Source organism: Meriones unguiculatus, chromosome 20 (genome assembly GCF_030254825.1).
Source record: "Meriones unguiculatus strain TT.TT164.6M chromosome 20, Bangor_MerUng_6.1, whole genome shotgun sequence".
NCBI classification, from domain to species: Eukaryota; Metazoa; Chordata; class Mammalia; order Rodentia; family Muridae; genus Meriones; species Meriones unguiculatus.
In genome coordinates this window covers 26,252,948-26,397,126 of record NC_083367.1, presented here as the reverse complement: position 1 = coordinate 26,397,126, position 144,179 = coordinate 26,252,948, and the positions used below count along the sequence as shown (strand labels likewise).

General features: G+C 41.9%; 1 protein-coding gene, 1 long non-coding RNA gene and 1 other non-coding gene across 8 annotated transcripts; 1 reads left to right on the top strand and 2 right to left on the bottom strand.

The window, feature by feature from the left end:
• Positions 1-28,189: 28,189 nt before the first annotated feature.
• On the bottom strand, positions 28,190-28,353 carry LOC132649639 (U1 spliceosomal RNA). Its single transcript, XR_009588121.1, has one exon. It is a non-coding gene; the product is annotated as a U1 spliceosomal RNA (small nuclear RNA).
• Positions 28,354-35,990: 7,637 nt separating this feature from the next.
• Positions 35,991-46,343, bottom strand: LOC132649432 (uncharacterized). 2 transcript variants are annotated; one of them, XR_009587864.1, is made up of 7 exons: positions 45,795-46,343; positions 43,748-43,855; positions 43,559-43,637; positions 41,540-42,015; positions 41,343-41,409; positions 36,353-36,502; positions 35,991-36,199 (listed from the first exon to the last, which is right to left on the bottom strand). It is a non-coding gene; the product is annotated as an uncharacterized LOC132649432 (long non-coding RNA). The 2 variants fall into 2 exon arrangements; XR_009587863.1 differs by lacking the exon at positions 43,559-43,637 and having other exon boundaries at positions 45,795-46,334.
• On the top strand, positions 44,583-124,494 carry Tmem200a (transmembrane protein 200A). 5 transcript variants are annotated; one of them, XM_060373149.1, is made up of 3 exons: positions 44,583-45,160; positions 115,797-116,570; positions 120,798-124,494. In XM_060373149.1, the coding sequence occupies exon 3, from the start codon at positions 120,814-120,816 to the stop codon at positions 122,287-122,289; it is 1,476 nt and encodes a 491-aa protein (XP_060229132.1). In that variant the 5' UTR covers positions 44,583-45,160; positions 115,797-116,570; positions 120,798-120,813; the 3' UTR covers positions 122,290-124,494. The 5 variants fall into 5 exon arrangements, with proteins under 5 accessions (XP_060229132.1, XP_060229131.1, XP_021512460.1 ...); XM_060373148.1 differs by having other exon boundaries at positions 115,797-116,556; positions 120,798-124,493; XM_021656785.2 differs by lacking the exon at positions 115,797-116,570 and having other exon boundaries at positions 120,798-124,491.
• The last annotated feature ends 19,685 nt before the right edge of the window (positions 124,495-144,179 follow it).

Sequence of the window (144,179 nt, the reverse complement as noted above, 5' to 3'; positions counted from 1 at the left end):
CTGGTTCCCTTCACGTGTGCCTTTTAAGTAAGTGCTGGATATGCAGCTTATGCCCAATAAATATTTAAATCAATGCATGAATAAATGAAGGACTAAAATATGAGGGCACGCATGAGATGCACACCAAGTGAGTTAATAAATATGCTCTGGCGTTTAATGTCCCGGAACGTTTTTATGAACATATTAATTTTGCATGACTGAAAATAGAAATATTATAATAGTAATAAATAAATAAATCATCATAAATAAATAAAACCTCAAAATTGCCAGAATGTGGATACAGCAAATGTTGTTAAACATTAGGATAATTGCTTAGAATGATTAGTTGAATCCTTAAATAGAGATTTAGGTGAGTAGGCACAGTCAGCTACAAGTACCTTTAAGACGATTAAGTAACCCTCTTATTTCCAGACCAGAAAGCCAGACCTTTAAATTCAGCGCTCCCCACTCCCTAAACAGAATGCCATCTCAATTTAGAAAAAAAAATCTATTAACATGAAGATTATGTTAATTCTGGCTGGTATTCCTGTTAAGAAATGTCTGCGGAAACTGAGCCTGGTTGACTCTGCAGAAGCGGAGTAAAGGATGCTGTGCAAGCAAGGCCGGGAAGCAAAGGCATCAGCGTGAAGAAAAGGAGGCAGGTAATCAGTGCAAAAACACAGCCGGAAGTCAGGGCCAGTGTTCTGTGGCTTCCTGGGATGCACACGGCTAGCAACAGTTTGTTTTATATTTTACGAACAACTGGAAGAAAGAAGCTTGGAGATGTTTTCAACGAAGAAATGCTAGATGTTTAAAAAGATTTAAAAAAAACAAACCTCTAAGTGGCACATGCCTGTAATCCCAACCCTCAGCGGGGCAGAGACAGGTGGATCCCTGTGACTTCGAGGCCAGCTTGGTCTTCAAAGTGAGTCCAGGACAGCCAAGGCTACATAAGAAAACCCTGGCTTGGGAAAAAAAAAAAAAAAAGCCAACTGCTTTGATTTAGTTATAGCACATCATATGCCTGTATCAAATTATCACCGTGAGCCCCAAAAATTTGCACAATAAAAAATAACTAAAGCTTTATTTAGTTAGTTAGTTATTGTGTGTGTGTGTGTGTGTGTGTGTGTGTGTGCCTGAGTGCATGTATGTGTACATCTGGATGCAGGTGCCTGAGCAGGCCAGCAGAGGGTGTCAGAACCTGGACCTAGTGTTGCAGGTGGTTATTAGCCATCTAAAGTGGTGCTTGGAACCAAAGTCCAGTTCTTTGCAAGAGCAGCAAGTGCCCTTAACCACTGGGCTATCTCTCCAGCTCCTAAAGGATAATTAAACATACACTTATTTAAATATTTTACTTTTGAGAATCATGAACATGAAATACCACATTTACCAAATTTCTCCTTCTCTGTACAGCTCCTCCTGTGTCTTCCCCCTCAAGTTCATGACCTCTTTTTCTATGAATATTATTATTGTTGCATGCACACACATAACTATATACAACCTACCGAATCCATCAGGCGCTGCTCATATGGGCCTGTGCTTAAAGATTGACCACTGGGGTTTGTGAAGCCTATCGGGAAATAGAAGGGCATTTGTGCCTGATACCTACCTCACTGCCTATGGCTGGAGAGGTCGTAGGTCTTGGGGGAGAACCTACTATCACAATAAATGAAGTTCTTGCCCCTCAACAGAAGCTTCTTTTTTTCAACAGATAGAAACTATTACAGATGTCCACAACCAGTCAAAATGCAGAGAAAAAGTGACTGTGTGGTGTCCAGTTTCCTACCACACAAGCCAGACACTTAAGTCTCAGGGAACACCCTGAAGAAGGAGTGGAGATTGTAAGAATCCAGACCCCCAGGACATCTGCTGCAGCACAGTGTCTTCTAGACATGACAGGAAGCTGCACCCAGGAAACAGCTACTTGATTTCCTAAACAAGACCCGCATAATGTCGTCAACAGTCATGCCAGTGTAGATGGGAGTAATTTCACAATGTGCCACCACTAGATAAAGAGCTCCAGGCTACGATGTCCACTGAGAGAGAGAATGTTTGCCCTACAGTGGGGACCTCTAAAAATAACTTTAAATTTAAAAATGTATGTGAGGAAAAACTCTCAGAACTCTACATTGTTGTACAGCTGTATCAGTTTCTACAAAGTATAATTATTTTTGAACAATCTTCTTTATTGTTAAGATTGTATTCTTATACTTATTCTTACATTTATTCCAAATTGTGAAGCATTTGCCAGACCATTAATACCAATTTGTTGTGTGTTTTCTTCTGTTTTTGATTCTGCTTCTCCTTCCTTGAGGAAAGTTGGTTAAAAGTCTGGTTGCCAAGAAAATCAGGCCCAGAGAAAACTACACAATCTATTACATTTCTCAAATAAATTCTTGAGTTCAAGAGGTCCAAACATCATTCTTAAAGGAGCTGGAGCTGAAGCTAGGAAGATGGCTCCGTGGTAAAAGTGCAAAACTGCTCTTACAGACATCCAGGTTCAATTCCCAGCAGCTTACAACTGCCTTTAACTCCAGTTCTTGGGGACCAAACGACCTCTTCTGGCCTACACGGGTACTGCACTTATGTTCACATACACATCCACACATATAGAAACATTTTAAATCAATAGGAATAAATCTTAAAAGCAAAAAAGCTGAAACTAAAACAAAACAAAACAACAACAAAAAGATTCTGAAAAAAAAATTCACAGTAGTAAAATGTTTATACATGCACAAAACTTGCCCAGGTGAGGTCTAGGACAAACCCACACACATAGAACGTGGGTGTCCCAGCTTCCGGGGAAGGAGGAGGAAGGCTTCTACTCCTTCTCCCTTTTGCGGTATTAAGCCTCAGCTGATTGGACAGTGCCCACCCACACTGATGAGGCAATCTTTGCTCGGTCCACTGATTCAAATGTTGGTTTCTCTGGAAACACCTTCAGAGACACAGCCAAAAGAAAAAAAAAAAAAGTAATGTGTAACCAGCTTTCTCACAGAGAACCAAATGAACCATCAGATGCATGGATCAGATGCATGGTTTGTGCATTGCTTCCCTGCCCCTCTCCCCCCATTCAATACATTGTTGAAATTCTCAAGAGGTGTCTTTTAGGTGCTCCAAGCCCCAATTTGCCCATAATTGAAGTTGTCACCACTCCCTTCTTTTTCTATAGTGCAAATGTCGGAGGCCGGTAGATGTTTACCCAGCAGCACATGCAAAACTTTTGGCCCTTGCCTTTGCCCCCGTGTGTTCTGCCTACTTGATTGTAAGTGCCACGCAGGAAGATGACTCCTCTACAAACTCAGAGGCTAGTTCTGCCCCTAGGACACCGTAGCCATCCGAGGAATGGATACCTCGTGCATCTTCTTTCCACTTTTGTCATCACAATAGTAACTTGAACATTTACTATCTCTCACTGCATTGCCTCCTAAATTGGATTTTTCTAACCCTATTCATTGTCGCGTTCAACAGCTTTATATCTGGTCTCATTCTTCTTTACTCCTTCCTTCTATATTACGCTCAAATAGTGCTGAGCTTTTTCTATCTCTAAACATCAGAGAACATTCACTGTGATGTTTCTTGCCTTTATGGCTTTACCTATATTTTCTTTTCTAGAGCAGCCTGCTCGCTTTTGTTATTGGAGGGTTTCTGCTCTTCCTTACTCCTTGGCACATGTGACTCAGTTTCCAGTAATCCTTTTTTGAAGTCCCAGGTTGTAGTCAATGGCTCTTTTATTTTTGGTACCTTTGTTCCTTATATATTCCTCTAACTACATTCACTGTGGTTTATTCTATTCTGCTGTTTATCTATCTGCCTTTCTTGCCACGCTCCTGAGAAGGAACTATTTTTCAAACACCATAGCAATTCCAATGGGCACAGTAAGTCCATCAATATTTGTGCTTTCTTCTTTTTAGTTTGGATAATACAGAGACCTAACATTTCTCCTGTTAGAGGTGTGGTTTCTGTATCTAGTGGCACTGGCTATAAATTTTGTGTATCCTGTTCTAAGAGTGGTTACAAATGAGTCCCATAGATGATCACAGGAATGTACACTCATCCCATGAGTCAGCTGACCATAGGTGCCGCGCTGATAAATCTAGAAGAAATACCGCAACGACTGCAGTAGTTAGCTGTAAGATCTACATTTAGAAACTGTGATCCACCTTGATTTTAAAAGCTCATGTCCATTGCTAAACAGACATTTCTGTTTTAATTCATCACCTATCTCCTCTTTACAAAGAAAACCATTTGACTTAATACAGAGTGCTTCTCCCCTGTCTGGCTTCAGAAACTGGGAGATGAATTCCTGTCCATTCCTTCAGAGGGATCTGTAATGCCTACAACGTGAATCTTATTTGGATAAACAAATATAAGTCAAGGGATTTTACTGAGAAAAATAAATACAGGTTTTAAATACCATTATTCCCGTCATTTACCTGTCAACACAAAAAAGTCATTAAAATCAGAGAATAAAATCGATTTTAAAGAAAACCACTAATAAACAGGTAGCACCACTCTCCAATTCCAGACCCATATTAATTATAATTTATCATTAAATATCAGATTCATAGCCCTTAAAAGACATTTATTTCCCCCAGGAAGTCAGAAAGCTGAACTCAGGGAACTCTGGATTGAAAGAGAAAATTTTCTACATTTAGGAACTAGAATGTTATAAATTAATGGACAATAAACTAGAGGAATCTTTAAATAAGACGAAACTAGTGAAAATGGCATGAAAAGGAATGCAAAATCAGCTAAATGACCACCAATCTGGTGTATGGCCTAGGTCAGACTTCACATTATAGGTGATGAGTATAATCCACGTGGAACTGATTTAATAATAACCAGCAGCCTGGACACTACATGGAGGATGTGATTGATATGTGCATATCAAACCCCTTGAGGATTCTTTCTTGATTCACCCAGAATTTCAATGGAAGATATGATTGCCATGCTCATGTTATGGCAGACAATACGCACACGTGGAAGGGCAGAAGAAATTTAGTAATGCGAGAAGGGAAAGTAGTTCAACGATAGACAATGCTCCAGCCAAAATGGAAAAAAAAAATGAGAGCACTGTGGATCACCTGGAAATGAGATTAAACAGGAACCATCCCAGAAAGCCCTGCTCCTCCAATGTGCTTTGTCTTGCCCTTGTCCTGTCTCTTATTTTTATACTCACTTTCTGAGTTTTCTGTGGAAATACAGGCTTAGAATACAACTGTTGATCCGTGCTGCAGATCTGGCGCTCATCCTTGAACCTCTGCAGCAGCTGACTAGTCTTTAATGCATCTAACTCCTTTGTAGGGGACTCATGCCCTAATTTCACTTCTATCACAGTACTTGCAGGACCTGGGCTGAGTTCCCTGGCGTCAGACCGATTTTAGACATATGACGGCAGGGGCCATGCCAATACTTGCTTCCTAGTAAGCTAAACTCTTTCTCCAACCTAAAGTCCCTGGCCTGGGTCTCAATTCTGTCTCAAACTGCCTTTACCTCTCTCTTAGGATTAGGATGTTGTGATTTAGGATTAAGATGACCGTACTGCTGCTGGCAGGAAACCATGACCCCAGGGCCTTGACTTTCTAGATACTCACATTAGCCTTGGATGAAGCTGACATTCGCAAATCACCTCGCACAGCTATTCTTGGCATCAACCTGAAATCAGGTGCTCTCCTCTCAGCTTCTGACCCTGGCAGCCCACCACAATGAAGCAGCTTCATAGATGTTGCAGGACCAGGCTTGCTTCAGTCATTGCCATACCTGAACTAAGGGAATAGCTTTCATTTGTTTCAGTCGTCCGAATGTAGACCTTGTTTGCTAGGATTCTATTCAAAGCATTGGCCTGATTTGTCAACTTTAAGGATCTGAAGTGGGAAGATTAGGAGACATCCAGGCAAAACCAGAAATAAACAGTGAAGTCAAGAGTATGAAAAAAGTGTGGTGGGCTTATGAGACAGAGCTGAGCCTGTCAGATGGTGTTATGGTTAGTCTTGTTAACTGCAGAAGACTTTGAATCACTGTGGAAACGCACCTCTGGGCATACATTCAACTGGGCCGAGAAGACCCACCCTGAATATGGTCATGATGAATATAGGATGTTCATAAACTGAGTTCACCGGGGTAAGGCAAGCTGAGCACCAGCATCCATAGTGCTATGCCTCCTGCTTTTTAGATGTGATATGGCCTTCTCCATCCCTCTCCTGCTGCTATGCCTTCTCCACCACGAGCGACTGTTTCCTAAAACTGTGAGCCAAGATAAGCCCTTTCTTCCTTAAGTTGCACTGGTCAAATATTTTGTCACAGGAATGCAAAAAGCAACTAATAGAGAAGACTTGGATCTCTAGTGGGTACAGGGGAGGAAGAGGCCTAGACTTCAATTGTCATTCATCTATGCGTCTATTTAAGGATGGATGAGTGATCTCATTACTTTGATTACTGTTAATTCATTTCTGCCTTCTGTTTGAGTCTCCCAGGCCATGATTTCCTAATTATCTTCTGAGATGGTGGCTGCCTTCATCATCACGGCTTTGTTTCCAGTGGCTAAATATAGATATTATAGCATTACAAAGGGCTGGTAGGATTTTCTGTTGCTGCTTAGATATGCTTCTTTTATGAAACCACTTTATGTAGGGGTGTGGTGACCTCAACCTGGCATCTTTGCTATGTACTTTCAAGTAAAGAATGCGTCAGGAGGTCCTGAAAGGTAGTAGGAGGAGGTTTTAAAAACAAACTGAAGGGAGAATGCTCCCGTGACTGTAATGAGGGCAGAAAAGCTGAATCATTGCAGGGTAGCTACCTGCCAGTTAGCTTCTCCCAGAAGAAAACACAACGCTATCCAGATTGAGGTACATTCCAGAGAGAGGTTATAAGTGAAAGACGATATTGGGGCTATAGAGATGGCTTGGCGGTTAACCATATGTATGTGCTGCTCTTCCAAAGGACCTGAGTTCAATTCCCAGCACTAGGGTCAGTTGGCACCCAGCTGTCTGTAATCCCAGTTCCTGGGTCTCCAATGCTTCTCCACAGACACCTTCACTCATGTATATACTCTCATGTGCATGGGCACATGTACACATACACACACACACACACACAGTTGAAATAATGAAAATATATCTGAAAATGCACAACTGAGACATTTTTAAAAAAGATACAAAGGCACATTGGGGTGGTGGGAAGAGAGTTTACCAACATCTATTATTTGTGGAGTCCATGTACCACTGCTCACCAAAATCATTCCTCTAGGAGTAGGGAGATGGATCAATGGGCGAACACTTGCTGTGAAGGACCTAAGTTGGCATACCTGAACCCACATAAAGGCACACGCAGCACAGAGCATACAAGAAATGGACAAGCAGAGACAGGTGAAGCCCTGGTAGCTCCTGGGTTTTGTGAGGTCCCTGGGTATAAAGCTTAGGAAGTAAGTACAAAGAAGTGGACACCAAAGAGATCTGGCTTCAGACAAGATGGATGACAAGAGCCTGCATCCAAAGTTGTCTTCTGGTTCCTGCATGTGTGTCATGACATGCTCATCTTCCTCTCTGCACAAACACACACAGATGCATAGCATGCACCCACTCAGATGTCCTCTGTATTTTCTGCTTGAGGAACCTGAAAGCAGGGTCCTTTTCTGGCACTGATACTAAAAACATTAATATGACATAGATGAGCTCAGCAATTTGCAGACATCAGTTTAATGAATAGGTTATTCCTTAGAATGCAAACCAGAGTCATAGGGAAATACAAAATAACCCACGCCACAGCTACATATGAAAGGGGTGCGGATCCAAATCCAGAATAGTAACAAGTTAAGTTTATACAAGCGGGAAAAGTAAGGTGTGGATGGAGCCCCAAGTGAAGACATCTCCGTAACTGACGCCATGCTAAAGCTGTTTCCGTTAAAATCAAGAGAAGGTGCTTTGCTGACATCACTCACTGTCAACATGGCTGAACATTTTCTGCCCAAAATAATGATATCAGAGAAGACAATATTAGTTTATAAACAGAAAATAAGATTTCTTAAATAAGAAATTCAAGAAAAACTTTAAAAAAAAATCCTAGGATAAAATAAGCATAGAACATGTATGCACCAAAATAGTTTACTACTAGCTTTAAACATTGTGAAAAAAAAATGCATGTGTATTTGGTTTGTGTGTATATGTATTTACATATTCTGGTGAGGTATTTACTCTCTTAGGTGGGATTAGATACAATATCTAGACATCAAGGTGGAATAACCCAATAATAATTAGGTGTTAATTATTGTAGGCAAGAAAACAGTAAGAGCAAAGCCGAAGAAAATGCTAGTGTATTTTTAAAAAAATGTTCATTTAATTATCTTACAACCTGATCCTACCCTCCTCCCAGCTCTCCTCCCAGTCCCCCTCATGTGCCCTCTCTTTTCAGAGAAGGTAAGTCTTCTAAGGGGTACCAACCCAATCTGGTCCCTCAAGTTGTATCAGGAATAAGAGTGTTCTCTTCCACTAAGGCCAGACAAGGCATCCCAGCCAGGGAGAAGGGATCCAGAGTCAGGCAACACAGTCAGAGACAACCCCTACTCCCACTGTTAGAGGACCCACATGATTACCATGCTGCATACCTGCTACATATGTGTAGAGGGTACAGGTCCATCCGAGGCATACTCTTTGGTTGGTATTTCAGTGCTAGTGTATTTTCATGAACAAGAAAACAAGCAGCAGACTGAGTTGGGGCAGGAACTGTCAAGGACTGAGTTGGTGACATGGAGTAAATTAGAAGTACTCCATGGTGACTGATGTGACTTCATTCAACTTCTACTTAACAGTTCTCTGACTGTCATTTGGGGTTGTCTATGAGGACACAGAACAGCTGGTCTCAACCTATGGATTTCGACCTCTGTTGGAGTGGAATGCCTTTTCACAGGTGTGTCATATCAGATATCCTGCATGTCCGATATTCATATTATGATTCAGATGAGTGGCAAATTTACAGTTATGAAGTGGCAATGAAACAATTTTATGATTGGGAGGGTCATCACAACCTGAAGAACTGGATTAAAGGGTTGCAGTATTAGGAAGGTTGAGAACCGCTGATATGGAAGTATAAAGTTTCAGGACAGCCAGGGCTACACAGGGAAACCCTGCCTCAAAACACTAAAACAAACAAACAAACAAACAACCCACAATCTAGCACTCTCATGCTGAAGATGGGTAGAGATGGCCACAGGCTTGGCCATCTTTTAAATTTCAGTGGAGTTGGCAGAAATTTGATACAGAAGGGAAGGTACCCCATGGTTTTCTTCTGGGTGGCTGCATTTGTAGAAGGGGTGCTACTTACTGAGGAGGGAAAGACAGGGTAAGATTACGGGAGGGGATGGAAGCTCCAATTTAGAAATGTTAGATTTCCTCACTTAGGTGGTATTAGATACAATATCTAGACATCAAGGTGGGATAACCCAAGAATAATTAGGTGCTAATTATCATAGGCAAGAAAACAGTAAGAGCAAATCTGAAGAAAATGCTAGTGTATTTTAAAAATTTAGTTTATTTAATTATCTTACAATCTGATCCCACCCTCCTCCCAGCTCTCCTCCCAGTCTCCCTCATGTCCCCTCTCCTCTTTCTCCAGCTTCTTCTCAGAGAAGGTGAATCTCCTAAGGGGTACCAATCCAACCTGTTACCTCAAGTCATATCAGAACTAAGAGCATCCTCCTCCTCATCCTCTATGTGAGGTGTATTGTGTATATAGACAGAAGTGTAGGGAAAAACAGACACCAGGAACAAAATGGTGACGTCAGAAGTAAAGTCAGAGGAAGTGTCCTGGGCTGCACAATGCCCATGATTAGCCAGAAAGGTACTGAAAAGGGACCAACAGCTGCTGGGGAGACTGGAGACACGTGCAAGTTGAGCGTGGCAGAAGGAATGTGTTGAGCAATGAGACAGTGGTGAACACAGCCGTTCAGTTGGAGAGCACGGAGAACATTGGTAAGTGACTCAGTGGCTTGGGTGGCAGTCAGGTTGACGAAGGAGAAAGTGAAGAATGAGGAAGGCAGGATGTGAGGATAGACAGATTTGTAGAACAAAGTTTTTGTTTGTTTGTTTGTTTGTTTGTTTGTTTGTTTGTTTCTGTAAAGGGGAAAAGAGAGGCACCAAGATAGGCCCAGGAAGACTGATAGACTCCCAAGACAATATTGACTATTGCCATGGCTCTTGAGTGTCTCTTGGGACTTGAAGGTAAGACCCTATTGACACAGGACTTGGAGAAATCAGATTGGAGCTGACATGGACACCTCTTCACTGAGGACTAGATTTTGTAGTCTCCAAATGCTGAAGTGTGATCTGACAAGGGAGAAGAACTTACAAGCCATAGCAATGACCAGCATGGTGAGACAGGGTGCAATAATGGCTTTCATGTCTTGGGAGTAAGCAACAGCCACTAATGAGACTTAGAAGCTGTTCGTTTGGAGGGAGTCCATGCCTGGTAATCATAATCCGAGGCAAACAGGTAGCCATTTAGACCACAGAACTGAGTGAGAACCTGCTACCAGTGCTTTCCTCCACAGGAACAATTCCTAACTGCATTTAAAATGTTTATCCTTAGAGCCACAGAACAGTAGCTCTCAGTTACCATCAAAGAAGCCTCTCTTACTCTCGCTCTCTCTCTTTTACAGCAAATAGAGACCATTGCAGAAAAAAAAAAGAAAAAACCCACAACTTGTCAAAATGCTGAAGATAAACAACCATAGGGTTTTCAGAACCATTTGGTCCACCTACAACACAACCCTACAACCTGGGCTCATGGAGCACCATGAAAGAAGGAGCACACAGATCATAAGAGCCAGAGGACCAGGACACCTGCTACTAGTCAGCGTCTTCTCTATGTGACAGAGAGGCTCCATTCAGAGATTCAGCAATACAGCCAGCTGAACAAATTAGCACAGAGACAGCACCAGTTAACACTCCAGCACACATGGAAGACATAGCACAAGACCTCCCACCCAGCTGATCATATAATCAATGGCTGCCAACAGAAGATCTCTCATCTCCAAAGAGAACCCCCAGTAGGTTACCCAGGCCCAAGTCATCAGATATAAACACACGTGCATACAAGCATCACTAAATGGACTCAGCAGGTTGTATTTGTGTATATGCAAATGTGTGTGTTATGTGTGTGTGCATGTGTGTATGTGAAAGATTTAGAGTCCTGGTATAAAAATTAGCATTCTCTTAGAGCAAGAGAGCAAATCTTCTGCAGTTTGTATTGATATGTATTACAACTGTGACCTAAATCTCTCCAGAAGTTTTATCATCAAAGTATTTTATTGTAACATTTAATACCAAAAGTAGACCTTTATGAACATGTAAGTTAGTGTACATACTATATACAATAAAAATAGATTCACGTTTTTCTTATTTAAGTCAAGATCTAGACCTTAGTACTATATCAAAAGTGTAGCCTCCCCGAAAGATTGTGAAATGTGTCTTGTAAACTCCGTATGAATTAATGACACTGTACATTGTAATCTTTCTCTCTATGCTTGCCTTACGCGTGACTACTAGCAATTAGATTGTTACAAAGACTTGGTACAACTATCAGTTCTGCTGGAAACTAAGTCTAATTTCACACAGAATTTTGAGCAGTTCATTTTTAAGCCCCTTAAGATTGCACCTAGAAGTGGGGGCGGGCTGTGAGAGATTATGAGCTGAGGAAAGATAGGTTTCAATAAAGTGCCATATGTACCACACACAGGCTTGAGTCACAGCCAGCCTCGTACAGCAGGTGTGACTCAGTCTGCAAATGGGTGGCAGGAAATACGACACTTATAATTTTAAATCAATACCAGGCCTCATCTGAGATCCTGCTCCCTGAGCCAGGTGAGAGTAGGCTTAGTCACGAAGGGTACAGAGCATCTCGGAAGTGTCTGTGGTGCTGACGCACGGAGGGGAGGGCACTTTGTCTCCAGGTCACTATACTGTTCTCCACAGGGCTCCCTGAGTCCTGTCCACTGGCCTCCCCTTTTCACCAGAGAAACCTTTAGGTCACCTTAGGTACATAGGTAGATAATAAGGTATATAAGTTATTTGCTAATAATAAATGATGAGACATCTATTTTATAATGTCTTTGACCTACCATAGAACTTTACCATTTATTAAAGACAGGAGTATATGTATACATCAGTGGGATGGATTCACTCCTTTATTTGTGTGTAAAGAATGAAATCCTGACTGAGTATTGGATACTGCAGGACACAGAGCATCTTCTATGCAGTCCAGGGTTGACTGATACTTGCATTTAGTGACTTAATCCTGAGATTCGGTACAGAAAAGTGGAAGTATATTTAGGTCTATTTCTTCCCTAATACCAAGCCAAATTTTACTGAACACTAAGAAATGAAATCTACATCAGTAACCCAGCGAGTAACTTAAATTTTGAGACAGAGGGTTTCTCTGATTATCCCTTGCTGATGAGCAACTTTTATAATCTAACATTTTAGTGCAATACAACTTAGAGACACACTAACTTGGTGTGTGCCGAGGAATGACTGTCTTTGCTTTCTATAATTACACCATTTTTTTTTCTTTAGGGGCAGAAAACTTTGTATGCTCTGTAAGAACAGTATGGTCCATCCCATCCAACTTCAAGTCCATCACAGTTTCAAGTGTGAGCCGAAGGGTTTTGGGCAACATTTTTGGTGTTCTGTGTCATAAGCACATGTGTGGTGCAAAAGGTGGTGCAATCTCATATATTCTGAACAAAAACCGTGGTGAATTCACCCCTTGCCACATGGGTGAGAGCTGCCAGAAACATCTCAGATTCACTACGCTTAATTTTTAAAATTTAAATTCTTTTGAGGATTTCATATTTGAGTATTTTAATTGCATCATTCCCTTTCCTCCTTTTCTCACCTCTTCCTAGTCCCAGGTCCACATACTCTTTTCCCAAGTTCAAGCCCTTGTCTTTTTTAGTTATTATTCTCTCTGTCTCTCTCTCTCGCTCTCACACACACAGCTTACTGTGTCCATGTAGTGTTGCTTTTATGAACACATTATCTAGGGTTGACCATTTAGGATTAGACCACCTACCAGGAAGTTCATCCATAGAGAAACTGATTCTCCATTTCTTTTTTAAAATTTATTTTTATGTTTTTATTTATTCACTTTACATCACAATCATAGCCCCCTCCCTTCTCTCCTACCAGCCCCACCATCCTTCTCTCTTCTCCCTCCCCCTCCCAATTCTCCATTTCTTAGCAGCCATTAACTATCTATAGCTCTTTGTCTTTAGGGTAGCAGGGAGGAGCCTTGTGAAATTTCTGCTCTCCATGTTGGAGTGTCAATGGTGTTTGGGGCAGCATTTTTGGTGTTTTATGTCATAAGCACATGTATATATTATATTGGTCTTGTTCAGGCAACCTTAATTGCTGAGATTTCATGTGTGGAGCATCCTTATCATGCCTAGAAGGTACAGCAGGTGTCTGGGGCCTCTGACCCTCACAACTTCCAGCTTTCTCTTCCCCAACACTTCTTGGACCTTGGAGAGTGAACCACATTATAGACATACCAACCGGGCATGAACGCCTCCTATCACCTTGCATCTGTATTCAGACCAGCTGTGGTTCTCTACTGCAGCCTTTGTCTGCTGCAACAAGAAGTCTTTTTGATGGGGTGTGAGAGGTAGCCTTCCCTGTGGGCATGGGAATAAGTATTTAGAATGCAGTTAGAAATTATACGGGCTTAGGAAAAATGGCAACAGGAGGTCCTCCTGGAGGGTCCATGGCCTTGCTAGTCACAGGTAAGTGACAAGGTTTATAGTATCAGGCATAAATTCTCTCCCAGTGAGTGGGCCTTATGTCCATTAAATGGCTGCTGGTTACCCTCAGGGTGAAAGTGGCACTTTTGAGGCACTAGGACCATCTTGTGGGGCCAGTCACTTTCATGGTTCATGGGATTTACAACTGAGTAGGACTACTGATTGACGGACATGATCATTGGAATCTCTGACTTTTAACTAAGATTTGGTTGTTTTGTGTTCATAAACCTTACGCTGGTACCAAAAGAAAGGGAGGGATGAAAGAAGGAAGCAAGATGGGGAGCGAAGAAGGAAGAGAGGAAGAAAGGGAGAAAGGTTTGGAATCTATAGAACCTTGGATTTTGATCCTCTTTTGTCACTTCCCTATCGACAAAATTTGATAACTCATTTAGTTCATCTACTTTGCTTCACAGACCAAGTTCCAGAAACAGTACAGGAAGGTGGGAAGAGCAAAGGCTTTGGAATCGGCAGAACTAAGTTAGTTTTTTGAGTCCTCTGCACACTAGCTCTGCAGTCGTGGGCAACCGAGCTTCCTACGAAGCACTCAGAGTCATTGGGGAGGTTTATCCTTGTCACACATGCGTGGACTCTCACTCAGAGCTGGGTGCACAGAAGACATGCATCTATGTAGTTTCTTCCTCTGGACAGAATGACCAGGCTCTGCTCCCACTGCAGCCCTTTGCATATTAGTTATGAGTGCATACTGGTCCTCTGACAAAGGCAATGACACACGAGCAGGCAGGGCATATTTGCAGTAGACACATTTCCTACCACAGGACAGGAAGCGCATGTGTCTTAGGCTAAAATGATCACATGCCATCTATCAATCACTCTTCTCATTTAAAGCATTTAGTATCAAAGGCCATTGTGTCTGAGCGGCAGGGGATGGGCTGAGGACAACACAGGGAGGGACTCTCAGCTTCCAATTTTCTCAAGTTGGCTTTTCATTCCTAAAGATGAGCCAAGTGGTCAGCAGGCAGTCAATTAGTGGATTTGTCACGCTGCAGGGAGAGCGGAAAGGATGCCAAGGTAGTGGGTTCCCTTCCCTTATGCACAGATAACATCTACAACACAGGAAACTCTGTGAAGAAAGCCAGGGCTGCTCTCATGCCAACCAATCAACCAACCAACCAACCAACCAACCAACCAACTCTCCATTGTGTATAAACTGCCACAAGGATAAATCCGTTAAGAAATGTGATGGGGAAAACCCAACCCAGCTGTTACCGATGACATAGTTACATCTGGAATCTTCGGGAGAGAGGTTGCCTCTGTCCTGGAGTAGTGTACTCAATCTGTCAGAGGCTCTGGCAGATGGGACACAGATTTATTCATTCATTTACCCACCGGGGCAGCACTAGCAGGCCTACATTTTACATATACAAACATTATCAAGCATGTATTCCGTGTCAGCGTATTGTTGTGCTTTGACTATTAAAATAAAAGATAACATTTATTAATTCAGTGTACTGAGTACTTTACATGGATTATGTCTTTAATTATCAAAAAAACACTTTAGAGATTTTTCTTTAATATCCCCGCTTTCAGATGATGAAAACAATAATCTAATTTCTAGGCTAACACAGTGGCAGAGCAGGGATTTGGATTTTTTTAATATATCTATCTATCTGTTTGTTTGTGTGTGTCTAAGAGGGTAAGGGGTATTGCACATGCCACCGTGCACAAGTGGAGGTTGGAAGACAGCTTGTGGGAGTAGATTCTCTCCCTCCACCATCTGGGTCTTCGTAATTGAACCCAGGCCACAAGTCTTACAGCAGGTACTATGGCCATTGGACCATCTCAACAGACCACAGACTTTAATCCATCTTTAAGCTCCAGAGACATACAAACATTGTTCCTATGTGCAGCCAAGACCTTAGAATAATACCTACGAAAACTTCCTATCTGGAAACGTGGTCCTCAGTCTTGTTGCAGTTGGTGGTATCCGGCACGTGTTCTACAGAGCAGAAGTACTGACTGCTGAGTCAGCAATGCCATGGTCAAAATGCTGGTCATTGTGAAGCAAGAGCCGGACCTGAAGAGTTCCCTTTTGATGATGGGGTCAGCGGGACACAAGGTTGTCATTGTTCTTCACATCTCCCTAGCAGACAGAAAGCCACTTTCAGATGTTTCTGGGACAGAGGGGAAAGATAACCACTGCACATCATGCACTTCTAGGGGTGACAGGGGCACTTCTGTGCACAGATGTAGGGCTATGGGTGTTGAAGAACTCCTTTTCAAATCTCAGCCCCTCGGAGTGAGATGTGAGCTTTGTGAGGATTGCTCACTGGTTTCTAGCCACCTCACATGTGTGATGGAACCCGTATTCATTACATTCCGCTTGTATTACAATGACTCAGTTGTAAACTCTCAGTATGGCTGGTACTTATTCTCAGCAGCAAAGACAGCAAGACCAGCCTGAGACATTAGTCAGGAGATACTGATGTCCAGTATCGGAAGTATTCACGGTTTGCCCAGAGCATCAACATCCATGAGTACAGTTTCTTCCCTTTTTGTTCTGTTCTCTAGCTCTCCTTTACAATTCCTTAATTTAGAAACTAGTATTTGTAAGAATTAACTCTCCAGCAGGTGGCTGGCTATAGAGGAAATAATCCACTAGCCTGGATTACCCCAGTAGCTGCCATGATGTGTTGTGTGAAGTAAAACTTCTTCTCAACCCACACACTTGGCATACAGTTCTGAATGCAGCTCTCTTGGTTTGTATGCCCAAGTAGATGCTTCTAACACAGGACCTCACAACTCAGAAGAATCAATATGGGAAAGATTCTCACACGATTCACTCGATAACATGCTGAGGGGAAAAGTCCGTCTTCCATTGAACCTACGGAAGGCAGGGACCATGGCTTATACTTTATCTACAACGTAGAGATGGCTAGAAATATGTGTTTAAAAGAAAGTGACTTCAAGTCCGGCTCCTGCTGGAGGCTCTGGGAGATAATTTGTTTCCTTGGTTTTTGGCTTAGAAGCCAGAAGCAGAGTATCTCTCCGTTTCTGACTGACTCTCCTGTTTTCTTATTTTGCCTCTACATACTGGTGAGCCCACTGGGATACTCTAAAATAATTGTCTCATCTCAGAATGAGACAATTAGCAAACTTAGCTTCATCTAAAACATTAATTCTTCGTTGCCATAGAACAATATATTATATTCAGTTCCTGAGAGCTTGGGTGGTATAGACATCTCTGGGGAGGCATTATTCTGATTATCATAAATACTAATTGATTAATCAAAAAAGCATGGACAGGCTAAAATCAGCATATCTCATATTTTCATATGCACCCCTACAAAAAATTCTTAGAGACTCTGAAAGGAGGCAAACTAGATCTTATCTAATTGGATGTTCTAATTATAGTTTTGCATGTGTCATTTTAAATCTTTTTTTCTGTCCACAAACACCTTAGTGTGAGGTTTCCTGCTGTTGGGAGCAGGCAGAGATAAGGTGGTGATAACTGATGGTGGTCCCGAGTGCTTCAGTCTCTAGGATGTCTTTTGAGCTTGTTGTTCCAAGGACAACTAGTTTTGCCCCAGCTGTCAGAGGACGCCATCTTGTGAAATCCACCTGGGGGCAAAAAGTGAGGCTAGAGAGAATAAATGGCTGCCAGTATTGCTGGGGCACATAAAGCTTTACCTTGAAATGATAGAGCTTTTTCACATCCCAATGTGAGAAGCATTGTCTAAATGCTTTCATCGCCTAAAGCATTCACTGTTAATGTTGGTATAGTGTTGGACATTTTGTTGTCAAGAAAGAAGAAACAGGGACTAAGGAAGAAAGGAATGGATGGACAGAGGACTTTTATATTTTAATGATTATAATGAGTAATATCCATTACTATTTTGTTTTAACACAGAACACCACATACATTGAATTTTTTATGCTAGTTGACAGTTACCAGGTTCACAATGCAAAATGGTCATCACTTTGGTGATTCAGAATAAAGAAGCCTAGGAATACCTAGTTATCATTGTTTAGTTTGTCTTGCAATTTCTCTCATGAGAACATACAGAACCGGGTTATTGAACAAAAAAATGAAATAAAATTAAGGTTTACTTGCCTCAAAAATAAAGTCTGTTCTAGTTTGGTGAAGTCTACCGTCCTTGACACACCTATAAATTTTAAGTCATATAAAAGTGAGCGGCTCGTACTGGAGTTGGACAGCCATGGAATGAACAGTAGGGATGTGTTCATAGTGAGGCGTCTCTTAGAGGGACACAGCCCCGTCTGTTGGAGTATGAGAAGCGCATGGTATCCTGAGTGGAAGTTTGCTGCTGTAGCAAGTCGCTGAGCACACAGTGGTACTACCGCCTCTGGGAGTCTTTCTAGCAATGATTGTCTGAAAGACACTTTCACATTATGTCTTCTCTGTTTACTTTGACCAGCTTCCTCAAGTTTTAAAATATGGAATCATATGCTTTTCATATCCAAACAACTTTGTAGATTTAGTTCCATAAACTTCAGATATTTATAAAATATTCTTATAATTCCATCGATGAGCCAACCTCGGTAGGAAAATACTGAATTCCTGCACAGCAAAGACATTCGCACGTCTTGTGACCTTAGCACCATCCCCCCAGTCTTTAGGTAATGTGACTATAAGCATGTAGGTTAATGAGTAGCCCAAAGGCAGGCATCAGGTCATCATTAAATCACCCATAAATGTGGGAAAACACTGTGAAAATGGCTGCACCTGTTTTGTTAAGATAAGGTGGATTCTCAAAGGACCTTGTGTCTAATAAACAGAATATTTCAGGCTGAGAAAATTAGAACTTTTTCCTTTCTTTTTAACAAGACATTGTTTACAATCTTCAGGAACAATTTTTTTTTTTTTTTAGGAATCATAATGAGCTGTTTTTTTCATGCATAAACTGAGAAGCAGCTTTTTAGAAAATTAATATAAAATCATAAAATATAATTGCTAAGCAACCTGTGTATGAGGCATCATTTTCTAAATTTGTTTTGGTGAATTTAGCTATTATAATTAAAATTAATCTTTTAACCCTCATTTCTGAAGCTATGTAAATTGGGATTTTTTTTCCAAGAAATTTTCTGTTTCTAATAATCTAAAACACTGTATCATCTAGACAGGCTTTTATAATATTAAAAATAACTACCTGAACTCTGGTGAAAAAGTAAGAGTCTATTATCAAAAGAAAAATAATTCTCAAACTCAATATTAGTTACCTAGTATACTTCAAATGTAACTCAACATTTTAATCAACGTTTTATGTTCTTGACATACAAATAGCCTTCTTGAATTGCAACAATAAAAATATTCAGGTCTTATGAAATTGTAAGGTACTTTATAAAGTGTGAAAGGAAGGGAAATTGGATGGTTTACATGAGAATGGCTCCCACAGGTTCATAGATCTGAATGCTTGGTCCCCAGTTGGTGGAACTGTTTGGGAAGGATGAGGTTGCATGGCCTTGTTAGGAGAGGTGTGTCACTGGCGGCAGGCTCTGAGGTTTCAAAAGTCCATTGCCGTTCTGAATTAGTTTTCTCTTTGTCTCATACTTGTGGGTCAGACCTAAGCTCTCAGCAATTGCTCCAGTGCCATGTCTGTCTGCCTGCTGCTACACTCCTTGCCATGTTTGTCAAGGACTCTAACCCTCTACAACTAAAGGCCTCCAAATTAAATTGCCTTGAATGAGGTGTTTTGTCATGGCAATAGAAAAGTAAGACAAAAATTGTTAACCATGGTTTAGTAGGCAATGCAGATCTCAAACCTTGAAAATCTAGACCGTGTTAGGACTATGGGAGTTGGGGGCTTGATTAATTCCTATTAGAGGAAAAACTTTTCTAAAATGAGTGCAAGGAAAATTCTGTAAGAAGATAGCATCTTAGAAATGAAAATGGAACTCAGTCACTTCTAGAATTAATGTAATTGATTTTTATGTACTTGGAGGGGATTATGTAATTTTATATTAAGTCTGTAATAAAGACAATTTCAAAGATGTATTCTTAGTCTTTATCAAAAATATAAAGCTTGTAGTTTAAAAGGCTCATTCTCTGGAAGCTCCTAAGTCAGCTCCAAACTACACACTCAGAATTTTCAATGAGCCACTGACAACCCAAGTCAGCACCAATGCAAGGAGAAGAAGGTTCTTTGTTTGCCCAAGATGGGGTCAGCTTGGTCTCAAGGTCACAAGGCGTACACCACAGTCTGAACAACAGGAGAGGGCCTGGGAACACTGAGGGGAAGTGACAGCAGAAGAAATGCACCTGACCTAGGGGACAAGAAGGGTTTACTCCAAAGCTAACCTGAAAGTGGGCTTATTGGAGCCCCCAAGCCAAGACACCAAGGAGAGATATAAAAGCTATTTCATTTTTTTCTTGTCTTAGTAACACTTTATTTTTCTTAGCATAGGGGAAAAGATATTAACTATAGGAAATCTGGTGACACATAAAGAAAATTCTCCTATAACTACCTTGGTTTTGTATACTTCTGTTGCCACAACAAAATACTTAAGTGTGATCACTTTATAAAGAATGTTTTTTTGTCTTTTTTTTCCCCATAGTCCCAGAGGCTGGGAAGCCTAATATCAAGGTGGTGGAAGGTTAGGAAAGAATCTAATAAGGAAGCATTCTACTTTCCAAATGACACCTTTTTGATGATATTAAACCAGATGGAAAGGGACTATGTGTTCTTACCTCGCAGAAGAGTTAAATGTCAAAAACAAAACAGCCAGTTCCCCCAGACCTACAAGACACAAATCATGTGCATGCATCTTGTCCATCTTCTATCATGGGCTAAACATCTCTCAGTGTTATCACACTCCATGAGAATTTTGGAGTGGGCACAAATGTACCAACCATAGAATGCTCCAACCAGTAAGAAGAAATGCCGGAATGTGATGTTCTTTCCCTGTGTGTCTTACAGAAACAGAACTGAGAAGATAGCACCTGTATGAAAGGTAAGGTGAAGGACATGAGCCTCCTCTCAAGAGAGGGAGGAGAAGAGACAGAGGAAGAGAGAGATGGAGCAGGGAGAGAGAGAATAGATAAAAGAAGCTGAAGGCAGAAAAGACAAATTTAAATGTCTCGGAAGCTGTGGCTTCAATGAAGCAGAAGTAAGGAGATGCCATCCACAGAAAGATTTCCTTCCAGCTTGTCCCCAGCGTGTTTGCTGGTGAGTGTGCCCCTCAGCCAAGAGCAGGGGAGGAGGAGAGCTGTTGCAGAATGTGTAGAACTGTGTCTGTGGTGGGGGTAATCCCCCAGCCTAAGACAGCACTTAGAAAAATTATGAATATGACTGACTTGGAGGAGATAGAGACACAGAGAATGAGCACCCCAGTGAGAGAGAGAGAGAGAGAGAGAGAGAGAGAGAGAGAGAGAGAGAGAGAGCAAGATTTGGAATGCCTTGATATCCTTTGGTAACTGTCACCTGGCACCAGGCAGGCCCTTGGCACCTGTTAACTGAATGAGTAAATGAACAGCTTAAAATCCTCTTCCCTCAGTCTGGGTGTGTGTGTGAGAGAGAGAGAAATTGTCAGAGTTCCCCAAATTATGTCAAATAGATTAGGTTTGCTGAATTTCCATATGAACAGAAGGAGCTCAAGAGGAAAATATACAAATGTCAAAATAAAGACTAAACAAATGTCAAATAAGGCCTTGGAAACTCTTACTCTCTCCCCCCAAGTGACCCATCAGAACACTCTGGAAAGGATGTCCTGTTAGGAGGACAGGAGGGCTTATATAAGGCTAGAGAAGTAAAGGTACAGTAGGTCTTTGTATAAAGCTGAGGTTGTGTGTGTGTGTGTGTGTTTACCCTTTATTACAATAGTCAGCCATAGAAATTTCCTAGGAAGAAATTGATTTGATTAAAAAAAAAACAAGGTAGATGATTTATGTAGGAAAGGGAAATCAGCTCGAGTCAAAGAACTGCATTAATGAGAAAGAATATTAAGGCTTTATGAGTAAAGGCCCATTAAAATTATTTCAACAGTTTCCTTTTTTTTTTTTAAATTAAAACCCAAGTGTGAGTCACGCATTGTCTGGAAGTTTTTATCTCCTCCCAAAGTCATGTTGAAACTTAATCTTCCATGCCTTGTCCTTGGGAGGTTGAGCCTGGTGCATGTGTTTGGATCAACAGGGTCTGTTCTCAGGAATAGATTAATGCTATCATAAAGGGTTTGGTGGAGCTCAGTTTTCTCCCCACTTCTCTTCACATACAGATGCGGTAGGATGTCCTTTGCCAGGAGCTGGTGCCCTGATCTCAAACTTTACAGCCTCCATAATTGTGAATAAATTTCTGCTCATTAAAAAAAAGAAAAAAGAGTTACTTGGTTTCTTTATGTGAATCATGCCCAGGTTTGGACCATGATAAGGAAACTGCTGGTATCATTTGAATGATATCAGCTCGAGAAGCCTCAGCAGAACAAAATGGATGGAGATAACTTTTTTAAACTTTTGGGTTTTGAACCATTGCATCTTTTGAGGTTCTGTGCTATAAACAAAACCAGAACCCAGCCTTAGTGACCACCAATCCTCATATTCATGATTACACCTTTCGACCCACCAGAAGGACCCCAGAGACCCACTGGGGTGGTTTGTATGCTAAATGTCCGCTACAGGCATTTGTACACTTGGTCCCCAAGTCATAGTGCTGTTTGGAGAGGTTATGGGGAGGTGCAGCCTTGCCGGAAGTACGTCGCTAGAGGCTTTGAGCACTTAACGCCTCACCCTACTCCCGGTCCTATCTCTGCTCTTCGAAGGTAACATATTTTTGATTTTCTGAACTTTTATTTTCCTCCTGAGGTAGTAAACCTAGGGCATATACCTCAAACCCTTTTTAAAGTAAAAGTTCTCACAGGATTACCCAGGATGGCCTTCAGTTCACTCTACAGCCAATCAGGCCTTGGACTCAAAAATCTCCCTGTTTAGCTCCCCTGCTAGCTGAGATCATAGCTCGTAGACCACCAGGCACTGCTTACCAGTTTTGAGCTGTAACGTTGAAGGAAGTTGCCTTTTTAGCCACCATTACTAAGCGTTTTATGGTACAAAAGCAGCGAAGAGTGAGCGTGCTGGAGGGAACCATTTGTTCTCATTCACAGCCTTTCAGTTTTGATTGTGAGCCTAGCCTTTAATGGTGGCCCCATCTCTCCAGCCCCCCTTTACCTTGGAAACGCTCAGCTCACTGACAGCCAGAAAGACCAGAGGTGGTCTTCTCTATAGCCTCCTTTCCTTTCTGCTTCATCTTAACTGCCTGAGATGGAGGATCTAGGAGTAGAAAAGGAGGAAACAAAATGATAGGGGCCAGAGGAGTGCAGCTTTTGGAAACACTTAAAGTACTTACAGAACCACTGACAAGGCCCTACTTGGCTCTGGGTTTTATTCTCTGTCCGAGGAGATTGCCAACCCTTGAGAGGAACACCTAACATCTAACGTACATGACTTTGGTTGTTTCCTATTTCCACAGTTTTGAAATGGATTTCCAGAAATAAAATTCCAATTTCTAATCTTCATAATTACATAGAAAATAAAGGCTCAGCTCTCAGTGACCCTCCTTGGGCTCATTTGCCTTACCACACTGATGCTTCAGCTGAGGTTTCCTGTGCCGTTTTTAACTTAATTGCTTCTCTTTTGAAATAGACTTTTCAACGATTTCCTAGGCTCTCCTCAAACTCATGGACTCAAGCGATTCTGCTTAAGCTTCCGCCTCTTAGATCAGCTGGCATGACAGCCATGAACGAGTGCATCCAATCTTCTGCCCTTTCTTCAGTTGATAGTTTTCTCATCCCTTTATTGATGATAAACATTATATCTGCTGTCTTAAGTGCCTTTTAATTATTTATATGCCAGCTACCTCAAAAATGCCTGTTGGGAGAGAAAGGGATAAAAGCAAGAGTGGAAGGTAAAATCCAGAGAAGCGAGACTACTGGCCTAAAGCCCTACAATCATGGAGGCGTAAGGTCAACACATCCACTCCACAGGCTGTCATTTGTCTCTCAGACATCAGTTCTCTGGAGAAGTGAGGCACGACAGAGCTGCGATTTCCTAGGACTTGAACTGCTAAGAACTGGTTTACTCTCAAAGACTCTACCTCCTCAGCACTCATTGAGAGTCACATGACTTTCTGGGCACACTACCCTTCACTCCCCACGGTTCATTGGGCGGAGTTCCTGAAGGCTGTGTATTTGCCAAGCATGATGCAGCCTACACTAGCGACACCTGCTGCTAAGCAGAAGGGCACCCACAATTCATCCTGTTCACAGTTCTCTGTATTGTGGAGGTGTCTCCACAGCCCTGAAAAGGCATCCATTCTTCGCTAGTGGAGAGAGCTGTGGTTGCTCTGCATGGTGTTAGGAAATAACACATTTAAAAAAAAATGCTGAAGCCACCAGAGAGGGAGGGAAACCCTGCAGGTTTCCCAGGGATCCATCCAAGAAACCAGCACATGTGGCAGGCGCTGTATCAGAAGAGCAGTGTGAGCAAGGGGGACAAGAAAAGACGGGCAGGGTCAAAACAATGAATGAGAAGAAACAGAAGAATCTCACCCTGGTGACATTTACAGAAAGCTCTCAAATAAAGGCGTGGGACAACACGACACAGTGACCATCTGAAGAAAACTCAATGATTTATATCAATTACATCCCCGCTGCTCCTCCTCCATCCTGAAGCATTGTCTATCTGATTTCTTTTACATTGCTTTTCTCCCTTCCCCTCCTCTCCTCTCCTCTCCCCTCCTCTCCTCTCCCCTCCCCTCCCCTCTCCTCCCCTCCCCTCCCCTCCCCTCCCCTCCCCTCCCCTCTCCTCTCCTCTCCTCTCCTCTCCTCACAAACTCACAGATGCTCCTATTTTAACTTCCTCATTGTTTTCTCATTGTAATGGCAATGGATAGCAACACTCCAGCAGTTAGCCCTGCCCTGGATTCTTCCTTCTGTCTCACCTCTCACCAGGGGCCATCCCTCTCACCAGCTCAGCCAGCCTGGCCCTCTAGTTGATCTCAACCATGCCCAGGTCATCTCTGCAACAAGCTTCTTCCATGCTGTGGCATGCCAACACAGGTCCAACAGGTAAGGCCCGAAACCTCAGAAACTGTGAGTGAAAACATTCTTCCTTCTTGAGGCAGTTTGTTACCGCAACAAAAATTAACAATGCTCCCTATGAGAGCTGGTCGTGACAGGAATACAATGGTTTACTACAAGTCAAAAGTACAATGCAGGACAGCCTTCACAATTCTGAGAAAACCTGCTCCATCCATTTGCCAACCCTGAGCTCCTGCTGCAGATGTGCTGTATTTTGCTGCCTTATTCCACACACGGCCTAGTTTTTGTATTAGCTCCCACACCAAGGTCACTCATTGTCTAACTCATTACCCAGCTGTACTTTTCTTCACAGCGTTTATCATTTGCAGATGTTGAATCATATTCAGCCCTGATGTCGGCGCCATGAAAGGCAGAGGTGATTGTTCTGGAACCCAGCAGCAGAAACACATGAAATGTTGAATAGGAAAACAAAGAGCTAGTGCCATAAGGCTATTGTTTCTGATTTTCCTGCAGATGTGGCAGAGGCCTCGGTAACCTTCTTGGCTTTTTTATTTTATCCCTGAAGTGTAGACGTTATGTTCTTAATACTTGGCCCTTTTCTGGATCTACTAGTCCCCTCCCCCTTTTTTGTAAAGATGTTACAGCTATAGGAAAGAAATAAGAGAACAATCCAGAATTCACAGACTCATGATAACTAGTTCATATTTCATATGCTTTCAAACCCAAGTGATTTATTTTGGGGCTGCTTAGCTTTCTATCTTTCAATTAGACACTTAGGATCAAGTGTTCCAGTACTGTACAAAGTTGACTTTCCCTTCGTCAGTTTCCAACTGACAAAGTCATATGCTCTCGCAGGGCTGTTATTAGCTGTGGATAAACTAAAAGCATTCTCACACTCCACACTTGAGATTACAACAAAAACATATTCACATAACATTTAAAGAAACCAAAACTTTCACTATACTCACATGAGTTTTTTAAAAAATGTGATAAGCTTTGTCTTTAGTTAATAAAATCTTCCTTCAGTCATACGGTAAGATTCCTGATGCTGGAGTTTGTCTGACATCCATTTTTATCGTGCAGAAGTTCGTGGGAAAAAGTAATATTTCCCTCGAAATCATGTCTCCAAAGGCAACATGTGTTAACTTTACATTACCCTGACAACATACCTGAAATAACCCACCTGAGAAGATGTTTTTGTTTGTTTGTTGTTGTTTTTCTTTTGTTTGTTTGTTTTTTAATTCGATTTCAGAAGTTTCAGCTATGGTCCACTGGCCCCAGTGCTTTTAAATTATGTACATCATGGCAGGAATTCAGTGCAGAGAAGGTCTGTTCATCTCATGGTACCAGGAAATGAAAGAAAGAAACAGAAAAGTGCCAGCATCCCAATATCCCTTTCGCGGGAATATTCTCGAAGATTTAGCTTCTTTCCATGAACCTTGACCTGTAACTGTCTCATCAGGCCTTTAGCCCATAGCCTTTAGGACATACTTATTCAAACTGGAGTAGTATATTTTTGCATAAAATAGTATGGAGTATGATCAGAGAACTGTGTTCTTGTGATGTTCTGCGTTATGTATAATATACTAGATTCTAGGCAAGCTACAATACTAAATTACATGTAACATATAAAATATAATACTATATATTATATATAGTGTATCAATAGATAATGTCCTCTCCACATTAAAAAGGTAATTTTGAAATATTTATTTATTTATCTGTGTGTGAGTGTGTGTATCTGCACATTCATCCTCTCTTACCCATGAGTGTGTATGTATACATGTGTGTGCATATGCACATGGAGGCCAGAAGAGGGCGCTGGGTGTCTTTCTTTATAACTGCCTATTCTTTTGAGATGAGAACCCTTCTTGAACCTGAGGCTCATGTTTTTGTGTTCTGTTGGCTAGACTAAAATCCAGCGAAAGCCAATGATCCAGGAGCTGGGGTTATAGGCCTGTTCGGAATACCCAGTGTATTACGTGAGTGGTAAGTCTGATCTCTGGTCCTCATGATTGCACAGCAAGTGTTCTTAGCCATAAAACTGTTTCACCAGCTCCTAAATTGCTAACTCCAAATCCTTTACTGAGACGTGATTCCTCTTGTAAGACAAAGGCATGCTGATGTATGACTCGGTGTCTAAGTGAAAGAACATTGTTCACGAGTATGTATGTCTGGGGTGAAAGTACATGCCTCATTTTTTCCCTGCATGTTAGTTCTGTGTACTGTTTGAGAACTAGAGATTATCTTGTCAGTAGAGAGTGGAATGTTAATTTATTGGGTAATGAGGGTTAAATTTTCTACTTAATATTCATATCTTGTCCTTTTACATCTGTTCATTAAAAAATGTAGGACACTAATCAAATTTACTCTAGAAGAAAAATATTTTTCTCTTGCCACAGAGTCATGGTAATCTAAATACATAGCATTATTCCCAGCAGAATGCTGTTTTAAAAATTAAGCACCAATCACTTTGTCTTTCCGTATATCTTGACCTTAATTTTTCTTTCTCGTCACTGAAAGAAGGGAACACATTTCCTGGAGCCCTCCGAGCTCACCCAGGGAAGCAGGCAGGCTAGCTGCAGAACTCCACCTCCCCCTTCTTTCCTCCAAATTCAGCTCCAGAGTTTCACTCCCAGCTCTGAACAGGCTATCTGCTGTGGCCTCTCCTCACTGCTGTGCCATCCCCAGGGACTAAGCAGGTCCTGGTGGAACACCTTTGCTTCCTTCCTCTGTGGACCCCCTTAGCCCTTGTCCAGCCTACCTCCATTTCTAAGTATCAGTTTCCAAACATCTAGAAATATATTGTACCAAATTCCCACAGTGGCCACTCCTAGCAGAATCCCAGAAGAATTCCTTACCAGGCAACACTCAGCTACCACACCCTGCTAAAAACCAGAGAGAGCAATTGAAGCCAAGGAACAAAACACTCACCCAACAAAGAATCATCTCAAGCTCAGATGCCAAAAGGCATAAAACACAATCAATAACATCCACGGCATATGTCTCTACTAGAGCCCAGCAACCCTACCACAGTGGGCACAGAGAATCACTGAAACACAAGGCCTTATAAAGCCTTTATGAATATGATGGAGGTCTTTAAAAAGGAGGTTAATAAACTCCATAAGAAATCTATGTTAATACCAACAGTGGAAGAAAATGAATAAAACAATTCAAGACCTGAAACTGGAAATACAATCAATAAAGGAACCTTAGGGAATTCTGGAAATGAAAAATTTAGGAACCTGACCAGGACTCTTTTTTCTTCTTCTTTTCTTTCATCTTATTTTATTTTTTGGTTTTCAAGACAGGGTTTCTCCGTGTAGCCTTGGCTGTCCTGGACTCTCTTTGTAAATCAGGCTGGCCTTGAACGCACAGCGACCTGCCTGCCTCTGCCTTTCTGAATAGCCATACTAAGTGAGAGCGTGAACACAGTCCCCCACTACCACAAATTATGCTCTTGAGTTTCCCGAATTTGGGGAAACCGCAGGGGTCAGCACATCTAGAGTGTAATGAATAAGACTCGCCCTGGGAAAACCACCTTCGTGATTATGGTGTCTCACTTGCTAGGTAAATATCTTGAACAGGACTCTTAGAGGCAGAATATAAGAAGTGGAAGAGCAAATCTCAGGCACTGAAGACACTGTAGAAGAAACGGACAACTTTGTCAAAGTCAGTGTTAAATCTAAAATAACTCCTGGCATAAAACATTGAAGAAATCTGGGATATTATGAAAAGACCAAACCGAAGAATGTTAGAGGAAGAAGAAAAACAGGCCAAATGTCCAGAAAATATTGTCACAAAATTGTAGAAGAAAATTTCCCTAACCTTAAGAAAGATGTCTGTCAAGGTATAAGAAGTACAGAAAAATAAATAGCATGAACAAGAAAAGAAAAGTTCTCAGAACAGAATAATCAAAAGACTAAATGTACAGAACAAAGAAAGTTTATTAAATGCTGCGAGGGAAAAAGACCAAGTAATATATAAAGGTATACCTATTAGAATAACACCTGCCTTTTCAGGGGAGATTCTAAAAGCAAGAAGGGCCTAAACAGATGTTCTACAGACTCTAAGAGACTACTGATGTCAGACTTCTATACCCAGAAAGACTTTCAATCACAAAAGATGAAGAAAAATAAGATATTCCATAATAAACCCAAATTTTAGCAGTATCTATCTACAAACCCAGCCCTAAAGAAGGTCATAGAAGGAAAACACCAGTCTAATGAGGTTAACCACACCCAAAAAACACAAAGTATAAATAATCAGAGACCAACAAATCAAAAGAGGGAGAGTGCACACACACACACACACACACGCACACGCACACACACTCATGTGCACACACATGCATGTACACCCCACAACAATAAAGTAACAAAAGCCAATAAAAACTGTTCATTGGTATTCCTCAAGATCAACAGTCTCGATTTCCTAAAAGAAACACACAGACTAATAAGATAGATGTGAAAACAGGATCCACCCGTGCTGCTTCCAAGAAATACACCTGAACATCAAGTAGAAGCATCATCACGGCATAAAAAAATGAAAAAAGATATTCCAAACAAATGAACCTACAAGGCAAGCTGGTGTAGCTAGTTTACTATCTGACAAAAGAGACTTCAAACCAAAACTAACCAGAAGAGACAGGGAAGGGCATTATCAAAGGAAAAAATCCACCAGGAGAACATTGTAATTCTTAACATATATGCACCAAAACCAATAGCACACAATTTCGCGCAAAAAAAAAAAAAGAAAGAAAGAAAAAGAAAAAGAAATCCCACTACTACAGCTTAAATTAGATATTGACCCTCACACACTATGGTGAGAGATTTCAATACCTCAATCTCACCAATAAGCAGGTCATCCAGGCAAAAACTAAACAAAGAAATGCTGGAGCTAACTGGCATTGTAAACCAAACGGGCCTAACAGATATTAACAGAACATGACACCAAAACACAAAAGAATATACCTTCTTCTCAGCAAGTCATGAAACTTTCTCCAAAATTGAGCACACATGGTCAGACACAAAGGAAGTCTCAATAGATACACGGAAATTGAAATAAAACCCTACATCCTGTCTGACCACCACGGATTAGACCTAGATATTAATAACAGAAACAACAGACAAATTAAAAATGCATGGAAACGGAACAACTCATTTCTGAATGAAAACTGGGCCAATACAGAAATTAAGAAAGAAATTAAGAGATTCTTAGAGTAGAATTAAAACGAATACACGATATGTCCAAACTTACGGGACACAGTGAAGATGGTTCTAAGGGGCAAATTCAAAGCTCTAAGTACCTACATTAAAAACAAAACAAACAAGCAGACAAAAAACCTAGAGAGATCTCATATTAGTAACAACATATCTGGAAGATCTAGAACAACAACAACAAACAAACATGAGTCATAGACAAAAGGGGTAGACAGTGAGAAATAGTCACACGCAAGGCCGAAATCAATAAAATAGGAAAAGTAATACAAAGAATAAATGAAGCAAAAAGTTGCTTTCTTGAGAATATCAATAAGATTGACAAACCTTTACCAAATTAAATAAAAGTGGTAGAGAAAGATTTAAATCAACAAAGTTAGAGATGAAAAAGTTGACATAACAACAACCACAAGAATCCAGAGACTCATAAGACCATACTTTAAAAATTACTCCACCAAATTGGAAAAAATGGAAAGATATGGATAATTCTCTCAAGACATACCACTTAGCAAAGCGAAATCAAAATCAAGTAAGAAATTTAAACAAAACTCCAACCACAAGTGAAATAGAAACTGTAATTAAAAGTCTACTAACCAAAAAAAATGCCCAGGATCAGATGGTTTTAGCATGAATGCTATTGTACTTTCAAAGAAGAGTTAATGCCGATACTTCTCAAACTATTCCACAAAACAAAAACAGAAGGAACATTGATCAATTTTTTTTGTAAGTCCACAGTTACCTTGATACCCAAACCTCACAAAGACCCAACAGGAATTAGAGACCGATTTTCCATGTGAACATAGATGCAAAATTTTTCATAAAATACTGCAAGAACACATAAAAATGATCATTCACCATAATTAAGCAGGCCTCATCCCAGAGATGCAGAGATGGTTCAGTATACAAAAATTGATAAATACAAGCCATCATCTAAAAAGATCGAAAGACAAAACCACATAAAAGTCTTAATAGATGCAAAAAAAAAAAAAAAAAGAAAGTTTTTGAAAAAACCCTAACAGCCTTCATGATAAGTCCTGGAAAGAATAAGGATACAACAAACATATCTCAACATAACAAAGGCAGTTTACAGCAAGCCCACAGTCAACATCAACTTAAATGGACAGAAGCTAAAAGCAAGTCTTTCTTTCTTTCTTTCTTTCTTTCTTTCTTTCTTTCTTTCTTTCTTTCTTTCTTTTTTTTTTAGCAATAACACATCTAAGAGAGGACTAATGTCCAAAATACACAAAGAACTCAAAAAACTAGATATCAAAAAACAACTCTGTGCCCAGATTCTCTTTTCTGAGATTGACTGATACTCCAACCAAGGACCATTCATGGAGATAACCTAGAACCCTTGCACAGATGTAGCCCATGGCAGTTCAGTGTCCAACTGGGTTCCATAGTAATGGGAACAGGGACTGTCTCTGACATGAACTGATTGGCCTGTTTTTTGATCATCTCCCCCTGAGGGGGGAGCAGCCTTACCAGGCCATAGGGCAAGACAATGCAGCCAGTCCTGATGAAACCTGATAGACTAGGATCAGAAGGAAGTGGAGAAAGACCTCCCCTATCAGTGGATAGAGAAGCAGGAAAGAGGGTGGGCTTAGGAGAGGAGAAGGGAGGGAGCCTCAGGTGGGATACAAAGTGAATAAACTGTAATTAATAAAAATTAAAAAGAATTAATAAATACAACCCAATTTTTAAAATGGGGTTCAGATCTAAACAGAGAATTCTCAAAAGAGGAAACTCAAATGGCTGAAGTTTCTTAAACACTTCAAGAAATGTTCAACATTGCCATCAGTGAACTGCAAGTCAAAACTGCTTTGAGATTCCATCTTATACCTGTAAGAATGGCTAAGATCAATAACACAAGTGACAGCTCCGGCTGGCGAGGATGTGGACAAAGAGGAACACTCATCCATTGCTGGTGCGAGTGTAAACTTGTACAGCCACTGTGAACATCATTCTGGTGGTTCTCCAGGAAGGTAACAATCAATCTCTACCTCAAGATTCAGCTATATCACTCTTGTGCAAATACCCAAAGCCACTTCATCATGTCATAGAGACAGTTGCTCAACCTAGTCCATTGCTGCCTATTTCTTAATAGCCAGAAACTGGTAACAACCTGGGTGTCCCTCAGCTGATGAATAGATAAAGAAAACGAGGCATGTGTACAGAATGGAATATTACCTAGCCATTAAAAATGAAAAATTTGAGATTCACAGGTAAATGTATGGAACTAGGAAAAAAAAATATCCCGAGTGAGTAACCCAGACCCAGAAAGACAAATATGGAATGTATTCTCTTATATGTGGATATTAGCTGTTAAGTCAGTGATAATCCAGCTACAACCTGCAGAACCCCAGAGGTTAGGTATAGTGTAAGTGACAAGGGGGCAGAAGACAAAAAAAAAAATCTCCCTAGGAAATAGACTAGTTATGCACAGGTGGGGAAATTGAAACAGGAGAATCAAGTGAGGAGTGGGAGGGAGGGAAGAGGAGGGCAAAGGAGGTAATGGGGGAGAGACAGCTAAAATTAAGAGACATTTGAGGGGTAGTATTGAAATATAATACATGAGAAGCTTCCTAAACTACATGGATATATGAAGACAATCTAAACAAAGTTGCCAAATAATGGACGCAGAACCCCTATTGCTCATCTGTCACTTAATGAAGAGTCCAGTACTGGACGTTACATCTAATTGAGAAGTTGCCCAACAGTATCCCATGAGAACCCTCAGACAACCCAGGCCGCTGCTCTCCACAAACTTAGAGAAAGGTCCCACACCTGCACAACTCACCAAAAATTGAGAAGTCAAGCTGGTGCCTCTATGGAGACTTCATCCCCATTTCTATCATCTTTGATATAGGAAGGCACGCTGCATGCTACCAAAGAAGAAATGTAAATGTCAACCGAGCTATAAGCGCTATGATCTACAGTAGTGGTGTCCTGTCTGCTAGCGCAATGGTGGCACAAAGTTTGTGGTAACAACCAACTGATATCCAGTTTGACTTAAGGCTCACTCCACGAGATGGAACCCACACCTGCCACTGCTTGGGTGCCAAGATCCTGAGACTAGATAGCCTTATGGTAAAACAAAACACTACTGTTCCATTAAAAGATGTGGCAATAAAACCACTCCTAAAGACATCCTGCTATACTAATAGATACCGCCTTGTTCAGCCATCTTCAAAGAAGCTTCATCCTGCAGCAAATGAGAACAAATATTGGGACCCACAGCCAGGTGTTATGCAGAGAGTGAGAGACCTTGGAACTCTCAGCTCTAAATGAGATGTCTCCATCAAATCCCTCCTCTCAGGCTCAGGGAACCCTGTGGAAGAGGAGGCAAAAGAATGGAAGAGCTAGAGGGGACGGAGCACACCGCAAAATTAAGGTCCTCTAGATCAATAAGATCAATGCCCGCAGGAGCGTGCACAGACTGAGGCAGCATGTATTCCTATACATGGGTCCTTTCTGGATAGATTTTGCCTTCTATTTTATTTTCCTATAGGATTTATGCGTTTTCATAGATTTCAGTGTCTGTTTCTTGTGTCTTTTTTGAGACTCTTTCTCTTCTGTTTGTTTGTTTTGTCCTATTTCAATGTGTTACTTTTTAATTATATTATATTAGATCATATTTTATTATTATCCCCTAGAAGCCTGTTTGTTTTCTAATGAAAGACAGAAAGGGGGTGGAGGCAGATGGGAAGGGGAGGTGAGGAGAAACTGGGAGGAGTAGAGGAAGGGAACCCATAATTAGGGTATATTATGGGAGGAAAAAAATCTATTTTCAGTCAAAGGGATAAAAAAGAAAGAAGGAAACAATGAAACTGTCAGTTGATTAGCATTTTTTTTTCCAGAAAATTCTTTAAAACACTTTCACATGTTGAAATTAGAGAAATTTCAGGAAGGCTTCAATTCAGCCTACAGATCTCAGCAAGAATTCAGTTTCTTTTTTAGCTGATGAATCATAGGTGAAAGGTAGTTTTATAATTTGCACTTGTGTGTTCATGCCAGGCTTGTAATGTTCTGATGATTTAGAAGTTAAGCGTCTGGTCTTTGTTTCTTTTTGTGTTTGAGGCAGGGTCTCTCTCTGTAGGTCGCGCTGGTCTGGAACTCTCTATGAAGCTTGATGAACATGGTTAGATTGAGGTAAAGTTTTTGCTGCATCTAAAGCCAAGAATCATATGTGCTGAGCTCTACTTCTGTAAGCCAACTTCTCGTTTCTGTTAAAACACTCTTTTTGTTTTTACAGATACTTGTAAAGCAACCGTTCTAACCTTACCTGCTCTACTTCTGTGAGCATGTGCTCTACAGAAATTCTCCTTGCATGGCCTTCAGTTTCATAAGCTAAAATTCAAACCCACAAGATAGCAGAGAAGGTGAAAGGTATACCCTATGAGTGGTGTAAGAAACCACGGCTTGAGCACAGCTGCTCAGAGTGTTCATTTGGCTGGGTCCGTAGGTATAATGAACCCTCGTTCTCCAACTCTAAATTTCTCAAAGGCCTGATTCCTACAACAGTCTCAGACTGGCATTGAACGCATGGTAATCCTCCTTCTTCCACTACTCAAGTGCTGGGATGACAAGCTTGAGCTGCTATGTCTAGCGTGAAGATAAACGTCTAAACATATTATTTATCACCAAGACCCATCCCATTTGTTGCACTGTTGACAGGAGGAAAAATAGACTCACGCTGGCTGTTACATTTAAATGTTAATTATAAAAGCAATTGAATGCCAGTATAAAAAAACTGGTAAAAAAATATGTAAAATAAAAGTTAGGCCTAAGGCAATAACTCAGCAAAACGCTTTTATGCAAGCCTGAGAGGCTGATATTAAACCTCAGATTCCACATCAAAAAGTATGGGAGACACACCCCACACCAGGGAAGCAGATATCTGGGGACTCACTGGCCTGCCAGGGTAGCTCTAATGGATAGAACCAGGGATACAGGGACAGACACTGTCTCAAAACACAAGGTGGGTAACAACAAAAAAAGGGCCTGTGAAATTGTCCTCTGCCATCCACTGCACACATAGCCACACATACAACATACACAAACACATACACAGAAGAATCTCCTCACCCCCAATTTCATTTCCTGATCATAGCCTCTTTTGATAGCTCTGTATGTTTCTTGACACACCTTTTACACACACACACACACATGAAAAAAGATGGGGTCACACTGTACAACATGGTCTATAATCTTTTTTTCTCACTAAGTCTCCTTTGATACCTGCCCACTGGAAGTTTACTGTGGTATTTTTGTTAATAGAGTCAATACTGAAATCTGTTGTTTTTATATGTGCACATCCAAACCTTTTGCCTCTTAATGGATGAGCATTTATGAAAATACAAAATGAAACTTTGGGTGAAAATAGTCTAGTGAGCATGTTCCCTCTTTTGCTCCCTCTGTTACATTTTTCCTCTCCTCCCTTGTTCCCTCCCTCCATATATCCTTTCTTTCCTTCCTTCCTCTTTCTTTTTCAGTGCCTGATACCAAACCCAGGATCTTTATCCTGCTAAGCGGCTATATCCCGGCTCATTCTTCAGGTCTATTTAGCTGATGTGGAATGATTGAAAAGGCAATTCACTTCTCTGTTCATTGAACACCAGTGCTGGAAACTATACAGAAAAATACAGCCCTCTGCAAGGAGACAACTGTACCTGCAACAGCAGCCCCACAGAATTACAACAGAGCCGGAAATTCCTACCCGCCTAGTGATCCCCTAGATGAAGTACGAACAGGAGGGAGGGGACTGAAGACAAAGGCAAAGAGTCTGCCAAGAAAATGCACAGTGAATGGCCTAGCACAAGCTTGTACAGGAAGCAACAAGTTCTTTTTAAAAGTCTGATAATGTCTGGGCTGCCGTGTGGCTCAGAAGGTAAAAGTACCACACATACACACACACACACACACACACACACACACACACACAGGCATGCTAATAATAACAAATTAAAAGGAGTGACTGAACTCGACAATGGGAGAGCTTTATTAATGAAGGGGAAATACCTGCTCACAAGGCAATGTGAAACAGAGAAATGCAAACACACCACCGTGGACCCGTTTCTGCAAACAGTGATGCTTCTTCAAGGAGGGCCCCGGGCGGGTCCTGCAGAGGGATTCCAGGTGTGGATGCCAAGGCAGGTGAGAGCTCCATGTGTCTCTGTTCCTGAAGAACTTCCAGCGAGACAGGCTGTGGGGATGAAGACAGCAACAGGATCCTTTAGACACACGGAGGCCTTGGCAACGTGTGAGTGTTGGTTTTGGTCTTTAACCAAAAAGTTCAAAAATAAAACCTTTAGAAAAACAGCATGAATAAAGACTTAAGGAAGGCATTGTTGCGTACCTCCGCAAAGCACCTGCATTTCAAGCTGTTATAGAAGATCCCAAAAGTTGGAAATGTTAACGTTATGGAGAGAGAAGCTGCAGTAAGCCATCATTCATGTATCAGTAATGGAGGAGCTTCTGCTGTGAAAATCCACTCATGGTAAGTGCCCTAGGAAAAAAGAGCCACAGAAATACCTTCTTCACTGTACTTTTATTGTGCTTTCCCTATGCACAAGTTTTTACCGCTGTTTTGCAGTGGTCTAGAGTCCACAGCACAGTAGCATTTCTGTAGAGGCAGGTAGCCTAGGAAGAACAAGCAAGCCCAACTAGCGTAGGTGTGTGCTGTAAGTTACACCATCCAGGTTTATTTTTTAATTTAATTTTATTTTATTAATTACACTTTATTCACTTTGTATCCCCCCCATAAACCCCCTCTCCTCCCCTCCCAGTCCTGCCCTCCCTCCCCCTTCTTCAGCATGCCCCTCCCCAAGTCCACTGATAAGGGAGGTCCTCCTCTCCTTCCTTCTGATCTTAGTCTATCAGATCTCATCAGGAGTGGCTGCATTGTCATCTTCTGTGGCCTGGTAAGGCTGCTCCCCCCTCAGGGGGAGGTGATCAAAGAGCAGACCAATCAGACTTCCTGGTCCTGTGAATCCTACAATCTTTTTGTTCCAAGATGTTGCCCGAGCCTTAAGCGCAGGAGCTGTGTTGCAGATGTAACCAGTGAGGTCGGGATCCACACTCTCTGTTGGTCACTAAATTCTGACCTGCTGTGGTTTTCTGTGTTGCTTCTCATTTGCTGTGAAGAAAAGCTTCTTTGGTGAGGGGTGAGAGACACAATTATTTGTGGGTATAAGGATAAATTTTAGAATTCAGTTAGGAATTATGCTGCTTTAGTAAACAGGCTGTAGTATGTTTTCTTCTAAGATCCATGACCTCACTATCCTCAGATAGCTAGCTAGATTTCTAGGACCAAACAAGATTTCCCTCCTGTTGCGTGGGCCTTAAGGCCACTTAGAAAGCTGTTCATCACTGCCAAGATACGAGTACCACTAATGTTCTGTTAGGAATATCTTTTTATCCTGGTCTTTGTTTTAGCTCACTGAAACTGGACAGGACTACCGATTGCTTCCCTCATTTGGCAGTTTACACACTGCCTCCTGATACTGTGAAAGCTACGCCACGGGAAGTAGGCTTTCAGATTAATCCATATTACTAAGGTTAGGCTTTTTTAAAAGTTACAAAAAGTCTCATATATATAGTACAAAAACCTGAGAAAATTTTCTAAGGGCATCTTTAAGTAAATCATAGATAGTGATTAATTGAGCAATCATGTAGCCATTTGGTGGGTTTAAAAATACTGAATTGTCTAAACTCAGTATTTGTTTAGAGTAGCCTAGCATGGAAAAGTACATTTCCCTTAGTTTAAATGGCAACTTTTTGCTTTCCACTTTTCACTGTGAATCAGGAACATCCTCGTTATAACATTTACTCTCTCTTTCTCACCACACACACACACACACACACACACACACACACACAGACACACACACACTTTTTAATACAGTTAAAACATGACACTTTGTTCCTTCACTTCTCTTTCCTGAAGAGACTTTAAAAGGTGAGACCATACTTTCAGGCAAAAGACAGATGCCACCTGCTACTTTTAGTTATGACAGAAATAGAAGACATGACAATTACCCTCCCAATAGAAAATAATGGAAGGCTTGTAAAAGTCAATTGAATGTGATAGCAACACACACACACACACACACAACCAACAATGGAAAGGTACAAAGTTCTTCAAAGACAGTGACGATGCATCTGGGTGGTGGCTGGTGCTGAGACTTGGATAAATGAAGAGCATTAGGCTCAGGAACCTTCAGTTACAAGTGTTATACCATCAATTATGCATGTTTCATTTTAACATGAAGACGAGAATTGAAATACACTGCCTGTGAAGTTCCTGTATAGAAAGCATCATGATTTGCTTTAGTCTAGTGACATCATGCAGCGTTTGTTAAGAAAGAGTAAAAATAAATAAATAAATAAATAAATAAATAAATAAATAAAGATATTAACCGGAAACATGGGATTCTCTCACATCCTTCCTAGTTAGTGAATGCACGTTCGTCTGTATCATTCCTCTTCATTTCTGTCTCCAAACCCCTAACTCTAGTTATCATCTTTCTTTACAAAAATATCCTAACATGATTTTTTCCATCTGCTCCTGAGTTCCTCGCCCCTTCTATCCATCCTCTATGTTGCTATCAGACCTCCTGTGACAGTTCCCCAATTCCTTCAGGAAAAACCCACACTCCTCAACCCGGAAGGCAAGGCTCTGTATGATCAAGTCCCCGCTGCCTTTCCAGTCTCCTTCTTCAGTCACTTGTGGCTGGAGTTCTTGCTCTTCAGCCATTGCTGCCAGCCCTTTGAGCATGCCCCTCTGCTCTCTGCTCTGGAGCTGCACACACACACTTTCTTCTCTCTGAATGCAGTTTATCTGCCCACCTCCTGCTCCTCCTCCTATTTCAAAGTCAGTCTTGTGTCCTTACACCTTTGATATCTCATTTGACCTGTAATTTTTCAGTGTTAGCTTTATCTTTAGCCTGATACCTGAAGAGAAGTAAGTTAAGGGAGAGAGGGTTTATTTTAGATTATGGTTCAAGGGAGTGTGGCCATCATGTTGGCGAAGTCACAGTGACAGGAGAATGAGGCAGCTGGGTGCCTAAATTGTTACATTCATAGTCAGGAAGCAGAGAGATGGGAATGCTAGCGCTTAGCAAACCTTTTCCTTGTTCACCTTTTATTCAGTTTAGGTCACAAGCCCATGGAATGATGACCCCACACTCATCCCAAGTGTTTATATCCTCACTAATCCTCTCTATAAACTCCATTGCTCACATACCCAAAGACTTTCTTATTACTTTCTTATTCCAATCAGATAGGCAATGAAGAGTGACCACTGTTCCCTCAAAGAACCCAGTGACCCTTACCTTAATGTCAGCATTATGTGTAATTACTAAGTCATACTTCAAAACATAATGATTTGCTTATGGAAATGTCCAATTCATTATACCTCAACATATATGAGGAAAAATCCAAATATTTGATGTAAATACTCTTCAAATGAATGAATAATGTAAAGCCCAAACTCTGTGTTTTGCTACAAGGTGGTTTCCTTTAGAATGGTGATGCGGTTAGACTGGAGGGACACTTACACTTGTATACACCAATGTATATATGTATATATATATTACACTTATATACATTGGTATATATATATATATATATATATATATATATATTACTACCTGAGCCTTAAAGCAGTCCATATTTTGAGTGTCGAGTAAGCTTTGAACACTGAGTAAGAAGACTTGGGTCCTAGCCATGGCCTAGCATCTTTATGGGATGTTGAACAGGCAATTAGCTTCATTCATAAATTAATCATTGAGGGGACAAGGAAGACATTTCTTAGACCTTTTGCAAGTATTTTCCAGTAGCCTTAAAAAAAAAAAAACTGAATATAGTGCCCAGAATAAGATGTGGCCTACTCAAGTCCACATTAGCTCTAGTTCTCACACCAATATTTGTTTCCAGACCAGTGGCATAAGATGGCTACTGTAACAACGTGTTTAAAGTTTGTTTTTAAAGATAGGTGTGTCAATATTTCCTCATGTTCCCAAAAAATGTGTAAGAGGTTATTCCTAGAGATTCTTAGTGGTGTAATTTAATCTGTACTCTATTTTACCAACATTGTGGTCTAATTAAGATCTATAAATCAGCATAAATGATTGCTCATTTACAAAGTCAGCTGCACATGTATACCAGTTTCTGTCAGTTGCAGAATCAAGACAGCCAGATTTTAGAAGCATTTGGAAATTCAAACCACTAAGTCATCTTATTTTTATTTAATAAAACAGATTTAATGTAAATATCAGCTGAAAGAAAATTGGGTGGAGCTTAAATTTTGTTTGTATAAACTGATTGAAAGTGGCTCTATTTAACTGAGTAGAAACTGAAGAGTAAATGTTTTTTCACAGTAAGTTTTCACCTTGCCTATGTATATTTTTGTGAGCTTCTCCTGCCTTGATCCAGAAAGTGGTGCAAACACGTGACCAAGAAATTTGTTGAACATCTGGTACATGCAAGGCTAAGAAATCTAACACTGCTGTGAAATCTCAGAGCCAGGTTACAAAAACATGATAACTATTAGAACTTTATGGATGAGACCAAAAATATTCAGGATAGTCATTACAAGTTGAGATTTTAACCTAGTTCTTTGGATCAAGATGGATGCAAGATAAATGCTCTCAATAGAATACCACACAGCCACTACCAAATAGAATGCAGCTAAAAATGTCAGCATTTGGCTTGTACTTCCGGGAGGGACTGGAATGAAGGATGGCAAGCACATGTAAGCTGCAAGGCAAATGAACCTTGTCCTAATGCAGCACTTTCCAAATTCTGATGTGCAAGCCAAGTCAATAACTTTTGAGAATCACTGGCTTGCAACATTTGGTTCACCAGGGTTGTTCAACGCATCCTGAGGTCTCAGCTACTCTGTATCAAATGATGTCAAGGACAGAACACACTAAGCGACCAGGCACCAACCAATAAGACCTATTCAGGACCATGGACAGCAGAACCACGGCTCACCACTGCTGTGTGTCCACTATTTGAATCACTACCCTCTGTTTTCTGTGAACAGTCTACACAAAACACGTACTCAGGATGTATATGTGTGTGTGTATTTGTATATGTCCATGTGTGTGTTGTTGTTGCTGTTGCTGGCCATGTGGTGCTTTTCCAATCTGTCCAGAGGAAAGAGCTGAGTCTTAATAAAGGAAATGTGTCCCCTCAGCATTTTTGTGACTCTCCGACAAAAAGAGCCTGATCAGTTTATTATCTTGAACAGAAGTATTGCTGAACTTACAGAGTGTCTAACTGCAAGCATTGTGTTGACATCATAAAATATCTACCTGACAGGGAGTACCGCTCTTGCTTACCTGTTTGCTGAACACACCAGACACATCTGCTACTTCTGTTGCCAAATTCTCTGAACAGTGAGAGTCACTGAGACAGTGAAAAAAAAAAAAAAATGAGGAAGTACTGTTCAGAGCCAAGGGAAAATAGAGTGAATGCAATCTCTCAAGATATATATTCCACTATGTTTTTTTTCCCCTCCTGCATTTCCCATACTTACATCTTTATTTTAAGAATAAAATCAGAAAGGTCATTTTCTCAGTTGCCTTCATTTTTCTTTGCCCCCGCTTTGAAATGTAACCATGGCTGCCAGCGGTGTAGCTCAGGGGCATTTAGGTTATCAATCCATTTCACAGTTTGATCAAAGTAAATCAGTCAAAAAAGTCTAGCAAATAATTTCCTCTTCATTTGGTGCTTTCATTTTCGTGTTGGGGTTCTTCTTCTTAGGTCTAAGAACAGTATAGCCTGCATTGTGGCAAAGGGGTTTATTTCACTCTGTCTAGTAGTTTTTCTTATATACCTGAATCTACTTAAAAATGCCCATGTAGAGATGGAGAAACTGCTCAGTGGTGAAGGGTACTCGTTGCTTTTCTAGAGGATTCAATTTCAGTTTCTAGTACTCGTGTTGGGCATCTTTTGATGGTATGTAATTCCATCCCCTGCAACCTTGCCTCCTCTTCTGGCTTCCACGAACACCTGAACACAAATGGCATATACACATACAGGCTCACATATATAGACAAATCTTTTTTTAATCTTAAAATTGTAATGATCATGCTTTTTCATTCTAATTATGGTCTCCGAAATTCTAATGTATGAATCCCATAATTCATTGAAAATTCATTGCCAATCATCAGACTTATATATTTATAATGTACTGAATGAAAACGCTGACCTTCATAGTTAGAGAATTTTTCTCTCTCATTACTTCTTGATGTAGAGGAAAAGTTCTCTTTTCTTTTGTTACCATAGACTTAAACAGGGTTGGTGAGTGGCTGTGTGTGCAGTTGAATGTACTGCCTATATAACCAGTCAGAAGAATCTCATATATATTATTCTAACCTACCTCATAACGACATTAGGGTTTTTTTTTTCTACTTAAGGAACAAGAGAAATAATATTCAAAAGTCCTTCAGGCATTAGGTAGTTAATTTCAACTAGAGAGAGCAGCGCATTCTCTCTACTCTGTACCCATGTAATCTTTGAGGATGGGCTTGTTCTGATGGGAATGCACACACCTCAGGAGGACACACTCACGAAACAATTACGTGTGGAACAAGGCAGCTTTTACCCTGAGAAGCAGGGAAGAGTGGATTCCCATCCATTATATCAAAGTGGGTATGAAGCCGCTAAGTCCGAAATCCATTACTGACACGGTATGCTCACCGGACTCTTTTCAGACGGAAAATATTGGCCATTAGCAGAGATTAAATAATTTACCCGAGCTTACTAAGTGCTGGAGAGGAACTGATGACTATCTTCTTGAGGGCTGCTTAGACTACAGAACTGCAAATAATCCTCAATTTGCAGGGTAATTTACTACAAGATTTGTCTAATAGTAATTATTTTCAAAATGCAATTTTAAAAATGTTGATGATCTCACCCAGTCCCTCCTATTCTTCCTCCTCCTTCCGCTGAGTAATTGGAATATAAGTTCAGATCGGTAATCATGAAAAAATTAACTTTGACCTTCTCCCATGACCTTTTGTCATCATTCTGATAGCCATTGGATGCCTCTAACGTCTGGCTTGCCACTTTAAATGTCTCACTGTACGTTTTGATAGTCTATCACATTAAATGTGCTCCCTGGATGGTAGGAATCTGTCATTCCTAGGACATCAGGAAGGCTCACTGGAAAGTCTCTACTCTTGGGAGCTTTGAAGAGAAGGAAGATTTGGGGCACTCTTTTTCCAAGGGCCAGAAGCTTAGTGGGCCCACACTCTTGATAGGGTTCCTTGACAAATGTATTAGAAAACCTAAGAGAACTGAGCAAATGGCTTTGGGCCAAGATTACTAGATGAAGGTGGGAGAAAAAGAAAACCACAGATGGTTTACAAAATGGTGACTCATTTTCTCCAACCTCCGTCCCATCTCCTTTAATTTTTTTTAAAGCATTTTGGTCGTGAGATTTTACAAAAAGTATTTAGATTCCAGATTGAAGCAAGAAGTTTTTTTTTTTTCCTCCATCATTGCCCATTTTTAGTCTCTCCTCATTGCCATAGGGTGTCACCTTAATTACCTGTCTGGCTCCCGGGAGTTGCATCACATTCATTTCTCTTTGAGTCTAGACATTTTAGGGAGGGGATATGGAATCCTCTCTGAGAAAAAAAAAAGATCAGAAACTGGCACAATGAAACAGACACATACCACAGCGGCATATTTGCCCTATGTCTGTGAATTTAAAAAAAAAAAAACCCAAGGAACTCACGGGATTACCATACTGTAGTCCTGCTAGGGTTGGTGCGCTCTGCATGCTCCAACGCAGTAACTGGAACACGAAAGTTTATTTACTGACTTGATCTTCAGCTTTGGTCTCCTGCAAGATTGCGGGTTAATTATTATTTTACTCTACGGAGAGGGTATGGTTCTCACTCACTGATAATTTTGGGGTGACCTGAAGCCTTTATTGGATCTGATAACTGGGGTTGAATCTCGGACCCATCTTTCGAAGTATTAGGGTACAATTCGACCCCGTCTCTCAAAAACCTCATGCCCAGACCCCTCCCCAGCCAGTCCGCTCCGCCTGAGCTAACTTCCCAAGGATGCTAAAGCGGCTTGATTCCTTGGGGGCTCAGGGCGTGCAGTATCCCTCCCTTCGGGGGTTCAGGTCTGCTTTCTGTCAGCACAGCACCCCTGCAGCCGCCAGGGGGAACCCGACCTGGCCAGGCTGCATCTGATAAGGAAGCAACCGAGGGGCGTGGAGCCGAGGATCATTTGGCTCCGGCTTCCAGACAACACGGAGTCGGTCGGGGACCCCCCAGTTCTTACTGGGACAGAAGGGACGGGGAACCTCCCGCTCTGGAACCCGGGTCCGGCGGCCGTGGTGATAGGCGAGTGGGTGTGTCCGCTCTCGCCCGCTGGCCTTCAGCCGAAGCAGAGCGCCTCGAAGCGGTACTTTTTGTTCCCGAAATGGGTTTTGTGTGCGCGCCATCCCGGCGCTAGAAGTATAACTTTGCAGCCAGGGCGTGGGGCAGCTGGGCTGGGGTCCGGGAGGGGAGGTAGGGACGGACGGCTGCTGCTGGCAGCTCTAGGCACAGCCGGGGGGCAGGGCCGGCAGAGTTCCCACGGGTCGTGGGCGGCGGTGTGATTGGCACCGTCTGGGTCCCCGGCTGGCGGCGACGCTCCGGGAAGCCCGTCCCCGCCCTCGCCCCCATCCTCCTCCTGGCGGCTCCGGGGACTAGAATCCGTCAGGAACCAAGCCCCAAACTTTCCCTCGCCTCCCCACCCCCCACGTTCTTTTTGTCCTTCTTGGCAGTGGCGGAGACGCCTTAGCTGCGATCCCCTTGTCCCGGCCTCGCTCCCGGTGTCCCACCCGTAACCCAGACGGGCAGGGGTGCTGGCACTCCTCGCGTCCGATGCCCCCCACAGGCGCGAGTCAGGGCGCCCGCACCCGGGCCTGACTCATCCTCCCCCGGTGACCGCGCCGCGTCCTCGGCCGGAGCCGCGCGGGGATGGGGAGTGAGACCACGGCTGCCCGAGACTGCCCACGCTCCGCCTGACGCCCCCGACCCCGCCGCCTCCCCGGCTGCTCCCAGGAGGCGCACTCCTGCCGCGACAGCTACGGGAGCGGGGAGCCCCGGAGAGAGGCCGCCGGAAGCCCGAGAGCCCGCGCTCAGGACAGGTGAGGGGACCCCCCGGGGCTCCGCGCGACGTGGGTGGGCGAACCCCGCCTCGGCTTCCTCGGCCCCCTCCCCTCCCCTCCGCTGCAGCCTGCAGAGTTCGGGGGAAACACTGACTCCCAAAGTTTGGGGACTGAACCAAGCCCGCCATCCGTGGCAGACTTCTTGGTCCCCGGAGCACGGGAGAGGTGGTGGCGGGCAGCCGGCGAGCAGCTAGCCGGCTTCTGCGAGCGCCTGGCTCTTTGAGCTACACCCTCCTTTGTCTAGGTTCCCGAGTCAGCATTCTTTGTGAGGAAGTCTGTGGTGTTCCTCTAGGTAGAGCGAAGTGTGGGCAGGGGCTGCTACCACGCTCTTTCAGTGTGGTCTTACCTACAGAAACAAAAAGGAGAGGAGAGACAGTTCCCCTTAGGGGTGTGTGTGTGTGTGTGTGTGTGTGTGTGTGTGTGTGTGTGTGTGTGTGTGTGAAGCAACTCATTGTTCACTGCTAGGCATCGGTAATGTCAGGGGAAGAGGCAGACACGTAGGTATAATCAAGTAACTGTGCTCGTTAGTGTGACATGCGGATATAATTGATGGGGGGCCAGTCTCTGTACAATTTAGTCTGGTGTTTCCCAAAACTAAATATCCCTGGCTTACCTCGTCTTTCCTTCTGAGGACCTTCAATGCTTGACAGCAGAAACCATTTCAGGAACCGGTGAATGTAATTTGTATCGAACTACTTCCTTTTTTGCGGTCAAACCAAGTTTCTTGGTATTTTATGCGGAGACGTTAGCAGAGGGTGCGAAGGCTGTTTCCTTTAACTGTGTGCCATTCGCTGCGTGAGGAACACATAGAAGATGACCTTTTGTTTCTTACTTGACTGTTGGCATTAGGACATCTTTACCGTTTTGCTGGAAAGTGGGCTGCGCCTTGAAACTTTTTCAGGCTCTCTTTATTTCCACGCTGCCGTTTCCCCACACCGAGGCTTCTGCTGGTGGTTTTCTGCCATTCAAACAACTCAAGCGAGGAACTCGCATTCTTCTAAAAGGAAAAAGAAAAACAAACAAAAAAACCCAGTGCTTCCATTAAGTGGAAACCGTCCCTCAATACTTTGGCAATTTAATGTTGCAGTTTGGATTTTTTAAAATGTATACTGCGGTGTTAATGACTTTTCTCTAACATTTCTACTGGATACCTCACAATTATGAGATCCTTTGTAACAAGGGCTATAATTATCTTTGTATCTAGGCTGGGAAAGCCTTCGGTAAGGAGAGAGTTGCTGCGTAGGAAGGCTCTGTGTTAGTTCCAGGGCCTTCGCACAGAGTGACTTAACCTGTTGCTGTGGCCTAGGTAGAGAAAGTATCCAAACGACACTCGGTATCAGAAACAGCCAGAAGCTCGCGATGGTGAGGGGGGCTCCCTGTCCTTGTCTTTTTTTTTTTTTTTTTTTTTTTTTTTTTTAAGGTAGTGGGATGGTTAGAGATGCTTTTGAATATGCCGAGAGTCGGATTGCTACATTTAGACTTTCCTGGTTTGCGGATTTTGATAATGGCTCATTGGATATAGAAAGACAACTTCTGACGTGCAGGAGTAATCTGAACTGATTGGCTAAACTCATTCCCACTAGGACTCAATAAAAATGAAAAGAAATTTATATGTTGCCTGTGGAAATAAGAACAAGCAAATGTCACCTTTCACGTTTCTTAAGAAAATGGGATTTAAAAAAAATGTATTCATGGGAAGCTAAAAGTTCTTACATTGTTTATCAAACAGAATGTAGAATTTAAAGGATGAGGCAGTTTAAAAATAAATTCCTCACAGTGTTTCTCTCCCTAAACAGGAGACAGCACAGGCAGTAGTAATCAAGGAAAGTATATTTGGAAATAGAATTTGTGTAAGGGGCAGAAAAACAAATCTGAGAAGAGATGAGTTCCTTTTGTCATCCAGGAATACGGGGCTTACGGTTTTATCATGTGTCTCTGCTTGACCCCAGACTGAAGGTGGGCTCTGCCTGCCAGTGTCTGATACATGCCCAGATTCTCAGAACGGGGATGAGCACTGGCTGAGATGTCCTGCAGCAGCAGGCACCCCACAGGAGCTAAGCTGGTGAGGACTCTGGGAAATGTAGACCAGACTGTGAAGCCTGTGGAGTGTCTATGGACCCCAGGAGACTGGTGCAGACTCATGGGCAGTGACAGCAGATCCCAACTGGCATTTGCTTAGGAAGTTGTCGCCCTGACTTAGACACGGATTATGTAGCCTTGGATAAGTTGTTCAGTCTTTCTGGTCCTCCTGATGTCCTCAGCTGCAGCATGACTTTGGGCTGGAGAACTTTGTGGCTACGTGACATGTTCTGGTAAAATCAAGCAGAAGGAAAAATCTGAATGTGGGGTATGTGTATGGCTTGTAAGTGTTTGGGCTGGGGGAGGCAGGGTGTAAGATGGCTGGATGTGGGGAGAGGACAATAGCTGACAGCTGGAAATGAAAGCAATCTAGCCTGGGGCATGAGGTCCATCTTGGTGATCCCAGCTGACAGTAAAATCAAATAACAAATACCAGCTTTCACTCAGTGCTTGATGGTTTTCCATGGGTTTTCACAAATAATAACAATTGATTTTCCTAACAACCTCCAGAGGTAATTAGAGCAGAAAGGTGATAAAGGCCAGCCTGATGCCACAAAACCAGTGAACAGAGTGTACTCTGTTGCCTTTTTGCAGCAATGGAGACAGAGAACAGGCTAAGTATGCCTTGGAAACCTTGAGTAAAGAGGATCAAGAGATAGAGGTGAGCCTGATGTTTGATTTTAGAGGAGGGTTGCATTTTTTAGTGAAAACTGTATATATTCTAGGAGACAAAAGTGTATGATTATGAGGTTGAGAACCTCTGATATGTCCTGGATTCTGACCATTGACTTGAGTCTGATTGCTCCTGTTTCATGCTTCCTCCCTAACTTAACCCTACCCCAACCACCCCACTCCCTTTCCTGAGTGGGATTTTACCGATCGCTGAGTCCTGGACATGACTATTCTAAGAATTCTGTGCTCCCTGGGAAAAAAATGAAATGTCTAAAAACTATTTAAAGGGGAGAATCTTTGGACCAAGGCACTGTTGGTGAAATATGTAAGGCAGTCAGAGGAGAAATTACAAAGAAAAAGGAGTGTAGCAGAGTAGGAAGATGGAGAACTGGAGATTTCTTCCTGCAAAACCATGGCTACTCCTGTTCTGAACATCATGTGCCCAGAGGAAGGTCTAGTCACTCTGCCATTACGTCCCTTGGTGTTTTTGTTAGCTGGTCAAGGATTCGTTAGATTATATGCACATGTAAGTAGATCCAGCAACAACACATTTGCTGTCTGATAAAAATGGTAGTTCTAAAGGCAGATCTTGCTTCAATTGCTGGTGGAACCAGAGATGCACACGGCTTTGGATTCTTTCCCTCCTCATTTCTCAGTTAGGTTTCTCTCTGGATTAGACTTATCCTGAGCTCTTTGTATGTGAAGGGAGCAATCGCTGTTAATAGGTCCAAACCTATACTTGAGCTGGGATCCATAAGAAAGAGCGTCCAGGTCTCATCTATACTTCTTCTGCAGGGTTCTGAGGTGCTGGGCTTCAGTGGCCAAAGCATCAGTGCCCTGTGTATGGTAGAGTGTTCTGTGGTAGCACAGATAGGATAGGTATAGATAGGATCTATACCCAGCTCTTTCTGAGCATGTTTTTCTGGGTGAAAACAATGCACTTGTTACTATGTATAATTGCTTTCACCTACACAGAGATATGTACTTTGCCCTTAGGCAAGTCTGGTGCCCAAAGCCATGCAAATTCTACAAGGCAGAACTTTCAACTAAGGGGAAGCCCAGCAGTGAAATAATGCTCTCCTGTCTCGACTTTATTGAGAGGAATGTGATTTCCAGAGTAGCACATCGTTTATCTGTATATTTGAAGCCATGCACTTTAACAAGTATCTGCAGGTCTTCTTTGCAACACATGGATTTCATTTTCAGAAATCCATCTGGAGGTCCTGAGGTTTGAAGAGACTTTCCTGTGGGAATCACAGAGCCAGTGACACTTGAGAAGTGAAGTGGTGAGCTCAGAACCACTGTTTTCACCGCACTCTGATGTTTGCTGGAAACGGGCAGGGACAAGCAGTAGACGCAGGTTCTGCGTTAGAACCTTGAGGGGAGCAGAGCTGCAGAAGTCCGAGTTTGTGTGTCAGGATGAAGGCAGGCCTGTATTCCAAGACATGTGTGTGGGATTTAATGAATCTGAAAGGATCAGACAAGGGAGGCAGGTGGTGTAGGGTGAGGGAGAGGCCAACTCCAACCGGTTTGCTTAAAAATAAGGCTTGGGGTCATCGGGCATCCTCGGGGCATGTGTAAAAAAGTATGGGTGAATGTGCATGTGTTTGTGTGTGTGTGTGCATGCATGTACACCTGTATACGTGTGCAAAGGATGGGAGACCAGAGGTGGACATTGGGTTTCCTCCTCAGTTACTTCTCCACCTTCATATTTTAGACAGTGTCCCTCACTGAATCTGGACTTTACCAATTGCCTAGACTTGCTGTCTGGGTCTCTGCTACCACTCCTGACCCCAGTGCAAGAGTTCCAGGTCCATGCTGTTACACCAAGCTTTTTATAGGGTGTACCAGAGATACAGATTCCAGTCCTTATAAATGCCCAGCAAGAATTGTACTATAGTGTCATCTCCCTAACCCCTAAACTGACTTGGTTTTGGCAAACTACTGATATGACAGGTCCCATGGGCACACTTTAAGTCACTATATTATTTAAGGTTCTCAAGAGACTTCCAAAGTGAGAAAACCAAAACTTGGGAGAGATAAATAACCAAGTTAAAAGTGTGTGTGTGTGTGTGTGTGTGTGTATGTATGTGAACACTAAATGCCAAAGCCTGGATTCCAACTCTCAGCCCAGTCACCATGGCCTGTGCTGTAAGCAATGTGCAATATTATTTCAGTAGACTTTCTAATATTCTGTCCAAGTGCTGGGCACCAGTGTCATTCAGAGGACACAGGGCAGGGGTTATTCATGCGGCACCACCAAGAATGCATTCTCACAGATGCATCCGACAAGGTACCAAGGTGAGGCTCCAGCAAAGCGTTGACATGCATACATTCTTGGTATGGGACTTGGCATAACAGCAAGAGCCACGGATGTGGGCAGGACCGGAAAGATGAACAGGTGGGCAGATCAATAGAACAGCTACAGTTTGATGGTTGATCTGAAAACAGGAACTTGACCATATGGCTCTACTTTAACCATCTTCCTGGGGTAAATCAATAGACTATGGAACGGACATCTCCTCAGAGGGAGAAGGGATTCTATTAGTAGCCAGGCACTGTGTTCAAAGAGGAGCTAGTATTTGCAGTGCATTTGCCATGCACCTTAGATATATATGATCTCATGCCATCCTCACTACAGTCCTGGAGAAATGAGAAGAATATATGTTCCTCCCCTTTGAGCCAAGGGATGAAGCTCAGAGAGGTTAATAGTATTTCTCTGAACTCCTGGAGCCAAACAAGAATATCAAGGAGCTGGCACAGAATCCTAAATTTGTCAGAATCTGGACTTCATCCTGGGTTTTCAGGGAGTCACCCTGGTGCTAGCAGGGCGAGGTCAACTTCAAGTGTGAGTGAGAAGTGGTGAATGCTGAAAGCATCTAGTCATGAACGAAGACTGTTGAGCTGATTCTTAAGACTCGTGAGTATGAGATCAGAGCAGGCCGTGTAAGGAGTCATCCAGCAGGACTGTGCTCAACTTTGTCAAAGTGCAATTATGCAGTAGGACCCTTCCTTCTGGTATGAAGTTGCTGTCACCGCGCAGAGTGAATACACTAGCAAGTCAGATGCTTGAAAGGTTAATTTCAGTCACTGCTTTCAGTTACAGACAAGAAACCTGTGCCAATGGCCATGGCCTGAAGCTACCTTCACACATACAGATGTCTTGCTCAGAAAGATGAAAAGTAAGGAATAAGATTGAGACACAGAACTCCACCAAAGACATGCTGACTGTAATAGCATAATTTTAAAGTCCTGCTTGAAAGACTGTACTATGAAATATGAATGACATAATGTCATTATGCAACAAATGCAAAAGGAAGTTTGTATTGGTTTAGAGATGTGGCTAGATGTATGCACAGTTCTGTGTGTGTGTGTAAGAAGAATAATGAGATATATAAAAATAAACTTATTTGTGAGAATCTCATCAGAAAGTAAGGCTGAAGGAATTTTTCAGAGTAACGGAGAGCACAGAGCCAGCTAGTGTTATGAAATACAGCAGAGCATAAGGGCCATGATGATGAAAGGGAATAGGACACCCGAAAGGCAGGTCCTCCTCCAGAGGTTTTCAGAAGGAGGGAGGTGGTGTCGCACTGTGCATGAACAGAGAAGGAAAAGAGGGCATTCCATGCCCCCCAGCCGGAAATCACCAGGAACTTTCCCGGGGTTTAACAATTATTTATTGTTCATCAAAAGGATGGAGAATGCACACAGGGGAACGGAGGTGTCTCAGTATGAAAGAGTTGGGCATTATGGATACACTTTTGGCTGGTGTTCAGTGATTGGGAATGGCCTTGCAGTATGGTGATCCTGTGACTCTGTATCGTCATGAAGCTTGTCTAGAAGGAGACAGGCTAGGGAAGGGAAGACTGGAGTTGAGAGAGAAGCAGTGGTTTGGGCTTGGGGATGCAGCTCAGTCTGTGAAGTGTGATTCACAAGCATGGCGACCTTAGTTTGTATCCCTGACATTTGTGTGAAAAGGCAGGCCTGACTGATGGTTCCTGCAATCTCAGCACAGGGACAGAAGGATCCCCAAGGCTTTCTGTGCCCAGCCAGTGGGACCAAATTGATAAGCTTTAAGTTCAGTGAGAGACCCTACTTCAAAAGATAAAGAACAAGGCAGTTGAGGACAGGTGGCACTTGCCAACAATCTCTGGCCTAATCACAGACACAGATTCTCTCTGTGTGTCTGTCTGTCTGTCTGTCTGTCTCTCTTTGTCTTTCTCTCCCCCCTCACTCTTTCACACACACACACACACACACAAAGTAACGGTCATCAAATGAAGCCAGATTCAGGGGATATTTTGTCACTATTTGGGTCAGACAATGTTGATGTTTTTCTCTTTTAGATTAAGCGTTCCTTGAGGAAAGAGATTGAGTCTCATAACATAGTAAGAGAACCACATTTAAATAGATGACTACAACACATTCATAAGGTTTCACTATTCTCTCTCACTGCAAAGCTGTGAAAGAGAATAGTGAAACCTTATGAATCAAAACAATACAAGATTGATTGATTGATTGATTGATTGACTGATTGATTAATTCCAGAGGTGCTGAGAAGAAGCAATTTCCCTTTTCTTTTCTTTTTCTTTTTCTTTCTTTCTTTTTTTTTTAATCAGCGTCTTTAGGCTGAGATGTGGTGTGAATCGAAAAGTCCTCAGTATTCTATCTAGGCAGATATGAGTGTCAGAGAAACACATTTTGCCTTTCTTGGTAATGGGAGTCATATGGGCCCAGAGAACATATGTATGTGCACACATTTGTAACACAACGATTACTCAGTACTTCTGAGGAATTATCTTTGTTTCTAATTGCAAAGCAAAGCACACTCTCAATTAAAACTTTGGAAAACACACTGAGAATTAAAAATCCTGGGAGAAATCTTACTTATAATCTTATGACCCAAAGGCAGCCATAACATTTGGTATTTTCTTCTCCTCACTTTTAATGAGCTTCTTTTTCCATACTTAATATTATAACCTGATCTGCTTGCTTAACCTTATGTGTTAAATACATTCCAAAATTTGGGCAACTTTAATAATGTCTGTGTAATATTGGGTTACATGGGTATGTCATGGTTTGTTAATCATATGCTTACGCTTGGACCTTAAGGCTGTTTCCAAACATTTGGTATTATAAATAGTGCTTTGATGAAAACTTTGTTCAAACAGGAGAACTTTTTTATCTTTTTGAGACAGGGTCTAAACTATGTAGCACTAGCTGGCATACAACTCACTAAGTAGAGAAGATATCCACCTGCCTCTGCCCCCAAGTTCTGGGATTGAAGGCATGTGTCATCAGACCTGGCCATTTCTTTAGTTTTTAGTTTTAAAGAAGTGTTATACACTAATTTGCATTTCATTAGATACAGTGTGTGTGTGTGTGTGCGCGCGCGTGTGTGCCTGTGTGGATCTGTACATGCAAGTGCAAGCCTATGAAGGACATGGTACAATGTCAGAGCCAGTTCTCTCTTGCCACCTTAGGATAGTCAGGGGTCAAGCTTGGCCCTCAGGTTTAAGTACTTTCACTCACTTAGCCACCTTGTTGGCACACAGACGAACGTTCACACACATACACACACACACATACACACACACACATTAATAAATCTTTTAAAATATTTTACCAGATTATTTTTTAAGTAAAATGTGCGGAGTGGTAGTTCCAAAAAAGTTGTAAATTTGGAAGACTCTTTATATTTAATAGCTGATTATCATAAAATTTTATAATTGATGTAGCAGAGAAATGCTTTTCACCATGCCCACCTACATTGATTATTTTTGTTTGTGTTTTAACTATACACACACCCATAGATGGACAGATAGCTAGATGATAGATATATAGGTATATAGATGATAGATAGATAGATAGATAGATAGATAGATAGATAGATAGTATGTTTTCCCTGATTGTATATTTCTGCACCACATCTATGCAGTGCCTGAGGAGGATAGAAGAGGGCATGGGATCGGATCCCCTGGAACTGGAGTTACAGACAGTTGTGAGCCACCATGTGGGTGCTAGACACTGAGCCTGCATCCTCTGTAAGAGCAACAAGTGCTCATAACCACTGAGCCATTTCTTCAGCCCCTTGTTTATTGTTTTTAAACAACAACAAAATTCCTCTTGATTTAAAGGTGGCTGCCAGCTCATGCCGATTGCTGATTTCTTTCCTTTCTGGCCAAATAGTCTCTTCCAGCATATAGATTAACAAAATACTATGGTGAGATGCATATCCTAAGAATGTTACAGATGTTCCTGACCAAGAAGATAGGGACCCGTTATTGAGAGAAAACTAGGGGGAGAATGAATTTTTGAGGGTGAATAATGTCCCCTTCTTTGTGATATGGGGATAGCGTGTGAGAGCTGCTTCCAGGGCCTGCATCTGTAGACCTGGCGGTGTGTCCAGGGCCAGGGGCTGTCCCAACTGTGCGCTGTGATAAAATGACCAAAGGCAACTTAGAGGAGGAAGGGTTTATTTCAGCTCAAAGGCTACCGGGCATCACCGAGGGACATCAGGCTAGGAACACAGGCAGGAACCTGGAGTCAAACCTGCTTCCTAGTCCACACAGCATTACTTCTGACTAAGGACCGCACAGCCGAAATGTCACGGCAGAAACCGTTGTGGACGCTGCTTGCTAACTGGCTCACAGGCTTTCTTATTTAGCCCGGGACCGCCTACCTTGGAAATGGTGTTAACCACAGTGAGCTTGCTGTAATGGTGGTGGCCACCATGAGCTTGGCCCTTCAGCCTCAATTAATAGTCAAAATATCGCCACACAAACCAGTGTGATCTAGCTAATTCCTCAATCGAAAGCTCTCCTCTCAGACTGCTCCTGGCTGTGGCGAGTGGACACAGTTAGAGCTCAGCAGGAGATCTCACATTGTGCTCAGGACCACACAGTTTCTCAAAGCTGGGACGGAGAGTGGGCAGGCAGGCAGGCCTGTGTTCTTTATTCGTGACTGAGTGCATTGCAAATGACTGGGGCAAGGTTGTCCTCAGAAGCAGGGTGTGAAATCACACGAGATTTCCTCGAAGACTGTCTATTTCTACCTACTGACTTCCCCCAAGGAAAAGCAAATGATGAATCTGAGTTTTGAAGGTTCCGATTCTATACGTTTCCAAAGAAAAAACCAACTGTGGTATAGTATTGAATTTTCAGACACCGACTTTGGTCTTTATCATAAGGAAGGGTGATTTGCAATATACTTAAATCTCCATAGATATTTTTGTTGTCTTAAAACACTGCATGATATTATACACGGGAACTATTAAGCTTTCTGTACCCAACACTCAGAGGTAGGTTTTACGTGCCAAGTTCATCTTGTCAGCAGCTACCATGTCTCCATAAACTAATCTGCAACTGAAATAAATTTTACTTTGGTTTTCTTACAAAGGAAAATATTGTAACTGTTTACAGGTCTCAGTCAACTTTGCACAAAGTCATTTATGTTTATTTGAGAAATCATTATCTAAAGATAATTTGGTACTGTGCCCAGTTTTCTTGAATCTGGGTTCTAGGAATTGAGCTCAGACCCTTATCCTAAGACAGCAATTTCTTTACCAAAGTAATCCCTCTCCCAGCTTGAGAAATCTCCTTATACGTTGTTGATGTAGGAGGCGGTGTGAAAAAGCATGTCCTATATTTTTATTATTCTCTTAGTGATAAGCCGTAAAGGTTCTGATAGCATGCCTAAAATGGTCAATTTGAACTCAACAGGAAGTTCATTAATTAGTGAGTGAGTCAATAAATAGTTTATGCTCCAACTGCAGATGAGGAAGGGAGCAAAATAAAAGTGGCGACTGAACTTCTTTTTGACCTGAGAAATCAGTGATCATGAATGGGCGAAGTAATTTCAGGTAGTAAGAAAGTCTTAAAGGAAGGACCTGACTTCACAGAGTGGCGGTCATGGCAGACAGCTGGAGCCCCTGAGATGAGACCCATGAGGCAGTGAGGGGCTGGCCTCCTGCATCTGAGAAGGGAGGGGTACAGGTTTTATAGAAGAGCATTGGGAAGCCAGTATAAGCTTGCGCTTTGAGACTCGACGGTAGAACAATCAAGAACAGGAACCGATGGAAAGAATACAGCGTGGATAGCAGAATGGGAACAAAAGCAACATTCATTTAGGAAATTTTCTATAACTGTTAATTATGCTTAAGATGAGCCATGCACTGCTCACAGCTAGAGACATTATGTATGCAGTGTTCACCTTCCAAGTGAAGTAAAAACAGAATGTATTAATTAGCATAAGTAAATAGGTATGCATATTTAATATATACGTAAGTGAAGTTTCAGTAGAATGTACATAGTATTGAAGTCTATCGTAGAGCTTCTAATAATATGAAACATATTTTTAAACTTTGCCTGTATAATATCTGTTTATTATACCCATTTGATAAATGTTTCTTTTTATCATAAGAAGAAGTCATAGTGGAATATAAAATCACACTTAAGATACAGTATTTCAATTGTTTGAGAATTTAATATCCATTAAAATACTCTGAATTACATAACATAAAAGTTTATCAAAATGTTAAAAATTAAAATATTGAAAATAAAAACATAACACACAGATACAATCACCTTTCCAAATACCTTTATTTCTCTCTGTATGGGTATGAATCTTGGGAAATTCCATATTTATAAAGAGGGCTTAGGGTCTGAATGTACTGGATTATGTCCCAGTACTTGGGAGGCAGAGACAAGTGAATCTCTGGAAGTTCAAGGCCAGTCTGTTTACATAATGAGCTCCAGGACAGCCACGGATACATAGAGAAACCCTATCTCAAAAATCCAAAGACAAAAGTAAAACAAGGTTTTATTAGCATCAAGTGGCCCTGCCATATCTTATTTGACATGAGGAAACTATTTATCTTCTGAGTTTCCCAATCCTAGCATTGACCTTTATTCAAAATGTCTTCTCTAACACCTGCACAGCCAAATATAAAAAGACGACAAAGTATAATCAGTGTTGTTTGTTAATGAATATTTAGTTCACTGTCTTTCAGAAGATCTGTTTTTCAAGTATATTTATGTGGTTTATTGAGATAATGCTAAGTGTCTCCCACTGTGGTCGTGCTTGAAGATTAAGATATCATACCTACCTATACACGATTTATAGATGACTAGTGTCCTATGCTGTTTTAACAAATAAACACAAGGCAAGATCTGTTAAGAGAAAGAAAGAAAGAAAGAAAGAAAGAAAGAAAGAAAGAAAGAAAAAGAGAAAGAAAGAAAGAAAAAGAAAGAAGAAGAAAGAAAGAAATTTCTATCTCAAAGAAACTCAGGGTCTCAAGAGCCATCAGCTGAGACTTCATCTTCAGCAAGACTGAGATGGGAAACGAGATGCTACGTAGCACTCCTAGAGTCTAAGTTAAAAAAAAAAAAAAGGAGTGGTAAACAAACATGTGACTTAGCTCCCAGCTGCTGCAATTTGGAATTGAGTTACTTGATCTTAAATGGCATCTCACAAAAGACAGGTGAAAAGGGCTGTACATAACAACCATCTCCATGTACGGATGCCACCTGTGTCCAGATCCTCAGTTCTGCAAATATTACCCCTGGGATCCCCTGTTCTCCTGCCCCAGCTGCCAGAGGCTGGTCTGCTCATTTGATAGGAGAGCCAGCAGCTGGCATGCTTGACAGGCCAAGAGACTCATGCTACCCACAAGCCTGTGAGCCTAACCGCTACTTAGACTTCTTGCTGCAGGCTGTACCTTGGCTCCCTGTGTTGGGGGAGAGCAACGCATTAGCTCCTTGAAGTGCTCATGGGCTCCCCCTTATCCTGCTCTTTATATGCTCTTGTAAACTTGGAATCCAAGTTTTAACACTGCTTGGTTGTCCATTTCTATCAGAGGGCTATGCATTCATTCTTTTACTTGTTTATTCTGAGTGCTTACCATCTCTTCTAAGCGCTGGAAATGTAATGGGAAACAAAGTTCTCCATGACCCTTTTATTCTAGCTGGAAGGCACAGCACATATGTAATTTATTATGCTAATAGGAAGGGACAAAGCAGGGTCTAGGGACAGAAAATATTGTAATGGGGATAATGCGTGGGGAGGCCATCTAGAGGTCTGACGTGCAACAGAGACCTGAAAGAAGTGAGAAAGAAATTATTAGAATATACTGGAGAAGAATATTCCAGACCAGAGAGTTGGACAAAGGGTGCACTACACCAAGGATGCAGTGAGAGGGCAGTTGGCTTAAAAGTTGAAGTTCTTCAAGGCCAGTCCAACTGAACCATGTTGCCGAAGGGATCCCAGGCTTTCTCCTGAGGAGCAAAGCTGGAATGTTCAGTAGAACAGAAATTCCTCTGGTCTTCACCCTCATGGTCAGAGCTAGTCTTAGAAGGATGCAAGCAGTGAGAGGAAGCCAGTGCCTGTGGCTTTCTATCCTGCCAGACGGACCTGATCTCTAATGCAAGATTCTTAGACAAAATGTCAGTGAAAGATATACTGATAAAGGCCTCGAAGCAATAAACCCAGAGAAGCTGAATTGAAGACCTTTTCATTTGTTTGTGAGCACAGCTTTGCTGTAGGTTGTAAAGAGTGCCACTGACTGAGAACACAAGAGCTGTGCTGAGTGTAAAAACTAATGTCTGCAGTTGCCATTGCCTTTTCCAAAAGCTCTAACCCAAGTTAAGGGTAGAAGCATGCTGCCAGTCCAGGTCTTTCTCCTCACCAGGGTCCTTCAGTAAAGTGGGCGACAGGCATGACATAAGAAAGGAAACAACTGTGAGGACTGAAGTTAATGACCTTTCAGAGTTGAGAGACTTAAACCTTAGTGAATTCAGAGAAAAGCCACCTTAGATCAGTAGTCATCTGGCCAACAGAGGCCCATACAGAGATCCTGTGGTTCAGGCACGACTATGTGATGCTTGGTAAATCTGAGCAGAAGAGAGGGGTGTAAAGAAGACAAGGACACATCTGGAGTCATTTGAGGGCAGGGGTGGCATCTGATATTTGGTCCTAAGACAAACATAAGTGGGTTTTTTGTTGTTGTTGTTGTTTGTTTTAAAGAAATGACATTCATTGATATAAAGTGCATGTGATGTCTAATCTCGGTTGACAGCTTGACGGTATACCTTGCACACAAACCTCGAGGACTATCTGTGAGAGTTTCTGAGGTAGGGACTCACCCTAAATGTGGCAGCACCATTCTGTGAGCAGTGTTCCTGGACTTTATAAAGGGAGAAATGTATCTGTGCCCACATCACTAGGGCAAACTTTCCAGGGCTGCCCTCGCTAGCTCACCAACAGGCAGAGTCACTTCTCCTGCTCTCATCTTTGCCTCTAGGGCCACTTCTACTGTACTGCCCAAGTGAGGGGCAGGGCCTGCTCTCCTGAGTGCTGCAGCCAGCGATGGGTAGGGACAGCACTCCCACTGTCATGATCTCAGGGTCACCTCACCTGCCTGCCACAGATGAAGAGGGGTGAGGAGCGAGGCATCTCTCCCTCACCCATGCCACCCCACTGCAGATGGGGCACGGGGCCAGTTCTCCTGCACTCACTCCCTCAGAGCCGGCCCACCCGCACCCCCCCACCAGGGTCAGCTCTGCTGTGCTGTAGCTCAGCTCCTCCCAGGCCTAGATCCCAGGCTTTGAGTTGGCCCGCCTCTACCTGCCTCTGTCTCCCCAAGTGCTGGGATTAAAGGCATGCATCACCATGCCCAGCTAATAATTTTTTTTAAAGGAGAATCAATTGTTCTCTGCTTCCTGATTGCAAATGCAACATTAGCAGTGTCTTGATGATCCTGCTGCTATAGCTTCTCTGTTTTCATCCGCTGCCCTTAAACTGTGAGCTAAAGTTAACCTGGAACTTGCTTTAGTCAGGTCTGCCACAGAAATGAGACCAGTAATTAATACACACACTGGCAGTTTTGTGCTGAGGCAGCAGAGGGAATACCAGTGCAAGAGGAGACAGTAGCTCCTCACACTGGTAGTGGCACTGATACTCCACAGAAGTGGGTAGAAGGGATGGGCTTTGGAGGCAACAGCACAGTGGTCCAAGAGACTTCAGCGTCTTGGTACAATTAGATCGAAGGCGGTACATGCCAGAGATGAGGAAGATGGGATTTCTTAATTTGGTTCATGAGGTCATTTGGGGACACCACATTTAAGATGTCTATGAAGTAGCACTGATGAAAGAGGAGGTAAGTGTTTGGATAGATGACTCTGGAGCACAAAGGAGAAACTTCATCAGGAGGGTGTAGTTAGCAATAATGCCACAGAATAATATTAAGTCTGGGAGGATGTTTTGGAGCATATTTTAGGGTGGGTAGGTGGGAGAAAAGCTGGGTGCAACGTCATCATCAGAAAACACATGAGAACAGTAATAAATCTTTGTTTACACAGGAGCTTTTGTGGCAGCTGGGTCCCATTTTCTTCTCGAATTAAATCTACTATAAGGCATAGTATAGTCTTCAAGAGTCTGAATGAAATGTAAGTGGGAATTACTGACAGACCTTTTGGTTTTCATCCGTTTGTTAGTTTTGTTTTGTTTTTGTTATGACAGTGTTAGGATAGAAAAGGCACACAAGCCGTATCTTCACAATAAAATCACAGACTCGCACATCTGAAGGTCAGTTCCACACTCGCCGATTACTAATTCATGCCTACCCTCAACTCCACCACTTCTTTCCAGTGTAGTAGGACTATACCTTCTAAAGCATTCGAATATTTATTAGTAGCTCATGTATTGCTTTGGTAACACGTGTTTTTTTTTTAAACCAATAATATCTTAAGTGTCTCTGAGTAGAATATTGATTTTGTGGAACACTGTAAGTAGAGTATATGATTTCAAAGAGAAAGGCTTGTGTAGCTAGCAGAAAACTTACTATGAATGTAATTGAGCTCATTAAAATGGAAAAGGAGCCTGTTGTTGAAGCTTGGACTTAGCGTCTCCATTTGGGAGCTCTGCTTGGTCTGCTCTATGTGATGGTGGAAACATTGCATCCTTGTTCTCTCTCATCATCTACCTTCAGGAAGAGACACAGGAAAAAGCTGCCAGACATCCATAAAACTAACGTGCATAAATTGAAAATAAGACACGTGTGAGCACTGTCAATTAGAAGTGATTTACTACATTTATTTTCCATTTGCTCTAATAGTCTAATAGAGTCTTTTCAGTTTTTCAAAATTTTTTAGTAGTAAAACATTGAAATTCATAAATTACCCTAATTTATACAATGAAGTTATCAAAGCATTGAATAGGGCTTATTATGTTCCTAGCACTCTCTGAAGTTATGACTTAAAAGCATTGAGTGAGGCTGGGGAGATGGTTCAGTTGGTAAAGTCTGCTGTTGGAAGCATGATGACTGAGTTTGGATCCCCATAAGAGCTTGGCTATGTGTGTTTGCTACCTGGGCTCTGGCGTGGATCTCTGGAGCTTAATGGCCAGCTAGCCTAGCTGGTTCCATGAGCTCCAGGTTCTGTGAGAGACTTCCTCAAGAAGGTCAAAGCTATTGAGGAAGACACCCAATGTCAACCTGTGGCCTCCACACAAACTTTCATGCCTGAGTGCATACACACACACACACACACACACACACACACACACACACACACGAGGTGGGAATGGGGAGTAAAGGAGAGGAAAGGAGGAAGAGCGTATTAAAAGCTCTCTTGGATCTTGAGTCTGTGGAAGTTAACTGGTCTGGGTCTCCTATTGATCAATTAGTCTTCAATGGAACCATAATCTTTTTTTTTTTTTTCTAACTTGAATACTTGGAAGGGAAACTGATCAGTGGTTTCACCTGTCCTGGCACCGGTGTCCACCAGTTATAAAGGACCCACCTAAGAAAAGTGTGTCAAGCAGCAGTAGACACTGCATACTGCATTGGTAAGCTCTCTATCCATTGACCCCAACCTCTCCAAACTCTTGCTTTTCTCCCTTGATCTGTCCCTTTCTGTTAACCACCCCTGAAGATGAACCTTGAGGTAGGGAACAGAGCTCTTTTCCAGAAGAGAGAGCATTTGTGTGTCTGTGCAAGTTGATTTCCTCTTAGAAACATACCCATCACTAAAGTTAGATGTAGATACCCATCAGTCAGCCTTGGGCTCTTGTGCCAGAGGTGAGTAACTTCCTTCAAATACAGTGGTCCTGAGAGCTATCTTCTGTGGCAACATCTAGGGATAGTCCTTGAGTTGCCCTGTCCTATGCCAGGCAAGCTCAAGAACTTGATATTATACCTGGAACATAGAAGACAATTGCTCCCTGCCACCTCACATATAAAGCTGGTGGTAAAGGAGTTACCATTTTAAAGTTTGTAAGTATAAGGGCTTCTTTGAGGCTCATCACTGAGCTTCACTGTTATGTAACAGGATTTGAGGAATGCCCAGTTGCAGCTTAATGTGGAAAGGCTACTTATCCAGTTTTCCTGACTGTCTCTGAATGGGAATCCATCTCATATTTCCTTTCCCAGAATTCACCTGGCTGCTTCACTGAGGTGACACTCCTTCAAAAAACAGTCTACTCTTCACTTATCTAGTTACTTAGCTCTCAAGATCTCTGTTTGAAACGAGGGTTCATTGCAAGGGATGATCTAAAAATCACCAGGGATTTTTTCGGGCATAATTATTGAAGAGGCAAATGACTTCACCTCACTGAGCTCCTGTTTAGCTCATGGAGACCCCTTTGGTAGGACTGATGGAAAGGGGTTGTAAAAGGTCATGTAAACAAATGGTTACAGTGTGTATCTGGAAGTGGGTGGTTCCTTACTCCTGGCTCTAATTTAAGAATGATTTTCCTTTAATGACATCATTATCAGTATCACTAAGTAAAGGCCCACTTTCACTCTGCTAGCATTGAAAGGACTGATTGGTTTTTGGGACAAGTGGTGGTCCCCACCCCATAATTCTAGGAATTTCTCTCTCCATCTTCTCTGGGAGAGGGTAAGGTAGATGAATCTAGAAGTGGCTTTGGTACCATCATTAAGTCATACCATTATGACCAGGCTTTCCCACACTCTACCCTGTCCACCTAGTGACTAGATCAGGAGGCAAGTCACCAGAGGAATCGCTATGCTCCTCATTGTTGTGCGCATGGCTCCTTGTTGCCTCCAGGCATTTACCTCAGGGGTTACTGGACTGTTCAGATTAAATTTCATTAGCAGGGTTCATTAGGCATCTGCAGCTACAGAGAAGGTGGTGCCATTTCAAGGTGCAGGTCCTGCCAACCAACAACAGTAAGCAGTTCAGAGAAGAAAACTGACTAACGGTTGAGACATTTTCGTCTTTGTGATTTCTCAGAAGTCAGCAGCACCATCCCACCTGGAAGGGAATGGAGGTCTGTGAGACAGCAAGACCACCGATGCTGGCAAAGCGAGAGGAGAGCCGGCAACAGTGGGGGAGACAGCAACAGTGGTTAGCCCAGCTCCTTTCTGGCCTCACTGTGGGATTTTGAAGCGTTCTTGAACCCACCTTGGAAAAACTGCTGGTGGACACTGGGCTGCCTTGTTATAGCAGAGGGTCTGGCTCACTGAGCTCTGAGTCAGCTGTGGGCCCAGCCCCAGCTTCCTAAGTCCCTTTGAAAATTCCGCTCAGTAAACTATGCGCTGCCACAAACCTGCAGCTCCACGCTTCTTTTTCTTCTTCTTTTTTCTTCTTTTGTCTCCTTTCTCCTCTTCTTTTTTTTTCAGTTTTCTTCTACCTTTTAGGTTTGTGTGTGTGTGTCTGTGTGAATGAAATGGACATCAGGACATGGTGAGTACTGTCTGCGCTGCAAATACAGATTATTTTTTCTTTGTAAATTTTTGATAACTCTGAAAACTATTAAAAAGAAATCCATGAGAATAATTTACCCAAATAATATGAGAAAAAAAAGAAACTCTTAAGTACTTTCCCCTCACATTAATTGGCTTGAATCAGCTTATCCTTTGTGAATACTTTTCTTTTAGTAAATTATAAGCATTTGTCACATTAGAGAGATTTTTTCATTGTGGGAGTTTTTAAAGCATGCCTCTCTAAAGGCTGTGTAATATTCTCCCACCTGCTGTTTTAATTAATGAAAAGGAACATTAATTCTTGTAACAGCTAAAACCTTACATCATATTTTTTTTGATCCAGAAACAACGTGCTTGCTATATGCATTGGTAAATGTGTGTGTTCTCTCTAAAATCAAGAAAGCCTTTTAAGTGGGGATCAGATTACATTTCAGTGAGTTTGGCCACAGACATGAAACTATCCTGTAAATTTTTGATAGAATATTTTTCTTTCTTTCTTTTTTTTTTTTTGTCTTTTCAAAAGCTTAAAAGTGTTAGTTTCTTGTTTGTTGTTTTTTTTCTGATAGTACAGCTTGCATTTGGAGTGCTTTGTGTAAAACTGTTTTCTGAAAAGATTTTATCTCTACTACAAAATCTTGTCCACTTATAAAAACTCATGAAGACCATTCTCCTCCACATTGGAATGTCAGCTGCTGTCATTGTTCAGGCTTTGTTTAGGCAGCTGTATTGTTGCAATTTCATGGATGCAGCTTCCCTGTTCTCTACAGAAGACACAATCTCACACCGGGTCCTCTGGTTCTTAACAGTCTTACTGCCCCTCAATAGAGTTTATTCTGTTGAATTCTATAGAGTTTATTCATTTGAATTCTAAACAGTTTGTTGTTGGGAATTTATGAGACCCATTTCTTTTCTTTAAAAATTTATTTTACAAATTTGGTAAATGAAACAGATGCCTTATTTTATTTTATTTATTTTCTGTGCCATGTTGTTTTATGTGCATGTATGCCTGTGTGACAGTGCCAGGTCTCCTGGAACTGGAGTTACAGACAGTTGTGGGTTGGCTTTGTGAGTGCTGGGAATTGAACCTGGGTCCTCTAGAAGAGCAACTGGTGCTCTTAACCACTGAGCCATCTCTCCAGCCCCCAGATGCCTTATTTTAGCATTCAGAGTTCCTTGCAAGGAACACTCTTTTTTTATTTTTATTTTTTATTACAATTTAGTCACTTTGTATCCCGGGTGTAGCCCTCTTCCTCATCGCCTCCCAACCCCACTCTCCCTTCCTCTTCTCCTCCCATGCCCCTCCCCCAGTCCACTGATAGGGGAGGTCCTCCTCCCCTTCCATCTGACCCTAGCCTATGAGATCTCATCAGGACTGTCTGCATTGTCTTACTCTGTAGCCTGGTAAGACTGCCCCACCCACCCCCACCCCACCTTAGGTGGAGGTGATCAAAGGGCCAGTTACTAAGTTCCTGTCAGGGACAGCCCCTGTTCCCGTACTAGGGTACCCACTTGGAGACTGAGCTGCCATGGGCTACATCTGTGCAGGGGTTCTAGGTTATATCCATGAATGATCCTTGGTTGGAGTATCAGTCTCAGAAAAGACTCTTGTGCCCAGATTTTTTGGTTGTGTTGCTCTTATTGTGGAGCTCCTGTCCTCTCCAGGTCTTAATATGTCCCTCTTCTTTCATAAGATTTCCTGCACTCTGCCCAAAGTTTGGCTATGAATCAATCTGTCACTTTCTCAGAAAATTAGGAATAGTGTTACCTCAAGATCCAGTTATACCACTCTTAGGCATATATTCAAAATATGCTCGAGTATACAACAAGGACATTTGCTCAACCATGTTCATAGCAGTTTTATTTGTAATAGCCAGAATCTGGAAACAACCCAGGTGTCAGTTGAGGAATGGATACAGAAATTGTGGTACATTTACACAATGGAATACTACTCAGCAATTCAAAACAAGGAAATCATGAAATTTGCAGGCAAATGGTGGGAACTAGAAAAGATCATCCTGAGTGAGGTATCCCAGAAGCAGAAAGACACACATGGTATATACTCACTTATAAGTGGATATTAGACATTTAATGTAATATACTAAAATCTGTACACCTAAAGAAGCTAAGCCAAGAAGAAAGACCTAGGGTAAGGTGATCAATCCTCACACAGAAAGGCAAACGGGATGGACATCGGAAGAAGGAGAAAATAGGGAATAGGACAGGAGCCTAACACAAAGGGCCTCTACCCAGCAGGGTATCAAAGCAGATGCTGAGACTCATAGCCAAACTTTGGGCGAGGAACACTTTTAACGTGAAGTCATACCAGGGAGCCTGTACTAGAGAGTGGGCACTGTGAAGTCACCTTGGCAGGCTGCTGTGCCCAAAGGACTACTGACACGTTTGAGCCCTGTGCCTCCAGCTTTTCTCCACCTACAGCCAAAAGATAAGGCCCTGAAGGAAAAGCTCTTGTCTAAAGGAAAAAATAATTATCATAGTATATTCTGTTTGACATAAGAAGAAGTTTCTTACCTTGTAACCTGGAATCACTCATTGCATTTTCCCTTTTGCAAACCAGTTCTAAGAGTATTGACTAACACATGGTACCGTGCAGTTTCTCACATAATTATAAGCAAACAAGAAAGATTTTCAGGTGAGTTTTTTGGGGCCTATCTTTGGGCTTTGGGCTATGCTTTGAAATGCAAAGTAGGCAGTTGAGCTATTATCCCCTGTTGAGAAAGAAGGATCCCATTTTTCTGAAACCATGTTGCTATTCTAAAGACAATTATTTTCGCATTTATGAAGTCACGTTTAAACCTGAAGTGCCTAGAATTTTCTGTTCTTTATTTCTCCTGTGTCTTTGTATGCGTGTGTATCAAGTGAGAAGACAACTGATGTTTCTTTGGAGAGAGGAAAAAAAGGTTATCTGTGGTATTGAAAAAGATTTATGGACTTTGAATTTAGAGGGAGACACAGCCCTTTATGTGAAAGATAGATGATTGATAAGCCAGAATAGTACAGGGACTAGTGTCATTGCTGTCTTAGAGGGATGAGATGGGGCCACGATGAGGGCCGCCAAGCAACACCTGCATGCTTTAAGGTCCTCTCCGATAAAAGGGGTTGCTGTCTAGGTGACTAGGAACTGGACTAAAAGTGGCTGTGGTCCAGGCTGCAGCAGTCACAGTGAGAGATGATTGCCCTAAAGGTCTATACCTTTCATAGCTAATGGTAGAGGTGCTAAAGGCAACTATGTTATTGTCAGCCATAAAGACTGGCATGTGGGAATTAGGAGCTTTTCAGTTCAGAAGTAAACCTCAAGAAGTCTTCCAATCACTTCACCTTCCTTCTTTCTTTTTCCTTAGAAGAGCGGAAAATTGCCCCAGATCTTATCTTGTGCCTTCCAAATATCAATACCCACTGCAGATAAGAACCATAGACCTTTAACAATGATTATTTGTGTGTGCTCAAAGGTGTGTGTGGTATTAGCATTGTTATTTTTTTCATCCTAAACAAATAAAAAATTTTAAAAACCTAACAAAATTATATCAACAGATGTGAATTTGAGACCTTTTCGAGATTGCAAATTTTCTTTTATTACTGTATTTTTGTTTTGTTTTATCTTAATCTACTCAGAGGCAGTATTCCCTGTTCTTCATCAGTAGCTTCTGCAAGGCAGGCCCTTAGAAAGTCCCCAGCTCCATTCCTAGAGAACCTTGGTAACACTGGAGCATTTTGGTGGCAGTGGAATTCACGCACTCACCACCAAAGTCCTTCAGTGCTTCTGGAGAGAGGAGATAGAAGATAGTCCTTAACTCAGTTAACAGTTCTAAGGGAGCTGGCTTCTAAACTCTTACATTGTTTGATGGCGTGCCTTTCTTACACCAAGATGGTAGAGCAAGGCACCAAGATACTTCAGAGAAAGAATAACAAGTTACCTGTTTGTACCTGTCTGCCAGCCCTCCGTATTCGTAGGAAAAAAACATAAAAACATTACAGGCATTTACAAAAATTCACATAATTCTTTTGGAGCAGAACGGATGCTTCTGTTTGGATAGAGTTCCTAAAACCCATCGTCTGTCTTTTCAGTTTGATCTTTTGAGTTGGCCACACGGTCTCCCAAGCATTTGCAGATGTTAGGCGAGCCCACAGGGTTCCAGTCTGCAGAAGATTTCTAGGCCAGACGTGTGAGTGGTGCAGTTGCCATGCAGGTGTGTGTTGCCTGCAAGTCTGGTCAGTCGCAGACCTCTCTGGTAGCTGTCCGTGGGAACATTTAAGTCACAGCTCTCAAGCTAGAGAAGCTTAGAGCTCTGTCAGGTTCTGGAAGTGAGCGCTTCCCCTTGGGAAGGCTTTGGAATTCTGTTTGCCTTTGTGGGTATAGAAAAGAACACAAGAATGGAAGCACAGAAGCTTTAGGGAATTGAAAATTTGTAGGTAGGTAAACTTCTGATTCCTCTTCCTAGGTGAAAGTTTTCAGATCACATAGATGAGAGTTGAGTGGAGAGTGGTACTTACTACTTAAGAAAGAGGGAAATAGCATATTAGAATTTATTTCTTTTTGTTGATTTAGGTACTAGCGGAGATCCTTTTGGCCTAGTTCAATAATCTAAAAGACAAAAACCAAAAACAACCCTCCCCAAAAGAACAACAACACACCCCAAGTGAAACAGCTGAGAGTTAGACCATGTAATAGGTGTGGTACATGTTACAGAATATAAAAGGTGTGCTCTAGGCTTTTGTTTTAAATGTTTGTTCTGTAGCTAGTGGCACTATTCTGGAAGGCTGTAGAAGCAAGGAGGTGAAGCCTAGCTATCGGGTCACTTGGGGTTGCCTCCTTAAGAGTACCTGGTATTTCCTGTCTGGTTCTTCACTTCCTGGTTTGCCATAAAGTGGACAATTGTCTTCTGTCACATGCCTCTGATGACATCATAATGTCCTGTCCAAGTTGCTGGGGCCCAAGTGACAATGCTCTTGAATATGCTGAAACTGAGAGCCAAGAAGTACTCCTGCCCTAAGTTATTTTGTAATTTATTTTTATCACAGCAGTACAGTAATAACTTAGTACAATCAAGAAACTGAAAACTATGACAGGAACTAGTATTATTTCCAGAGAACAGAGGGCTTCTATTATTTGTATTTAAAATATAGGGCCCGAGATCTCCTTTCTTTCGTAAAAATCAATTGAAAAGTCAATATACTTTAGTTTCAAGTTCAGGGAATTAACTAAATATTAACATAAATATTTCTAAACTGAAAGGCCTGTAATCAGTTACATAGCATGATGTTATTGGGGTCTTAAAGACCACGAGGCATGACCTCAGGTTATGACAGTTCATTGCTTGTTCGTGTTCTTATTTCCATTGATGCAATGTGTGTATTACTGCTCATATGTATTTTCATTCATGTGTAGTATTTCATAAAGAATATTCACGTTTTTTCCTTTTCTGATGAAATTATTCTTTTGACAAGAAGTATAGTTTGATAATTATGCTTTCTTAATCTTATGACTAGAAATAATGACTATAAACTTTTACATTTATAATATGTATTTGTGAGGTTTTTTGTTTTTGTTTTAAATTGAACTGAATACATGTACTTATTATGAATTAGATTGGTGGCTGCTTTGTTTAGCCTTTGGCTCTCTGCCAAAGAAGGCTTTTCAGATTTTTTTTAATTTGTTTTATTTATTACAGTATATTCACTTTGTATCCTAGCTGTAGCCCCCTCCCAACTTCACCCTCCCTTCCTCCTCTCCTCCCATGCCCTTTCTCCAGTCCACTGATAGGGGAGGTACTCCTCCCCTTCCATCTGACCCTAGCCTATCAGGTCTCATCAAGACTGTCTGCATTGTCTTCCTCTGTAGCCTGGTAAGGCTGCACTCCAACCCCTTCAGAGGAAGGTGATCAAAGAGCCAGCCACTGAGTTCATATTAGAGAAGCCCCTGTTCCCCTTACTAGGGAACCCAGTTGGAGACTGAGCTGCCATGTTTACATCTGTGCAGAGGTTCTAGGTTAACTCTGTGAATGGTCCTTGGTTGGAGTATCAGACTGAGAAAAGACCCCTGGACCCAGACATTTTGGATTGTTGCACTCCAGTCCCCTCAAGGTCTTTCTGTCTCCTTCTTCTTTCATAAGATTCCCTGCACTCTGCCCAAAGTTTGGCTATGAGTCTCAGCCTCTGCTTTGATACCCTGCTGGGTTGAGTCTTTCAGAGGCTCCTGTCCTGTTCCCTGTTTTCTCCCTCTTCCGAAGTCCATCCCATTTGCCTTTTTGAAGAGGATTGAGCATCTTACTCAGGGTCTTCCTTCTTGCTTAGCTTCTTTAGGTGTACAGATTTTAGTATAATTATCCTATATTATATGTCTAATATCCACTTATAAGTGAGTACATACCATATGTGTCTTTCTGCTCAGGTTGATCTTTTCCAGTTCCCACCATTTGCCTGCGAATTTCATGATTTCCTTGTTTTAATTGCTGAGTAGTATTCCATTGTGTAAATGTACCACAATTTCTGTATCCATTCCTCAATTGAGGGACATTTGGGTTATTTCCAGCTTCTGGCTATTACAAATAAAGCTGCCATGAACATGGTTGAGCAAATGTCTTTGTTGTATACTCAAGCATATTTTAAAAATGTCTAAGAGTGGTAAAGCTGGACCTTGAGGTAACACTATTTGTAATTTTCTGAGAAAGTGCCAGATTGATTTCCAAAGTGGTTGTACAAGTTTATATTCCCACCAGCAATGGAAGAGGGTTCCCCTTTCTCCACATCCTCTCCCAGCATGTGTTGTCACTTGAGTTTTTAATTTTAGCCATTTTGAGGGGTGTAAGGTGAAATCTCAGGGTTGTGTTGACTTGCATCTTCCTGATAACTAAGGAAGTTGAACATTTCTTTAAGTGTTTTCTGTCATTTGATATTCCTCTACAGAGAATTCTATTTAGCTCTGTACCCCATATAAAATTGAATTACTTGATTTGTTGCTTTTTAACTTCCAGAATTTAATGTCCTACCCCCCAAAATGGCAAAGGGGGAAAAAAGATAAAACAGTTTATAATTTTGAGAAACTATTACTTTTAAATGTAGAAGTTCACTGGGTAGCTTTTAAAACACCAGCAGTTGAGTTTGAGATTCATTCAGTTCAAAACTTTCTCAGAGTTTTGAACATCTCTTGGAACTTCAGTTTTGTTGTTTTTTTTTTTGTTTTGTTTTGTTTTGTTTTCAGTAATTTAAAAATGCTGCATTAAAATTTCCAGGAAAGTTAAGAAAAGGGCTTCATTCAAGATTCCATGAGCTAATTTTGTGAAATGAATGTCCAGTGTTACATCAAGTCTGAGAATCTTTGCAGAGTTCGTTGTTAATATGCTTAAAAAGATGCTGGGGACTTGGGGTCACTCATTTCAAAAGCTGTTACTCTCATGCACGAGTTCATCCTCAGAGCCCATGATTTCATAAAGCCGGACTTTCTTCATGTGTGTAATCCCAGTGCTAGAAAGGCAGAACAGGCTTCCACAGAATCACTGGCCAGCTGGCCAGCAGCTGGAAAGTTATGTTACAGACCAACAAGAAACACTGCCTCAGAAATAAACAGATGATGGATAGGTAGATGATAAAAACATAGATACATTGAGATAGATAGATAGATAGATAGATAGATAGATAGATAGATAGATAGATAGATAGATAGATAGATAGATAGAATGTACCTGAGGAACGACACTCAAGATTATCTTGTGGCTTCCATAGGTATGAACAGACATGTGCCCACAAACACACACATTCCCAAATATATATTTAAGAAAACTGAGACATGTAAAACTGCTCTCTTGACATCCAAGAATTACTAATAGAAGCTCTTTTTTCTTACATGTTCATTGAGTACAATAATGGCTAGATGCAAGTCTCTGTTTCTGGGATATTCTGGTTAAGTAAGAATTACCATCAATGCTTTATCAGCCTTCTTAAAGGCCTAAAAAGAGAAATGGGCCCTCCTCCCTGAAACTGACTGCAATGGAAGCTTTCCTGGATTATAAACCTCTAAGGCCTGACAGGACTGGTAGGCATATGGTTTTGTTTATCTCTGTGGTTCAGATTTTAGAGATATCCAATCTCATCATCCCCTCCCAGCTGCTGAGTTTTAGCCAAGCCTTGTGCAAGTTCTAACTGCAGTTAACGGACAATTTAAATGTGTCACATTTGGTCAAACTGCCACTGCCTTTCCCTGTATCACGGTTGCGTGACATGCATTATGTAGGATGCTGTCATGCAAAGAGCAGATGTGTGAGAGTCACGTGGGTTCAGAGTCACTCTTTGTGGTCTGAACAACATGCCACTTCATCTCAAGGTGATATTTCTGAGCTTACAAAGCACAAGCCACATGGCATACTTTCTAGGAGTGCCTGACTCTAAATAATGAAGTAGGCTAAGAGGCTGGGAAAGCATTGCTGCTCTTGATATTCTTTAAGGGGCAAACCCCTGTCCTTTTCACAGAGATTTCTCTTCTATAGCAGAGAAGAGAGTGCATTGCGTATAGTGGTTTTATGTTTAATAAACACCGAGAATAAGGAATACTGCCCAGGAAGGAGCAGATGTCCACTAAAACCAGGTATCCACTCAGTAGCCTGGCAAATTGCTTCTTGTAGAGTCTGCTCCATTGTGGGCCTGCTCTGATCTCCCAAGGCAGCCTTGGCCTTTTGTTCCCTGCTGTGCTCTCTGTCAGTTTACCTTCATTAAGGGTGTTTGAGCCACTGCATTACTGTTAAGTTTGGTCCAAGTAAGGCCTCTGTGTCACGAGGTGCTTAGCTGTGCTTCTCAGCTTTTCCCTCTTACATACCAACAGAGCCCCACCTCCAATCCTATGCTTCTTCAGACTTAGCCTAGTGTCCTCTGGGATCAAAATCTCCCAGACGCTGCAGGCGGTCACTGCTTTGTGAGGGAAAACTGGATTTGCCTAGTTCCCTCCCTACCCGACTGCCAGCCTGCAGAGTAGCATTGGGTCTTTCTAGAGCTGCAGCTGCTGCTCCTGCATAGCAAGAGTGCAAAGGACATGGGAAGAAGCCACCAAACACAGAGGGCTATAACTATTGTCCCAGCATTGAGGAGACAGAGCCAGGAGGATTGTGGGTTCAAGGCCAGCCTGGGTTACATAGTGAGATTCTCAAGAATCTTGCACGCTGGGCTGTTTAAGCATGTTCCCTGCAAACTGAAGACCTGGGTTTGATACTCAGAACCCACATTTAAGGAAGGAAGAAGAAAGAACAGGCATGGTGGTGTGTACTTGTTACCACAGAGTCAATGACACAGAAACAGGCAGCTTCCTGGAGTTTCTGAGCCAGGCCACCCTGGCTTAGAAAGGAGCTCTATGCCAATGAGAGGCTTTCTCACAATAACAAGATCAGTAGTTCCTGAGGAGTAACTCCCAAAGTTGGCTTTTGGGCTCCATATGTGTCCACCCATGCTTGTGTAGTCACCTATGTAAAAATGCATGTAGGCACAGACATGTGTACGGAGATAGAGAAAGGTATGAACTACTTGAGAAAGTAATTGGTTATAGATGTCTTACCGGCCCGTTGTACGCATTCTTGTTTTATTCTGAATCATAAGCTCAGGGGTGCCTCCTGAAGCCATGAATGCCACATCTTCTTGGATCAGATCCTCTCTTCCCCCATGTCCCGTTATCACACAGAGCTATGCCCTGTGTCCTCCCAAAGTGGAAGGTGGTCTCCATCCAAATGCCGGAGACTTTAGTCTTCAAGGCTGACACTACTATCCTAGGGTACCTTTCACTCAGAGGCTGCAGCAGCCACCCAGAACCACAACCTCCTCTGATTGACATCTCCAGCTCGGATGCTCCTGTTACTTCCAGGGTGATGTTCCAGCCATTATGTTGGGTGATTCATAAGATCAGTGTACATAAATAAACTCACCTTTTTTTCATTTTTTTATGAATTAATTCAATTTACATGTTGGCCATAGGCCCCTTTCTTCTCTCCTCCCAGTCCCACCCTTCCTCCCTCTCTCATTCCCTTTCCCCTCACCACCTTCTTCAGGATTCTTTCTTCCTGAGATGGTGTAGGATTTTTAGGGTCAGGAGGTCTGTTTTGTTTTGTTTTGTTTTGTTTTGTTTTGTTGCCACTCATGATAACTCTGTGAGTCACCCATTCTCTTTGCTTCATTTTCCTCATCAGACAAATGGATACTCATCTTCCAGGGCTGTTGTGAAGATTAAATTGGGCAACACAAGTTACATACATGAGGTAAATTTATGTGACTCATTAAGAAAACAGTGTCCAGCCTGCATCATAAATGGTGGAAACATTATTATCTAAATATGTGCTTTAATTAGAAACCCGAGAGCCATTTTTAATTAATTTAATTAGATACCAAAGAGCCATTTTTTAAACCTTGTCCTCAATCTCCCCCACCCCTTTTTAAATAAAGAATCTCTAGAGTTTTAAGCATCCTATCTGCAACTTTAACACAAAGTGGTCAATCCTTATTCATCTCAGGCACCATGGCTTCATGTAGGCCACCGTTATTACAGTAGCCATTTAGCTTGACTTTTGTCTCTGTACCCATTCCACCTAACTTTTGTCTTGGCTAGCTAGAAGTATTCTTCAGTATCTCCTAACTGTTTCTAGCGAACCTGAATGCAGCCTTTCTTCCTCACTTGTATCTTGCTCACCTTTCGGTCTCACCATCGATAATATCCCAGCATGCCTTAGCAACACAAATCCCACCATGCCCGGTTCCCTCCTTTGTATCAGTCATTTCTTCTTACTCATTCTTCTCTCCTATATTGGCTCACATCTGCCCATGGTCTCCTCATCCTAGAAGCAACACCCACCCACCCCTCGCTGAGCTCATCATTCCTCTCACGATGCTGACACTTACTGCAAAGGTTATTTTCTAACACGCACCCTACACAACAAAACATCTCTTTTCACCATGCTTGCCTCACTAAGCTCTGTGTGTTTTTGACATCTCATTCAGTTCAGTTTCTACACTTGGTGTTCCATAACTAATCATAATTGAATAAAGCTTGGCCTCTATGAGACAGAATCAGGAGATACAACCCGATAAAAATGTAGGGACAAAAGAGCATTAGGATAAGTGGATGGATACAGAATTACGCATTGCAGTGACAATACAAGTCATTGTAGTGGGAAAAAAATTGGGGATCAGTAGATTCATAACTGGAATGTGGGGCCGGGATCCAGTGGGACCAGATATAGTAGGAAGGGAAGGGCAGTAGAGGTATCAGAGGAAGGAAAACCGAGGGGATTCGATATTAACTCATGCTGTTCTCTTTTATTGTCGCTCAGTATCATTTTTTAAAAGCTCTCTGAGAGAGAAACAAGCAAAGGGGAGAAAAATCAATCCCAGCAATGGAGCGCTATTTTTAGAGATGTGTACCTAGTGTCAGTGGAATTGAGATTAAATAAATTTTCGACAGTGAACGATGCCATGGTTTGTAGGTCAGAAACGACCAGGTAGGCACAGGAGCAGTATGCTGCGGGCAGGTGTTTTGTACCAGGCTTTGGGCCTCTGGGGCCAAGGCACCTGCATGTAAGGACCCAGGCATCATGTTGAGCAGATGGCACTGCCTCAGAAGCCCATGCTTTGTCATTCTCTATGTACACACGATGTTTAGACAGGGTTGCTGCTTACAACAATGGTCTCAAGAGTTCTTTTCTCAGGTGGGGTATCTTTCAGGCTTATCATGTAAAGCAGGGAAACAGTTTCAGGCTTTTTTTTTTTTTTAACTGTGAGGAGATGACTAAATTGTCTCTAGTAGAAACCCTAACTTTATTATTATTATTGTTATTACTACTACTACTATTATTATTATTATTATTCCTTAAAAGAGCTGCGTGGGTTTTGGTCCAGGGAACATGTTTCACTTTGTCCAAATGTGTGACTGTATTTTTAAAACTCATACTTGTTTTCCTGGGGATGTCTTTGGTTGGTAGAGCTCACCTAGCAGGCTTGGCTAACACGTATGAAGTCCAGTGCTCCATCTGCAGCACCACAAACCTGTCATCCCAGCACTCTGGAGGTGGACTTTGAAGGTCACCTTTGTCTTATATATCGAAGCCATTCTGGATTATTTGAGATCCTACTTCAAAAAATAAAATAGTAAGTGAAATCAAAGTAACACCTCCACGCACGATTTATCCATGAGATTCTCATCTGGCATCCTGAGTGGGGACTCTTCTCCCTGTCTTGATCTCACGGGCTACGGCTGCACATAGATCTTCGTTAGATTAGAATGACAGGTGCCTTTCAACTCCCAGTGTTTATTTATACACTGCCTTGCTATTGATGTGAAACAGCAGCCACGCAGAACCCTGTTTATAATTAGTGATTCAATTAACTGTTCTTGAATCTGTGTTCTCATAACCATCATTAGAGTGAGAAATGGATGTTTTTCTGTTTCTCAGAAGTCTATTAACAGCCTGAAAGGCTCAGATACCCCACACCCACCCCGGATCCTGGCCTTGACACTGAAAGCTGGAGATGGCTACAGGAACAGATACGCAAGAAGGAGCCTTGCTCAAGGACTGATAGGAGTCCGTGTTTCACAAGTGTCATGCTGAAATTCCCTCCCATGCTCAGAGAAGGGAATACTAACTTCTGCCAGCAGGATCCTGCCTACCGGGAACTGGAAGGCAGCCCTGAAAAGACTCAGCACATCAAGGATGAGGAAGCTTTCTCCTCTCCTCACTCCAGTTCTGCTCTGGCAGAGGCTTGGGTAATGGCAGGGGTGCCCGCCTCCACACAGGCTGCTCCAGGAGGTGGGGGGATTCCTCTAACTTCCAATTACCAGCTTCTTTCTATGTGGGAGGACATTTTTTGGCAAAGGATTCTCCTCTCCTCTCCATGCCTGGCTGACAGCACCCTTGCTAATTTACTTTTTTGGCATCCTATTTGCATTTGTTAAGATGTCAAAAGGTAAATGCAGAGCACTGAAGTGAAGACTGGCTTCCAGCTCCTGGGAGGCTCAAGATTTTGGATGCTTTCTTTCAGAAATAGAGGTTACTATCAGAGGTGAAGAGGGGATGGCAGCTGGGCTTTTTCTGCCTTCTCACAAAAGTCTCAAGGCCCTGTAGTGATTCATGGAATCTTAAAGTGGTATGAGGACAAATTTTCAGAGGTCATGTGATACATTTGTTTCCCAGCTGTGGGAATTGAGGAGAAATGGTTGAATGATTTTCCCAGAGCCACAGAGCTGGACAAAGCAGGCATCCATTCTCCCATGTAGCTTTCATTTATCTAAATACTTTGAAAGTAGTAGATACACACAGAGATACTCATACATACATACATGTATGTCTACACTATCTTCCTTTCTGCGTATAGGGTGCAGAAACTTGCCTTTCACGTACAAAAAAGAGATTCAGATAAGCAATTCAGAGCTGTGCTGGTTGGACTCATTCTGATGATTGCAGCTAGGTTGAGTTGCCCAGAAAAAGGGTCACTTGAGAAGCTTCCCCTTTCCCAAGTGGGTAGAATCCTTAGCTGAAATGTCAGCCAGCTAAAACATGTCAAAATCAATCTGTAATTTCTAAGGCTGTGGAAAGCAGTTCTAATCGCCTGCTGCCGTGGACAGTCTGTTCCATTATACAATCTGAAACATTAATAGCAGATTTGCGAAGGCAAACTCAGGAAGAAAGGCTCTCACTATGGTTTCTTCAGAGGGAATGATTATGCAAACAGTCAATTTGAGTGTAAGAGACACTAAAAATATTTCATGTTCTGCTCTAGAACCTTCAGTACTCAAGTAACTTTTTGAAAGTTCTTAAGCATGCTATTAGAAAGCAGTTTTTTAAAAATATAAATAAAATGTAAAAAAAAAAAAGCCAACAATGAAATTTTTACTGATAGCAATTACTTTTAGATTACCTTATCAGATTGGAGGAATGATGAGGATAGAATGGGCTCAGCCCAGCTCTGTCTTGATTGCAGTATGCACCCAGGAAAATAACGCAAGCAGGACGGAAGCCTGGTCAAATCAAAGGCAGACAGCACATTTAATGGCAGTTTGAAACACCGTGACAGTAGCATTTTTCTACTTTAAACAATCATGGCGTGATGGTGATTCAAAAGAGGACGCAGGTAGATACCCACCTTGTCAGGGAGAGGTGGATGGCTGAGGCTCCATATTCACATCTCCAGCTTTCTGTCTGAAAGTAAATATGAAAGTAATGAGAAAGAATATTTAGTGTTGAAATCATTTTAAAGAAAGATTAGCTGTGAATCTCTCTCTCTCCCCCTCTCTGCTTAAGACTATCTACTAAAACTTAAATGTTTTCCCTCAGACTCTTTATTTATTAAATTGGTACTTCCTACTTTTATGGATAATGAGCTAAGTTGTACCTTGCAGGGAGTTGAGTTTGAAATGTTGATAAGGTTTCAAGAGATAAGACAATTTCAAAGACTCCCTTTGTCACAGCTTATGTTTTTGTTTCCTGACATTTTACTAGAGCTTTAAAAATTTTATACTTATTTTGAATGCCAAATAGATTTGTGTAACAGGATTTCAAATGGATGACATAAAGAGGCAAGAAGAAAAAAAATAAATTTTGGGTTCTTATTTTTATGACAATAATACCTACCTTTTAAAAATTCATCCAACTAGTCTAGAGACATAGAAGTAAATGAAAGCCAACCGGTTACTTACAGTGAACACAGCCTTTTTTCTTTCAATTAATTATTTTGCCACCAGTGGGGATTGAACACAGGACCTCATGCATGCCTATTAAGTGTGTTGCCACTGACCTACATCTTCCAGTAGTAAGCATAGCATTCCTGATACTAAAAACACAAAACTAGACATATGAAGTCATGTATACACATTTATTTACACATTCAGGGTTATTATAGTCTAATGAAACATAATTCCTCATGTAACACTTAACAAAAATGGGATGGATATATGTTTTCCAGTCTACTAACATCTATGTTTAATAGTGGAAATTTTCAAATGTGCAAAAAGAAGCAGGTTTGGAAGCACTCAGACTTAATATTTTTCTATATAAAAACATTGTGTTTTTTAAATTTTTATTAATTATAGTTTATTCTCTTTGTATCACAGCTGTAGCTCCCTTTCTCTTCCCCTCCCAATCTCACCCTCCCTCCCTCTTATCCACCCATGTCCCTCCCCCAGTCCACTAATAGGGGAGGTTCTCTTCCTTTTTCTTCTGATCTTAGTCTATCAGGTCTTCCCCTGTGACCTGGTAAGGCTGCACCCCCCTGAGGGGGAGGTGATCAAAGAGCAGACCACTGAGTTCATGTCAGGAACAGTCCCTGTTCCTGTTACTAGGGAATCCTCTTGGACACTGAACTGCCATGGGCTACATCTGTGCAGAGGTTCTAGGTTATCTCCATGAATGGTCCTTGGTGGGAGTATCAGTCTCAGAAAAGACTCCTGGGCCCAGATTTTTTGGTTGTGTTGCTCTTATTGTGAAGCTCCTGTCCTCTCCAGGTCTTACTATGTCCCTCTTCTTTCATAAGATTCCCTGCATTCTGCCCAAAGTTTGGCTATAAGTCTCACCCTCTGCTTTGATACCCTGCTGGGTAGAGATTTCAGAGGCCCTCTGTGGTAGGCTCCTATACTGTTCCCTGTTTTCTCCCTCTTCTGATGTCCATCCTCTTTGCCTCTGAATGAGGATTGAGCATCTTACTCAGAGTCCTCCTTCTTGATTAGCTTTCTTAGGTGTACAGATTTTAGTATGTTTATGCTATATTATATATCTAATATCCACTTATGAGTTAGTATATACCAATATGTGTATCTTTCTGCTTCTGGGGTAGCTCACTCAGGATGATCTTTTCTAGGTTCCCACCATTTGCCTGCAAATTTCATGATTTCCTTGTTTTTAATTGCTGAGTAGTATTCCATTGTGGAAATGTACCACAATTTCTGTATCTATTCCTTAGTTGAGAGGCATCTGGGCTGTTTGTCTTAAGAAATAAAAGAAAACCGACCAGTACTGAAAATAATATTCTAGTTGCTTCTTGTCATCCCATGATTCACTACTTTCCCTCCTCAGACATAACCGGCATTTTTTACTTGGTATGTTGGCAGTTAGTGTTATTAAGAGAATTGTTCTGCGTAATTTAAAATGTACATGGATGTATTTCGATTCCATATGCTCCTGCCTGTTTTATCACAAAATGATATTTATTTTTGTAAATTAGGAAGGCAGATTCCTGTATCTCTGTGTGAATGCTGGGATGGTAGCAGGCAATTACATCACCCAAACTTGTTGTCCTAGTTGTTAAGTCTGAATGGGCCAGCAAGCAGTAACCCCTACAGTTTCTGCTTCAGCCCCTGCTCAAGTTCCCATCCCGACCTTCTTCAGCGATGGGCCGTGGCCGGGAAGGGTAAACCAAATAAACCCTTTTCTTCCTTATTTTGGTCTGGGTGTTTTATCACAGCAGAAAGGCAACTGATAATGACAATAATAATTCAGAATTAACTTTTTCAAATCTTCTGCATGGAATTGTAGTGCAGTGGACTTCATGTCTTTTTGCACACACACAGACATTTCCCTCTGCCAATCCACACCTCCAAGTAGAATTATGGTAATTATTTCACACTTTACTAATTATTGTGAATATGGAATTTATCTTCCCAGAAGAAGGGATCAAACTTTGTAATATAGTCCATTTTTGCTCTCCGTATTTTGAGCCTCACTTATTGGTTGAATACAGATTTATTTCACTGTGTTACATTATAACACAAATTGATTCTGCTATAAATTACCCCTCCAACATTAATAATCTCTTCCTTTTTCAAGTTTATTTTATATAAAGCTAATATTAAAATTTTAGTTTTCTTTTTCTGTCTCTTATTTTACGTTATTCATGTTTTAAGTTCATTCTTTTGGAAAAGTGTGACAAAATGCCATCTTTTTGGTTAATTAGGATCACCGATACATTGATTTATTTCTACCATCCATTTTGTTTTCTTTTTACTTTGCCTTTTGTATACTGACATCACACTGGCAGCTTCTTCATGGATTTTTGGTTTTTTTTTTTCTTTCTGATGCTTTGAAAATCATAGATTTTTATTATTATACACCTGAAAATACTATTATATTTCAATTTTAGTGGGTATCTTTAAGCATAGTTTTAAATGAAGCATCCTAAGTGGATGTGTCTTCCTTAGAGATGTTTTTTAGAACTGAGGGACAATGAAAGAGTATAACTTAATATCAAATCCTCTCGTTCCTTCCTCTACTAACTCTACTGTCCTTCATTCACTTTCTACTATATCTGATCCCACTGGATCCGGGGGCCCCACCTTTCTAATTATAAATCTACTGATCCCCCCTTATCTTCCCCCAATACAGAGGTTGGTATTGTCATTGCAATGTTTAATTCTGCTGGCTAATTCCATCCACTTATCCTAATGTTGTTTTGTCCCTATTTTATCAGGTTATATCTCTTGATTCTGTCTTATAGAGTCCAAACTTTATCCAACCATGATTAGTGAGACAAGCACAGTCAAGAAAGATGCGCTGTGCATAGCGAGCATTAAGAAATATATTGTACAGACATCATGACATGTACTCGTGAGGATCTCTGGGAGTTGCAGGCCAGACTGGAGGTCCAGAGTGCAAAGTGAGTTCCAGGACAGCCAGGTCTACACAGAGAAACCATGGTTGAAAAACAAGCAAAAAACAAAACAACAACAACGTGTTCCCTGGTATTTGACTCTTTATTCTTTTCCTGGTTGCTTTCCTTGTGCTTTGTGTAGAAATAGTTCCTTCTCTTCCCTCCCCGTTTTCTTTTTCATGTCTTCCTCTGTCCTCTTCGATTTCCTCTTCCTTCTTCTTTCTTATCTGTATGTGGGAATTAATTTACTTTTCTCAGCTTGATCATTTCTTCCTCATCAGCTGTGGAAATTTCCAGGTGCAATCTCCCTGAATTCTTCCTCTCTAATTCTGTCTATAGTTTCTCCTTTTGGGAAAGGCTTTCTCAAAAGGCCTGTTGGGGCTTTGAACTCTTTGCAATACATTGCTCTTTGTACTCAACTCAGAAGTATCTTCTAGTTGCACTTATCCCTAGCAGTGAAGACCCTGAAACTCTACCATGACATTATAATAATATCTATTTTCTCCTGAGGGTTCTTTCCACACCGCTGGTCTTTTTGCAAACATACCATCTAGAAAACATACTTTCTAGTTTTCTTTTACTTCTTGGTTAACTCAAAATTTGTTTTTAAAGTTACCTTCCTATTGCTTTATTATCCTATGTCCTTGAGTTGTACTCTTTGGGGACTCTTCTGACTGACATAGTGGCCATTTAACGATGATGCTTATTTTTCTCATACCATGAGCTCGTCTTTGACCGATCATGTCTTCTGTGGGCTCTGATTTATGGCTGTTTCTACAGGTGTTCGTGTGTATCTTGCTGTGTTTTTACAGATTTCACTAGACCAGGAGAAGTATTTTTATTTTAAGTTCCTATGACTTTTAGATCTAAAGATTTAATGTGGTTTTTCTTTACACAGAATCTTGGAACTCCGCACAAAGATAAGCTTCGTTGTCATGCTACTGAGACAATGTGTTATGATGGGGATTGAACCCAAGGTCTCCCACATACTAAGCAAGCACTCTTCCACTAAGCCAGTCCCTAGCTGTCTGCAAGCACTCTTCCACTAAGCCAGTCCCTTGCTGTCTGCAAGCACTCTTCCGCCAAGCCAGTCCCTAGCTGTCTGCATGGAATGTCTCTTGGAGCCTAAACTCTTTGTAAAGTTTCCAAGCCTAGGTTTCTGCCCTGTGTGCATGCTTTGTGTGTATCTACGTGTGTGTATGTATGTTCTGCATGAATGTAGGTGTGTGTGTGTGTGTGTGTGTGTGTGTGTGTGTGTGTGTAGACTGGAGACCACTGATAAAAGTCTTCCTTGATTAGTTCCTACTTATTTTGAGATAGGTCCTCACTGAACTGGAGCTCATTAATTCAGTTGGACTGGCAGGCCAACAAACTCCAGGGATCCCCTGTCTCTGCAGCCCAGAACTGAGCTTACAGATGTGTGTTGCCCTGCCCAGCTTTTAAACAGGTGCTAGGGACCTGAACTCATGCCTTCAGGCATGCAGGAGAGGCACTTTACTGACTGAGCTACCTTTGAAGTCCTGGGACTGCTTTTTGTGTTAATAATTGTAATTTCTATGAGACTCACAGTATCCTTTATTCAACTGAATTGTAACTTGCTTAATCCCAATTATAGTTCATTTGTATTATAAATTATTATTATTGCTATTATTATTATTATTATACCAATCAATGCCAAAAACAAAGCACAGACATTTTCACATACCCATCAAACAAGCTGGTATGCTAAACAGTGCAGAATTGGACCCAACAGTTCTAGGGGTATACACATTTCAGTAGATCTGATGTGGTAAATGTTACATGGTAAATGTTACAGAGTTTTTCTGAAAGGTTTTCTCCAGCTCATGATTTTCCATCACAGTCTTCTCGGTGTCTTTCAGTGTATCAATTTGGGAGGTTAAAAATGAACTCTCATAGCTTGTCTTTATTAATAAGGTATTTTGTATGTTTATGAGCTTTTATGAGTTTTCTCATTTGAAAATTTCCCATTTATGCTTATTTTTCATTTCTGAAAAACATTGTGTCTTTTAAAGAAACCTCTACATAGTAGAGGCAGTGTCTCTTTTTTGCCACATGGATTGTGATTTGTCCCTGTTGGCTATTTTGCTCTAAATTTGACAGTGTTTGATTTACCTCTCAGGAGTTTTGAATTTTATATGTTGACAGTTACATTTTACAAACATTGTTAATGCTTTTTTGTTGTTGTTGTTACTATGATTAAAAAAAAAAAAACCCAAGGGGTAGAATTTATGGAGTGCTGTGATAGAGAGGGAAAAAACAATTTGCCATTAGAATAATTCTTATTTGCAAATGGAGTATTTTGTAAAAATAATGTTTCCCAGGGAAAACAATAGAAAACCTTATGTACCTAGATTAATTCAAATTATGAAAACATTAAAGTGTAAGAAACAACTTTCTTTTTTTCTCCCTCCCAATTCCACCCTCCCTCCCTCTTCTCCTCCCATGCCCCTTCCCTAGTCTACTGATAGGGGAGGTTTTCCTCCCCTTCCATCTGACCTTAGCCTATGAGGTCTCATCAAGAGTGGCTGTATTGTCTTCCTCTGTGGCCTGGTAAGGCTGCTCCCCAACCAGGGGGAGGTGATCAAAGAGCCAGCCACTGAGTTCATGTCAGAGATAGTCCTTGTTCCCATTACTAGAGAACCCACTTGGAGACTGAGCTACCAGTCTCCATGCATGGTTCTAGGTTATCTCCATGCATGGTTTTTGGTTGGAGTATCAATCTCTGAAAAAGACCTCTGGGCCCAGATTTATTGGTTCTGTCACTCTCCATGTGGAGCTCTTGTCCTCTCCAGGTCTTTCTGTCTCCCCCTTCTTCCATGAGATTCCCTGCACTCGGCCCAAAGTTTGGCTATAAGTTTCAGCATCAACTTTGATACCTTGTTGGGTAGATTCTTTCAACAGCCCTCTGTGGTAGGCTCCTGTCCTGTTCCCTGTTTTCTCCCTCTTCTGATGTCCTTCTCGTTTGCCTTTCTGAGTGAGGATTGATCATCTTACCCAGGGTCCTCCTTCTTTAGGTATACAGATTTTGGTATGTTTATCCTATATTATATGTCTAATATCCACTTAGTATATATCTAAGTATATATATATACTTAGTATATATATATATATATATTTAGTCTAATATCCACATGGTATATACTCACATATGTGTGTCTTTCTGCTTCTGGGATAGCTCACTCAGGATGATCTTTTCTAGATCCCACCATTTGCCTGCAAATTTCATAATTTCCTTCTTTTTAATTGCTGAGTAGTATTCCCTTGTGTAAATGTACCACAATATCTGTATCCATTCCTCAGTTGAGGACATCTGTGTTTTTTTCTAGATTCTGGCTATTACGAATAAAGCTGCCATGAAATGGTTGAACAAATGTCCTTGTATGCTTCAGCATATTTTGGATGTATGCCTAGGAGTGCTATAGCTGGATCTTGAGGAAACACTATTCCTAAGTTTCTGAGAAAGTGCCAGATTGATTTCCAAAGTGGTTGTATTTCCACTAAAAATGGAAGAGGGTTCCCCTTTCTCCAGCATGTGTTGTGAAACAACAACTTTCAAGGAGTAAAAGTTGAAATACTGTGTATCCAGTGGTGAGACTACAGGACCACGCTTGGAAATAGAGGATCAGTTCAATATGAAATGGAAAAGAATTGAGATTCAACTAACCTATCTAAATATTTCTCAAAATTTATTCTTAAGTAGACAAACTTACACAGGATCTTTTTGAAGATTATATTCATAAGAGATGCTTGGATGATCTTTTCAACCCTAAGGGACCCTGACTGTTGAGTTCAGTGTTCACTAAGCTTGCACTCTTTGTTTGCTGTGTTTTAATAATGTGATAATGTGGGAGATAATGTAGGTGATAGTTTTGACCTATTAGATTGAGCCATGTGAAATATCTGATGTTTGACCACTTTCAACCTGAAATAGCAGCAACTTAATCTAATGCAATCTATGAACACCATACCTTATGCTTCTTTCCCTTGCTTCTGTCCACACTGACTAAGCTATCAGGAGGGGTCATTCATGTACCTCAACATCCCATAATTAGAAATGACCACTTTTATAATCAGAGTATCACCAAACGAAACGAACTATCTGTTTAAAACTACAGAATTTCATTCAGGTGAAATGATATCACCTTTGATAACATGTATTTTTAAGGAGAAAGACACAGACCTGTGTGCGGGAATTTAGTAGATCCTTATTTCAGACACATGTAGGCATTGCTCTTCTTATGTCTCCTGCAACAGTTTTGTTTTGGCCTCTTCCTAAGTTAATTTTTGATTTGTGTTAAGGTACAAGAACCATTGTAACAGAGGACGGAAAATAATATCCTAGTAGTTTATAGCCACTCAGCTTTCCTGGGGAGCCTGGGTTGCTTGGGCTGCTGAAGAAAACAGTGTGATGTCATGGACTGTTGCCATAACAAGTAGTTTGGGGCCAGGTGTGCTCTCCATTGTAGCTTTCTCCTTGTTTGGCTCTTATGTTGCCCTTAGGTATCATAGCTCACTGCTTCCGTTCTCAGTCCAGACGGTAGACTTACACACCGTCACCCCTCATCGGGCAGTGGCTTCCCCACGTAGTCCACTCATTCATGACATTGTTCTTGTTTGGATTTGCCTTGAAACTCCAGAAACATCATTAAACCAACATGAGTTCATCTTCATCTTTGCTCATTCTGTAACTTCTGGGAATAGATGGCCTCTTTCTTCAAAATCAATTCACCACTAGAGTAGCTCATTAATAGTTTCTCTTCCATGACAGGCTCCACCGGAGCATTGTGCTTTCAAATATTCAGTGTCTAATATTTCCCCTTGGTGCTTTTCCATTGATATAACATAGCCAAGTCTTTTTGTCTTGTTTAGATTTAATTTTAAAAAAAATACATAAAATGTACCATAAGTATACAGAGGAAAGAAAAACTATATGTGTGGTCTATAGTGATCACTATTCACACGAAAACTAGACCCTTCCAAGATTTTGAAGCCCTGTGTGCATCTTCTTCTCTCTGCCTCCAATGAATGCCTTGAGTTTTTGCTCCTCCACCTTGCTTGCCTTTGTAGTTTATCACACTTGTCCTGGAGAAGTGTTTGTTAGTCTCACGTAGATTTCCAGTGTAAGTGTAATCTAAAGACATAGTCTTGGAAAGTGCCTTATCAGGCACAAGTTATTGAAACACAGCAAACAAAGAGTGCAAGCTTACTGAAGAGTGAGCTCAACAGTTACGATTCCTTAGGGTTGAAAAGGTCATCTAAGCATCTCTTATAGGTATAATCTTTAAAAATTTCCTGTAGGTTTATCTAGTTTAGAATCTGGCCTGAGAAATATTTAGACAGACTATTTAATTGTAGGTTTTGTATGGCTTTTTCATTTAGAGGTGCTGAATGGCAAGAATATGTTTGTTATATGCTGCTATTGTTCAGTTTTTTTTAAATTTCTGAACTGGATGTTAAATCCAGGACCACTAACATGCTAGGCAAGCAGTCTACCACTGAGCTACATGCCCAGCCATAAATAACTTTTAATTTGAGACTGGATCTGGCTTCCAACTTGAGATCATCCTGTCTATGCCATGAATTCCACTTTCCCTTATATCTTGTTCCCTTTCCAGGCACACACTCTGTATAATATCTTGAATTACAAACAGAAAACTTGAGTTCATTTGACTTTACTTTTCTGGTCTTATTGCTCAAACCTAAATTCTTGCCTTAAACAAACAAACAAACAAACAAACCCCTCTTTTTAACTGAGTACCTAGCTCAATTAACAATCTTTCTTCATTCTCTTAAGATTAAAATTTTTAGAAATCATAGTTCACCATGACTGTCCTGTGTTTTAGCCTCCATACAGGCCATATTTGTAATCTCAGTGGCTGTCTTCTATGCTTTTTAAACTTTGTCAAAGCTTGTGACAGTCTATTTTTACAATTTGGTCCTTTCTTAAATGTTAAAATAAACTATAAAGAGTTTGGAGTTTGTTATTCTTAATTTTGAGCATAGCATTCCTTGTTTTACTGTAACATTGTAACATTTCTGGTATTTTTTCCTTGCATATACAGTGAAAATTCCATTGTGTAGTGTGGATGGCTCTTGGAATTATTGTGCTCTGCAAGTCCCAAAATTCTGTATGAATCAGTGTGAATGACGGGATGGGGAACCTACATCTGATTTTAGCAGTTTCTGAAAGTGCAGTAGAAGCAGCATCAGTGGGAAGACGTCCAACCTCATCCAGAAGTTTGGTTCACAGTGTAGTCAAGGATACAGATTGTGAAACGTCATACTTGATGGCCAGCAGGACTAGTAAACAGCTTGTCCTTTGGGCAAGGATCTTGCTACAGCAAGATTGGAGATGGTTAGGAGCTGTGTTTCATCTGCCTTTGCACATGTTTAGAAGAGGGAATTCAAACGACAACCCAAGTAATTCAAAGAGCAAACGTTTGTTGCCTCACTTAACTCTCTTCAGAGGAATCATCCTAGTAACTTAGCATCATTTACTGTGTCCCCTCACATTTGCACTTACATGCAGACACTTGATTGTCAGGACCATAAACCCTCCTGCGCTCAAAGCACAGACAAGGGCCCCAACAAATTTACAGATGAACAACAAGCTGTGGCCTTCAGTTGTGCTCAATCTAAAGGGAGATCAACCAAGTAGAAAACTAATTCGTTCGCAAACAAAACTACAAGTAACATTTAAGAAGCAGAAAGGCGGTAGGAAGGGTCACGTGTGGGGAGCTGGATGCACCAGCCTGGAAATCTAGTCTTCTCTAAAGCAGAGGCAAGCATCTGTACTGACCTCTCCATTTCCCGCCCTTGGCGGCCCTGTTTGCTTTTATACAGCATCTACTTTGTTAGCTCCGTTCTGCGCTGAGTCCTTTGCTGGGGACGAAGCTCAGAACACACTATAGGAGTGTCTGGTAGTCAGCCCTATCATGATCCACCAGCACGATCTCCTGGACCACAGGGTCCCTGGAATGTTTCCAGCTAGTGACAAAGCATGGTGGGGCCTGACAGTTGCTCCTCCATCTGACTTTTCTAGTTGGCCAGCTGACCACCGGTGTTTCCCTCAGTAATAATCCTCTATTTCTAATTCTGTCTTGACATCTGCTTCCCATAAGCCACAAAGTGACACGCTCGAAGTTTATTTTTGAATTTTAGCACTTAGCTCTAAGTGGTTGTCTGTGTCTCACTCTCTAAACTAGCACGCCTCCTTTCCACAGGATAAACACTGTTTTGTTTTGTTCTTATGAAGCCTGGCATATTTTCAGTATGGGATTTTTTTCAGGATAGATTGGTCCCTTGGCCCTGCCAGACTTTGCAAAGTTTTACCCTACAGCTACTTTGGATCTGACAGGCTTCTGGGGACAGTATGGAGACGCAATCTTCACTCAGTTCTTCCTCTTCTCCATGGAAGAGTTGGCTGAGGTTCAAAGAGTTGATGAGTAAATTCTTCAGACAGGTTGGATTTTTCCCCTGCCGTTCTTTTAATACACAGTATTATTACATCTATTAAATAGCAGGTGGTTTGATTAAAAAAAAAACAAGCCAGTGGTCTAGTATTTCAGAAGCTAACACAATTTCAGTGAATTTATGTGATCTATTAGACAGTTTTCTCTATGGAAAGTTTTCCTCCTCTCTCCCCCTCCATAAAACCTACGCGAATAAGCCACTCTTGAAGTTCAAACAACATATGTTCTAAAAGCAGGTTGTAACCTCCAAATACCAGGAATTGTTTAGAAGTTAATTTTTAGTTGTTACAGGCCCTGTCCCATTGGTTGCAGTACATATCATAATGGCAGCAGCAACATTTGGACATTACATTTGCTTAAGATGCTAGCTTGAAAATCATGTATGTCAAGATGAAAGCAATTACGCTCTGGTGAAGTTATGGAGTTGAGCTTCATCTTGTCTTATCTCCTGGGGGGGACACTTTGCTGTTTCTGTCTTCAGAGTCTCAGCGGTCTCTGTGAGAGCAGGAATTCTGTGTGGTCTAGATGGTAGAAAGAAGGGTGTGGAGAAAGGGGCAGGAGGACATCCTGGTCTCAGCTTCCCTGCTTTGTTCTCCTCTTATGCCTGTGAAACTCTGAGGGAAGACCGAGCTATAAGGCCAACCAAAGCTGGCACAGATTTTCAAAACCTGTGGAATTATACGCCATTAATTTTTCCATTTTATGTGTATGTGTGTGTATGCTTGCATGTGGCATATGCATATATGTGTGTTCATATGTATACATGCATGTGTATACAGAGATTCATATGTGTGTATGAAGTCTGTGGGGGGTGTTGAGGTCAATGTCTGGTGCCTTCAATCACTGCTTTATTTATTTATTTATTTACTTATTTGTTTGTTGTGTGTACATGTGTGCCTTGTTCATGTGAGTGTGTGTATGTGGGGTGTGTGTGTGTGTGTGTGTGTGTGTGTGTGTGTGTGTGTGTTGGCACTCACAGAAACCAGAATTCTGTAGCTGGAGTTACAAGCGACTGTCAGCTCTCCAATATGGGTGCTGAGGTCTGAACTAGGGCCCTCTGGAAGAGCATCAAGCATTCTTAACTACTGAGTAATTTCTCCAGCCATAGCAATGCTGACTCTTAAAAAAATGACTTGGACGAGTTTGAGTTCTGTGGGACAAGCGATTGGACACGGGACCTCAAGAAAGACTCAACCACTCACCTACCCTACCCCAGCCCTCCACTTTGTTCTTTGATACAATATTTCTCACTAATGCTGGAGCTTGCTGATTCAGCTGGACCGGCTGGCCAGTGAGCTCCTGGGTACCCTATCTCTCATCGATAGTGCTAGGATTAGAGACACACTCTGCCTCGCCTGAATCTGTGTGGATACCGGAGACTCAGCTCAGCTGCTCAGGCTCAGCTGCTTAATGAAGAGTTCTCTCCAGCATCAACTTTTTTTTAATAGAGTAAAATGTTATCGACGTCCTATTAAATTTCTGCTCAACAAGAATACATTCCAGGCACTTAGGTATGGAAGGAAATCCTCTATTTCTGTGACACTAATAGTCACAATAGAACTATTTGGTGAGAGAATTTTACCAAAATTTCATAATCCTGTAATACCTGACTATTTTTACTTTTGCTTATTTTGTGCACACAATGTATGTTGGCACTTGAATGCCACAGTGCATGTGGGGGTGTCAGAGGACAATTTTCAGGAGTCAGTCTCTCCTACGTTATGGGACTCAGGGATCAAACTCAAGTCACAGGGCCTGGCAGCAAGCGCCTTTACCCACTGAGCCATCTCACCACCCTAGAATTCTGCCATGCTTAGAGTTCACATAGGAAGGAAGGTCTCTCGTTTAAACATAGCTAATTGGTAATCAGCTGGTATGACAAGAATGATTACTTCAAAAGCCCTTGCGAAATGATAATGAACTTATGTCTTAATTTTGGTAAGATTGAATTTGGGGGTCATGACCCTCTTATTTAATCAGAGTGAGTGATCAGCGTCTTTACAGCATAGGAGACATCATGGAACACTGTGGATGTAGCTGACTATCTCAAGGGGAAGTTTTGGAAGATCAGGCTGACATCTGACATTGACACTTCAGGTTTGTTTGGAGTGGATAGTTTCTGCATAAGAATGAATGGATGGAGTGAAACCCTTGCCATTTGTTTAATGTGGTGTTTTTATGTCATACTTCCAGAAACTGCAAATGTGATGAGAAGATGTTTTCATAAACAGTGGAAAGTAACTCGAGAGCACGTTGGCATTACCTCTAAGGGCTTCAGTGTGTGCTTCTTGCGAGACATTGTCTACTGAACTAAAGCAGAATGATCAGATTCAAAGCACTCACACTGGGTATCCACTAGCAGGTCATCCTTGATCCCACTCCAGGTTTTCTGGTTGTCCCACTAATGTCATTCATAAAATGGAAGCATCCAACCTAGAAACATTTAAAGACCCTTAAATCTGAGACATTTTCTCCATCTGACTTCTTAACTCCACACACCCACATTACAAAGGGCCTCTCTCACTCTTGGGGTGAGTGTTTCTGAGGCCATCTTGCTTTCAAATTCAGCAAGACTGAGCAGCCATGGTGCTGTGTTCTCAGGTTGTTCAGTGGCTAATGCAGTCCATGCCAGGATAACCACGGAACCATTTGGTCAAGAAGAGCCTGTCCCTGCAAAGGTTCCTATGCTTTCCACACTCGATTTATGTAAACACCTTATTCCTCCTCCTCTTCTGCCTCCTCCTTTTAAAGTCATTATTGGATGTGTGGGGAGCAGAGCATGCGCCACAGTGCTCATTTCAAAGTTAAACGGTCTTCTTGAGGAGCCAATGTTCTCCTTCCACCTTCACACTGCTGCGGAGACTCAAACTCTGGTTGCCAACCTAGCTTGGCATTCCCTTTTACCTGCTGAGCCATCCTGACAGCCCTTGTCTCCTTCCTCTTCCTTCTCCTCCTCTCCCTCTTCTTCTTTTCTTTTCTTAATGCAGGCCTTTCTGTTTTATACATGGAATATACTTGTGAGCAGGAATTTATATTCTTGTCCAGATCTTGGCCCCGGAACTGCCTTTAAGTCATACATTTAGTATTGGTTGCCTTTGTCTCGGTTGTGTGAAAAAAAAAAAAAAGCTTGCTGTCGCAAAGCCTGTGAGCCATCACAGCACAGATGCCAAGCGGCCCCCTCTGGGCCTCGTGCTTTGCAGCCAGTGTCCACATGACTTCTCCAGGTTGACATCTAAGCAGCAGCTCAGGCTCAGTGAGCTCACACCTGAATTTCTGCTTTCCCAACGTAACATTTCCTTACTGTCCTCCCCAAACAAAATTTCTCCACTGTCTTCCCTAATTAATGTCAAACCGGTTCCCAGCCAAGACTCTGGAGATGTCCTACATTCTCTCTCCTCTTGCTATTTTGTCTGTGTGTGTGTGTCTGTATCTGTGTATCTGTGTGTATATGTATGTGTGTGCAAGTACTTTGCTAATGAAGCCATCTCCCCAGGCCATATACTGAGCTTCTAAATAAACCCCTGGACATTAGATAGGAAAGGTTCAGAGACAAGCAATCCACTCATTTAACTAAGTCATGGTGACAGGTTTTACTGTTTCATACATAACCTGACACCTCTACCACACGTTCCAAATCCATCTCAGCAGAGCTAAGTGTGTGCGAGTTAGCTTTAGAAGGCGTGATGAACAAAGCCAAGCAGTTAGACACCCTGGGGGAAGGGAGAAGGAGGAAAGGTTTGCCTTGGAGCAACGAGTCTGTTCTTCCAGCAGGCCAAGGCTGGAGTTGTTGGGAAGCAGGGAAACATGGACACTTTTCTCTGTGCCCTGTCAAGACAAAAAGATGTAGTTTAAGCGGAAGAGATGAGCCATCCAACAGGTGCTCCCAGCCTCGTGTGTCTCCTGCCAGAGCCGGCTCCCTTCTCCATGAACTGCATCGTTCATTGGCGGAGAAGGCTCTCTGTGGTGAAATATGACCTTGTGGTGTGTCAGTAGTGAGGTGATGGGCAGGAGGAGCCAGACCCTGCATAACTTGATGGCTCTTAAATTTTGAAAGGCCACGGAGACCCCCTTTGAACTTCACTTTTATACTTAATGAGAAAATTTCCCACCTCCTTCCTGTCCTAGATTAACCTCTCCTCTATATGGTTGTCACCAAACCTCTATTTTTCTTTTCTTTTCTTTTTTTTTTTTCCTGCCAATAAAGACTGGTCCCAAAGGGATTCTGATGTTGTGTGCTCGATGTACCTGGAGCAGGTCATACTTAGTAGGAGTGTTTTAATCGAGGTGTGGGTGGGTTAGTGCGCTGTGTGTGTATACGGAAGTATGAATCATTATTGAACACTCCTCATTGTCACAGGGGTGAGTCACTTGAAAACCAAATTAGGAAGAATTGGTACCATCGAGGGGGTCAGCATTTGGATTTTGTTTGTCTGTCTTACTTTTGACACTGGGTCTTGCTGTGTAGCCCGGGCTAGCTTGCAATTTGAAATCCTCCTGTCCAGACTCCCAAGGGCTAGGGTAACAAGTGTGTGTCACCATGCCCAGCCAAATGCCTCTTATACTATTTAACAGATATGCTGTTTTCTTCCTTTTATATTTTAAATGTCATTCATGATCACATTAACATTTACCTAAGACATTTATTTTGAAAGTACTCTTTCTCACTGTTGTTTTGCTTGAGACAGGGTCTCACTGTGTTACCTTGACTGGCCTGGAGCTTGAGCTCCAGTCTGGTCTTGAGCTCAAAGTTCACAGAGATCCTCCTCCTGCCTCTCTTCTCTGAGAGTTGGGCATATGTCACCATGCCCAATTAGAACTAGTCTTTTTGTTACTGACATTTTCTCAGTAGCTTAACAATCATTTTACATTAGGCAATCTATGTTAGCGCGTACCTCTAATCCCGTGCCTCAAGTGTAGAGATAGAATGGCTGCGAGTTTGAGGCTAGCAAGTTCCAGGCCAGCCAAGGTTACATAGTAAAATCCTGTATCAGAAAAATTGGAGCAAGCAAGGATTCCATACTAATTACTATAGCCGTGCTCCTTCAGGTTACAAAATAAAGGATGCCTCCAGACAGCGTGCGTCCGTTCCCAAATCCTAGGCATCCATCAGCCTTTCACTCCAGTGCGCAGAATTAAAGATCCTTAAAGACTGTATTTTTGTGAAGAAAACCGACGTTATTTTGGTTTGCAATCATCAAGGACCCTGTTTTCTTATCAGCTGATTAAATGTTTATCTTTTAACCGTAGGTTTGTTGTGCGTGTGTGTCTACACCCACAGAGAATTAACAGAAAATCCCCAGTAATGTTAAGACCAATAGCATTCAAAACTAAGTGTCTCCAGCTGCTCATTTTTTAAAATCGTATTTCAGTTAGCAGGCCCTTATCCATCCAGTTACTCAGCCTTGGCATTATCTTGACTGCTTCCTTATCTGACCACTCCTATAGAATGTCAAGGTCTTCTTATTTTGTCTTATAAATATCTCTGTGTTCTTTCAACTTTCTTTCCCCTCGTGACTACCTGCCTGGTTCCTCCCTCTTGCCTGGATTACTGGAGGGGCTTAGGAATCCTCCTCTTAAGAAGGCCATCCTGGTGTCTCTACATCCTACACAGCAGCAGGATTTTTTTTTTCTTCCTCCTCCTCTTCCTTCTCTTCCTCTTTCTCCTCTGCTGTTTTGTTTTTCTAGACAGGGGTTCTCTGTGTGTCCCTGGCTATCCTGGAACTAGCCCTGTAGAACAGGCTGGCCTTGGACTCAGAGATCCGCCTGCCCCCGCCTCCTGAGTGCTGGGATTAAAGGAGTGCTCCAGCACAGCAGGCAATGGCAGCGTTCTTAGAGAAACACACATTTCATGCCTCTCCGGCTATACATACAGCCTGCTCATGGCGTCTCCGAAATAAAGTTCAAAACCGACATTATGACAGTTGAGGTCTTTCCCTTACTTTTCTCTCCCAGGTCCATTGTTTCTTCTGTTTCTTCAAATCCAGCATTCCATCGTTTGAGTCCTGACAGGCTATAGCTCCCTCTCTTCACAGTGCTAGATCACTTTTTAAAAATTGACTTCCAAGGCTCTTCAGACAAATATAGGCCACCTTGACATTTGCGTCCATACTATTTTATGTGATATATAATGTATATTACATTTCTAGAACTACATGTTTGTATTATATATACATTATATGTACTTATATATAAATTATATATAATTCTTGTGATTGTTTTCTCAATCTGTCTTCTCTATTCAGTATTTTGACCTAAGGAGGTAAAGACCATGTCATTTTCAACCCCAGCCTTTTGGCAGAATTCTTAACTTGTAATAAACATTCAGTAACTATTTGTTAAATGAAAATACGAGAGTGAAACTGTTTTGAATTTCACTCAAATTCTAATAACCTAAATGTGCAAAAATTAAAATAAAATTTGCAAGTTTGAGCACATATGGGTAGTGCTGATATCAATGGTTTTGTATGTATAGATTGTAATTGATTTGTCAGTATATGTGACAAAATTAGTTATATCCTCATGCTCTGAACAAGTGGAAAGGTTTACTTAAGTGAATGCATATGAAATGCAAATGTCTAGAGTAGATTTTATTTTGTGTGTGTGTTCTTGCTGTGAGGTACCTCTATTTGTAAGGTCTCTAAATACTTCACTTCTCATAACTGCATTTTCAGGTTTCATTCATTAGCTGAAGCAACACCAGGAAGTAGACACACACACACACTCATTCTTTCCTTCCCCCACAGCAAACACTAAACACAGCTATATTTCCAAAGTGTCCACCTCTACTTTGCTCGCTCTTAATTTCCACATAGGATCTGTAATGGTTTCTTGCCTGGTGCTGTGATAAAAATAGCCTGACAGAAGCAGCCTAAGGGAGAAAGGCTTTATTCTGGATCGCGCACGTCAAGGATTCATCACTCTATCACGGCAGGGGAGTAAGGCAGCACGATCACATGATGTAGATGGTCACCTCCCATCTACCACAAGGAGTAGAGAGAGGTGAGCGTCTGTGACTGCTCAGATCCCTCTCTCCGTTTACACAGTCCAGGGAATTGCCTCCCTCACGCAGGTGGATCTTCCATCTCAATTACTGCAATTACGGTAACCCCCAGAGGCCCGTCTCTTAGGAAATTCTAGATTCTACATTTAGTAACTAACGCTCAAACTTGGAGCAGTCATTATCTGGCTATTGCATTTCCAGGACACAGCGCAGCAGAACCCTCAAATGAGAACTTAGAAGTGGAGGGCGGCTGCAGCCAGCACCAGTGCTGCTGTCGACCTGGTGCACTCACTTTGCTTCTCCGGACACCTGTGACCTTTATTTGCACAGATAAACCAGACTTTGGTGGTCCAGTGATAGGATGATAGGATTATGGCTGCCTACTCTTGTGTGTGTGTGTGTGTGTGTGTGTGTGTGTGTGTGTGTGTGTGTGTACATGCTGGGGCTAGAGACTGAACCCAGGGCCTAGATTATGGTGAGCACATTCTCTCTTCTAAGTCTTGCCTTAGCCCCCTTTCCCCTTCTTGATCACAAGCTCCTTCAGGATTCTTGGCTTTTCACCCAGCTCTCAGGGTACTGCAGAAATCCATGTCATAGCTGATATTCAGAATCAAAACAAAGCAAAACAACTCTGAGTCATGAAGAGAAAATTAAATTCTTGTTTAATACTGTTTGAGGAGCCTGGAACAATGAATTCTATTACAAGAATTATATTTAGAACATTTTCACTTATCCCAAATAACCAAAGTAAAAAGGTTTTCTCCTAAGACAGGTGAATATAAATTTAATATACCCACCCAATCCTAGCCCACTACACCCACAAGATTCTCTCACAGTGTTCCCAGTAGCCTGGAGTAGATCAGTAGTAGTTAGCATAGATTCATACTTAGACTTTCTTTTGGGTCACATATTGAGTCACAATGGGTTTAATCTCTTTAAATGGTAACAGTCTTTTATCAAGTGATTTTATCACATAGCATTGTGGAAGGAAGTGTACAGTAGAGCCACAGAAGGAAATCTTTGTGAATTAAGTTCCCTTTATTTCTCTAAGCTGCAGGGCCAGGCAACAATCCCAATGACACCACCTGCCTTAGTCAAATCTTGCCGCTATAACAAAAAATGTCACAGACTAGGTAATGTATAAGCAAGCAACTTGGAATGCACTTCTCATGTTCTAGAGGTTAAGGATGCCAAGATGAAGATGCTGGGAGATTTTGGGTCTGGCAAGACTGATCTGCGTTTCCAAGGCCCTCACATGGCAGAGAACAAGAGGCAGGTGTCACGGCTCCTGTGTGAACCCTCTTTTGTAAGGACACCCGTGCTACCCAGGAGCACAGTGCCCTCGTGACCTCCACACCCAAAGGTCTCCTTCTTAAAACAATCGCATTGACAGTGATGTTTTAACAGACATTTGGGGACACACATTCAGACCATAGCACCACCTCCCTGTTTTACCGAGTTATTCTAACGTCTCCTTCATTTCTTTACAAATGATACTAGAATGATACGTGTACTCACTTTTATCAGTTGGAATTGGATGCGTGCAATAACAAGAGACCCCAAACTCTCGGTGATATTAAATAACCAAAACTTTCTAACCCACTCATGAGCATTTTGGTTTAGCCGGTAGCTTTTCTGTGCTATCCTAACCTGAGAAGCAGGCGATGAGTAACTTTTGGCTGTGCAGTGCTGTTGGTCACCATGGCAGCAGGAAAAGGATGGTGAGAAATAATATAGTTACTCTTAGAAGCTTTTTCCAAGAAAGGTGGCATCTCTGCCATGCGATTACCGCCTAAAGCAAGCCTGGTTTCTGCCTGATTTCACAGGTCTAGGAGAAATATCATCAAATGATGGACCTATGGGCTAGAACAGACATGGATGAAACAAGACAGAAGCACCATCATCACTGACTGATTAATAATTGATTGGTTACATTTTGCCACAGGACTTTGCCTATGTTAGTTTCAGCTGAGGTTAGTTGAGGTTTCAGTTGAGGACTTTGCATATGTTAATTGAGGTTAGAGGATAACTTATGGCAGTCAGATATCTCCACTATGGGGACCTGGGGATTAACTCAGGTCATTAGGATTGACAAGAAGCCCCTTACCTATTGGGGGATCTTATCAGTTCTGCTTACAATTCAAATTTCTTAGTTTATCTTTCTCCTGCAAGTATATATTTCTCTAATACATGCACACATGTATGGTATGTATGTATATATGGATGTAATGTATGTATGTATGTAATGAAAAAAACATGGCCTCCTGAAGCAGGGCTATTGGTTAGAATACCATTAGGAATGCTCAATTTTTTCTCATTTTAAAAATTGCTTTATGGATATTTACTGTATGCTGAACATACTCCCTATCCTGTTGTTCTTAAGCTTTGCTCCTGTTCCCCAACTGTCCAGACCTATCTGGGAGCTGAGTTTGTGAGTAGCAGGATGAAAGGAGCAGTTATACGAAGCTCTGTCTTGAGACCAGGGAAAGCACAGTGGCTTCTCAGTATTGGGTCTGCAGATGCCTCCTGCTTGCTGGGTTTTCTTCTAACTTATCTCTCCCTCCAGTCTTTGTGGTCAGGGTAGTCATGCAGGGAAGCTAGGAGGTGTTGCCAGTTGGTGACACCTGCTGGGTGGGCATGCGCCTGCCAGCGCCCACTTTTGAAGAGCTCTCAGGCCACCCCAGTGCCACCATCTTGAGGCATGTATTTGGGCAGTGTTCTTCACTTGAGTTCTCCTCTGCTCACTTCCTCTGATGTCTCAAGGCATCCTGGCTATTATTTCTTCTCAGGTCCCGGCTTTGCTTAGCCTTTTCTGTTTTCTTATTGAAATTGTGTATAGAGCCATGTGCCAAGTAGTGACATTTTGGTCAGCAATGGGACCACGTACATGGCAGTGGAACCACAGCATTGCAATGGAGTGGTTTCCTGTTGGCTAGTGACGTTGTGGCCCCGTGTCATGGTGCAACAGGCCACGTGTATGTTTGTGATTATGTTGGTGTAAACAAAGCTAAGGCAGTGCCGGTAGTACAAAAGCTCACACACTTACGCAGTGCACAAAGCTTGCTGATGATGGCATAGGACCATGTGACTAGTGTGTGCATTCATTAGGCTGTGTTTTCCTCATCTCAGAGCACACCCCACGCCCCTGTAGATAAAGCTGGTTTATGGTAGGCTGTGGTGTGTTGACAGCTGCCTCACATGTCTCAGTATCAAGGCTCTTGGTTGCACTATTTTCCATTGTTGTTTAGTTCTTCTGCTGTAAAATCCTATATCGTGTATATACCATATATATATATAGCATTTGCATGAGTTTTAGACCTCCTGAATATATCAGGTCTATCCATACTCTGCTCTGGGTATGGATGCAGGAGGCTGTGTCGTCTGCATGTTGAGAACTATTCTTTTTGACTCACATCTCCCATTCCTTGCCTCCCCCCTTTGCTATTCTACTTTATGCAATAAATTCAGCTTTTTCACCCTAGATATTTGAGAGATTACGTAGTAATTTCTTTCTGAATCATTTCACCTAACATAACGTTCCTCAGGCTCATCCATATGTTTATGAACGAAAGGTTTTTTATTTTTTTTTGTATTCTACAGTGTGTATGTGTGTGCGCACTGCACGACTGTGCATGTGGGGGGTGCATGTGCTTGTATGTGTATGTATGTTTTGTGTGTATGTGTGTGTGTTTGTATGCATGTGTGCATGTGTGTGTATGTGCATGTGTGTGTGTTGAGTTTTCTTCCTTCTTTATCATTAGTGCTTTAGTGGGTATTTAAGTTGATTCCGTACCTTGGCTATTGTAGATAACGGTGAGGGAGCATAGGAATGACTGCCAAATTCATTTCTCTAGATAAATACATCTGGAAGGTTATATATTCAAAAGGCACCGCTGGCTTGAGTGCTGGTTCTTCTTTCTTCTCCTTGCCGATGCTTGTTCTTTTCTTCTTTTCATAATATACACTTTGGTAGCTGTGATGCGATGGCTCATCACAGTTTTCAGTGTTGCTTTGAATGGTTGGAAGGACCTGAGCTCCTCCACCTGGTGTGGAAGGCCCGTGTGTGTTCACATACACACACACACACACACACACACACACACACACACACACACATCCAAGTGAATGTTGTTCTAGTCCTTGAGGAAAGGAAATTCCTAAGTGTGGAGATTGCCATAGTCCAGAAGAAACAGACAAAGGAAGCCAACGGGTCACTGACACATCTTTTTTTTTTTTATTTCTCATATTAATTACAGTTTATTCACTTTGTATCCTAGCTGTGGCCCCCTCCCTTCTCGCCTCCCATCCCACCCTCCCTCCTGTTTTCCTCCTATGCCCCTCTCCAAGTCCACAGATAGGGGAGGTCCTCCCTTCCTTCTCTCTGACCCTAGTTTATCAGGTCTCATCAGGACTGGCTGCATTATCTTCTTCTGTGACCTGGTAAGGCTACACCTCCTCAGGGGGAGATGGTCAAAGAGCCCGCCACTGAATTCATGTCAGAGAAAGTCCCTGTTCCCCTTACTAGGGTACCTACTTGGATATTGAGCTGCCATGGGCTATGTCTGAGCAGGCTTTCTAGGTTATATCCACATCTTTTAAAGTCTCTGTTTGGACAAAATAGTGAAGAGTTGGTCATTATGTAGCAAAGGCATTCAGATTCATTCAGACAACTATTTGGAAACATGCACATGACTAAGTAGTTAGTTTGCCTTTTGGAAATTGCAAACAAGAGTTGCTTCAGCCGTAAAGTATCCAATTTATACAAGGAACTGTGTCATTTAGTTGGTTGGTTCGAGCTGTAAATTCATTTTACATTCAGGCTGTAGCTGAATGTAAATTGATTTTGATCTAACAACAAAGTAATTTGACTCTGAAAGGAAAGATGTACATGAACTGGAAAGGCTACATTTTGAGTGATTTATTTGGGACTTTAGAAAATAGATCATCAAGATTAAAATCATACTTAGTTAGCTCTTCCAATGGACACTTTTCCAATTGACTTGTCTGGATATCTTCTCTATAGAGATACCCCTGGATGTCCGTAGTTACAGTAGGGGCATTTGTGTTGCTGAATCATCGTTAGGATATAAAAAGCTGGGCACATTCTCATTTGTGTTTTTCAGATATGTGCGTGTAAAACTTTCAAATAAACCAGACAGCTCGCCACACTTTTTAAAATTGCATTCCATGTATTTATTGAGCACTTTCACATGTCTCCAAAGATCAGCTTTTAAAAATTGACTATAATATTCCTTTATCTGAATGTACTGTAGTTGATAAATTGTTGTGCTGAAATAATCAAAAGGAATGTGTTACCAAATTAAAAAAAAAAACTTCTCCTTAAGTATTGCTAACAAGTGATATAGCATATTCTTATGTTGTGTTGGTCATATGATAAAAATATTAATAATAAAGTCTTGGGCTGATGAGAGGGTTCAGCAGGTAAAGGAGCTTGCTGCTAAGCCTGACTACAAGAGTTCAATCCCCAGGTCTGACATGGTGGGCAGAGTGAACTGGTTTCTTGCAACTTTTTCTCTGATTTTTGTGCATGTGCCGGGGTAATTGTGTGAACACAGACAGGCTAAATAAGTAAGATTTTTAAGAAAAAAAAATCTCTATGTTGATTGAGTGTGAACATACCCTCAGTGGGTTTGATCCAATTTTCAATATCCTTGGCTTTGGAGACAGATGATCCAAACTATAGCAATAAAAAGATCAGCTCTCAGAGACTGTGCCTTCTCTACTAGGTTGCATAGGACACTGAAGAGGTCACATGGTCACGTGGCTTTCTATGGTCACCCTCCAGCCACACAGTAGCTGTGTGTGTTTGTTGTTTGAGGATATTTTATAACCTCTCACAGGCAGATTTGATCATCTTACAGACATGAAATAAGGGTCAGGAGCTGAACTCATTCTGTCCTCCTCAGCAGCTGTTGTAACTGAGCGAGGCAACCCGGATTTGCTTAGGACTGCTTTCTTTAAATAACACTCTACTTCTCTCCTTAAATAGCTGACTCTTCCTCACTGAATTCTAAATTCATAATCACAAGCCCTTCTTCCTTCCCTTCATTTGTTTCCCTCTCAATGTTTTCTTCCAATTGTGTCTCCTTTTCCCTGCTTCTGTCCTTGTTAACGTGCTATGCAATGAAAGGGCAATAGCGCATCTCTAAGAAAAATGGATCTGGATTTGAAACCTTGCTCTTCCATTACATGGCTGTGTAACACTGGCTAAATTATGTAGCACCTCTGAGCCTTAATGAAAGAGACAGGTTTTCCTTCCTCATTTTCCTAAAGCCTCTAAACCAGCAGTTCTCAACCTGTGGGTTGTGACCCCTAGGGGAAGTCTAATGACCCTTTCATAAGGGTCACGCAAGACAATCTGCAAACCCCAATTAAGTCATTCTTTTTATAAGGGTTGCCATGGTCATGGTGTCCCTTCTCAGCAATAGAACAGTCACTAAGACAGTTCTCCATTCCACTTCTTTTTGAAGTCAACCCTGAGGACTGCATCTAACCCCAATCACTACCTCAAATTCTCACCATAACATGCTATTAACACTGGCACATGGTGAGTAAGTTTCCAACATTGGAGCTTTGAGGGGACCCATTCAAACCACAGCATTATATAAAAGAGACCCCTGGGGACTCACTCACACCTTCTGCCATGTGAATGTCAAGTGAGAAGGCTTATGGACTGGGCCAAAGGCCCTCACTGGCTTCCAAATCTGCTGTGCTTCCATATTGGACTCCTCAGCTTTCAGAACCATGAAAGAAGCTTCTGCCCTTCTATAAGATTCTTGTTACAGAGGTCCCAGTGAGCTAAGGCATTGTTATGGTAATTTCTGCTAAGAAAACCAATGGTATAAAGTGAAGAGACAGACTTCCTCGCCTTTGCTCTGCTAATGCTTCCAATTGCTGTCCGTCTTTTCAACAAAGAAAGAGGGGTCTTCTCATTCGACTTTTAAATGGATTTATGTAACTCTGTCTGTATGACTCCAGCTCCCTGCTGGTGACATGCCTAACAAATGTTATCTATGCCTATACCTTTTAAAATGATATACTTTATCCTACAGAAAATTTTAGTTGTCTACAAAAGATTGTCTGGTTTTACTTGTTGGTGGCTGCACGCTCACATCAGAAAGAACATCAGCCCAAGATTGTGGGTGTGCATTTCTCCAGAGCTGCCTTTAGTGATTTTTGTGGACTGATGCTTACCTTTTTTGATGCATCTTTTTTTTTTTTTTTTTTTTTTTTTTTTTTTTTGTCTAAGATTCAAAAGAGGTGGCCTGGGGAGATGGCTCAGTGGCTAAGAGCACTGACCGCTTTTGCAGAGGAGCCAGGATCAATTCTCAGAACCCACATAGTGGTTCACAATGATCTGTAACCCCGGTTCCAGGACATACGGTGTCTTCTTGTGACCTCCAGGTGTACCAGCTGCACACAAGGTGCACATGCATAAATGTGGGCAAAAAGGTACACATAAAAAATACATCTGTAAAATTAAAGGACTCAAGACTGTAACTTTTGTTTGCAAGAAATTGACTACACTTCTGTTGGTTTGAACTTTGGTGATAAGTAAGCATCTTCCCTAATTTCATGTGTTTGTCCTATGTAGCAAACCCCACATTCATGGGTCAAGATTAAGAGTCACTATTCTGTTCTATTAAATTTCTTTTTGCCAAAATTAAATCGACACAATTTCCAGTATAGTAACATATATCTGAATCCATGATAAAACCAGTCTCTTCTTTTTACTTACTTTCTTTTTTGTTTTTGTTTTGTTTTGTTTTTTGTTTTTGAGACAGGGTTTCTCTGTGTAGCCTTAGCTGCTCTGAACTCACTTTGTAGACGAGGCTGATTTCGAACTCCCAAGATCTGCCTGCTTCTGCTTCTCTGAGTGCTTATTCTTATTCTTCTTTGCTAAAAGATTTGCCTGTTCTTATGATTTATGTGGCAATGAGCTTTAACGATTGACTTACTAATTTTTATTGACTCATACTAAACCCTAACTCAAATGCAGGGAAACATGGCATATGATATCACTGCAGCATTTATCTGAAAATAAACTTTATTTTATTTCATAGCTTTTTACAAATATAGACCTTTTCTTTTCTTGCCTCTTAGTTCTTGTTTCCTGTGGTATAATGTGTTTTCTTTATTCTCAATCTGTTTATTGCCAAGTGGTTGTTTAGGCCACAGAAATCTACTATCTTTATGTTTTAACTTTGAACTAAGCTATTTTGCTAAACTTGCTTCATGTTTTAAAAGGTTAGCTGTTCTAGAATTGCAAGTAATTCCAATGCTTTTGCCCATTTCAAACGTATAGCTGTGATTTCCAAGTGTCACTTTCAGTGTGTGCGGCAGGAAGGGAAGCAAGGAAGGGGGCTGAGTGGGAGCTCCATGGCTGGCCTGTGCAGTGACAGCGCCTCCACCTTTCACTCTTTTGTTGTTGTTTGTTTGTTTTTGTTTTAGTTATTTTTTTTAATTTTATTTTTTTCTTATCAGTTACATTTTATTAACTCTGTATCCCAGCCGTGTCCCACTCCCTCATTCCCTCCCAGTCCCTCCCTCCCTCCCTCATCTCCACTGTGCCCCTTTCCAAGTCCACTTATGGGGGGGACCTCCTCCCCATTAATCTGATCCTGTTTTATCAGGTATCTTCAGGACTGGCTGCAAAGCCCTCCTCTGTGGCCTAACAGGACTGCTCCTTCCTTGGAGGGTGGGGAGGCCAAAGAGCCAGTCATTGAGTTCCTGTTAGTACTAGTCCTTGTTCCCATCACTTTGGGAAACCAATTGGTTACTGAGCTACCATAGGCTACATCTGAGCGGAGGTTCTAGGTTATATCCATACATGGTCCTTGGTTGAATGTCAGTCTCAGAAAAGACCCTGTGCCCAGATATATTTGGTCCTTGTGGAGCTCCTATCCTTTCCCCATCAGACTAACTCACCTTCTTTCTTATGATTCCCTGTACTCTGCCAAAGGTTTGGTCATGAGTCTTTGCTTTGACAACACTGCTAGTTAGCGTCTTTCAGATGCGCTCAGTAGACTCGTGTCATACGTTCCAATGGAACACCTTTCACTCTTAAACAAGTCAGTTGGAGCCTGTTTTGTGAAGAGTTCCTAGGGGCTGCAGAGACAGCTTCGTGAGGAAAGTATTGGTGGCACAAGCACAAGAATTTAGATCCTGAATTCTCTCCTTAAACAAAGAAACAAACAAACAAACAAACAAATCTGGCTTGGCAGAGAGCACTTGAAATCTCAGTATGTCAGTACTGAGGCAAGAGGATTGCAGGGATCTGACTGTCTAGCAAGACCCAGAATCAGTGGAAACATTGTCAAAACAAACAAAAAAACAAACAAACAAGGTAGGGAGAGTCATAGAGAAAGACACAAAGTTAAACTGTAGCTTCCTTGAGCATACACACATATACATACACACACACACTGAGAGAGAGAGGGAGAAGAAAGAAAGAGAGAAAGAAAGAAAGAAAGAAAGAAAGAAAGAAAGAAAGAAAGAAAGAAGGAAGGAAGGAAGGAAGGAAGGAAGGAAGGAAGGAAGGAAGGAAGGAAGGAAGGAAGGAAGGAAGGAAGGAAGGAAGGAAGGAAGGAAGGAAGGGGCAGGAAGAGTTTTTATGTAGAATTTCAGAGGACATAATTGGTTGACCCAGAGTTGCCCCTAGAGAAGAAAAGAGGAGGAAGTGAAAGGTGTGAGGAAGCTCTCTGAGAAGAGGCAAAAGTTGTAGGCAAAGCAAACTCACAGGTAATTTGACACCAATCGTAACTGTCCGAAAGCTAGACTGCCAGCTCCAGGGTCTTGTCTTAAATGTTCCTTTTTTCTTTCCACATCATCTTTCAGAATGTGTTTTGTTTTGATTTGAAAAACGATGCCATGTAGCTTAGGTTGGCTTCAAATCTTATATGTAGTTGAGAATGATCCTGAACTTCTGATCTTCCTGCCTCAACCACTCCAGGGCCGGAATTACAAGTGTCTATATGTGCAGTTGCTGGGGATGGAACCTAGGCTATCGTACACGCTAAGCAATACAATAATTTAGCTACATCCAAGCCCCCTATCTCTTCTTCTAAAAAGCATTTCCTACAGACAGATATTTCCCTCCCTGGAATTGTTGGGAATCATCTGCTAGGTATATTAACCAAAAAGAAGAAAAGGAGAAAATATATAAATTGTGTAAGATATCAGGAATATGGAAAAAAAAACCTGCAAAAGGAATGGTTAGCAGTAAAACCATTTCCAAGGGAAGCCTCCCACAGCAACAACACTAATAACACTACATTGCTAAAAAAAACATCAGGCGTGCTCATTACCATTGTATAAAGGTAGGGAGTACACTTCAGAATGGTTTGCTTCCCTGGCAATGAGGTAGCGATCAAAGAGAAGCATATCCACGGCATTAATGGCTAATTCGTGGCAAAAAAATAGCAACATCCCACACAACTGAAAAGAATGACGCAAGATGATGCAAACTTAGACCACTTCAGAAACACAACAAGTTTACTAACTGACAGAAAGACAGACAGGCAGAGAGAGAGACACACAGACAGAGACAGAGAGGAGACAGTATCCACTGCTGGTGAACTTTAAGGAAAGACGCATTTATAAGGTGTGGTGAGAAGAGGAATTGGTAGATGTTTCAGGTTAATTTAAGAATGACCCACACAAGTCAACATGCCCATTCCCTTACTCCTCTGCCAATTTCACTTCCATAATATCTCCTTTAGAAAGATGGGCATAACTGCCAGCAGATGAATGTATTAAAAAATAGTGCATATACACAATGGAGTTACTCAGCCATAAAAAGAATGTAATTGTATCATTTGCATTAAAAAACAACACGATGACACTGGAGGTCATTGTGTCAAAGGCAATAGACATGGAAGAAGCAGCTCATGTTTTCTCTCATAAATGGAAAGGAACAAACAAAGAGGACCTGACACCCGGGACAACTAGGGCAGAGACTGGGGGAGAAAACTGGGGGGGGGTGCAGGGGGGGCAGGAGAGTGCGAGAGTGTGTTAGGCAGAGAAGATGCAGTCCAGACTCTGGATGTGCCTGGGTAAAAATACCACAATGAAAACAATCGTTTGTACAATCAATACATACTACTAATTATTATTGGAGGGAAAACACTGGGGCTGGAAGGATGGCTCAGTAGGTAATGCATGCGGGCGGGCGTGAAGAAACCACGGGGGCCAGGAGAAAACTAACCACCTGCAATCTGTCCTCTGCTGTTGCCATCACACACGCGCACTGCATCACGTTCGCCCCACCTCCACCACATGCTCACACAAAATAAAGATGTGTAAAGAAGAAGGATGTGTGCAAGTGGTTTCACAAGGACTTGTGAGGACATTCAGCGTGGCTCTGTAGTAACGAAAATCTGGAGACCAAGAAAGGGCCCAGCAACAGAAGAAGAGCGGTCAGATCAGTCCTGCTGTCCCTGAAAGGTAGCCTGTTACATAGCTTAAGGGGAGTAACAAGGCTGCTGAGAAAGAGACTTGCATCCCATTGTTTGAGATAGCAGAACAGATATGATCCAGCGTCTGAGGACCACGCAGCCGGGTAGATAGGTGCTGAGCTGACGTGGAAGGCAACAGCAGCGAATTGACCCTGACCCGTGGGGCTGCCAGTCAGGTGAGCACGTTTTAGAGTGCCTCCCTGAGCTGTGGACATTTTTGCAAGGAACACGGTGGCTTTTTTTTTTTTCAACTTGAGAATTACAATTGTGTAAGGAGCGAAAAAGAATGCTGAAACCTAGACAATAACAGTAAAATTAATCAACCTTGCACCTGCCTGCAGAATTTGGTATGCCTGCTAATTTAAGGATAAATACAGTCCCGGGTCGAGGCAGAGATCTATGATCAGAGAAAATACAGAAAGGGATAAAACTGCTAAGCGAATAAAGTAAGTAGACGTGCCACAGAAACAATCCTACCCGTTTGAGCAATGCCTGCATCTACGCGAGTGTGCCTAAAGGACTAGCTTCTGGCCTGGATGACCCTTATGGTACAAACCTGTGACCCCAGCTACTAGGGAGGCTGAGACAGGAGGATCACAAGTTTAAGGCCTGCCGGCACAGTTCACGGCCACACTGGGCAACTTGGGCCCTATCAAGGTGGCTGTGGTTCAATGCACAGGGCCTGGGTTCAGTCCCCAGCGGTGGGGAGACAAATTAATGTCTTGTGCTAAGAAGTTAATAATGAGGACTGTGTCTAAATCTAAGAGTGTTGAGTGCAAGCAGGTGAGAGTAAGCAACGCTTGACCAGGTCTCAAATTGTCTCTGTCACTAGACAAATTCACGGGTTCTCTGTTGGCCTCCAAATGGCACAAGATCCCCCAGCTCAGCCCTCAGTTACATGTCCAGTCCATTAGTTCCAGTGCTTTCACTGAGCTTTGAAAGGCAGATAGAACAGGCTTCTTTATGAGAACACCCTCAGTTTGGGAACCATTTTCTCACAGTGTGTGCAGCTGCTTCCTTAGAGCTGAGAGTCTGATTGGGGGCTGCAGAGAGAGGGGGTTCATCTATTCAGCTCATTTGTATTCATCTTGTTAGAGATGATGGAACCAAGATACCTCCTTTGTTCTGTGCATTGAAAACAAATCTACACTCCTTCCTTTTGCTTCTTCCTTGCTGTACTTCAGAGCTTTACAGGCAGGGACCCACGGATGTGTCACTGCTTTGAGTGAGTTATCTGTGAGCACCTGATGGCTGGGTGGGGTGCTAAGATGGCCAGAACCCACACCCCTATTTTAAACTTTTTGCTCCTTAATTTCAACTGGGTGGACGAATGGTTAAAAATCCCTACAGTTTATCACAATGTGTTTCCTCCAACAGAAAGCAGCCCTACAAATTCAGGTCGCTTCAACCCAAGTTTTAAGTAATGCCTTCCATCTTGATTTTTTTCTTTCCATCAAAATCTAACACTAGTGGGACTGCAATGATGGAGGTTTGGTACTGCTTGATTATATACTTACCAGTTTTTACGTTGTTGGTCCTCAGCGATACCCAGCTTATAGACACTCAGAACCAATAATGCTCTAAGAAATTTTCAGATTGGCTGTGGTCACACACTAACCCACAGGTTAGTGTATTTGTATTTGTATTCATTGATTAATCAAATATTCAGCGTATTCATGCATAGGCTCCTGAATTCCTCACAAGAACCAAGGAAAGTAATCACTGGTATCCCTCTATACCAAAGAACCAAGGGGATGTTTAATTTTACTTGAGTAGCCACTGGTACAAGTCTCCAAGGTTTGTACATACAGCAGCACTTGAGAGTTGGCTTTGCCTCAAAACGAACTGGTGCTGACTGAGCTGCCTGCAAAGGCTTCAGTGTCTTTTACATTAGAAGATATTTATATGCTGTTATGAAATATCATTTATGCTGTTATAAAACAACAAGGAAACTTAACACACACACACACACACACACACACACACACACACAGAAGCCTGAAATTTTTCTTTATAAGAAAGCCCTCAGACTCTCCTCTTTCCAGAAATAGGCATAGGTAATGAAATAATATAACTAAGGACAACAAATAGTATTCCTAATTCTTGCAGAACAGTTTCACTTCTGTGTTTAACACATGCTTCAGTGTATTTGTGACTGTTAACTGTGTACCACACTTCTGGGATAGAATCCACCATCCTCTGAAATCCTGTAGGACAAATCACCCACAGTGTTGTAGGTGGAATGATGGAGGAAAAATGCCAGAAGGAGGCTGTGGCCTTTGAGGATGGGAAAGGAGAGCTCTGGATTTCATAACAGGGAGAAAGAAAAGCAGGAGGGAAGAGAAATGATTCCAAAGCAGGAATACAAGGAAGGTGAGCCGTGAGAGCAGCTTGAATTGGCACACACTGGATTAAGAATGGGCAGGGCCTAGACCTCAGAGTCACATCTTTCTATCAAAGATCTCCAAGCCAATTTCCATGGTAAAAAATCTCCCAGCTTTGCTTGATAGGAATATCGGTTTCCTTCCTGGCTCCCCACTCAGCCCTGTTTGCTCACTCAGGGCTCTGGGATGGCAGCTCCTTCCCTCACATGAGCTGAGGACTAGCCATTGCTTAAAAGGTCATTAATTTCTTTAATTTAATTTTATTCATATGCTTGAGCTTTTTACCTGTGTATATGTGCACTCTATGTGTGCCTCATGTCCACAGAGGCTAGAACATGCCAGGGCTGCTGGAGCTGGAGTTAGGAATGGTTGGGAGCTGCCCTGTGAGTGCCTGAAACCCATCCCAGTCTTGTGCAATAGCAGTCAGTGCTCAGAGCAGCGGAGCCATCTCACTAGCCCCTCAAAGGGTCATTTGAGGACTCATTCAGATAAAAGTGAAGTAATTTGACTAAACTACAGTCTACATCTGAGACCAAAGTAGGAACTATTGAAATGGTGACGTTCTCATAATGAGAGGCTCAGAAAGATGTCTGGACATATCTGGGATAGTCCTTTCTTACCAGAGTCCACCATCCCAAGAGAATTTCCAAGATGTTCAAATTATTCCTCTGGAGTTTAGTGAAAGTGTGAAATTTAGCAGAAAGAGTAAAAAAAATGAGAACCAACAGGGAGCCCTGGTTCTTCTTTAGGAACTCAATATGCATTATTGGGTAAAGCAGTGGTTCTCAACCTTCCTAATGTGAGACTTTTTAATACGGTTCCTCATGGTTTGCTGATTCCCAACCACAAAACTATTTTCATTGCTACTTCAAAACTGTAATTTTACTACTGCTGTGAATCATAATGTAAATAGTTTGGAAGACAGAGGTTTGCCAATGGGGTTGCAACCCACAGGATGAGAACTGCTGCCTTTGGCAGCCAGCTTCCTGCTGTGGAGGCAGCCAATATGAAAACTACAAGGGAAGGGAAGGATGAACCTTGGGACATGGCAAATGCCTTTCCTAAATGCTTCACTCCCATAGGCCTCCACAAAGGAGGTACCCTAAGACATGAGTACCAGAATCATTGTTTAAGGAAAATCAGCCTCAACCAGTAGGTGGCTGCAGTTGTTGGTGGTGAGAGGGCAGACAGCAAGAGGATGCTAGAGCCTGTTCCACTAGAGAAGCTGAAACCCAGAACACGATCTACAGGTGTTCCCGTCTTTCAACCACAATGCCAACTGGCGCTTGGTGTTCAGCAAATGTAAAACCAGCTTAAATCTTTCTCGCTTATGATGAAAACCTGCATTTTCTGTGCTCTGCACTCAAACACATTTTTGTCTTTTTGTTTCTTTTTGGTTTTGAGACAGGCTATCTCTGTATCTCCGGCTGTCCTGACATTTGCTCTGTAGACCTAGCTAGGCATGAACTCAGAGATCTATCATCCTCTGCCTTCCGAGTGCTAGGATTAAAGGTGTCCACCCCATGCTCAGCTTTAAACAACTTTTTGAGAAATTACTTTCCAGAGAGTCTAGACAACCTGCCTAGGGTCATGTAGAGCTGATATTTTCATCCAGGGGAGACCAACCTTCCAGGTTCGCTTTCATCTGAGAATAGGTTTCCCCTGTGTTTTCTTTTTTCTTACCCTGATTTGGTGTTCTATAATATTTAAAAGATGTTGTTTTTTCATAACTATGTATGTGGAGCAAGTCACTGTACTCAAATCACAAGCCGAGAAGAGCTGCAGAGGATGCATTAAGACTGAAGGTGTGACTGGGGATGAGCATCGACCTCTCACTCTTGTCTGCATTCCCTTCATTATGAAGATGTAGCCTCAGTGGACCACTCCCCTTCATTTTAGCTCCTTTTCATTCTCAACCATTCCTGTCGGAGTCACACTGGGACTTATTTCCTCTCTGGTGATTAATATTGTCAGCAAGACAGGATCTATTCTTGAATCGCCTAGGAGACAAACTTCCAGTCAGGTTTGTGAGGGGAATTAACTGAGGTACAAAGACCCATTGCAAGTGGTGCACAGTGCCATTGGATAAGCTGGAGCCAAGAGCTGAATCCAGCATCCATTGCTCTCTGCTCCCTGGTAGCAGCTGTTGGAAACAGCTGCCTCCCTCACCAAGATAGACTGAACCCTTGAACTGTGAGTCAGAATAAACCCTCCTGATTTTAGGTTTATTTTCTTGGGTATTTTGTCAAAGGGACAATAAAAGCAAAAACCACATCGTCAAAGATCCAACTGGGAAATGTTAGGACACTGAATTACATTTCAACTTGAGCGCAGAATTTTTATGTAATTTCTTTGGCCTCAGAGTGTGTGTCCCCAAACTCTGTTGTTCTTCCCAGTTTAAATATACCTGCAAATACTGTGACTCGAACTTCTGAATGCCAGAAGTACAGGGAGGCTGAAGGGTGCATAGAGCAAAGCCTTGTGCTAGTACCCTAAGGGCCTCCTATCTGATGGGCATTGTCGCTTGATGGAATTCACAGGAATGCACACCTGGCGTTGCAGTTTTGAGAGCATCTAAGAGACAGCCTGGAAACAATGTGTGCATGTATTATTCTGGCACAAAGTAGCATCGATTACGTTATGGCAACCTTTGAATCATTCATTTTTCCCATCCCTAGTGCTCATAAACTAGCCACAATTTTATTAACAACAGGCATCAATATTATCAGTGTGAACTTTACAAAGTATACCTTCATCCTCATCATTCAGCCAAGACCACAGTGCTGGGCCACCTCCACAGATTTACCACCTTACATGAGTCTCCCATTCACCACAGACATCAGAACTTAACCAACACACACTCTCATTTACTACTTTCCTCACTGAGGAGACCAGTGGACTCTTGCTCTTTTTTTTTTTTTTTTTAATGTTTTATTTTTTTATTTTTATTTTTTTCAATGCAGTTTATTCAGGAACCTTGAACAATCATCTGACCCTGGGGAAAGCCAGCCCACAGCTTAAATAGCCTCTGGGTAGCCAACCCAGGCGTGCCACGTGGGCAGTGCAGATAGGTCCACATACATGGAAGCAAGCCAGATCCTCAGCCTTAGCCAAATGTGGAGTTGTTCGTGACAGAGAGCATTCACCATCGGGAAGGTGGAAGGCGGAAACCAGCTCCATCTTTAAGGCGCGGCATTACGCAGCTCTCTACAGTTCCCCCTTTTTGTTTTAGACGCATCAGGCAAGAGTAGAGGTCTGATCTCTGAGATTAGAAATAAATTGGGACTTTGTACTGATGTTCATTTAGGTGTCATCCACCCAAAGAGCATCAGACCCGTCCGATACCTTTTTCTCAGAGGCGGGACCTGGGGCATCAACCAGCATGCAATCAGACATGCTCTCCTCTGGGTCCAAAGTGGCTGACCCTGAGTGCAGTGCTTAGCCTCGCATCCTGAGCGTAACATTTTAGCTTTTTATGGTAGCCAACCATGCTTGGGGAGACTGTCCTGCTTCAATGGCTGTAAAGGCCTGAATGGTCATGGCTGCATTTAAGATCAGAAAGGTGAGGAGAACCCCCCCATCAGTGGACTTGGGGAGTAGCATGCATGCAGAGGGAGGAGGGAGGGTGGAGTTGGGAGGGGAGGGAGGGGCTTATGGGGGATGCAGAATGAATAAAGTGTAATTGATGAAAAATTTAAAAAAAAGGGACTCTTGCTCTTATTCTTATTTTCTGATGTCTTATCTCGGGCTTGATTTCCCCCTGAACCAGGTTCATTCTACTGTTTCTGGGCAGAAACTCACATTGTCTCTATTGAGATTTCTGCATTCTGTTCCATGCACAACACTGCGTGCCACACAGAAGCCATTCTAGTCCTTGTGCGTATCCCCTTCTGGTCTTGTTTAATATTTTTAAATAGCCTTGCTGTGGTCCTTCACCCTCCAGCTGCCCACATTTCATAGGCGAAGCACATTCTGGGATATGCTTTCACAGCACTAATCCAGGCCGGTGTTCGGCTTTCTCATGCTTCTGGACATCTGTTTCTTCCTATTTTGGTTCTTTTATGACCACATTGGCCTACCATTCTGAACAGACCATGACACTATACAGCACATCTGGTTCTACAGGCACGCACACACATTGGACTCAGTCACAATTAATTACCCAGACTTGCAGTATTGAGAGGCTTTATAAGTTAATCAATGCAAATATTCTTTTTAGTGAGCTGAAGACCAGGTGTGTTGTCTCGGTCTAACTAGAATAGGGTTGGAAAGCAAGCTCGCAGACTCATGGTCCAATGTCGTTTCTTGCCTTTCTGTGGTTTTTTCCATGCTAGCTGAGGACCTCACAGAAGGATAGGAACCAACTCAATGTTCTCAGATATAAATGAAATGTGTGTAGCAACAGGGACAAAAAGTTAATAAAGCCCAGTTCTCCATGAAGGGATAGGAAGTCTTGTGGGAAAGGAGTTAAAGTCAATATTTAAAACGAAGCGAACTGCCTTCTGAGATGGTAGCATTGCAGAGTACTCTTCTGTAGCCTCTGGAAGAATCAGAGGAGCCTTTCAAGAGGTGGCGGCAGTTCACGGAGACTCGGCAGTTCACGGAGACTCGGCACATCAGCAACAGCTTTCTATGTGCACAGAATCTGATTCATCCTTACATTATGATTTTCGCTTGAAGTATGCCATTTATTTTCAATATAATTGACACTGTTCTATTCATGTATTGGGATTTTTATCCCTCTTTAGGGCTTAAAAACCACCAGAATGCAAGACTATCTGCCCAAGGGAAGTAAAAATTAATCTATGCCTTCAGGACCAAATAAAACATTACATAAAACTCCATGTGGTACCCACAAATGTGACAGATGGAAATATTTTCTGTTCAAGTGACAACAGTTTTAGGACGTTCTTCCCAGTAGAGACATTTCAAACTTTGAGATTTTTTTTTTTTTTTAATATACATCTTTACCAGAGTTGAAAGAGAAAATTCCTATGGGTGACTAGCAGTTCAATCAGACTAGCAGTTCAGGACATAAGAGAATAGAATGGAAGTCCTCTCTTCATGTGTGCATCAGTGGTTTTGCATGTGGATGTTAAAATAAGAGGCTGAGAGGTTCAGGTCCTTCCTGTATCATTTGATAGCCATGAGCATCCTCAGAACCAACATGTAGAAAGGAGGGAACTAACTCTTGCAAGTTGTCCTCTAACCACCACATACATACCATGGCCTGTACACACACACACACACACACACACACACCTAAATCATTCAAGTGTGATTATTAGTGGTATGTAGGGATTCAAGAAACCTGGTGTCTTCTGCCTCCAGCAACATGAGTCCACGGTTGCAAAGAAGAGATGGGTGATTGCCTTTCTTTCTAATTAATTCTGTTTCTTCAGATTTACAGAATTATATTGAATATATAATGTAAGGAATGATCTGACTGGTGTTTGCAGCCAGACAGTTCCACGGGCATCATTCTGCTGCTCTTGGGTTACTAGGGTATGAAACAGACATAGAATGATGAGGAAGAGGGAGCTGGGGGTCACCAGCCTTAGAGAAGAAGCCATAGGGTGACATAATATAAAAATCTGTATAATGTTAGGTCTGTGACGACAAGTCTTGCATATTCTGGAGACCTTGATGGCATTCTTATTGCTCGGTATAGGGTGAAGGTCTATAGTCATGTGAAACCCTGAGAGGAAAATACAGCACAGTCTTTAGAGGACTGGCAGGTTGACACTCAAGTCACTACACGCAAAATGTAACACATGTGATCAAGATCAAGCTCACAGACAATGCAGCATAGAAAGAAAACGCGTGAAAATCTATACGCATTCTCTGTCAGCAATGCCTCTACAAAACCTGCCAGCCTGACAAACTACAAAATGCAGGCCGGAACCAATTATGAGCCGTGCGACAATGGCATGGGACAAATACTCTCCGAGGACTAAGAGCCACGCAGCCCTGGAACACAGAAATCTCCAGAAGGCCAAGTAGCAGGTCCGTAATGAGCTCAGAAAGCACCGTGCTGGGACCCAGTGAGAGACATATTCCACAAGACACAGAAGGCATTAGAAGCCTGTCCTCCCCAAAGTACTGCATATCCCAGCTCTTCAAACCTGGACACTCTCTCAACAGTAACTGTCACATTCTTCGCTCCACAGGAGGGTGGCTTGAACTGTTAAAATGAAACCGTTGCTGCGGAAGCTGCCAGCTTGCCAGTATGCAAGACATCAGCAGAGATGTCCCAGTTGCAGAGCTGAAGCGCTTATGACCACCCCTCATCTCAGAACAGCTACAGGAACTGCTCTCAGCAGCGTGGCTACCAGGATTTGTGGAGCAACATCGGAGAGATGCTAATAAGTGCCAAGATCATTTTCACTGATAACTAGGCCTGGGAAATCCAGAACACACTGGCGACCTTCCAATAGACCTGAAAGAAAGGCTGGAGAGAAAGGGTCATGTGGACATGGGTTACTTCACAGCTTGGAGAAGACTCCCAAATCTGCAAGCAACACGCATGCATCCATCCTGCCGAGGCCATGGAAGGCTGCTCACCGTCATCTATACCACAAATAAGCCACCTTTCCCCAGAGCAAAATCACCATCCACATTAGCACTGAAACATGCCACCCCATAATCTACAGGCTCTTGCACATTAAGCTTCTTGTGAAGTTTTCTAACCTATGGCATTTTTAAAGCATCCTTTTATAGCTAGTGATTTTTACTCTCCCCACCCATGTGTAAAATCCAATCAGGATTTCTCTAAGAGCAAGGGATGAAAATGTGTGGAGGGAGGCCTCGCGGAGGGATGACAAGACGCTCTGCGCCACTCGTAAAAGGAAAGAATTCTCTAATGTTGGCAACACAACTCCTTTAGCACCTAGCAACGTAGTTCATGAATCTTTCAGAGAAACCCCACAGGTAATGCCTGAATGGTAAGCATATCAGAAAAAAAAAATGAGGATGTTGTGAGGATATATGAGACTATTTCTGTTTTCATCATTTCTTCTTTGCGGCAGCAAGAAGAATTGAAGATAACATAGATTTTTAGATTTCCAGTTCTCACAAGGGAGAACTCACAGTTCTCACAGTTCTCAGTCAGCTTTTCTCATCTGTATTCTCTGTTTGTGAACTACTTGCTATAAACTGAATATTCATTTGGCTATCAACGTCATATAATAACCACCAGCTCCTAAGGCAATGGCTTGAGGAAGGAGGGCCTTAAGAAGGACACTAGGCCATCAGGGTAGATGCCTCATAACTGGAATCTGTGTCCCCCTGTCTAAGCCTCTTCTGCATTATTCCAGTGAAGAGTCTAGATAATTTATACAGAAAATGAGTGGCTTACATTTCTAGAGCTGAGAAGTTCAAGGCAATGGGGTTCTATCTGGCAAAGCCCCAGGCTGGCAGAAAAGAGTGGTTAAAAAGCAAGACTGTGCCAGCTCAGTCCTTGTGGTGGTTGAAATATTTGAATGCTTAGTCATTAGTGAGTGGCACTACTTGAGAGTGATTAGGAGGTGTGGCTGTATTGGAGTGGGTGCCCTTGTGGGAGGAAGAGTGTCACTGGGGGTGGGCTTTGAGGCCCAAGCCAGGCCTAATGGCTTTTTCTTTTCCTGCTGCCTGTGGATCTGTACTCTGTATACTGCATCATGTCTGCCTGTGTGCTGCCATGCTTTCCTGCCAAGATGATAATGAACTAATTCCCTGAAGGACTAAATCTTAAAGGGATAAACCGTTAGGAAGGTTGAGAACCACTGGCCAAAGGGAAAGGCATTCTGCTGTTTTCTTGCCTGCTGGCTTTCCCTCACCTGATCTGAATTGATGTTAGCCTGACTTCTCATCATGATAAATGTGAAACCGTTGTCCCTTGAACATACCCTGGTGCGAAGCCCTTCCTAATTGAAACTTTTTATCTGGTGTGACCTCCAGCTGGTTACTGCTGGTCTATTAGCTTTTCCATTAGGTTTCAAGCTCCGTGAAGCAGTGACTGAATTTGCTTCTTTGCTTTTCCCATGGGCTCTAGTTTGAATCTGACTGGTGATACCGAATGTTATAGTGTGGATGCTTTGAATCAAGTTAAAGACAGGAACTGTCATCAAATCTTGGTTTGCTGGTTTTGGGGATCTTTGTATCCCTTTCTACCAAGGCATATTGGCTTTGGGTATTATAAGATCCCTACCACAACCAACATGTTTTGTTGTTGTTATTGTTCTTTCTCTAGAAGGATTTGCTTTGGTTTCTATACATTGGTTCCCTTCCTTCTTCCTCTTAGCCGAGCATGCTTACCTTGCTTCCTCACATGGAAACCCAGTCCTTCCTCCTTTACCCCCACTTTTCTGTATACATATCTCTTTCTTAGAACATTTTCTTTCTTCCAGTGTCATTTCCCAAGCTTCCTTCTCAGGAAAAAAAAAAAAAAAAGAATGAAATATTTTAACAAGTGGTAAAGGACTGGATGTCACTTTGGAATACGGCTCACTATGGTTGCTTTAAAATCAAAGGGAAGCCATCCTCCTTTGTTTCTTTCTTAAAGCCATCTATTCAAAAGGATTTCTGACTGTTTCCTTAGCTTGCCATATGGAGAGAGCTAGCCTAGATGCCTGCAAGCTAAACTAGGCATTTCCTTCAAACAGTTGGAACTGGTTTGGGTTCCAGAAAACAGAGGTTGACGCTATGCTTTATTTTAGGCAAGGTTTGGAAGCGGCTCTAAGCTTAGCATGTGTACCTTGATAAATCTCATAAGCTAGAGCCTTGGGTTCTGTTCTTGTTTACTCTCTCAACATTAAACTACCTTAATGCTGGTTATAAGTCCACAGCAAGCTGGATCTCGTTGCCAGCTCACTAAAATAGCACTCACCATCCACAACCAGGTTATTTCACAACAATTCAGAAATTGTAAGTGGGAATTCAAAAGGAGCTCTCTCTCCCAGAATATGGGGTTGAGTGCCCTTCTTTGAGAAACTTCTCAAAGACATAGAGAATCTTAAAATACCCTTTGTTTCTCTACCAACTAAAGTTGGCAGTTTGGGGACAACTTACTGAAAAACAAGATAGAAATTTTTACCAACTTACAAAGTGTTGCCTTTTGTTTGTCCATTAACTTTCTTTGTTTATCTGTTTAAGTATGAAAGTTAGAGAAGTAGTAAGTGAGCTAGCCTGCGGGTCTTCATCATTAGCATCATTAGCAGCTATTTCTTGAACATGAGCTGTGTGCAAGATACTATAGTAAATAATGAAAGTGTTAATTAAAATTGAATTTGACCATGGAATTGAGAATTGAGACATTGGATGTGTGTACCAAGTGCCCTAGAAAGCTTGTTCAAATGCACTGGGGAATGAAGCTTCTGTGGGACATGGGAGCTAAGACCATCGGAGAAGGACTTTATAAAGGCGTTAGAACATGAGCTTTGATGATTAACCAGAAGTCAGGATGTGAAGGCAGGGACTGATAGGAGTTAGGAGATCTGGAAAGTCCAGGCGAAACATTCTTTTATTGCTATTTTCAAGCCAGAATAACACACCCAGCTGGCTGAAACTTTCTTAGCAGGCTCAGAAACAGCATAACATAGGTTATACACGAGAAACAGGAAGTGGTGCACACATGGGGACAGGGAGATTAAACAAATAGGGTCTGAACCCCAGGTTAATCTGCAGGTAGCAAGATCCACCTTCTCTACTGTTATAGTCTTGCAGAGGTGTGTCAAGGGGCAATCCGCCACGTCCGTGTAAACTAATTGGTACAGGGAGAGGACGGCAAATGCAGGAGAGCACTTGGGAGGTGACTCAATGCCAGTGAATAAGCGCTGTAAATATCTGGAGAGAGTGCGATTGTAATAGCAAGGTGGAGGTGAGCTGCCAGGTGTCACACAGTCTCTGGGATACCGGGAGGAAGAACAGACCAGTGTACAGAGCCACGCCTGAGGACCAGCCCCAGCGAAAAGCCACATGTGACACTGAGCGCATGGTGCATGGAGGCGCGAGCGCGGCTTCGCCAGCAGCGTGCAGACATGGGTGTGATCCCCAGCAGGCCGTGGAAAATGGTAAATTGAATTCAGGCTGCAAGCTGAAGTGCAGACTGGGGACTCACCAGCACAGAGGCACTGTGGGAGCAGATATGCACACCAAGGGAGAGTCCAGACAAGCATCCGAGGACGGGACTCTAGGGCATAACAATTTACTTTGGGGTGAAGGAAGAAGATCCAGAATTGAAAATAGTAAGGTCAGGGTGGAAGCTGGAAGACTTAGGAGAGGACAGTGATATCCAAGGAGGCAGGCAGGGAAGATGAAAAGTTAGAGAGAAGCTAAATGTGAGAGGAGGAGTTCCTGGGTTACTTTCACCATGGATGCTAAAAATCTGCTCTTTTGGCAGGTGTGAGGTCTCTGTGTTATTCGTGTATGTGTGCATGTGTGTATTTATGTGTATGTGTGTGTGCATGCATGTGTACCTGTGTGTATTTATGTGTGTGTGAATGTGTGTGTGTGTGAGAGAGCATGTGTGTGTGTGTGTGTGTGTGTGTGTGTAGCCAGAGGTCAAAATCTACTGCTGTTCTTCAGGATGCCATCTACCCTGCTTTTTAAGACAGTCTCTCACTGGCCTGGAACGGGTGGGTTCTGCTAGGCTGGGAAGCTTGGGAGCCCAAGGGTCCTCCTGCCCCAGCCTCCCCAGGGCCCGGCTCACATGATCAGGCCTGCACACCCAGGTCTGGGAGGAATATTGTATGTTAGTTCCTCCTGCTTGTAAGGCAGACACTACCAACCCACCAGCCATCTTACCACCCAAATCCTCATTTCCCTGAAATAACATAAACAGTGATGGGAAGTTATATCTGGGGGCAGTGGGGGCTTGCGACCAAGGGACAGTTTAATATATTGAGGTGACTAAATTACTTAACCAAAAATATTACGCTCATAATGCATTAACACACACACACACACACACACACACACACACACACGCACACACACACGAAGGGAGGGGGCACTCCAGAAATTCACACTAGTCAACCAACATAACTTCTTTCCAAACTGTGATGATTTAAGAGTTATTCTTTGGCCTTTACCACATTGCACAGTGGCGGCCACGGCCCGCGTGAGCCATTCTCAGACTGGGTTTCGCAGCCTCCCAAACACACCCGTGGATCACTCATTTCCTTTCTTTTCAGAGCACGAGAGGAAGCAATGATAGCCACTGGTGGGGTCATCACCGGCCTGGCGGCCCTGAAGCGTCAGGACTCGGCTAGGTCCCAGCAACACATCAACCTCAGCCCATTGCCTGCTCCCCAGGACCAGAAACCCGTCCGACGGCGCCCGCGAGCTGACGTCGTGGTAGTTCGTGGGAAAATCCGGCTTTATTCTCCATCCGGCTTCTTCCTCATTCTGGGGGTGCTGGTGTCCATCACTGGGATCGCCATGGCGGTCCTCGGGTATTGGCCCCAGAAGGAGCAGTTCATTGACGCCGAGACCACGCTGTCCACCAATGAGACGCAGGTGGTTCGGAACCAGGGCGGCGTGGTGGTGCGCTTCTTTGAGCAGCACCTACACTCTGACAAGATGAAGATGCTTGGCCCATTCACCATGGGCATCGGCATCTTCATCTTCATCTGTGCCAACGCCATCCTTCACGAGAACCGCGACAAAGAAACGAAAATTATCCACATGAGGGATATCTACTCGACCGTCATCGACATCCACGCGCTCAGACTCAAGGAGCAGAAGCAGGCGAACGGCCTGTACACGGGCTTGCTGGGAGACGCAGAGGTGAGGCAGAACGGCAGCCCCTGTGCATCCCGGCTGGCTGCCACCACCGTGGCCTCCTTCTCGGCGACGCGGAACAGCTTTCGGGTGGACAGCTCTGTGGAGGAGGATGAGCTGATGCTGAGTGAAAGTAAGAGCCCGGGGCACCTCATGCCCCCTTTGCTCTCTGACAGCGCAGTGTCTGTCTTCGGCCTTTATCCACCTCCATCCAAGACCACCGACGACAAGGCCAGCAGCTCCAAGAAGTGTGACACCAAATCCATCGTCTCGTCATCCATCAGCGCTTTTACGCTGCCTGTGATCAAACTTAATAACTGTGTCATTGATGAGCCCAGTATAGACAGCATCACTGAAGTCGCAGACAACCTTAAAAGCAGGTCCAGGAATCTTTCCATGGATTCCCTTGTGGTCCCACTGCCCAGCTCTGGGGAGTCCTTCCAGCCAGCTAGCACATTACTTCCCCGGAACAATTCCGTTGGGGAGTCCCTGTCGAGTCAATACAAGTCCTCTGTGGCCCTGGGACCCGGGACTGGACAACTCTTGTCTCCTGGAGCTGCTAGAAGGCAGTTTGGATCCAACACATCCTTACATTTGCTCTCCTCTCACTCCAAATCCTTAGACTTGGATCGCGGGCGTTCCACCCTGACTGTGCAGGCCGAACAACGGAAGCACCCGAGCTGGCCTCGGTTGGATCGAAGCAACAGCAAAGGGTACATGAAACTGGAGAACAAAGAGGACCCAATGGACCGGTTGCTGGTTCCCCAAACAGCCATCAAAAAAGACTTCACGAACAAAGAGAAACTTCTCATGATATCAAGATCCCATAACAACTTGAGTTTCGAACATGATGAGTTTTTGAGTAACAACTTGAAACGAGGAACTTCTGAGACAAGGTTTTAGTGTTTAAAAATGGATCATTTTCCATGAAGATATATACTATTTTCACCAGTGTTTTCCTTCTTAAATCATTGGTTGTAAGCCTTTTAAAATCAAATGGCAGCGTGTTAGTAATGGCTGGTTAAATCTGTAATGAAGATGGCTGTATGTATGGGTTCTTTTTTCCTGCAGTACTGTAGACTATCATGCAGGATTTTGTTTTCTCACTCTTCGAAAGCATGTTATTTTTGGTTGTTGTTGTTGTTGTTGACGTGAATACAAAATACCTGCAGTCATATTAAGAACTTGGCTTTACTTTCAAATCCTATCACTGATTATCATCTTCATGAAATGAAGCAGCCAGAATGAAAAGTGTAGGGTACCAAAGTGTGGGCAAGAAGTGTTAAATTCAGGTCCAATACTCGGTAGATATATTTATAAATGAGGGTGAGTGCAATCTTAAGATGTGATTTTCTGAATTATTGTTTTATATGGGATTCCTTACATAATATAAAAGGAGAATTAATTTCTGTTACATGTGCTGTGAATCTTACTTTGAACTCTTCATGATCAGCACCACACCATTTCTCTTAGGGTGATATTTTAATGAAAAAAAAAAAAAAAAAAAAAAAAAAACATGACCAAGAAGTCCATGGTTTAGAGATAAACAGTGAAAAGCTACTAGTTGTAACTGTAGAGGCCCAGAACAAAAATTTCTCTGCAAAGTGATTTGAGAAATGAATGAACTAATGAATGTAGTCTGTAGAATTTTTGTCTTGACACATGCAGAGAAAATGCTGCCTAAGGAATAAAGATTCTATTTGCTAGCATCTAACTTTTTCTAACCATCTTCTGTTGTCCAGTATTCAATCATTCCCATATCCTTATTTTCTTCATATATAGATATACACACATATATTTTATTATTTGGAAAATAATGCTAACCTCGGCATTTTTTAATATCTCCACATACCACTAGCTTGGTGGTAAAAGGAACTTTAGCACTTGATAAACTGCCTTGTGGTTCACCGTGTGCTGAGAAACTTTCTGCTAACTCCAAAGACTTTCTCGTGGTTGAATAAATTTTTCGGGTTTTGGTTCTCAAATATATTAAACTGTCAAAGATACTAAATACTAAAGTGAATGTTTTCTTCAGACTTTTTTTTTCACATTTTCCATGAAGGTGACATAGTTTTAAGAATTGTTCAGTGGGGTCCTAGACATTAAAAGCATTTGCTGCTCTTGGAGAGAACCATGATATGGTTTCTGTCACGCCCACGGTGGCCCAGTCATCTGTACATCCACTTTCAGGGGATCTAACAGTTTCTTCTGGCATCTGTGGGCACCAGGGAGGCATATGCTTCACATATATACACATAGGCACTTACACACATAAAATAAAATCTTTATTTAGCAAAAAGTCTAATGGAATACTCAGGAAATTTTTTCTGTTTTTTTTTCCCCCAAAGCCTAAACATTTCTGAACATTCTTATCACAGTTGCAAAGAAGGGCAGAAAGGATACATTTGTACAGTGGCGCCCCAGAATTCCACCCTGTGTTTACACATTTTTCCTTCTTGGGAGGCACCCTGCTTCATAGAACCTCAAGCCTGTATGTTAAAATAGACTGAGCTCAATATTTTACTATACAAACATTTAATAAATGTCTGTTATTCATAGAAGTGTGTGTTCTTCATACCTTTGCTATTCTTTTTAAATAAAATGTACATTTATGCTTAAAATCCTAGTTTGCAAATTTTCTGCTGTATGCTATTGATAGCATTTAATACCACGGTACATGAGCGCTCCGACTTTAAATATTGCCTTTGTTAGGTTACAGAGATGCTCAGGTACTCCTTTTATTATGTTATTTTCATACATTGTTCTCCCGAGATAGTTTTCATCTCATTTTGATTGACTTCCCAGGAAAATAAGCAAAGCCTACATGCAGCACAGAAATGCTAACAGCACAACAGTTCTCAACATGCCTGGTGTGACATGTGACATAATTTCCAAGTCTTTCCCCATTTAGTGGTCCAGATACATGGAGAGGATGGAACAGCATGGCTCTTGGAGGATCTAAATAAAACAACTGGGAGCTAAATGCAGTGGCTCATACCTAACCACTTCTTCATTAAAACCCCGGGCTTTTGTTTACCAAACAACTTAACTTCATCGAATGATAAATAGTCTTCACATTTAAATTAATCAGACTCATCATGTCACTATTGGTGTGAGACAAGTCTTCCATCTTATTAGTTTGGCACCACTCTAACTAGGAAGGCAACTTACTCAGTATTTTGTATATGACTTGTTCTTGTGAATGCTGAAATTTATTTAGAACTGTAATTTCTCACTGTGAGAGGCCCCAGGCCGCTTTCAGCCTAAGCAGTTTCTAACGCCTGCAGCCTAAGTGCAGAATACTACTTTTTTAGTGCTGCAATAAGAAAATACTACAGAGTGGACAGTTCAAACGTTAGATTTTTTTTTCCCCACATTTTTGGAAGTTAGTAGCCTGAGATCAAGGTTAGGTTAGAGTAAGCCCTCTCCACTCGTGCTATTGGGCTATTTTCATACTTTCTTATCTTGAGATCATTTTTCATGTTAAATTGCATTGACTCATCAGGGTTGATCTCTCCTGGGGCCTATGACAGCCAAGGCTTCTGAACGGTGACCTTATCATCATATCCTTACGTGTCCTTTTCTCTGTGTATATAAATCCCTGTTGACTCTTTTTATAAGGACACCAGCTAAATTGGATGAGAGCTCTACCCCACAGGCCTCATTTAACCTCAGTTCTTTCTTTAATGGTCTCTCTGTGAATACAGTTACCATTTGAGCTGCAAGGTACCGAGGATGTGCTCCAGCCATAACACAATGTACAGGGCGTTAACTGAATACCCTTAGTCTAAAGGAGACAAGCAAAAGAGAATATGCCCTCAGTAGTTTTGCTATCCCACATGTATGGCCACTGCTCTGGAACTTAATCTCTCAATATCAGTTTATTTCTTAATTTCCAGTCAGACCTGGGACTCCTCTACTATGCCGTAAAGTGAGTCAGAATATAAACTATCCAGTTCCTCCTGATTCTAAGGGTTCTGGAACTCTTGGCTGAGAAGGCACTGGTTCTTACTGTGTTTCTGTAGCACATTCTGCTCATCACACCAGGAAGGGCGACACGGCAGCGGAACAGAGTAGCCCCAGGTTGCAGCAGGCTGTGGGAGCATAAACCCTGGCCCTGTCACATTCTCACAGGGAATGGGCGGTAGTCTGTCACGTGTGCTGATGTGACCCCATCTGCACCAAGGGTCTTGAAGATTATATGACATGACCTTGATCGAGGGTCCAGAAGGGTGTCATGGCAAATACACAATGAGAGTTGATATCTAAATGTTATTACCACATGGAAGTGTTATTTGAAAGCTTTTCTGGCTTTCATTCCCTTCCTGCCCCAGTCCGAGTATATCATCCTCTGTAGGATGAATTAGCATGTCCTCAGGCATGTCCGTGCCCCAGCCCCTAGCACATGTGAATGTTAACTTACCTGACAGAATGGACTGACAGCAGTGATGAGGTTCCAGATCTTGCAATGGGGAGATTATCTTGGCTCATTCAGGGCAACATGTGCAATAACAAAGGTCCTTCTAAGAGTCACACTTTGGGAAAAATTGCAAAGAAGGTGACAATGGGACCAAAGCCATTAAGGCCCCAGCTTTGAGGGTGGAAAGGGGGAGGCTCTTGTGCCAAGAACTGTCACCTCTAAAGACTGAAGAAAGCAAAACTAAAGCAAACAGATTCTCAGCTGCCAGAGGAACAGATTCTGCTATTGTTTTACTTAGACCCAATAAAAGAGCGTGGACTTTGGTTTTCTAGAGCTGAACAAGAGTATAATGTTTGAATCTGTTCCATTTATTGCAATTTGTTACAGCAGCCAGATAAAATAAATTCATCTTCCCCAACCGGAAGGGCTTCTCCAGCAGCTTTCAAGGTTACCTCTAGTGAGGTCTGTTGTATGACACTGTTTCTGAGGACAAGTAAACAAACGTGTACTCGTCCCAAATAGGGAGAAGACACAAACCAAAATAAGCATAACAACAAAATCTGATTTGATGAACCAATGAGTTTTATTCTGTTTATGTTTAAGAATATGAGTGAGGGGCTCTGTCCATTCCAAGTAGATCAGTTGGCCTGAGCCCCTTCCAGCCAGCCCAGCTGGTCTCTGTCTCTTCTAGACAAATTGGCTTATCTCTCAGTATAAGGCAGCTCAGTTGTTCTGAAAGTCTCTAAACAGACCTTACAGCTTACATATGCTTGGAAGGGGAGGGAGGATGCCTAGTATTAACTGGTCAGTTTCAGGGACTTCCTGAAAGCTTTGAGGTCCTTATTTCCTGAGCTTAATGAGTTTCCCAGCAGAATTTCCCTTCTCCCCTTAGTACATTCTGTTCTCTAACCCTTTTTAACATCTGTGTCTTAAGGAGCATGGTTCCAAGACGGATCATTTTAATCTCAGAGGGAACTGCTGTAGAACCAAATCTCAAATAGAATACCTGACCAGCAATCCATTTATTCTTGCAATGAAAATCTGTTTTTAAATTTTAGCGCTGATGATCTTATTGCAAATATAATGATTTCTAGAAAGAGGCATAGCTTCTCTGAGCCAGGTACTATTGCTTTTCTGAGATAATGTATCATACAATACAGTACAGCAATCAGCTTTTATACATATGTTTTATATATGTTTCCAAATACTTAAAATATTTGGAGAAACAAAGCTAATTTTGACTGAGGAAAAAAGATAACTTGCACAAATTTATTTCCTTGATAAATAGAAAATTTAAGTTACTTGTATTAACGATTAAAATTTAACATTTAAACACACCACAGGAACATACTGTGAATGACTAAGAAAAAAAAAGACACTTTAAAAAGAAAGCACCTACCCGTTTACCAATACTCGTTAGCTAACATTTTAAATGTTAGTGTCTCCGTCAGCCCAGAGCTATACATTGACTGACTGCAGTATTCTAGTTGCTCTGAGAAGTAAGGCTCTTGTTCTCTAGGGACTGGAAGAATAATGTGAGGTTACTCTGTCCCTCACAGAGCATCACCCTCTCATCCCTCCCCTCCTCCCATGTCTACTACCACATTTTATGCCTCATAGCAAGGCTTCGGAGCACACGCATTTGATAGTAAATTATTAAAGAATCTTGCCTCTAATCTCATTTGAAGATTAAAGCCCCTTGTGATTTGCACTCAAAACTGAGGTAAATCATTGATTTCCCTCTCTCTGCTGTCTCTCCCAACACGATGCGCAAAACAAAAAAACCTCTACTTGATGAAAGAACTCACAATCGTTACTGTGGTATTAAGATAGTGTATGAGTTTCCTAGAGCTGTTATAACAAAATAGATCTCTATCGCTCACTAAGAGTTCTGGAGGCTGGAAACCCAAGATCATATATCAGTCATTTGGTTTATCCTCTTAAAGCCTCTCTTCTTGGCTCTCAGAATCCACTTCTAGTCTGAATTCACTTTGTTCTCACAGGTCGTTTACATTCTTAGTATCACTGTGCACATCCACGTTATGAACAACAGTCAGGTTTGCATTAGACGCACAAAAACAGCTGCCTCCTGACACAACCATGTCATTCACTGTCTCCAAGTACAGATGTGTTCATAGGTACCGGGGCATTGATGTTTCAATACAAGAAACTTGGGTAGGAGCATGATTCATTCCTGATTTAAATATCAGGTGTGTTCAAAAACAGTCCTCGAAGTGACAGAACTAGGTCAATCAACCTTTACGTGGCCAGAGGCCAGTGGCTCTTCCTGAAGTGCTTCATAAGTAAGCTAATTTTCACTTGTTTAGACATGTTCATTCACTCACTGTATGAGGAGCGAAAATAATGACATGGGTGTAGAAAGTCTCTTCAGACAGGATCTTGTTGTTCTTATCCACTAAGGTGGTTTTCAGAAAGCTGCAGACTGCCCCATCTTTAGCTTGGAATATTTTTTTCTCTTCTCATTGTCTCCCTTTGTGACTGGCTGGTCCATTAGTTGTTTTATTATAGAAATGGTTGAAGTTGCTTTTATTTTTTAATCTCTTGCCTTATGATTGTTTAATAGTTTTGAAATGTGTAATCTTTTAGTTCCTTCTCGTTACCAGTATATATATATATAGATAGATAGATAGATAGATAGATAGATAGATAGATATCCCTAGGTTCATGGAGCATGTGTAGAATACAAATTCATAAATTTTTGTTTGCAGCGCAGTTTTTCATTGTACTCTATTGTAGTCAAAGCTTCAGCATTTCCAGTATAATATACATAATAATTTGCTAATGGAATCTTCTGGAATTCAGAAGCAATATAATGCTTGAGCCACTCAGAGGAATATACAAACTAATAGTAATATCAGGACCCGCATCCATGACTTCTGATTCTTAATTCTTAAAGTTTGTTTGATTTTTGCAGAGCTCAGGCATGAACATAGAGCCTTGCACATGGCTTCATCATTGAGCCATACATCCAGCCCTTAATTCTTACTCACATCAATGAAACACTTACACAATAATACTTGCATCAATGGTAGTAACACTACAGTTTTAAAATCATGTCTCCAAAGAACAGTAATGATTAGATTTGGAGTTCCAGAATAAGAACAAGAAGAAATGTCTAGAATTTTGGGAGGAATGAAACACAACTTAGATAGTAAGGAGCAGAAAAGAATATAGTAGAGGCTGATCTTAGAGAATGCACATAACTTGCAATGGAAAAATTCTGGTATTTGTATTATCCTTTGATTTCCCAGGTTTTAATGGAGTAGCCCCCTCCATACTGCCGTATCACCCCATGATACTCTTTCAATGTGAACTACAAAACTGAAAGACATTTCCATCCATATTCAACAAACCACATTATATCAGAGAAGGCAGGAGCAAGAAGGAGCATGCAATCTGGGAGATGGGAGAGGGGGGAAAGAAAACCATATGCTTTTCTTGCTTATTGGAAACCTGTGCATGGCAAAATGGCATTTCACTTACACTTTACTTTGAAATAAAACCAGGCTCATGATTTTTAATTACTGATGTGTGAGAAAATATTTTCAGTTGGTTCAAAAGCACGTTTTAGCAGTGTTTATTAGCCAGCTCATTGAGTCAGTCACCCTAAGGGTTAGAGACTTGATCATTCATTTGAAGTTGTCAACCAAGAAATCGTCAATAACTGAAAGCTGTTGGATAATTTCATAACAAGAGCAGAATTACTTCTTTTTCTCAACGTGGATATTTTCTGTACTCATTGGGTTTATTTCCCCTAAAGCTATTCCAAATTCTAAACGTGTTACCTTACGACATCATTTAAAAGTCTGGGAAGCCCAATTAACGTTTGCATCAGTTCTTGACAAATGAAGAAAATCTCTTTCCAAGATGCTTGTATTTTATTTTTAGTTTGTTATAGAATACCTAACATCAAGTAAAACATATATGAGCAAAAAATATGGAGGACACTGAAATCTAAGATCGTGTTCAATATAGGATATAGTTAATCAAAGATTGTATTCAATGTGGGCTATAGTTTTTCCTTATTATTTAGTATGTTTGTTATTTGTTATCATGTTAAAAACATGACCACATTTTCTTATGAACTAATGTAACAAAGTTGTATGCTCTTTGGCATGCGACTATTGTATGTTGTTTTATATTTGCCAGAAAGATGTTTAGCAACTTACAAAGCAAATTTAATATAAACCACTCTCTTTTCTTACTGTACATTTCTACTGGCAAAGATATACACGCAGAAATTATGATACAAAATGGTTGTATGCTTACAAAACTCTGTCAAAATGGTCTGGTCTAGTTCTAAAAATACTTGCTCGTCTCAACTTCTTCACAGTTAGCATTTCATTTGTGAGTCATCAGAACCCTTCTTATTTATATATCTGCTTCTGTTACACTAGCTTAATGCCAGTACTTGCTGACTGGCAAGTAGAAGGAAAGGTAAAATCCAGTGTTGACCATTCTACAATGACATGGTAACACGTGGAGGTACAAAGAAGACAAGAGAGGACGCATGAAGGAAAAGGTCGAACCTCACTACATCCTTGATAATTGCTACCTTTGTCTCTTCACATCTACTACCATAGTCAATCAAGAGTCAATTCAGTGGTTGGAATGAGGATCACTGTCAATCCACCCATGTCACTGAATTATTTATATACTGAGAAAGCCCAAAAATTCTGAATTGATTTTTAGCATATCAGGGTCTTACACAGTGCTGGTACTAGTGAATAACAAGCAAACTTTAGTGTATGGTGAAAAACACTAGCTAAATTTATTCACCATATACTTATGAGCCAGTTTGCCACAGACTATGTGACAATAAATGGAGAGCATGTGTGGCCAGTTATAAACTTTCCAGTATGGCTGGGCTGTCAGGTCTTCACTGGGGTATAAATCAGTTAAAGGGATTTAGAGGAAGAATTAACACAGTGGTCTTCTTATTCAGTATGTCTGTAACCAAAGAGGGGTGAAGTTTCAGAAGCTATGACTATCATTTTCAAAACAAAATATAAAAGCTCTTCCTGAGGTAAAACAAGGAGTTAAACACGTAAACAATGGACAAGAATCTTTGAAATTTTATGCTACCTCATAGCCTCACATATTTTGCGTTATTGTTAGGGTCTCTGCTCTCTGAAATAAAAAGAGAGATTTGCATTTCATTGGTTAGTGTTTAGAGAGTTGTGGGTTCCTTTTTTTTTTTTTTTTAAACTGAGGTCCAGGATTGATAGGGCCCATTTCCCCATCTGCTAGTCTCATAGGAAGTCTCATTACCTGTGCATGCAAATTGCTGTCACTTCTAGGATTTAAACCTGACATAGAAAACTAGTCTTAATTAGACTTTTACACATTTGAGCCAACATCAAATACCATAAAAGTAGGAAAATAGAAATTTCAAAGGCAAACATTTACTGTCATTAGTAAAGAAAGAAAAAGTACCCTGACCTTATTAATTTTAGTATAAACAAATAATTTATAAAAAGACTCTGAGTTTCTTGTGCACAGTCATGCAGTTTCTGTTTATTGTGCTCAAACTGATTGTGATACTCTTGACACCCTGAAGGAATATTAAAAAGAGAGAACATTCTCCGGTGGAACAACTTGAGATGGACTGTGAAAAGACTTTAAATGAATTACAGATGTTTCAAAGACAATCTCTCCCATACAGAGAAAATGCAGCTAAGATGTAGACCTACAGCTGAGAACTGCACATGTCAGGTGGACATGCAGCCACAGCTCCATGTCTGAACTGGACAAGAAGAGAAAATGAGGTTGGAGAGGCATATATATATATATATATATCAGTTACTTCTTTCATGACTCAAAGCCAGGCAAAGAAACACTGCTCTAAAATGATGGTAAATTTTCCCAAGCATCAAAGAAACATGGAGCTAGGCTTGTTTGCAATGCAAGTTTGGTGGTGATCTGCAGAGTGATTGGGTAAATAGTGGAAGAAAGGAGAAAACAAAATGACATTAAAATCTGCATCTATGTAGCAGTAGAAAAAACAGGATGGGTTTGACTGCCACCACTTTAATAAACCCACTACCTTTTTTTTTTTTAACCCCCACTTTTGGTTTTCTGGATCGATATGTGCATGTATACACACACACACACACACACACAATATATCCCAGAGGAGACGTTCCTGCTTTGCTGAGCTCTTCTTAACCTACAAGCCATTTTGTGTTGTTTATTTGTTTTGTTTTTCATTTTTCTACCACTTAATATTGAGCTGGTCTAGGTCTCAGTCCTTGGCTTTCACTTCTGAAGTTACCAGTGCTGGCTGTAATCTGTTGGCTTTAACATATATGTCATGCCTGTGACATTCTGGCCCCTCCATGCACGCCGGAAAAAGAACCCAGGGCCTACGATGACCTAGACAAGACTTTCTCACTAAGATTCATCTCAGCCCCAGCTTCTGCTGATCATTTGTTGTGAGGGGTCAATCTTTCCGTTAAGGCTTGCTTACTCCCTCAGCCTTGTCTCGAGGTCTCTTTGCAACACCGCAAGCTAGTACTTTATTTTCATTTTCAAGATTTTCTTTAGTCTTTATAAATGCCTTTAAAAGTATATCTGGGTCTGATAGTACACACTTACAATTCTAGCACCCATGAGAAGTGGAGACAGAAGGATCTTTATGGTGGGCTAAATGGCATATATATACACACACACACATAAAACTAGTTACATTAGTAATAGTATGCAGTTTTTTGTAGAAATACATTAAAATTAAATTATATTAAAATATTTTTATTTTAAAAATTAAAAAATAATTTAATATAATTTAAGAGGTAAAATTTCCCCAGAACCCAACACTCAGATAACAATTGTCAGGGTCACTTTGAGCTCTCATTGTACACAAGAGACTGTATAAGATATTGCAGAAACACAACCAAGTAAGAGAACACCCCACCCTTCTGGGATCTTGCAGAGTTGGAAACTCAAATTGTCTTGTGCCCACGACATGGCCATTGCATTGTGGTACCTGCTAGCTCACGCCCCACCCCTGACATTAACCCTACCACTATAGCCTGGGTCTCCCTCCTGCTTCTGGGACCTACTTTCTCCAGAATTGTGAAGAGCACTCCTTCTAACAACACAAGTGACCAGGGAGAGGGACAATGGACTCAGAATACAGAAGCTAAACTGGGCCAGGAAGGGGAAAGGCAAACAGTTTTGAGAAGTCTGATTCTGCTACAATCCAAAACCTCCAAACGTATTAGGTCACATCATCTATGAATGAATGAGTCAGATTATATCTAAAAAGTGTTTTATTTTCTTGGTAGAATTAGCCACACTCAAAAACCCACACTGGCAAGGAGGTTGAAGTCTCAGCCATGAAGCAACTGCAGAGAAATAGTCAGTGTGTGTCTGCTTACCCCCAGCCTTCACTGCTGCCTACTTCAGTCTCTGTGGTAAATCCTTTGTCATCCTCCATGCTCTATCCTTTCAGCTCCCAAAAGAAAAGATGTAAAGCAATTATTTATGCATGTTAATTGAATGATTACACTCTCACTTTAGTCCCCTAATGTGGCCTATAAAACGAGTGTCTTTGTTCTCCCATAAACCAGCATAGGCTTTGCAAGCTGGGATATGAGGAACTGTACCCTGAGGCTCTACTTCCCCTCAGGTCACCTCTTTCTTTCTTTAAACCAGAAAGCAGGGTCTGCCCTGGGCAGCAGCCAAAGAACTATGTTCATGAACTGTCAGAAAAAGAGGAGCCCAAGCTCCACATTTCCAGACTGCTCCCATTCTCTGCATCCCTGTCCCTCTCCCTTGTGTTCCACTATCTCTTCTGGGCCCTTGGCCCTCTACTGCCTTCTAACCCTCTGTTCCCCATCTCCGGATCACAGGCTTATGGTGTATCTGTTATTGGCATAAACTGGGTTAAGCTTCTCTGTTCACATCTAACCATAAAATTATTAATTGGTTGATTCAAACACTAACAATGTAACCAGCTCATGTCTTGATACTAGGTTAAGTATGTTAAATAAATGTTAAACAAAATGTGTAAAACAAAATGTACTGAAGGCTGTTGGTCTGACCTGAGCTCTGTTCTAGGGCTCAAGAAACCCAAACTGAGAGGATTCACTTGGGCTAAGGTTTTATACCAACAAACAGGAACTGAGAAATCAGAGACCAGAAATAGATCTGCTACAGGCCGGTGATAGCCCACTTAAGAAATGCTCTCTGTTTTTACCCTATGTCAAAATAACCAATCTGCCTTTGTTGTCTATTCCCAATTTGTTTGGCCTATCTATGCCTATAGAAACACTCATTCTGCTCTTATTGTGGGAGAATCTTTGAAAGCTTCTCGTAAGATGCTCCCTTCTTCTGAGATGATCCCTTCCTGACTCACAAGTCTTAAATAAAAAGCCAATTCAATTGTTTAGATAATTTTGATCTTTTGACATATATAATGAAGCCAAAGTTCCTGCCTTAGTTTTCCACGGATGCTTGATAAAATACAAATTCTCCAAAACATACGCGCTCCTGTAATATTTTACACAGAAGTGCCACCCAAAGCAGACATGACAGCAAATATAATAATAGTCTTCAAGTTTTTAGCCCCGGGAACTTTTTATATTCTCAGTAAATGCGTTGGAGACTAAGTAGAGACAAGTTTGTGTTTTCTGTCTATAGGCATTTAGTGTATCAGAAAATAAAGCCAAACATGTAAAGAAAAACAACAACAGCACCACAGTTTCCCACCCACCACGCTCCGGCAGCCAGAGTCATGGCATTTTCACAATTCATGATGCCTCCTGGAACCCCCGCTCTTCGCTCAAAACAGGGAGAGAGCAGAGCAACACACAGCCTTAGCCTCATGAGGAAAATGAGTCTAACCTCCTCCCTGTCTGGCCCTGACACCTCTAGCTCATTCTTGCAGAGCATCTGGTCTGCACACAGGACTTGGTTGTTTGAAGTGAACCAAGGGCACTAAGATCCTCTAGGTCAATATCTGAACTTATGAGAGTTCAGAGAAAATGGCCAGCCACTTTCCTCAGAGTGAAAGATGAAATCCAAGGGGCCCTTGCACACACAGGCCTGTTTGTGCAAATGGAGAATGGAAGTGCAAAGAGTCTGGCGAATCCACTTATCTTGACTGCCAGAATGTCACTGGCATGTGTTTCTTTCATGTCCAGCTCACTTTTAGAAAAAAAAAAAGAAACAAGAGTTTTTAACTTTAAATATTAAAATTTATTTCTAATGTCATTTTTTTTGTAGTTAAGTGGTCTCTTCTGTTGATGATTGTGTGAAGAGAAGGCATCACCTTCAATGCTACTGTACACCGAAGTATTTTGAAACTAATTCAAAGCAAATAATTTCATTCATAAATAATTTCATCATTTATCCTTCGAGGGGTCCCCTTTCATTTGCATTATTTTTTATACGTGTGATTTAAAAATTATATTTATTTATTTAGGAAGCACATGCCGTAATATATAAGGGGAGGGGGTCCAGAGGACAACTTTTGACCTCGATCCTTCTACCATGTGGGTCCCAGATACTGAACTTTACCCAGTGGGCCATCTCACAGGACACTCTACTTTAATTTTATCATAATGTTAACTTTAACATCGACTCTTTAATATCGTCAAGTTAACACTTAGTGTGTCCAGGTTGTTTGGTAATTCTTTTTGTTTCTGTTGATTTCTTCCCATTGGAATATGAATAAGGTTCATATTTGACAGTTGGTTAACACGTCTCCAATGTCTGTGTTGGGCTGTTCCTCCTCCTTTTGTTTCCTCTTTAATTGCTTTGTTGGGGAAGCTGGATCGACTGTCCAGTATCGTCTTTACATTTTACACACAGATGATTGCCCACCATGGTGCTGCTCCACGCGTCCCCTGCTTCCATACATCCTGCATGCAGTCATTTGATCTGCTAGGATCAGGAGGAGGAGCACTGTATGGACGGTATTATGAACTTTTCACTTGATCTCCTTCAGATACATGATACCCATGGTATTTTGCCTCAGGGTGAAAACTGATAAATTGGAAGATGCTGGGAGTGAATAATAACTATTTTTATTAAGTGAAACAAAGGTGTTGGGGGGTTTCCGTTACAGGCTCCAAGTTACTCTATCGCTAGTGGTCCGCCCATAATCACACCCTTTTGTCTAGTTGCAAGTATTGAAAAGCAAATTGCACGCACTAAAACAATCTTTAACATTATTGAGCTTGGGCAGCATTTTTATAATGCAACCTTCTCTCTCTCTCTATCTCTCTCTCTATATATATATGATAGATTATGAGTAGTTATGATATATATATATCATAACTATTCATATATATATGATATATATATATAACTACTCATATATATATATATATATATAACTACTTCTGTTTTTACCTCCCCTTCTAAGACAGAAATTTGAGGTCAGTATATTATTGGGGCAGCCTTATTGTTGATAATGATTTTATTGTCTTTGAAGCCAGGGCAGTTTAATCTCCACAAGGCTTGTCATGAAATAACAACATAAAAAGAGGTTATACTCCCTATATTCAGCTACGAAATCTCATTGTGTAAGACAAACACTGTTTTCCTACCCAGTAGCAAACTTTCTTGTTTAGCAGTATCGCGCCTTTGATGTTTTGGCAAAGTTCTCTCAGGCTAGACCATTTTTGTAAAATTCACAAACATTGAAACTTTATATATGATAATTCAGACTCAAAGAATTCTCAAATAGGAAAACTCACCTTCAGGGGAAATAACAGATAATAACTAAAAGGTGCTTTTAGTGATAAGGGATGCTTTCATCTTCTCCACCGTACCTAAAAGAAACTTTCAGGACCCCAAACGAATGACCTAGCAAAAAGTTGTTCGGGGGTTATAGAAACAACCCTTTACTGGGGGAGTCCCATACTCCCAGAGAACCACTTTGCTATGATTCTAAATGGTCTCAGAAAGAAAACTCTGTCTCTTACACCTTAGAAAAATGTTTGCCGCTCTTTGTTTGGTCATGATTGATTGCAGCCGCCACTGTTAGTCCTACTGGTGTTAATCATCTCCAAGGTGATTTCTGTTCCCTTGGCAACTATAATGTTTATTTTTGTGCGACAGCACTTGCCTGGTCTCTGATGGTTAAGATGGCAAAGCCATCCTGCAATGTTAAGGTGTAGACATAAATCTCCCCTATGGCTGATTTTAGAATCGCATTTAATCAGTTCTAAGCATGATGACTCACCTGTACTCTGATGTTTGGATTACAGGGCATTCTCGGCCAACACTCGTCTCAGATTTCAATAAACCTTGCCATAAATTCCAACAGGGTTTCACTGGCTGAATAAACTCCTTGGTGTGTTAGCTAAATTTTCATAAGTTTAAACATACATAATGCAGCACTATTGTATTTATATGGAAACAGCCAGAGGAGATCAACATATGACTTCTACAAGGAAAAGAAATAAATACTCAGTGAAAATAATGCATTCTTTAACCCAAAGGAATCAATCAAGTGCAAATGACATTATTAAAATTAATAAAATTCAAGAGCAGATTGCAAATGAGGAAAAAGATCTCATCTTTCCTGTCTTCATTGAAAGTGATAAATATCTCAGTGAGTGTAAAAACTTTCCTAGAAAAATCTCTAGAATGATGGAGGAGGGCAGGCAGTTTCACAGCCCACTGGATGTAGACATGAAAGTCACCCAGGAAAGACAGGCTCTGGAGCTTGTTGTCTCCTAACATTACTTTGTTTCCATCCCTGTTATGTTTCTCCAAGTCCTTTTCATTCTGTGCATCTTAAACTATTGGATTAAGTCATTAGTAAATAATAATATGTCAGTAAGTAACAGAAATGAAGATATTCTAAAGAGATGGTTGGGTCGAAATCTAACGATCAACCATTGGAATCCCATGCTGGGAAAAACAAAATGGCACTAGCCAAGAAAGAGATTTTATAAGCTCTAACAACTTGTCAGAGCCTCTTCCAGGATGTGAATGAGGCCAGACAGTGATGGGTCAGGGGTGGAGGGACCACACCTTGACCAGGACTGTTCAGATATCATATCCTCTGTGTGCCCTTTACTGAAACATCAATCTTACTTCAGGATTCTGACATGGAGTTGGGGAAGGGGGTCACCAGATCTCTTTTCTTTCAACATGGTCAAATTGAATAAATCGCCACTTTCTGCTTTCGACTATTAATTCGGCTCTTTTAATTGGTTTGTTGAGGATAGGTAGCCAGACTTAGCTTGGACACAGGCAGTGACTCCTAATGTTGGGCTGATAAATTTTTAAATGCTAGCTCTTTAGATTCCAAACAACCACATGATGTAGACATCTTTTACTTGCCTATGTATGAGTTTTCTCTTGTTTTTTCCCTCTAGCTAATAGTTGGAATTATACTATAGAACAGGATGTACCCCAGCCCCTTAGGAACATGGTCTTAGGATCCCTACACTAGTAGGCACACATGCAAACACACACACACACACACACAGAGAGAGAGAGAGGCAGAGACAAATAGAGAGAGAAAAAGCTCTAGAAAACAGAAAGGTGAGGTCATCAGTGCTAGACTGGTCACTTTTTAGGGTCATAAGTTGTGAACACTGTGGGAATGCTACTCTGAAACTGCGCATAGAGAAGGGATTTTTTTTTTAAGATTTATTTTGTACATATGTGTCAAGGAGGGATGTGCATATAAGGGAAGGTGCTCACTAAAGCCAGATGGGGGTCACAGCCCCTGAGGCTGGGACTATAGGCAGGCATTGTGAGACACCATGTAGATTCCTGGAACCAAACTTGAGTCCTCTGTGAGAACACTGCACACACATAACCACTGAGCCACCCCTCAGGGCCCCAGAGGATGGTTTACCTACACAGTACACATTGCAGGAAGATGAGAAGAGAGAAATAAAGAATGTGTCACTCTATTTCCATCAGAGGTACCATACTTAAAACAGAGCACTCTCTTACATTTCACACATCAAATATTTGAACTTTCTCACTATACCCCTTCATTCAGAGGCAATGGATGTCACCAGATGTGAAATACTACTCAACAGAATGATTCCTGTTGAGAAGAGAGTATGTCCCTACTTTAAGTTACTCTATATTATAGAAAAGCTTGGTTTTTCAGGCCATGCATGGCTCTAGGAAACTCCATCTGACAAGCAACCTTTGACTCCAGTTTGAGGAAGAATGACTGTAGCTCCTGGGTGGACCCAGAATGTGTAGTTTGTCAGTCACCACCCATGCAGCACAGACTGATAAAGAACTTATTCCTGAGGGTAGAAAGGGAGACTTCCCCCTCAGTTTATTGGAGAGGAGTGAGAGAACTTTGAAGGCATATGGCTGTATTAAAATCTTAACAGAAAGATTAGGCCCAAGAACTAATTGGGCATACCGGATCTAGTCAAGGGCGGACGAAGCTTCCAGCTCGGCATGGTGACGTACACCTGTGATCCCTGCACTCTGTGAGTTTGAGGCCGGACTGGTCTGCAAAGTGAGTTGAGGAGAGCCAAGGCCACACAGAAGAACCCTGTCTCAACAAACAGACAGACAGACAGACAGACAAAAAGGAGCGCAGCCTCCTTGCCTGGGCCCAAGAAAGTGATGGACATGTAGCATTGCAATGACATGGCCCCACACCAGCCTATCATCTATTGTGTATGTGTGTCAAGAGCCAAGGACTCTTCAGCTTGGTTCCGTTCCCTGTTGTTGACAAAGCCTGTCACCTACCTGCCATCTATCTGTTCTGCCATCTGGGCCTGGACTTGATCCACCATTCAGGAGACATATTGAACTCTGCTGCAGTGTCTCTAACTTGTATTCATTTGGTACAGAGATAGATTGAGTTATTTACTGTGTGCTCGGTACAAGAGAGAATGTTTGTAATTGAGTAATAAAGAACTTTCATTTACCTGCACCAAGCCACCAAGGCAGGATAATTTTTATGACAAATTGCTGTCAATGAACCCAGTGAATTTATGAATTTTCAGTAAATTCTGGCATTTTGGAAAGTCACAAGCACATGTCTCCATGCTCCTGCCCGGTGCCCAAGACAATTTCCTGCTATTTCCATCAACATTCAGAAAGCTGCAGTGAAGTTATTCTGTCTGTCTGTCTCTCTGTCTGTCTATCTGTTTGTTTGTTTTCCAACGCTTCTAATATGGAGGGGTAGGAGAAGCATTTGTTATATAAGTTATAACAAATTAAGTTATAGCTTCAATGCCTTGGTCTCTAGCTCTTATCTAGGAAAATTCCCATAGTCCCACTGGAGAATCGCAAACTAATTTCAAAGTCCACTGACATCATGATAAAAGGGATCCCCTGAATAAGACATGAATGTAATTAACTCCATTTTCTGGAAGGAAAGGAGCTTTATCTTAGAGGCTGCAGTTCAGAGAGTAGACGCTCCTGCAGGGAAGCCTTTAAACTAGACAAAAAAGATGTGATTTCTTTTTAATTTAATTTTTTATATATTTATTTATTACAAGTTATTCACTTTGTATTCCGGCTGCAGCCCCCTCCCTTGTCTCCACCCAATTCCACCCACCCTCCCGCTTTTCCCCCTATGCCCCTTTCCTGGTCCCCTGATAGGGGAGGACCTCTTCTCCTTCTAGCTGACTCTAGCCTATCGGGTCTCATCAAGGCTGGCTGCATCATCTTCCTCTGTGGTCTGGCAAGGCTGCACCCCCCCAGGGGGAGGTGATCAAAGGACCAGCCACTGAATTCATGTCAGAGACAGTCCCTGTACTCCTTACTAGGGTACCCATTTGGAAACTGAGCAGCCAATAGGCTTCCTTTGAACAGGGGCTCTAGGCCCTCTCCATGCATGGTCCTTAGTTGGAGTATTAGTCTCTGCAGGCCTCCCTGGACCCAGGTATTTTGGCTCTGTTGTTCTTCTGGAGTTTCTGTCCCCTCCAGGTCTTTCTATTCCTCTTCCATAAGGATTCCCATACTCTGCCCAAAGTTTGACTATGAATGTCAGTATCTCCCTCAATACCCTGGTGGGTAGAGTCTTTCAGAGGTCCTCTGTGGAAGGCTCCTGTCCTGTTCTTGTCTTTTCCTACTTCCAATGTCTACACTGTTTGCCCTTCTGAAGGAGGATTAAATACCAACAAACCCAGAAACCCAATTAAAAATGGAGTACAGAGCTAAACAGAGAATTCTCAACAGAGGACTATCAAATGGCAGAGAAACACTTAAAGAAATGGTCAACATCCTTAGTCAATCAGGAAATACAAATCACAATGACCCTGAGATTTCACCTCATGCCCATCAGAATGGCTAAGATAAAAAACTCAAGGGATGATGCATGCTGTAGAGGATGTAGAGAAAGGGAAACCCTCCTCCTTTGCTGGTGGGAGTGTAAACACGTACAACCACTTTGGAAATCAATCTGGCATTTCCTCAGAAAGTTAGGAATAGTGCTACCACAAGATCAAGCTATACCACTCCTAGGCATGTATCCAAAATATGCTCAAGTACACAATAAGGACATTTGCTCAACTGTGTTCATAGCAGCTCTATTCTTAAGAGCCAGAATCTGGAAACAACCTTGATGTCCCTCAATGGAGGAATGTATACAGACATTGTGGTACTTTTACACAATGGAATACTACTTAGCAATTAAAAACAAGGAAATCATGAAATTTGCAGGCAAATGGTGGGAACTAGAAAAGCTCATCCTGAGTGAGATAACCCAGAGGCAGAAAGGCACACATGTTATATATTCACTTATAAGTGGATATTAGACATATAATATAGTATAAACATACTAAAATATATAGCCCTAAAGAAGCTAAACAACAAGGAGGATGTGATATTTTAAGAGCAGCAGAGTTCTTCTTGGCAGTCGCTGTTATCAAGGTATTGTTCCTTTCAATTTTGTCAGGGGTTTTTTCTCTTTTTCTGGGAGTCCCTCTGGGTGGAAACAAAGAGGTGCTGAGCTAACTTGCTTCCCTTTCAACTCTGAGTTGTTTTTTTTTAGAGTAGATGCCTCCTTTGCAAACACAGGTAGTCACCACAGAGACACTCGGCAGCTGTTGGAGTTGAGTGCTTTCAAAGCCTGCAGCCTTAAGAAGGGTGAAAGCTTTCCAACTCTTCCGACTGAGCCTTCCGACGAAGCCTGCTGCACCTTGTTAAGTTGGATCACTTAGAGCACCAAATTCTACCATGTGTACGAGCTTCAACCTACAGAGCAAGAGAAGCTGAGGCACGCTCTGGAAGCCCCACTCTTAACCACAGGATACTTGTCTTTGTAGTGCGCCAGGTATTGCCTTGTTCAGACACCCCAGGAAGAGCCCTGTGAGCATGAGCATGGTTTTCTGTTCCTCTGGGAACAGTCGGCATAGAGCTCTAGTTTGACTCTCTGGTGAAAATGTTCCAAGTGAGGGCCATGGCATTTTTTGAAAACTAGCTACAGCATGATTTTGAGTTCTGATAAATATTTTCTGTGTCTATTATAGAACTTAACCTTTGAGGGGCCACAAGCAACCGCCGTGCCCTGTAACACGGGTTGGGGTTTTGCCAACCATAAAAGTCATCTTGCTGTGTTCTTAGATCTTGCCTCCTCCAAAATCATGTTCTCCAGGCTAACCAAGCCAGGGAAACAAAAACAAAGGAAGAAAACAAAACAAAACAAAACAAAACAAAACAAACAAACAAAAAAACCCTCAAAGAAGACAGAGTCAATTATGTGAGGCAATTCTAATTCAATATAATTCTTGGGCATTAAAATTGTGTGGCTACTGGTTCTTCCTCTCTCCCTCCCTCCCTCCCTTCCTCCTTCTCTGTCTTTCTATTTAGCTTTAAACAGACTCATTTTTGCTCATCTCAGCATGGACTTCCTTTCAGCCCAGACATCTCTGCATTGGTAACTGGCAAACTCCCCGGTGGGTTCCTGAACTCCCGAACTCAGGGCTTCTCTGAAGGGTTCCAGAACAAGAACAATCTCTTTGAATGGTCTTCATGTTCCCTTTTATTTAATAATATGAATGAATTCAGATGAAAGCAGATGTCTTGGAGGAGCAAAGGAAGGCAGAAAAGGGAATTTGCATGCAAAAGTCAGTACAGTACAGACAGAAATCAAGGTGGCTAAGAACCACCTTGATTTAAAGAGCTCTGGGCTCTTTAGCAGTTAAGCTTTCTGGGCCCTCAGGGTTCAGACCAGGCTCTCCACTGGGCTCCTGCATGGTGGGCCGATGGCTCCATGCACATGCCTTCTTTACGAAGGACTACCCTGCTAAATCATGACAGACAACAGGATGCTGAATGGCAGAAGCCTGAATGATGAACTAAATCAAAATCTATTTTCACTCCACATTTGGCTAAGGCTGAGGATCTGGCTTGCTTCCATGTATGTGGACCTATCTGCATTGCCCACGTGGCATGCCTGGGTTGGCTACCCAGAGGCTATTTAAGCTGTGGGCTGGCTTTCCCCAGGGTCCTAGGATTGTTCAAGGTTCCTGAATAAACTGCATTGAAAAAATAAAATAAAATAAAATGTAACTGATAAGAAAAAAATAAAATAAAAAGAAAATTTAAAAAAATCTATTTTCACAGACTAGATTGACAGCCATATCTGCTGGGAGCTTTGTCCTACCTCTGTGCAGGCAGGGCTTGTCCTTGAGTATCTGAACAAGGTCACGGGTGTTTCCCAATTACAATTGCACAGAATCCAGGCATCTCATGATGCCCTTGATAGGAGCCTGGGCCTGAGGGTAAAGAATTACATTTTGTTTCTCTGGAGACTTTAGTCTTCCCAACTGAATGAAAAAGAAAAGGGCAAGACTGCTCCTAGGTATGGTGGAGGAGAAGGTTTATTGTAGATAAAAGGGAGAGCGTGGTCAGAGGCAGGGACATCTAGGAGAGTCCAGAGTGAACATGACATGAGTTGGGTCATGTGAGGAGAGGAGGAAGTGGGGGGGGGACACAGACCTAGAGAGACAGCCTGAGCCAAGAGACTGGCATAGCCAAAAAGCTGAGCTACATACGGGCCAGAGGAGCTGTGGGAAGGGGAGTCCAGTCCAGGTGGATGCCAGCTATCCTGTAACAGGTAGGGACTGAGGGATGCAGGGAGAACCTGGTATCCAGTGTCCCCTTTGGTATCTTAATGGGCACCTCAGTTAGACCTAACACCAACAGCCATAGAGAATAATAAGGATGTTCCTTCAGTTCCCCACCTCTCAACATATTCTTTCCCATCCTCCAACCTCCAGGGATCCATATACATCCATTCCCACAGCCACCACCACCCAGCACACTGATAACATCTGAGTCTATTCAACTAAGCACATAACATCCATGAATCATGTGCTCCACATCACGTGATTCATCACAGAATGTTAAGATGAATGAACAAAGTTACTTTAACAGAAGCATCTTAAGGGGTTGT

Excerpts from the sequence above, each read along its gene's own strand:
- Tmem200a (XM_060373148.1), top strand. The coding sequence starts at position 116,531 with ATGAATCTTTCAGAGAAACCCCACAG. Across the intron at positions 116,557-120,797 it reads CTTTCAGAGAAACCCCACAG|AGCACGAGAGGAAGCAATGA; the intron begins GTAATGCCTGAA and ends CTTTCTTTTCAG.